The following is a 144179-nucleotide window of genomic DNA, read 5'->3' as shown; positions in this document are numbered from 1 at the left end:
TCTTGTCCATACTATGACGTAAATTTTATTTCTTATAGGAAATGGAATTTTATGATGATAATGCTCCTATAGGTGTTTATGCTGAATGATAATGCTTTTAGGATGATAATGCTCCTATTCATGCAGCGAAACTTGTATAGTAGTGGTTTGGTGAACATTAGGATGAAGTGAAATATTTATCTTGACTCGCACAGTCCCCCGAATCGAACCGTTATGGTCTATTTTAGAGTGTTCAATCCTCAATCGATATTCTCCATCGGCATCTCTCCCGAAATTTTTACAATATACTCAGGTTCGAATCATTGACGAAGTAAAAGTAAAAAGGTTCAAATTAATCAAGATTCCATTGAATCATTAAGAAATAACCTAGAAGTATTAACCTTGCCTTAGTTTCAGAGGAATGATTCAATCTCAGCAACAAATAGTTTCCGGCTCTATAGTTGATGCAAAATATGTCCCGTAATGAACAGCTCTTGCTCCTTCTCCTCATACAAAGGTACGACCCGACATCAGTGATGGGTTCAGAGGAGAGCACTATCATCCTTGTCCCACTACAGAAGGGAGATCCTTCCCTGAGCTGGAGACTTTTCATTCGCTTATCTGATATACTTCCCATGGAATAATATTAAAGCAATGAATCTTCATTTCTTATTCATCAAATTACTTAAAAGATAACTATACTTTAAATGCCGCATTTTCATTAAAGAATTTCGTAAGGAAATGGCTATTTTAAGATATAAAACGAACGTTAATAAGATAATGAATTTCCCTGAAGCGTACTAATTCCGTTTTGTTTGAATCGGAAATCGATAAAGCGATAACTTAAGCTATATACGGATATATTGACAGAGGCAAGTCAATATATCCGAAGGCGAAACTAATCATAAGTGGACATTGTAAAAATGTATCTATTTCACAAAAAAAAAATGTCCTAGTCTCTAGCATTTTATTACAGAAATGGTTTTTCAATAAAGAATTGTTTGCCTTATTGTGATGAAATAACAGTGAATGAAGCATTGCATGCAAGATAAAGAAAGCAAATTTGTATTTCATGAAAAATCAGTTATGAAGTTATTTAGAGTGTTAAGAAAATACACGCACAACGCACCAACATTGGCGTACAGGAAAACGGATTTCTTTCACGAAAAAATATTGTTTTACCCGAATAAGTTGAAGTAATTTATGTTATTTGCAACGTACAAGTAAAATTCTTATTTCATAAACATTTGTCGTACCCATTTGTGCAGAAGTAAAATTAAATGAAGCTTTGTACACTAGAGACCAAAAAGGAAGCAAGAAACTGAGATTATATTTAAAAAAACATTCCGATGTCATCAAAGAGAAACTCAAAAATTCAATGAGTATATATCAGCCATTATTAAAGGAAAATAATATAGAGCTCATATAGAAAATAATATTTAAAAATATATACAGTCAATAAAAATATGTACAGTTTAATTCACATTTGAATACAATTTCAATCTTGCATATTTAAGTGTCATTGGGGCGTTTATAAATAATATTACTAATAATCAAGTGTACAAATAAGACTAAATAATATTACTGATAAATTTTGAGAAAAACGAGCTCTAAAAATTCAAGGTTTTATAAAATTTTAAATTTTATGATAATTATTTTATAATTAGAATTAAAATTGAACTAATTTGCGAGACTAATGTTCTATATTCAGTTTTTTAGGGATGTTGTCTTTAAATTGCTTTTGAAAACATTAACTATCTGTTAATTGTCTTAAATAAAGTCTTTAAAAGGCTGCTAAAGTCTATTATTTCTAAGCTATTAATCTGCTTAGGTATCTACGGCACTAAATCATGAGAGAAATGACGCAAACGTATCTGTAAATTCTATTTTCATACATTTTTCTTATTATGGAAATAAAGATAGTGCACGAAAATGTTAATAAAGCGCAAACGGATTCAAGATCAAAAAGTAGTTTTATGGTTTTATACCTTTTAAAAGATAGTTTTTATATCTACATATTTTGCAATGTTCGAAAAAGCATTTCTTTAAGTTTAAAAGCAATCAATTAAACAATAAAAAGTAAAAAAACAACCAAAAGGTGCTTTCATAACGAATTAATTCAATACTGTACAAATTTTAAAAAGGGGGGGGGGTAACAATGTTTTTTTCCAAAATTTGAAAAGATAATTCATTATATTTATTAATACAATTTTAATATTATCAGCTGACTGGTTATAGGTGAAAGAAGAATACTTTCAATAACAATTAGCTTTGAAGCAAAATTTCTTCATTTTACGAAACAGATTAAACAACGATATTTTAGAAGTCATTTGCTTTTAAAAATAATTTTCACATTTTAAAGAAAAAGAACCTATCTGAGAAATGAAATATTCGCATAAACATTTGAATTACATATTTTAATCAGTCTGTCCTTAAATATAGTGCTCATATCAGCCAATTGTTGTTTCGTTTTTAAAAAATAACGAAGAAAAATTAGAAAAGTAGAAAATGACTTATTTTAAGGAATGTTGTGTGATTTCATGTCTCGAGAAATGATATTACACGCGTTTCTATATCCTTCGTTCGAGTAATATTCTTGAGAGTGATTACTTTTTAACGAATATCTTATCAATCCAAATTAATTATCAGTTCACAACTCCGAATTTATAAGGACTATTAACTTGATCCGGATAAACTGTCTATTCAGTTTAAGAATAGGGTCTTTAGGATTGCGATTTCTTAAGGTTATTTACCCCCGGTATGAAAGTGTACATTTCATAGATGATCAAAACCTTATCTATTAATTATAAAATCCAATGTGGAATGAGATGCTTAATAGTAAACATTCAGTACCTTAAATTACAATTTAAGAATTTGAATTTGAATATTAAAGTGGAAGTCATCTAATTTGAACTCTTTTAATTCAAAGCAGTCAATAATTAGATCTTTTTTCTATATTCCCAAACATTTCATATTAATATAATTGCGAAATATTTCGATAATTTGAATTTATTTTGATTCATCTGAAATAAAAACCAAAATTTATTTTTATCACTGTTTTATTTTCGTAAAAAAAATATTTCAGTAACAGAAGTTCTTTGTGATGGTAAGTATTTGATGTTTAAAGTACTTCATTCTCTCGATGAGTTTATCCCATGCTTTACGAAAGTTTTGAACACAATAGCTGTTAACTGTAGTGCTATTTTGTTAATTTGATTAGTTTATTATTTGTTTTAATTAGATTTGTTTGTTATTTACTTTAATCTGTTTAATTGCATATTTATTCCAATTAATTTAATTATATTAAGTCACGTTTAGAAGCAACACAAAGGTTATTTTTAAATACCTCGAATCTCGTAATTTTGAACTTTAGAAAAAGTCTCCATCACTACTCTTTCTAAATGTCCGCAACACATCAATGGAAAGACGTTTAACTCACAGCGTCATATTTATCTTACACCAAGCTCACATATACGCCGTATCTTTAGTGGAATCGGATTTCAAACCCTGATTTCACGGGACCCAAAGATAAATTATTATTACTAGAACACCGCGGCCTAGCATAATTATTGTCTAATTTTTTATTTTCAAAATTAATCGTTTTAATTAAAATCATTATTTAAAAACTATTTAAAAATTTTAGTCATAATTATTAAGATTTTATTTATTAAAATAAGTTATTACTTAATAATTATTTTTATAATATTAAAATTGCCATATATTTTTTTAAAAAAAACCTCTTTAATAGCATTATTATATAAAGATTGTCGTTTTTTTTTTCTTTCTGTACTGGCTTAGAGTTTTAAGTTTTCTTGATTTTAAATTTTGGATGTATTGAATTTTAATTCTGTACTCACCAAGTTCTATTATATTTCTAAATCTTGAGTAAATCGAATTTTTATTCTTGTTCTGGCAGTTTCGAATTACCCAAGTTTCACTGTATTTTAAGCTTTCTTTTCAATGCTTTCCCTAAATATCAGTGATCCTTGTACTTCCTGAAACAAAAGCACCTGATTTCTTGGTAAATTCAGAAGAAAACTCGTCTCCGAAGAAGGATATGAAATTTTTCGCGTGCTGAATAATCATTTTCCTTCTAATCCGTCGCGTGTGGACTGTGATTAAATTTCCTTCACTTCTGCTCCCTGGTAGGGGAAGGTCTTGGGTGTTTCCTCCCTAGTGACGCAGAAGTAGCAACGCTTCGGGGACATGGGACGCAGTGAGAAGACATGCTTTTATTCACTTGCCTCTATATTCGAGGCTCTGATTTCGAGGTATCTCTTATAGGTCGATGATCGAAATTGAAACGAGAAAAAAAAACTGATGGTTCAGTGTTTTCTATTAGAAAGAAGATAATTCGATGATTTGCCATTACATTGCATTGAAATCTCAAACACACTCTTAAAAGGAATGGTTTTTAGATAGAGAGAAGTAGTTTTTTTTATAGATAAATAGAAGTTTAAGCCTTTTTCGAGCAACTAAAAACAGCATTTTTTACGTACTTATTCATCCATTGCCCCATTAAAAATGAAACAGCTCAATCCTCGTATTGCGATGCAATGAAACAGAGAACTTAAACATTCTTCACAGTGATTAGAGTTTTCACGGATTATCTACACAAGAGGGGAAAACTAACACCTTAGTGGTAGAATTGCTATGCTAACCAATTCGCAAGAGAAATAAAAGAAAGAAATTTCGTAAAAGAAAACTGTTATTAGGGTTTTAAAATGCAAGAAATGATATTTCAAGAAAATCAAATGTTTTAATCAGAAGTTTGTAGATGAAAACAAAAGTAGTAGAAGCTGTCACGCAAGTGCTGACAAAAGTTTTATAAATAAAACAGTTCTCTAAACAAAATGGAATATTAATCACGCTTGTGTCACATTTTAATTTTTTCAAGAAGTTAAATTTTTCTTCTTTTCATTCACTATGAGGTAGTTTCTTTATTATACTATTTACAGCCTCTCATGTCTTTTCAAGTTTTGCTTTGAACTTTAAACTTTTGATATAAAAACTAGTTTCTGCATCTTAATACAGTGATAATAACTCGCTAATTGAAAGATTTTTATTATTATTATTATTTCCATATTTTGGTTTTAAATACATTTTTTTTAAAAATTTTATCAATTAAATCTCGTGATTATTTTTTTCAAATTACTATCACAGGAGGCATCTCTTCTTAAATTAGAATTAAACAAAATAAAGCGATTAACATACAATTATGGCCTAAAATTACTAAAATAATGCATTGCCATCAGAAGAAGAATTTCGATTTCAGAGTTCTAACATATCAGGATTTGAGAGAAAATTCGAATACAAGAATTCAACTTCACAAACAAATCAAGCAGAAAAGTAAAATCAGGTAAAATTATTTCTTGAAGCTACATCTGTTTCCTGTAAGAAAAGACGAATACTGCAAAGCAGTAGTATGTTCAGGGTCTCATTCCATTTTATAGAGCATCATGTTGAAAAATTTCTTTGAATGGTATTTAAAAGATTCCTCATCTTGAATGCTCAGTTATAAGTATTTAGCTTAAAAACTAACTGTTGATCAATTTGATTACTTGGAGAATTAGTGAGCAATTAAGAAACATTTCGATAAAATGCTGGAGACAAAAAGTTTATAAAAGACCTGTAAGAATTGTATAACTCTTTTACAAATGGTAAGCTTTATGAATTTTTATAATAAACGTTCTGTTAATAGAGATTATTGAAATATGATATCATTTTAGATGGGGACATTAAAATACTCACACTTGTGAATCCATAATTCCTTAAATGTATTTGTCAAAGAGACTTACAAGAGCTCCTTACTTCTGAATTCCTCTCCTAAATATCAAAGGTTAGATATAAATGCGAATATTGGAGGATACAAGAGTTAGCACAGACTTCTACTTCAGATATAGCCTAGATGATACGAATTGCTTTGACTGGCAGATGATTCCATATTTTCCCTATAACATGAACCCCTGACTTGTGGATTCGTAAGATATTTATGCGGAAAAATCTTTCTGATGGATCTGCAGTAAAAGTCAAACAAACTCAAAAATAGATAACGATGCTTTATTCGGTAAGAAAGCACGAAAGTTTAGGTGACAAAATACAGCCAAAACGTACACAGAGGGAGCACTTGCAAAATTCAATTACACACATGCAAGCAATAAATTTTTAGTAAATAATTGCATCAACACAAAGTGCTCAGAGAGAATTCGCTGAAGATCAACACTCCAAAGAGACAAATCAATTGATTACTCCTTCTCTCGACTAGACTCCTCGTTTCAGCTCTATCTTTTGGGTTTCTATATCAACTGATCTATAGATTCCTAGACAGGCCAAAAAAGTTTCTAGAAGGATATCGCATCTTCTCTCTTAATCGGGATATCGCTAAAATACTAGATTTTTTTTAAATTTCAGTAGTTTAGAATGTTTTTGTCGTCAAAGTCGCCAAACGAGACCAAGATCGGGGAGTCAATGTCCTGACATCCATTCAGCAGGCATCAATATATCAGCAAACCCTCTTACTTATCACGGGAATAACTGCGCAGGGAAGCAATATCGCAAATTTTGTAACAATTAATTCTATAATAATAACAATTAATTATTATAGAATTAGAATCGCGACCATCACCAGTATTCATACCTGGATCCGTTTTAGTGAATTTAATAAGATCTAAGCAGCTTAAAGGGATAGGAATCCAGGCATTCGACAGGATCATTATCGGAAGTATTCCAATTCACAGACAACCCAAATCTTCAAAAGAGGAATGTTCAATTCCGCAGTTCAAATTCTCTCTCCCTTGTCAGCTATGAGATCCGAGTGGTGTGAAGGCAAATACTTAATGAGATTAGGTTCCTACCTAGAACTAAGTATAAGCAAGTTGCTTGGACAACAGATAGAAATTTTATTAGATTTGTTACTCTTCGCGTTCTCTCTTTATTAACAGTTCAAACTAACAAGTTTGACAGTATGTTAAATGCTTTCCGTTTGATTCTTAATTAAAAAAAATATATATTCCAAGTTAATCCTTTTCAAATCCTCGAAATATTAATGATAAAATGGTACTGATAAGATATTTAAGAAAGTTTAATAGTAATTTTCCTTATTACAGCAATACTTGGGCCATTATGTATGTGAGAAACCCAACAATTGTTTGTAATTGTAATATTTTGCATTAGTCCATATTTGAGACTAAAAAATATTATCATACATAAAATAAGTCTAGTCACAATCGGTAAATGAAAATGAGTTTCCCTAATCTGGCAAAAAGAATGAAAATGAGTTTCAGAAACTGGCAAATATGAAATGTAGGAAGAAAAATTGTAGTATGCATGATAAATTCTGAAGCATTTTCCCTTCAAGTCAAGTCTTATTTTTATAATTAATTCTGGCATATATGTCATGAATAATTCATTCTAATGTTTATGATATTAATATTTATATCCATTTAAAATTAGTATTAATCCATTCATAACAAGATATTAAGAATGAATGTTAATACAAATATTTAAACAATAATAATTTTTTATGCTACATAGTTTGATCAACTGATTTGTAAATTATTTACACAGGGATGTCTCTTAAATTATTAGAAAATGTTAGGTATTGGTTAGGCACACAGAAAAAAGTTATTTTTATAATAGCTCAAGGGGTTTTAGATATAAAAACACTTGTTTGGGCTCATAGGCATTGAATTAAATAAAAGAAGAGGATACACTATTTAAAGTGAGGATAGATTTAATGGAATACAAATTTACAATAACAAAGTAAAGTTGCTGGATAAATAATGATAAGTGAAGCGTCTATAGCGTCTGACGGCAGGTCCTATGAACATTTACTTCATGTTCTCTGAAAATGTGTTTTCCATGCTGCATTACTATTTCTGTCATTCTGTTCAAATCTTGTGCTATCCATTCTCTGATGCAGAAAATCACCACGCTTTTGTTCACACGCAAGGAGACGTTGATTTTTCCAAAAAGGGTAGAATTGAAAGATATAGAAGTCCATTTACATTTCATCTATCAATACAGTAAATCTCAATAATTAGCGGAATCAGACGGCGCGAATCCGGGGGAAATCCGCAGAATTGCACTAGCCATATAAACTATGAATACAGAACTTTCGAATTAAAATTATATAGTATTTAAAAAGATAAGAGGAAAGAAAGAGCTGAAAGAAAGCTCATCTAACGGAACGAAGATAAAGGCGTAACAAAGAATTTTGTATTACTCACTACGTATCATCCCTCTCTAGAGCGAGCCATCTAAAAAATATAGTCTTAAGTTCCTGAAACGAAAAATAAGGATTTTAGTCATGCAACTGCGTGATTTTAAATTCGGATTTCTTTAAACCTGTGTTGTACATTTTATCTGGGGTATTCGTTTTTTGCATAGTTCTTTCTTGATCGCTCTTTGCCTTTGTGACCCTATGTTCTAAGATAAAAATGGCTAGTTAATTGCATGTCTGACTGATCTTTTAAGTTTGTATCGTGGTTTCAGCTTTTTAATGTCAGTTTAAATGATACATAGCCAATGAATCATCACAGGTAAGTAACAAATTCAAGATGATAGTAATATTTTATTAAACTAGATTGAGATTTCTTCAGGACATTAACAATTCAACCTTTTATTGCAGGTTAACCCTGAAATGAAACTTGATAGCGACTCCAACCCCTTGCTCTAACATAGAATATGCCATTGCCAGAAAAGATTCAGCTCTCTGAGCAATTTAGAAAATTTGTTTATTAACAACAGGGGTGAAATGATAAGAAATCAAAGAAGGATGTTACTTTTGAAAATTTAACACTTGGATGTCTTAATTGAAATTTTTACGAAATTCATCAAACATTTTTTAATAATTAAAAATTATTCTTTAATAGTATCTGGGTTCATAATATAGGCCAATACTTAAAAACGAACAAACGTCAAATTGTCTCCATGTTTCATATGAAAAATCTTTGCAAAGACTTTTACATTTCAAGGTTAACTTTTTCTAAGACAAAATCCTTGTCAGCTCTCAGTAAATTGAAATTTGTATTAAATAATATAACAGTCTTTAGTTCTTATCTATATTTTCTTTTTTTCACTGAAGCATTTCACTTTGTTTCAAATAATCAAACGGTCAACGAGATGTGGAAACGGCTTACAAGCTGAGTATTCAACAGCTGTTTTGAGAAGTTATGCTGTAAAGATTCCGAAAAGTAACAATCTTCAATAGCTATAAAAAAAGCCGTCACGCCATTCGACACTAAAATCCAGAAACGGTTTAATATTCTATGTTTTATGTTAGTTCTTTTGGATATTCTCAAGAATTATATTGAGCTGAAATTAAGTTTCTTAAGTACTTATACTTGTAATCAGAAATATTATTTCATCAAAAATGCCTTCAAAATAAAGTCCTTTAGAAGCAATATATCAATTCCATTTTGTAGAAGAAAAACCTTTTGAAGGGCAGAAACAAAGTAGCTTCAATTATAATTTTTTGAAGTATTGAAAAATAGTATTTTAAAATTTTATCTTTTTGGATTATAGGTAGTAAGAAATGATGCAGAATCTGGGGATTTTTAAACCCTTTTATCTAATTTCATATGTTTCATATATCTAAGAACGGATTATTTTTTGTAATAACTTTTAGCTTACTTGCTCATTTATCAGAATTCTAAGATTTTAACAGTTATTTTTGACGTGTGAGAGCAGTATTTTAATAATTTTATTGCTTTTAATTTCCAATTAATATATTAACTTTGCTAAAAGTGATTTTACGGAGGTGCTATTTAGAAATTAATTTGAGAATTACTATTCGTTAGAATTTATGATTACAAATATCATATATTAAGAACTAAAAATTAGAAATTATAAAAATCTTTAAAAAATTTTAACAGTATTTAATTAGGGCAATAAAAACCAGGAAATAATTCTTTTTTCCTAAATGATGCAGAATAATAAATTAAGACACCATGGAATCAAAAAAAAAAAATTATTGGGTATTTTATAAAATAAAAATATGTTGCTATAAATGTAATTAAAATTCAAGTTAATTTAGAGCTTTCCCATGAGAATTTCTGAATTTTATATCCAAATGCTTAATATCCGTTATGCTTTACTATCCGTATTTTTGATTAAAAAATTAAGAAGTTAAGCAAGAAATTAAAAATATTATAAAAAGGAGAACTAAAAATTTATTTTTACGGTAGTAATATTACAAACATGAACTATAATATTTAATATTCTAGTTAAATATTAACTGTATAGATTATGCTCACATAAAAATATTTATTCTAAGAGATCTAAAATATTTATTTTTAGAAATCTATACTTATAATAAAGCTCAATGTGTGTGTGTGTGTGTGTGTGTTGGCGCTCTACAGGCCAGACCGTTTGACATACAGCTACCAAATTTGGTACATGTATACCTTGGAGGTTGGGAATGTGCACCTGGGGTTTCTTTTTTTGAATTTTTAATTAGAATTTTAATTATTAATTAAAAACTAACTTTCCCGCCAAAAAAATCTTCCATTTTCCCCACCGCCAACTTTTCCGCCAAAAAAATCATCCATTATCCCCAGCGCCAAACGAGAAAGGCTTCAGTTTTTTTTTCTCCCAACAGTAATGAGGCTAGGGTTAAAATTTTTCGGCGGATTATTTCAATCGGTTCTGTTTATTTTCTTAATGTTTGATGCATTTAAAATTAAACATTGTTAATGAATCAATCTTTCAGATTCATTCTGAAGTACTTTTGAATTAAAATAAAACAGAATAAAGGAAATTAAAAATTTCTAATCCGCATAGCGTTACCCCAACTGGCGTAGAAAAAATCACGTATTGGCGTTACGTAACCGGCGAAGAAAATTCACGCATGCGCATTCTGTTCTGATTGTTGCCATGACAACGTTATGAATGGATGATTTAAATTATTTTTGGGTTAGTTGCATGCTTTTGTAACTAAATTGTATTTATGTTAGTTATATATATTTTGTATATGCTTATAGTTTTAAGTACATCGTTTTTTACTTAAAAAAACTTAAAAAGTTTTTACTTAAAAAGTTTTTTTAAAACCTGTTTTCAACCGTTAATTTTAAACGATTCGTTTTATTTTCTTAGTGTTTGATGCATTTAAATTTAAACATTGTTAATGAATCGATCTGCTCATAATGAATCTAAGAAAATTTTGTTGACCAACTCTTGAGATATTACATAAATTAAAAAAGATATTCTTTAGTGCCCATAAAGTTTAAACGCTGAGTGACTCTATTTTCAGTAATCAGATTATAAAAAAATGCTTTGTTTCAGTAAAAAATATTATTATATTAATTGAAGATAAATTCTTTCCACTTTAATTTAAAGCATAAATTCTACCGTTTTCAACCGTTTATTTTAAACGATTCGTTTTATTTTCTTAGTGTTTGATGCATTTAAATTTAAACATTGTTAATTAATTGATCTGTTCATGATGAATCTAAGAAAATTTTGTTGACAAATTCTTGAGATATTACATAAATTTAAAAAGATATTCTTTAGTGCCCATAAAGTTTAAACGCTGAGTGACTCTATTTTCAGTAATCAGATTATAAAAAAATGCTTTGTTTCAGTAAAAAATATTATTATATTAATTAAAGATAAATTCTTTCCACTTTAATTTAAAGCATAAATTCCACGGGTGCTAACAGAAAATAAGAGAGATACATATTACGTTATGACTGAAGGCCTTTATAATATTATGAATGAATTATATGATAATCAAAATTTGAAGTTTTAAAATATTTTGATGAAGAAGCTATTAAAGTAGAAATTGCATAAAATATTTAATTATTAAAATTTTAACGAACATGAAGATTGGCGAACCGGCTGGTCGCCAAAGGCGGCTAGTCTAAAATATTTACAGAAGGTAATTTCAACTAAAACTTAATTCACATGAAATTTTTTAAAGTTTAGAATATGGAAGTAAACACAATGGAAGTCTGCAGCTTTGGTAATGATGTTTGCACCAGTGTGACAGTCTTAAACGTTTGTTTTTAAGACCCATAATGAGTATTATGCCAAATAAAGATTACAAATTAGAAAATAACAAACATAAAAATATTTTTATCGATGTATTATTCCCATTATTTTTTTATCAAAAATTTGGAGGTGAAAACAAAAATTGTAAAAGTGTGATCTTTAGAAAACAATTGAAGAATGTTATTAAATCACAATAAATATAATGAAAAATTACAAAATACTCATTATGTTGAAACTGAAATACATTATAATATTGTTACAATTCCAATTTACTTAAAGCTTTTTATCTGCTAATCGCGCTTTCCGATTTTATGTAAGAACATTTTTAGAACTCAGTATGTCAGCAACTACAGTTTTCTGGAGCTAAGATTCCCGATATTTAGACTCGTATTATGTATGTGGATCTAATGCACGTTAAATCAGTCATCTATAGGTCAATATGTTCTTAAGCTGGCCTGGTTCTGATTCACACGTCATCCTCAAATTTCATTAAGGATCAAAACTATAAGATATACTCGAAAACAACTCAGATACAATACCAAAACAACTCATTAATTTGATCAATTAAACTCTAACGAAACATGGAATGTAATATCAATGGAAAACATATGTGTCATCGCGAAATAGAGGTTTCAGCTTCAAAATATCGGCTCCGGAATTGCAAAAGAATGGCTAACATGTATTTGAACCTAGTACATTTAACTCTTATGCAATTCCAAAACTATGAGTTAATCTGGCGAATCAAAAAATCCTACGAAACATGGAGTTTAATATTACTACAAGACTCACGTATCCTCAAGAAGTAGAGATTTTTCTAAATGTGAACAAATGTTTAAAATTTAAGTAATCAGCGTTGCGAAACAAAAAATAGTTATATTTCTAAGATTTTAAAGGGTTTTATTTTTTATGCTAATTTTGTTAACATTTAAAATCTTTTAAATTATAAATAAACATTTTTATTCATAAACGTTAAAGTTCTATTCACTGACATTAGAAATACTAAAAGTAAAAACATCACAAATATCTCATTGGGCCTTTGGTGGATCAAGGCAATACATTTTTGAAACAGAAATCATCTAAATAGATATTAATTAAGCTATATCGGAGTTATTTTTGAATGAGCTTCGGAATTGTGAACTTTGCCAGATTAATTTATTGTTCACTAAACCACATATAATAAAAACTGATGTCAATTTTAACAGTTACAAGGCCGCATATAAAACGAATCTATGATGACACCCGGATAAAACGAAGAATCGGATGGTGTCTGGAAGTAACCGTCCTTATCGTATGTATGTGCGTGTGGTAGAAGTGGTCTTACCATTATGTCACTGCGGGGAAACTAAAGTTCGGGAAAGCAAAACAATATATACCCTGAGAAATAAACGATTTTTATTTATACGCAAATATTAATTCCAGAAATTCAGAAGACAATTAAATATAAATGAAATATAAAATTTAAATGTGGTGTATTAATTTTTGCTTCAGCATTCAAACATGATCCTTTATAATGTTGTCAAAACAGGCCTCCACGTATCATCATTATTTATTTAACCCAAATGATCTAATTTTTTCCCAAATTCCCCAACGCTGGACATGAAAATATGACCTTCGTTTATGTGACACTTCAAAATGGAATAGCAACTTCAAACTCCGTAGGGAAAAAAGACTTTCTTCTTAATTATCTTCATAACAGCGGTTAAGGGAACGACGAAAACAAGATATGAATGCAAAGATAAATGGAATGTAAACAAGCAATCGAGGCTTGAATACAAATTAGCAGAAGAGATATTAACTCCTCAAAGTGATTAAATTATTACTTTTTCAGCAAAGAGACGAGGGGACGAACAAGCACCTCATTTGTTCCCCTTGAAAGGTCACTTCAGTAATTATGCTACATGATTCTTGCTATGTGGTGAAAGAGATGCAAAGCGACTAGTCAGTCAACCCTGGCTTGTTGCCAGTTACCTCTCGGCTGAGGGATCAACAAGAAGTCCCACGTCTGGATCGATTCTCACCTCTTTACTATTATTTTAGAGGACACAGAAATCAATATTGTTTATCGAAAAATTCATTTCAAAAAGCAACTTCGATCGAGGAACTTTTACTATGTGTTTTGTTTCCATTTCGTTGCATCGGTTACATCGATTAAAGTTCCCATAAATCAGTTGATCATTTTTAAGATTCCGTTTGTTTGATGAAATTTCCAGTCGGGTTGTCTTTGACTGAAACCGGTTGAGACGTTTCATCTCCAACGTAAACTAAATTCGATAAATTAAAGTCTTTTGCCTAAAAAGAAGATCGAGATATTCAATTCCATTTCTTTGACCTAGAAATTATATAAATTCCTTATTAAATTAAATTCATATTATGTAAGGAATAACTGAGATATGGTGATTCGAGTATAATTGGTTTTATTACATATTCAATTAAACACTACTTCGATTCAATTTCAGACTTAAGAATAAATCGTTAAATCATATTTTGCTTCCATTTCATCGCAATGGCGAGTTTTCCATATATCACTTTTCAAAATCGACTGATTTTATAAAATTTTGAGTCAGTTTTACTTATCACTGGAAGCGACAAAAGTGGTTCACACTAAAGAAATATACCTTCACGAAGATAATAAAGATAATATTTTTAAGATTAAAATAAATTAATTAAAGATAATATTTTTAATACTTTAAAAGATATTAAAAGATTTCCATTTTCTGACCTACGAATTTATTTAAATTCACAATTAGATTACATATCCTATCTTTATTATCATTTTATTCCAAATTGCTTAAAACAATTTCCATGGCATTAAGTTCAATGACATGGCAATGTTTTCAAGAAATTAAGAATTTTCGAACGAAGATGAAAACGATTTACGAACCTTTAACGAAGATGAAAATGTTTTCTATTTTTATGCCATGACCTAATAATAAATTTTAATTTCGACTTACATAATATATCCAATTTGCGATGGAATATATCATGTTTCCATTCATTGTTTCTCATTTTTTAAGAACGCAAAGTAAAATTGACAAGTATTTAAGTATGTCGTAATGATTTTTGCCTCAATAATGAATTACAGATGTAAATATCAGGCGTTTAGCTTCCATTTTGTAGCATTACTTACATTGAGGTTTTTATAAATGAATTTATGAGTTTTCAAATGACATTTGTTTGATAAGATTTCTAATTTTTTTTTTAACTTTTAAATGAAGAAGGTTGAGACAAATCATTGATGAAGGAAATGCACTCTAGAAATTATAAGTCTTTTGACCCGCAAATTTATTTCAAACTTCTGATTATTTAATACATTCGTTTCAGAATGCTTATTGCGACTTCATTTCATATAAGAGCACTTGGAATATATGTGTCTGAGAAATTTTTGCGTTTCCATTTAATTATTGGTTACATGTTTAAGCTTAAAAAATTCCATTAAAGGGTTAACACGTTTACTGCTGCGCCGAACTTTTTAAAATACGTGTGAATAAGAAGAACCATATTTAAAATCAGAGCTTAATTTTTTAAATCAACGCCTCTACCTTGAATTTGTTCGAAGGTTATCTTCCAATAACGTCACAATGCTGCTTTTTAATCCGATAATATTCCAGACCTTATTGTATAAATTTCTATTTCGTATAAACATGATATCACTTTTAACATTCACACTCATATTGAAACATTTTACACCGGACGAACTTTCAACTGATACTTCCAAAGATATTTGCATATTGCCACCAGACTTCAGTTGTTATACTTAAAAGTTTTAATTTTTCCTAAAACATTTAAACCTTAATCATTAAACATTTTATAAAATTTTCTAAAAATAAGAACACCAGATATAGGACTACATGCTATTATGCGCTAAATAACAATTCACCTAATACAATCTAACGATATTTCTAATTTGATATATTTTAATATACAACTGAATTTTATTTAACTTCAGGATGGAATTTCAGTATCGATTTTCCCTAACTTCCACATGAACAAGATTCCTGAAATTTTGTACATTTGTTTGTTGTCATTTTCAATGTAATATTGTAATATCTGCGAAACTTAACAATCAATAAATCACTGAGTTTTATTCTTTAACTTTCTTGAGTTTATGAATCATCGTCTCAAAGCACACGGACGGATACGTATACTAACGAATTTCCCGCTGATGAATTTCGACCAAAATTACATTTAATTCTATGATTTTTGCTTAAAACTACTAACTAAATTTTAACTAACTTCTATCTCATTGTCTTTTTGGGTTAATGCGTCTGTAGATAGACCGAATGACATATATAATTCTGGAGATGAATGTTGCCTTTAGAGTGTCAAATCTCTGACCGATTGAGTCCAACATCTGATAAATATATACAATACTAGTGATAAATTTATGAAGGGGAGACCGGGATTAGTTGCCACATGAGACACCAAAAGAGGAGCATTCTATTTTGGGGCAATCATCAATGTCATCTCGACTTACCAACATCGAACTTTGTCTGAAAATACGGAGTGCCAATTTTACGTTAACCAATTCATAAATGACATAAGCTCTAACCACTAAATTTGTCTATATTTTTATATTTTAAAATATTCACGAATAATATAATTTATACACAGACGAGGAAAAGCCCTTGAAAAATTATGGTCACTATGACGTTACTTCTATAGTGAAATAGGCTCTGCCATATGCTATAAGAAGATTATGTTTAGATGTTATGTTATGAAAATGTTTCTTCGCAGCTGGAAGCTAGCCATTTAATTAGGACATTTTGGGTAATGAGAGCTTCAACCATGGCGGATTGTCCTATACAAACGGAAGTCCTTTTGTTTCAAAAGAAAATCTTCTTACATCATTAGCAAGTCTTTCATTGACTTCAACAGAAGAAAAAAGAAGAGATTCGTGTAAATCTACAAGAAATAAGGCTGTTTCCAGAAGCTGATGATAGGAACGTTATCAAAGTAAAAATCATTAGTGAGTTTCATTTTAACAGATTCATAGGTAAAAAAATTATTCTCAAATGGAAGCCACAAGACAAGAAACTATGGACAGAAAACTATCACATACCATAAGAAAAATAACATGAGCTCAAACAAATTATAGAAGGAAAAGGGCTTATTAACAGGTGTCTTTTGACAAACGGGTCTACAATTCATGCTTCATAATGTTTTCTGAACCTTTCTCAAATAGAGGCTAGAGTCAAAGTTGCAATTTGGAGTAGGTTCACAATTATAGTGTTAACTTTCACAAATTTTATATTTGCAAAAATTAAAATTCAGGCAATAATCATAAGGACTGCTCATTAGAATAGTTTATAAAATTATACGTTATGAATAAAGTTCATATACCTATTACTATTTTATAAAAATTATAAAATAATAAAAGCATAATGATATTTGCTTTTATTGCTAACATATGGTGAGAAAATAGTCCCATATATTGTAATAACATTCCACATTACAGGGCAAGTTGTTATGACATATAAAGTGTATAAAACGGTTAATACTGTTGAATTATGATTGTCTAATCACTTTTTAAAAATATGAATCTTCAATAAATACATTAAGTTTTAAAGTGGGCTCTGTAAAAGTAATGGTAATATATTCTTTTAAAAAAAATCTTGAATGAAAACGTAACAGCTAGCATAGGTATCACCTGCTTAATTTCATCCATCTAGATATTGGCATTTCTGAGTTATGCTATCCACAGAGTAAAGAATGGACAAATATTCAGACTTCCTATGATCAAATTTTGTCTAAAGTTTGATTAAAAAAATTACAAATATAAATAGAAATCTACGTACAAAATTTCATATTTGTCCCTCGTGACAGGTTCGAGTTAATGGCACACAAAGAGACAAAATTATTTCAGAATTTTTTTTTCTGAGGCAGAAAGGCCTAAATTGTCATCAAAATTCTGAGATTGAATTATTTGGCATTACAATACTTTTTCTTTCTTCGCTTCAGATAAGATAAAGTGAAAATGATATTCATTTTTTTTTCTTCTTCAGTAAGTTTTATTTAAATTTGATTTTTGACAGATTCTTAAAAAACTGATTCTTACATTCCTTCTTTAGAAATATCATTAGTCTGATATTTACTTATTTATGTTCTGAAGTCGCATTTATGTTTGTGATATTCAGTATCTTTGCTTGATAAGACCTGCCGACACACCCAATACATTTTCTGGTATTGAAAAGAACGCTCTCTATTCATGTAGGAAAAATACTTTTCACTCTGTCCGATTTTTTTCTCTGGGAATGGAAATGACCTTTTTTTCTCATTCCCTCAGTGCATTTTTTGCTTTTATTCAAAGAAGGAAATCAATATTTGTCGAGATTTCTAGTTGAAAAAGAAGTGATTCGACTTCAGCTACATTTCTTTGACCAATGTATCGATTCATTCCACTAAAATTTCATTCAAGGTAGAGATTGCTATGAAAATTTAAATAAGTATTTTCTTACAAACGAAAATTGAAGAAACAGATTTCGTCGCAACTTTTCATATTCCGAGAACATTGCAAGAAAAAAAAAACCATAGAGCCGAGATAACTCTTCTCGACATTCTCATATAATGACACAATATGACACTTTTTGGGTTATATATATTTTTTTAAATAGCTAAGAAAAGGGAGTACACGTTTGGGATATATTTCCTTCAAGCTACACTTCCTTCTAAACTTTTACTCTTTTAATACAGAGACCATATACAGAATTTCATTTATGTATCTTCTTATTTACTTCAGCTATCGCATTCACATAGACACAAAGAGACAGACTGTCAAATCTTTGGCAGAATAGACTCAAAATGTTACATAGATCTTCAAACTCGGTGACAAAACCATGTACCAAACTTCATCTTGCTTTTACTGACGCATCTCCATGTTTTAGACCTCTCTGAATCCGAAATGCTAATTTTTGAAGTCATGTCAGTCTGTCTGTCAATGAATACGATAACTCAAACACTCTTTGAGCTAGAAGGATAGATTGGTACATGATCTCTACTCCAAATAGGTAGATTTCTATAAAATTTGAACAAAACCCATTTAGAGGAAATGCGTATGCCCGGCTATAAATTATCCCGATAATTGCAAAGTGAAAAGAGCTAGATAAATAAAATTTTTTGTACAGATTTAACATCTAAAGTTAGCTGTTTGTCAAATTTGAAATCAACTTGTCAAGAGACTGACTGTCTGTTCGGTCTATACTTTTTTCTTGCAAACGCTATACCACAAAAATGCAATTATTTAAATATGTGAAATTTGGTATATGATTTTGTGACTTAAATTACAGCTTTTCGTCAAATTTCGGTTTTAATCGATCGGCAAAAGAGGCGTCCAAAAGATTAATTGACTTTTCTGGTAATTTTGCATGAACCCTATCTCAGTCACTAATCGCCACAAAAAAATTGTCAAGGATTGTCCACCAAACGAATTCGATTAATAATAAAGAAATGCATTTAATAGAGCGATTGCGGGAATATATTGGGGACGACTCCCGCGGGTTTTATTTTATTCTGAATATACTGTCATAAAATTTGATATACCAATATCAGCTGAGTATAGATAAGTGAATAAAATACATCGGTTGAAAGAATTTTATTCCACACATAAAATTAAGTTTCGTAGTTTCATAACAAATAAAAAACAATCGAACTGACAGATTTCTGGGTCAAAGATCTTTTGTGAGTGTAAAATAAATATTTTACAAACAGATCGAAAGAAGGAGACCTAGAAATCGTGTTTGTATTGACATGCGAGAAGAGAAAAGTCGGCAAACACCACTTGACAAGTGCAGCGCCATTTGAGAAATTGTCAGAATTGAGTTTTCGTGACAGAAGGAAAAAGGATACTGCTGAAACGGTTGAGTAATTGTGACAGGTAAAGTGGTAGTCATGCTTGCTTGCTTTTATCGATCGGACTTCATTATCATATCGATATTTTACTAATCGATAACTAAGTCTTATGGTTGAGTATGGATAAATTATAAAAAAGTTAACCACAGAGTCTTTTAGTAAAGAGCTGGTTGCTGGATTATTTAAGTCTGAATATATGAGTTTCTAGTTGTTTTGTTGATAATAGTTGGAAGTTTAAAACAAATGCAAGATATTTGATGTAATCTAAATCAGAACCGATTTGGAATGGAAAAATAGCATTTTAATTCTGAGTACTTGAAAAAAAAACATTTTAACCCCTTTGTTATTGTCCAATGAGATCCATAATCATTTATTTCTATCTTTTTAAAGAATTTGAAATTTTTATTATAAGTCACTGAAATTATAGATAAAATTTTACTTGCAGATAAAAATATTGAAAATTCGCTAATTCGATTGCACCAGAAATTCAAATGATGTCAAATTACTTCAACAAAAGAAAATGACAGTTTTTGAACAAAAATTGTGAGGGAAGATGTACTAACGACTTGAATAAATAGCTCAAAAATGATATGTAAACAGTAATTTTGATAGATAAATTTAATTGAGTCATTCTTAATGTTAAATTTTGAAAAAAACAATGTATAAGTAAAAAGTTACAATAAACGGAAAGCATAATAAAAGTTGAATGTAATTATTATACAATAAAGCTGTATAATACAAAGCACGATTCGCAACAAATATGCATTTTACAGAAGGAGAGCTCTCAGTTACTGTTTTGTGATTACTGAGCCAAATAATATTGACATACATAAGTGATCAGCAAAAGCAATTTAAAAATGAAACCAATTTCGTACAATTTTCCGTTTTTAATTGAAATCATCCAAAATACAGACGATATTTAAAAATTATATCATAAGAAATTCAATGAACCAGAGAATAAAATTCGAGTCATCTAATTAAAAACTTCGAATTAGTTAAGTTCTACTTTAATTCATAACAAAAATAGCCGGCGGGAATGATATTCCGGAAACATTCTCGCATATTCTCCAATAAAGTTCTTTATCTCCTCCACTCGCATAAACTTGCGAACTTTCGATAAGGCACGGATATCTTGATTGTTATTGCGGAACAATAGTTACGGAAGCAGATCTTTGTCGAAAAATCTAGAATTTTTATTGGATATGTATTTTGAAGATCTTTTTCTCGACCGATTGAAACCAAAATTTGACACGGAACTACAATTCTTGTCACAAGATCACGCATTTATGAATTAGTGCGTTCACTCGTATGCGAAAGCACAGACCATCAGAAGATCAACGCTTTGACATATTTAGCTCGAAATTTGAGAAGAATCTACATTTTAGATGCAAACCAGTATAACTAATTTCATCTGCCTAGCTCTCTACGTTTTGTATTTATTGAGTTCACTTTTGCTTAAACTGCTAGACAGACAGATTAACCCTGGATGGATTTCTTTCGAAATTTGACAGATATCCGCAAATTTGGTGTAAAGGTCGTATGCCGAATTTCAACCGCCTAGCTCAGTGGATTTTTGAGTTATAGGGCTCACAGACGGACATAATTCTAAAAATGTAATTTTTGTTCTCAAGGGGATCTGAAACGTTTAGATTCGTCAAAATCTTAGGTTCGAATTTTTTGACGATGAGCCTACTTTATACTTTAATGCTATATGCTTACAAATTTTAAGGGTTTTCATTAATCCTTGATCATTGAATTTATCTGAAAATACGAAAAGGCTAAATGAAACAACTGTGAAATATTGTGAAGTCTATTTGCACACGAAGTTTCCTCATAGGAAAATCAAAACTGAAAATGGATGATGAATATTAAGACAACGTTCATCACGAAATGACATGAAAATAACACTTTCAGTCTTAGGGATAACCACTGCCTAGCAGTATTCCATAAATTATCACGGAAACGCAAATCCGCAATAAAAAATATCACACAAATAAATCATATACGCCATTGCAATATATGTTATTTCCCACAAAGCCCTGGCGTGATTAGTTATAACGCCCAATTCAATCTTCTTCAAAATACCAAGAGTTTTCATTGAATTTATGTCAAAATACGAATAGAATAAATGAATTATCTGTGGCATGTTTGGAAATATATTTGTATACAATGTTTATTTATGGAGAATTTAAAAAGCTACTGAATGATTGATGAATGTTAAAACATCATTTACCACGAAATATCATTTAAATAGTAGCCTCATTGGATAACAACAGATAAACAATAATCCAGAAATTATTATGAGTGTGCTAAACAGCTGTAAAAAATTCCTCAAGTCTAATTCATAGACACCATCGCAACATGTATTCTACCGATAGCTACAAAATCCTAGCGTGAATTGATAAAACGCCATAACATCATCTGGTAACACAATTAATAGTTTTCATTTCGAGTCTAAATTTTTATTAATTGTAATTAAAGGACTCGCCACTGCTGTGCTTAAAAATATATATGCGACTGATTCTTTAATAGGAGGATTAGAATAGCAACTAAATGAATGATCTTCATTGAAAATTCATTTATCTCAAAATTTCATGAAAAAGAACGGCTTCAAATTTTAATATATAACAACTGATCAGCAATTATGTATAACAACTAACCACCAGGAATTATAACAGGTGTACCAAACAACAATAAAAATATGCCATTAAATTTATTCATGTGTGTCTTTTCAATATATGTTGTTGAGCAGCAAGATAGTTCTAAAATTCATCAAAATAAAATAGAAACGACAAAATGTTCACCAGAAAGTAGTACCCATTGTAAAAATCTTTTTTTATATAATCGCTACTTATTCTGTCAAATGAAGAATCTTTTTCTTTTACGTGCAGTAAAAGCTGGAGTGTTGTATGTAGGCGTTAACACTTTTATCGTACTTTATATAGCATGCTTTCGGAACGTTAGCAAGTAGAGATTGCTCTGTTAAAAAGTGGTTACCCAATTATAATGAGAAATGATCGCGCCGAAATAATTCGCAAGTGAGAAAGTAGCATGCGATTCAGTTCCTGAATAGCTTACAGAATTTTAATAACTTCCTGTGTCTAGTTTTAAATCCCTACCGATTTACTACATGAGTAAGTAGGAAGTAAGTATTTCTTTTTACTGTACAAAACAATTAATAAAGCCATCACACTAAAACTATTTAATTAAAATACATGAATAAAAATTTTAACGGTCAGTGCAGATGATATTGATCCTGAATGATGATATTGTCACGTATATCTTTAATAATATACTTCATTCACATTCTACATGACTCGAAATTTAAGTTCTTTTAAATATCATCAAGGAATACACTGGTTTATTTATTCAAGCTTAGACGCTGGTTAAAAGTTTGGGTTTAGCGTCCATTACATATAGTGGTATTTGACTAATTCAAATGTTTTTTATAAGAGATTTTTTGGTACCATAAATATTCTGTAAAAATAATTTTAAAAAGTTGTTTATAGTTTGAAAATAATAGTAAAAAGTATAAACAATAAAAAAACAGTTTTTATTTAAAAATCAATTTCGTTACTTAAATACAGACGTACCGTTTTCGCTCAGAGATGGATAGCGAATTATTTATAAGGCCTGTATTTCCCTCCAAAACTGTACTGCCTTACAATTATTCTATCACAAAAATAAAAATTATTTCATTATTTTTTTAAAAAACGCAATGAGCATATTTGTTCAAAATTAAGATGTTAATTTTGAAGTTTTTTTGTACAATTGTTGTATAAAATTCTAAATATTTTTTATTTAATAAAATTATTAAGAGAAATTCTTGTTTCAAAATTATTGACAAATTTTAATCGTAATAATAATACCTTTATTAATGAAAATACATTCTGTTTAATCGATAACTTACAATATTTAACGCACTGTTTATTGTTATCAATACAGCTTCTACAAGTTAAAAATGAATCTTAGTGATTAATTTTAACTTAACAGTTAATCCTTATATAACTGTATTCATATTTATATCCATTTTTTTAACTTCTACTTTTTGGAAAACTGAATTTAAATTGTCCCCATATCAGCTTCGAATGAATCAAGTTATTCTATATTGTAGAAAAAAACTGAGAGTTTTGCTGAAGAGCTAAACAAATTATTTTTAGCTATAAATTTACTTACCCTGCGGTAATTTATTCGCACAACAATAGTTGATATGAAAATACTTGATAAATTCTAAGATAACTAGTAAGAAAACTATTTTTTGGTTATTGTGAGAACTTACCTGTGATGTCCAAAATTAGACCTCGTTGAAAGAAAATAAATTTTAGAAAAACAATGCATTATATATGATTTAAAACAGCGATTCTCAACCTGTGGGGTGCGCCCCTCTAGGGGGGAGCGAGCACATTAGAGGGGGGGCGAGAATATCCAAGAGAAAATATTACTTTAAAAAATTGATTAACTGACTGAAAGGAAAGCACACATACACATAGAAAACAAAATACATTTCGACATATTTAATAACCTACAAAAGTAAAACAACTTATTAAATCAAAACTTACTTCATCAAAGCATACTAAATTAAAAACAAATTTAATAATTATTAGGGATTTTTTGGGGCCGGTCTTGAAGAGCAAAGTTTTTCGAAGGAAGGCTTTGTATTAGAAATAGCCACTCTCAGTTCTGTTTCTATATTTTGTCTTCAAAGAAGCCACAGCAGAAAAACCAGTTTCACAAACGTAGGATGTTGAATGGTATTAGAATGTGAAATGTCCTTGTTTTTAGTGCAGAAAAATCGTCCTTACTCTTGCCCAAAATTCAAATAGTGATTTATTATTAAATTGTCTTTTAGTTTCGCCACTTGTCGTGAAGTCTATGAATTTTTCTTCCTCATCAGTTGAGAGTCCTTCGGGAGTCTTATGAAATGGATCCCTAACCCACTCGTAAATTGCTATCAATTTGTCGTCAGCATGAAAATACTTTTTAAAATTCTTTGCCAGCATGGCTAAAAGATTGTCAATGGTTACAAAAATAACTTTTACATGTTCTTCTTCAGCCTTGTAAGTTTTTGTACAATCATCCACATTTGCAAACATTGTTGGGTTTTTTGCTTTAAATTTCTGCTTCACAATTCCAATTTTCTACAAAAAGTATTAACTTTATCACTCGTATCCAACATATGTGTATTTGCTCCTTGGAGTTGAAGATTCAAGTTATTTAATTTTTCGAATATGTCTACGAAGTATCTCAATTAAACCATCGCGAAAATTCTCGGCCTCTGGTCTGTTTTCTTCTTCTAGGAAAATGGCGATTTCTTCTTTTAATTCATAAACACGTTGCAAAAATTTCCCACGTGATGACCATCTTGCCTCGCAATAAAATAGTAACGCTGAATGTACTGAACCCATGTCTTTACAAAGTGCGGAAATGATACTCGATTTCAAGGGTCTCATTTATATATAATTTACTACGGTTACAACCGTAGTTAACACAATATTCAGACCAGGACTCGTTTCTTTCGAAGCCAAAGCTTTTCTGTGGATCAGGCAATGAGTGCACTGAGGTGATTTTTGTTTTACAAGAGATTGTATACCTTGAAATCTTCCGGATATTGAACGAGCACCATCGGTGCATATTCTGACTCAATTTTTCCATTCTATGTTTGCCTCGTTCATAAAATCATTTAAGATAGCAAATAATGCGAGCGCTGTTGTTTTAAGTTCTGTTGGTTTGCAGAAAAGTAGTTCTTCTACTACTGACATATTATCACAAATTCGAACATAGGCAATTAAATGAGAATCTTTATTACTATCTGTTGCTTCGTCAAGCTGTACTGAAAACAATTTGTTACGCAACTTCGAGAAAAGCTGACACTGTACATCTTCAGCTATATCGCCAATTCGACGAGCAACAGTATCATTTGAAAGAGATATGGACTGCAATTGTTTTGAAAAATTATCTCCAAACATAGTCAATTGCTGCTGGCAAAATAAGCTCTTCACCAATGGTGTGAGGTTTTTTATATATGGCTATTTTATATGAACTTTGTAAGATACAATTAAAAATTTTTTTATTCAAAGTTTCTTTAAAAAATGATTTTTGCTTTTTATATGATTTTAATTTTAATTCGAAGAATTCTCTGGGTTTCTTGACATACTCACTACGAAGCGTTTCCAAATGTCGTTTAAGTTTATTAGGTGTCATGCTGTCTGCGGCCAACATTTTTGAGCAAATGATACACAGGGGCCTATTTCCTTCATTTACTTCAGTACTGGTAAACCCAAAATTTAAGTATTCTTGAGAATATTTTCTTGATTTTATTTTCGGAACCACGCTCGTTTGTGTACTTGTTGATGCTTGACTATCGTCTAATGCTTGCTTTCTTCCGCTTAAAAACATTGCTTATTTTTTTCACTTTTGTTTAGTCATGTTTCTGTTTTATTTCTTTTATTATTCGAAAAAATGTATTCCCAATTTCTAAATTTAACTCACCCTGTCTAGGTTAACTTTCATTAACGAATTTTTCTACTTTCATATTCTTTTAACATTATCTTCCTGCATGGCTTTAATTTCAAATATAATATTTAAATTTTCCTCGCTTTCATTCGCTTCATCTGTTCACCGCTGTCTTGTCCAAAATGCAAGATATGGTTTCTCGCCAACGTTGGCTCACTTTTACTCTTATTTTGGCAGTTAGTTAAAAATAATTTGAAAACAGAATCCAAAATACTCAATATACATTATTGTTGTATACATTTTATCGTAAGCGGGGGGAGCGATGAATATTATGATTGAAAACTGGCCCGCGAATACTAAACGGTTGAGAAACGCTGATTTAAAATAATGTTCTTATAGCCAAATAACCTTCTTATGAACTAATTTTACACACACTCTTTATATATGTCAAACACAAAACATAATACAGAAGAGTGGTTAAAACCATTTAGGTCAATATTCCAGAGTTTAAAACTGTTTTATGGAGTTTAAAACTGTCTGTAAAAATACTTTATACGAAAAGAATATGTTTTAAGCTTTGGTAAAATAAAAAAACAAAAATGATTAATACAAGTACATATAGATAATATTAAATTTGTTATTATTCGATGCCAATTTGTTCTAAAAATTAAATCTAAATTTACTGAAATGATTTAAATGGTCACCGTTTCAATTTCTAGTAATAGAAAATAAAAAATGAAATACATTTTAAGTATTTTAATGAAGTTAAAATCTTCCCCTATTAATTAATATTTATTTATTCCCATTATTGATCAATTTACTACATTAATTTTTCTATAAAATGTAATTTGTATTATTTAATTCACTTTAGTAAATCATAATGAGAAGAAATACGTATCGGAGATTTACTACAATTCGACAGTTTGTAATTTGTATTTTAATTTACAAACAAGACATTTAATTATATCAATTAGTTATCAGAGTTTAAGCATTTTTAAGTATATTATAGAAGCATTTACGAAAAATATGCGAAATGCAAATTTTAGAGTACTTTATTAATAAGACCAATTAATACTATTGATTCATTAATATTAAATACAAAATTGTAAAATAATGTTCCACTAAATTAAAATTTCAAAAACCACTTTATTTTAAAAAATAACAGATTTTTATTGGTAGTTTATTGTAACATAATTATTTTAAAAAGCGACATAGTAAAATTATTTTCAAAAATCGCTTTTTTTTCCGAAAAATTAGCTCATAATATGCGATTTTTCCTAACCATATCGGTAAAGGTTTTAATGTTTTGTGGAATCATAGAAACGTACAATAAAGTTCAAACTTACCCTTCTTTATGAAATGTGCTGCTAAAAATTAATCTTCCATTTGTTATGACCATTTTTATGTCGAAAAGAAAAATGCATTGCACTTGTTTGAAACGCTCCTGCAAAGACATAAAAGACATAATTTTCGAAACATTTCAAAATGAAATAAAATGGCCAAAATAATTTCTATTATAAGATTGATCCAAATGAAAGAAAGACTACGGCTACATATAAATGATATTTTAATTGTGGTTTCTTTGTGACATGGTATCTACACATAATTGTAAGTAACATTAATCTACTGATAGTGGAGAGTCCTTTCTCATAATTAAAAAAGGAGTGGGTGGCACAAAAGCTTTCGGGTGGCAGAACGGATCCAGTTTCCATGCACTTCTTTAAGACAGGTAAATCCCTGAGCTGCTGGTCGTTTTAAAAAGGTGAAAGATGTGGCAGTATCTTGAGGAGATATCAGATTATATGCAGGTCGTTTGAGGACTTACAATAGAAATTTTTATGAGTAAATGCAGGGTTTTCTTGACCATGTGGTGATAACCTACAGCAGCATTATCCGTTTAATTAACTTGCTCTTGTCCTTGTTTTAAATTACCTGTAAAAGCCTCAGCAGCGTATTGTGGTGCAGTTGAGAGACTTGTAGAGATCTATCTTTGCCGCAAAAGAAAATGTGCATCAAGATTTATCGTTTCTTATTTTTTATGGAGGGAGAGGCCCTGAGATCCAGAATGCCACAACTCAACGCTTTATTGACGCATATATTAACATACTACAATTAGAACGTCGTTGCACTAAAAGTCTCTTCCCATTTGTCCAAGCATAATAGATTTTAAAATTTTTATTTGTAATAAACAGGCTTGCACATCTTTAAATATTTTGAAGTTCATAAACATATATCCATACATATATCCAGTATTCATAAATATATATCCAGTATTCATAAACATATATCCATACATATATCCAGTATTCATAAACATATATCCATGTCCTTAATGCTTATGACAATAATGTCCTGTTTTATTTAATAAATTCTCTATTTTTTTTTATTTGATGGAGAAATAAAAGCTAGATATTTTGAAAAAATAGGTTTATTCACATATATTACACTTCCAAATCAACTCTATTCACACCTATCATAGAGAATTGGATATCTGAAGATCCGAGAAATACGGTTGTTAAGTTACATCAGTCAGGAAGTGGTTTAGAAATTAATGAGAAGAAGTTACACCTTTCTATTTTCTCGTATAAAAGCAAATATATAAATACAAAGAAAAAAAGAAAAAAATAATCAAACCATTTAAAAAATTCGCGATTTAGTTAAAAACAATACATAAGGATAAATGATACTCGTTTATAAATTTCAAGGTAACAGGGCAGTTCCTAATGAGGATTTCGATTTTTCTTTCTAAATGCAATTTTTTTAAAATCTAAAATCAGTAATTTGTAAGCAAGACTCTTACATGAGGAAATGAGGAAAGCCAGTAAGGAAGTCAAAATTTTATCAAGCCTCGGGGTATTTTTAATTGTAAGCTTCTACCGACAATCTTAAAATCTCATGAAAATATCTAAAACTTCAATAATTCAAAAACGCAACAAACTAACGTACAATATCTACAATTTTCTGTTGATTGTTTATTCATGTGGATGTGAGAGGCATAACTAAGAACACAGCGGGATATCAAAATGAAATTTAACATGTCATTTTGGCACCATAGTTACGGATCTGGATCAAACTTAACAGGTCGAAGGGATGCGGTACGAAATTCGGTCTCCTTTTTTCACTACATTACTAGATACACTTCATATCGTGAAAATACAAAAAAGGAGAGCGAAAACGCTCATTTTGGTTTCACCAAAAGTGTACAATGCATATAAAAAGAATCGAGATACAAAACTGAAACGAAGTAGCAGCGTTACTAAAGAAATTTTGTGCTTATGATTGCAGTAACAAATTCAATCAAAAATAAATTTATTTTTATTCAAATGAAGGTTAAGAAATAAGTTTTTTCTTATTAAAGGCGAATTAAAAAACTAAGCATCTATCTTTAAATAAAGTTTGAAGCAATTGAAAAACTAGAGTCTAAGTAATTAAGACAAGGTACGGTTGAGGAATCAAAGGAAGAAGGTTATGGATTCTATTTTATGTGTGCTGACAAGCATTATTAGCGAACTGGTTCAACCAATGTGTGACTCAAAGGTAAATTGATAGCGATTAGATATTTTCCTAGTTTTCTTCATAGCGAAACAGAAATATGGTCTACTTTCCTCTGAAAATCCAATTAGGAAATCAATCTACCCATCTAAACTGGAATTTAACTCAACTCCAGCTTAGCTCAGACTTCTAACTCAGGTAATATCTAGGCATTTGAAGTTAATTTTATCTATAATAGATTCTGTATTGTTATTTGTTATGAATCCTTAGCTGGATATACTAACAGATTGGAATTTGTCGATAATAATGTTTATTTTATACATCAAAACTCTACCACAGAACATCGCTTCGTATTTCGTTAAAATTTTTTCTGAAGGTAATTTATTGTCTTTAAAACTAACTGCTATTAATTTTAATAATATCATATATCGAAACCTCTTATAAAATAACAAAAAGTTAGTTTGATATGGAATTGCATGGTAATGGATATATCATTTTTATTTTAGCAGATAAAACGGTTTTTTATGAAACAATTTTAACAGCCACAAATTAAAATATATAGTAAAAGTAATTCTATCCCTTTATCATCTCTATTTGCAACCATTTCGCCACAGGCACTAAAACTATAATATTTATTTATTTCTACACATCATTTCATAGCCTACAAAATGTTCATTACACGGTAGTTACAGTAGCATATTTTTAAGATAAATTCTTAGCAATAGAAACACTTAATTTAGAAAATACAAACACTAATTAAGGCAAAAATACAAACGAACGATCTCCTTAATTATCTTCAACGTTCTTGTCAACAAAGGAGAAAATTAAATGAATGGTTGCGCTGTAAGAAGGTGAATTAAAGATAAGATCTTAGCTATACAAGAAAGACGAAATCTATCTTAAGCTATAAAAAATAAAGATAGAACAAGCAAAAAAGGACACCGGAAGTTAATTATTATTCCTTCAACGCAAACTTTCTGCTCTATTTTTGCTCCCATTTCTTCCGTTTTGTATCCTTTTAAAGCTAATTGAAGTGAAGTGTCCTACATAGTCTAGGGAAATTCTTGGGTTAGTCAAGAATATTCTAGCAGAATTTTAAGCAGAAAAATTGCGTGTCTGGAGAAAGAGGGAAAGACATGTTAAGATTACGTTCCGAAAGTCACGTGATTGTCTTGTTCACTCTTTAATCTGCCAAAAACTCTGTTTTCTATCTTGGCCTAATTAATAAAATTGATAGGAGAATAAGGCGAGTTTCCTTCGGCGTATTTTAATTTTGGATAAAAATAGCCTTTCATATGGCTGGCTACATTAGAGTTTGATTAATTTTTGTCGATGAAAGAATAATGTAAGGAATGGAATTTGTTTTAAATTATTGACTATTTATTTTTGCAAATTATTATTCAGATCTTTATAAAATTAATGGAATGAATTTCACTTCAGTTTAGAATTAACGATGCATAAATTTTGTAAAGCGGAGGACAAATGTAAATTAGGAAAAATCTTTCTTGGCTTTTTATTATTTTGTAAAGCAGGTTCAAAGATTTAGAATTTTTAAAACTACTGCTTTGGATATTCTAAAAAATAATATTTCAATATAAAAAACTATAAGTAATAGGAAACGTATAAGAAATGCCTATTTTTTAAAAAAATATTTCATTAAAATTATATAATGCTGCATGTTTGAAGATTTTATTTAAGCGTGGTAAAATTCAATTCCGAGGAGATTTTCCGGGACTACATTGCTCACCTTCTCCTATACGAAGCATACAAAGATAAAATATTGCAAACCTCGAACAAAAAGATCTGTAATGAATATGCAACTGCGCTGGGTCAGTAAAATTCCTTTTTGGAATTTATTTAAACGTAAACATAATGATTAAACATCTAGACAAATGACATTTAGTATCCGGCCTTTTCATAAAATTGCAGATTTCTATCAAATTTGGAATGAAATCCAGCTAAAGGAAATTAATCCGTCTGCCTTTCCATGTGATCAAGATAACAAAAAAGAACAATGAAGCACATGGTTTTTACCACCAATATTGGTGAGGTACGTTAAACGTTGAAAAAGTCTGCCTGTGCGTTGGCTTTTCAGCATATGTACGCGAAAGTGATAACTGAAATGCATCACCAGGTATAGAAATGAAATTCAGCAAGTGGTCTTGGTGTCTTCATCAAATTTTGAATACAGCCATTGAAAGGGAATAGCTTCAAATTCCATTATACAATTTTCTTTATTAAGCTTGATTTTCACCCTGCAAAATTATTTGTCATAAAATGCGGCACACTGAGTAAATATAAGAGACAGTCGAAAGAAGAACATTTTCGCTTTTTTATGTTACGAGTAACTCTCAGCCTTTTTTGACTAATCAAGTTTATAAATATTTTGTAAGTAATCACTAATTTATACTAACCATATTCGATTTTCTGCATTATGCTTAATTTCAACCCCACAAAACTTGTTAAAAAATGTGATATATTGACTAAGTATAAGAGACAGGCGAAAAGGGAGCATTCACACCTTTTTATTATGATGTATTAGTATTTTTTTAAGAATCAAGTTTATAAATATTTTACAAATAAGTTCTAACAGATGAATAAATGAAATGAAAATTTTAAAAGTATCTTAACTACTGTTTCTACAATAATTAATTTTATCATCTAATTCTTCTTTAAACTCATTTTAAATCGTAAAATATCCTTAATTCCCGCATTCTGTCTATGTATTCCAGATCACATGATGGAAAACTATTTGCACATCATAATGATCCTAGGGAATTGCCGATTACTATTTCAAATTTCTTTTTCTTTCTCAGGTAATATTCTTTACTTAAGTAAACTGTGTATGATACTTAACACATTATGAACACTATTATTATGTGAAAATTATTGTGTTTTGCAGCTATAGAAGCAATAATTAAGGATTGGAAATTATAGGCTAACGCCCAAACTCTCCCGATTCTTGCTCTACCAATGACTATGTTAAAGTTCATTTGGTGTTTTGAAACGTATCTACATTACAAAATGGAAATAAAAAACCCATTATTATGCACTTAATGTTTTGATGGGGACTAAACTAAAATCAAATTATTTCATTAAAATTTTCAAATATTTTGAAATAAGAGCTAATTTAATATTTGAAAACTTGTGTCTCGAGAAATTTGATTAAAAAGGAAGGATGCGAATATTTTGAGTTTCTTCTGAAATGAAAATATAATGTCGCTCCATTTCTTTTCGTGAAATGAATTTAAATAGTAAGTGAATGCTCTAAGATGTAAATAAATAGCTAAAAAGGGTTTCCCTTATCAAAATTTCAGTCGAAAGCAAATAAAATATAAAATCTTCAGTTTGGATATCAAGTGAGTGGCGAATTGAGTGAACAAGTTTAAAACGAAATAATATCTAATTCGTCCATCAAGCTTATTGCACTTTTGATTCAACGCGATCTCATGAAGAGAGTTATGTGAAGTAATCCAGTGCATTTACAACAGACAAATTTCAAACAAAATTTGATAGAAGTCTATAACTTAAAAGTAAGGAACACACTTCAAATTTCCTTCATCGAGCTTTATAAGTATTAAAGTTATTAGGTTCATAAACAAATAAGCATAATTCCAAAAATGCTGTTTTTTGCAGTCGAGACTGTATAAAAGTAACAGATTCCTTAAAATATAAAGGTCAAATTTGATGAAATTTACATTTTTTTTATTTCAATGCTTCTTTTCCTAAAAAATAAGGATTCCCACTTCCCTTCTCATTGAAAGTAAAAAAATTACGAATATTGTTGAAATATTTCAATTGCAATTCAAATACTCTGGGATTGTCTAATTCTGGCTGAATAACATTTTTAAACATGAAATTTTCTCTTAAGATATTCGCCTACGTTGAAAACCATTTTTGATTGAAAATCACAAATGTTTTAAAGTATTATCTGGATGTCTGCTCCTTTACCTTCTCAAAACAATCTTTATTTTGTATCTACGCTGATTGGAAATGAAATTAAAGGCATTAAAAGCTAAAAATAAAACTGTAAGTACTATAAATAAGCATTTTAATTGTTTTTATTGTTATTTAAAAAATACCGTCTTTTCCTATTTCTCTCTTTTTAACATTTATTATATATTATTTTTGAATATTTTCAGTAAAAATTTCTGTATTTTTGATAAAATTAGGACATTACTAAAGTATCTTGATTTGCCATTGATGCAGCGATTTCTCAAGATGAAAAGTATTTAAACATATGAGAAATATTAATCGATAACAGCCTTTTCCTGTGGGATATAATCCTCCAATTCAATAAAAAGTGAGTGCTCTTTTATCAATTCTCAGAATAAATTTAAATCGCTGTTTTAATTTATCTTCGTTTAATTGACTATTTTAAATTCCCTCTTTGATCCTATCCCATTTGATGTTCCGAACAATTCTCCCATTTCTAACACCGCTCTCTTTATTTCTTTTTATTAATATTCTTCAAACTCCGTTGAGGATTAATGAAATAAATGAGCATTAAATTCTACGCAAAGGTCTTTCCATTAACTATTCTCCCAGTTGTTTATGAGGAACAACAATACTTATTTATCAGAAATTACAGAATCCTAAGAATTCAATAATTACTTTGAAATAGCGACATCTTTAAATGGCATTTTGACTGAAATTTATGGCAGGAGAAGGAACATGCTTGTAAATTCCGACTTTAAAATTAATTTAATGTTTCCTAGATAATTTATACGCAAAATTTTGTCATTAATTAAGTTATGCTGAAACTTCTGCAAATGTATAAAATATAAGAATTACTGTAATATCTATAGTATAGTGATCAAAGCTATAATTCACTATGGAGCTAAATTATCTTTTATTTCTCATGAAAATCCATTTTAAGATAACAAAACAGATTGATTTTATGATGCTCTCTGATATTAAGTGGAAGTTTTCCTTAGCATTTATTTTACTAGAGAATTGAGTAAGCATCATAATTTCCATGGCATCTTGCTATAAAACCAGTCTGATTATTAACCATTATATGATGTCAGAAACCGTATCCGCATACCATTTTCTCCATTTCGTAGCTTTAATCTTAGGTCTTGCTCTAACATGGGCTACGCGTACTGAAATTTGGGATCTCTGACAAAATTATCCGGTAAGTACTAAATGAAAATTTTTCAACAGTCTTTCCGAGGACTATTCAAGAAGAATATGCTATTCTTTATATTTATTTGAATCTTTTTCTGAGAAAGATTAAAAATATGTTAGGCTACTCTAATAAAAGCAAGATTTTACGTTAAAACCAGGCTGAAACAAGAGTGGTTCACATATGAATATCCTTTCTATCGCGTAAAACACGAATAACTCACAATTTAAAATAGAAAAACCAGAACAGATATAAAAATGAATGCAGCTTATTAAATAATGAACATAGAAGCAAAGTATAAAAAGCTTTATAAATAAATGTGTTCAGAATTTAATAACCATGAATAAAATAATACTCTATATTTTCTCCAAAAATCAATTTTCCAACTTAGTCACCTTCTTAAAAAGAATTAAATGAATCCGTTTTTTCCAATAGATGAATTTATTCAAATTTTCTTCACTAACTGACTAGATTTATCATAATAAAATCGTATAAAGTAACCGAAATGATTAAAAGATTCTTTTGATTAAAAAATGTTGGTCCCAACAAAAATTCCAAGGTTTGAAATTTGAAACCTAGCAATAAATTCAAATGCCATTAATGGAAACAAATGATGGAAATCAATCTTTATCTTTCAACCAGCGTCATTCATTTCATTTAATGTACCTTCAAAAGAAATTATTATTTTTTATTTCCCCAAAATTCTAAAATTTTCTTACAATCACTCTGTGTTTTAAGAACTCTGATTAAGAATTTAAAACTTACAGTTCTGTCTGTCTGTCTGCAATCCGTGTGCATGTGAACACAATAACTCAAAACTATAACAAGCTTGATAGCTCGAATTCGGTATATAGGTTCATCATCAGATTAAATCTGCGCCAAATTTTGAACAAAATCCTCCGAAACAAACAAAAAAAAATGAAATTTTGTCGGTCTATACGTCCTCTTGGTGTTGGCGAACATCATAAATAAAAAAACGTAATGAACTTCATAGCGCAAATTCGCCATATATATAAATGTTTCATCAGACTATATTTGTGCCAAATGTTGGACGAAATCCACTGAAGAGTTGATAATCTTTGGGTCTGTCATTTTATGTAGTAATCATCATTACTCAAAACAAAACAAACTGCGCATTTGATATTCGTTGTGAGGTCTTGCTCCAAGCTAACACATCAGTACCAAATTTCGAAAGCAGTCAATCAAACAGAAAAGGTACAAAATGCATACCAGATTTTTTTGTCATTAGTATATGAAATTTAGCATGAAATTCTGGTAAGCAGACGGGGCAGCGGAGAGAAGGATAATCAAGCTGATTTTCTTTTAGATTGTACTGAGTATCTCAGCGATGTCGTATTATCTTATTATCATGTCGATGAATTACTGTGGACTAAATTTTTCAGGAAAAAGCCTAGACCTATATAAATCCAAAAACTTATGCTGCAGGATTTTTAAAAATAAAAATACAGATTTTGACTTAATGATAGGCACTACTCATACGAAAAATAAAAACAGCGAAGTTCGAACATTCAAAAAAAGTTTAAAATTCGTTTACTGTAAAAACAGATTTGCTAATTAAGCTTTAAAGCTGAGATAAGGATACGCCTTTTAAATAAGAATCAGTGCAAGTAAAAATTATAAAATCTCTATAAGGTGAAAATCGCAGACAGATAGAATGAAAATTTCCTTTACTGTTACGATATGTGAAGTATTATGTTTAACAAAAGCAAGTTGTTCAATACAATATTATTTTACAAATATTGAAAAACTAAAATATAAATAAATTCTCGAAATGGTAAAATAATAAACGTGTAACTTATCGGGATAATAATGCTCTTTATCTATTATATTTTGTTTCATTTAGGTGAGGGTATTTTTTTTGTTTGTTTTATATGGAATCTTTCAAGGACGGTATTGTTTTTTTTTAATTTTATCAGACTAGATAGAGACTCAAATAGTCAATAGATCCGTGATTATACATAAGATAGATGACTGCAATCGGTGACATTAAAAATCACCATAAACATCAAATAAATAATTTAAAATATATTACTTATTATCACTATATTATTTATATGTTATAGTTTTATCACCAGAAGCAAAAACTATGCAAAGAAGAATACTTAAAATCATGAAATATCGATTTTATCACTTTTTACACGAATAAAGTAAAAACTATTTTCAATGTTTAAATCTCTAAACGAGCTATAAAAATACATCCATATTTTACCAAATACTCGGCTATATTTCTACATGCACAGTAAAATAAAGATTTCATGAGAAACTAACTCATTTTTCGTTGTAAAAATTAAATGACATTCATAAATAATTAAAAACTCACAAAGCGAAATAAATCGATACCTATTTTGAAAATAAAAGTTAATTTTTGGTAAAAATATGATTCTCAATTCTATTTTTCTTCGTTTTGCAATGTGTTCCCCTTCTTCAGCAGCGTACAGATAAGGTACAATGTTTTACGTCATCTTAAAATGATCAGTATTAAATATTATTGTGCAATACTGAATAATATCGCATCATTTTGAACAATATTATACATTATCTAACACCGTGATGTATCTATATGCCTTATTAAAAAGCCAGGCTCAAAGCTCATTAATGCTATTTATTTAACTGTGAGAACGAAATAATAAATTGAAATATTGAAGATTTGTTAGCCGAATAAACAAATTTATTAAGCTTAGCTTACATTTAATTATTAACTGAATACATTAGTTTGAATACCTTTATATGGTTTTTATATTCTTTTTATATCTGAAAATTTCTCATTCAAATTTTAACGATTTTGTATCTCATAGAAACTAAGACATTCTCAGTTCCCTGAAATGTCACATTAACAATCTCTTAAAATATCGCCCATAGTTCGAATTTATTTTGGTTAAGTTAAAATTAAAGATTTTTTTAAAAAAATGTTTTTTTAACTCACTTCATTAGAAAAATACGTTTATATCTCTGAGTTCTCAATGAGGGCAAGTAAATATTTTAAAACCCTAAAATGAATTCAGGGCATTATCTCTGCATATTGTCTTCAATTTGAAAAGTAATATAAAATTTTTTCACTTTTTAAATATTTTTAAACACGTTATATTTGATACTTGCTGTTTTTTCTGAAGTTTTAACGTGATATTAATGCGCTCGAATGGCTGTATATTTGTTATTGATTAAAATTTCTTATTATTAAATTCATAATTTTTTAAATTATAAAAATATTTCAATTATAATTATAATGAATTTACTTTCAAATATTTTAGAGTGTTTATTTATTAATTAAGAATTATTTATTTAAAATTCTAAGTACTAAAAAGGAATCTTAACTAGAACTTTTGTCTTAAATACCATCGCTGTTTAGCTCCCCCTTTTTCAACACATATTTTATTAGTTTAAATTCAAATTTTTATTATATTTTCATCAGATTTGAATGAATCAAATTCCATTACATTGCATTTATGATTTGCACTTCTAAGGAATTTATACGAGCTTTATTATTTGCATAAAGGAATCCCATTTAAAAATCATATTTTCAATAATTAGTAAGTCGTTTTGTTTTCGTAACTCATTCTACATCTCCTCTGTTCTGATTATTTTAATGTTAAAATATCTACTTGCAACTGAATAAAATGCAAACTATTTCATACCATAATCATATGAAGCCGTCTGTCTCTTGAATCCTGAACTTTATCTGATTAATGAACATGTTGCTAAAAAATTATATATTTTTTTAATTCTTAGTCTTTTAGCAACTAAATATTATCTACTAATTTCCAAAACAGACGTTTCATATTTTTGTAGAAAATAACTTACAAATATTTTTGAATGAATTAAATAAAAATATTAGAAAAAAATTAAAAGAAAGGATGAAAAATCGGCTTTTAAAATTTTTAGCAACCCAATACCCTTAATTCTTAAAATGTTGACAAAAATTTTATGGTATATAAAGCTCAGTCTTAAATGTATATGCTTGCCCCTTGTATGCTTGAATTTTTAGCAATATATATCAAAATTAACAGTTTATCCACTAAGATTAATTAACATGAAATAAAAGTTTGACTAAACATTTTCAGTGTAAATTTTTAAGCAAATTGTCGCCCATAGTATCAAAGAATTTGGAAATGGGATTTGAAATTTTTGATGTAAAGCCTCCATACGTTTCAAAACATTTAGTAAGCAATTTTGATGCAAATGTGTCTCATTTTTAAGTGAATGATGCAGTGCGATAATAAATAAATAACATTAAAATTATAGAGAATTTTATACTTATCCATTTTATGCTTTTAAGGGAAATTTTAAGAGATTTTAAAAGATAATGTTAGCTTCAAAAAAAGAATATGGAATATTGGTTTCAAATTATCTTTGTTTAATGAACGCATTTTAAAACTTACATTCTCATCAGATGAAGATAATTCCGCTTTTTTCTTTTCGAAGGTACAGTTATCCAAGAGAGAAAAAAAAAGAGGCGTTTGACTTAAAGGAGATAAATTCAACATGGAGAGGAAAGAGAGGAATAATTTTTTTAGAAAAATTGAAAATCCTACAAGAAAATAAAAAACAACTTAGGAGCAAGGGTTTTTGAAAACTTTTGAAAAAAATTAAAACAAAATAAATAATTATAATACACTTTCAAGCGAATAATTGCACTTCATTTAATAACTAGATTTCAGAAATAACAAATTACAAAACATTGTATTGTCATGATATACTTTATTGATATAAAATGATCTATTTTCAATAATATAAAATTATTTCCAAAGGACTTATACAACACTTACAATGCATATTTTCATGATAGAATTAAGACAAAAGGACTCGCAATTCTGTTAAATGTGTTGAAATTCTGAAGTAATGCACTTACAGCAGAAAACACTTTCTCAATAAACATTTTTGTATATGCTTTATGAAAATTGTGCGTGGGACTGTACTTAGAGATAAAAAATGAAGAATTATTTTTCATGTTCAAAACGTATGACGGTTAAGCGTAAAAGTGCGTTATTTTGCTCATGGTATTGTAAAACAACTTTTTCCTTTAGAATGTAATTACCATCATAAAGCAACAATAAAGGGGTTTTTTAAACTTTTTGGGAAAGGGTTATACAAGATTCTTATTTCATTAATTTTAACCAATATGTTTGAAAATGAAAATCATGAAAGGAAATTAATTTCGTACTGATGTTTTTAAATTAAATTTGTTTAGTTTATGAGATATTTTTTATTGATCCTGGAATTTACAATAATTATAAAATGACTGAGTTTTTCATCACTTCAATGTGAAAAGGGAGCAACAGCTTTTAAAGGTGGAAAACTATCAATATTATATTAATATTAATAAAATATTTTAATAGTGTAATAACAACATAATTAAATATCATATTAATTATTAAATTACTAATTTTATTTAAAAAAACTTTTACTAAAACGTTTCTTATCCAATTGAATTAGTTTTTAATATCTCAGAAATATTACTTTGCTCACTTTGATTTCAGTTAAAACGTTTTTGCTTTGTTGTTATCATTTAACATCTTTGCTATTTCTGTTAATTATTATTGATAAAATAGATTTTTGACAATGTTTCATATTTATTTGTGGTTCGGTTTACTTAAAACTGTTTTTAAAGGATAAATAAATATTTTATTATAACTGCTCAATACCGTATCAGGAAATATTACATTTTTTTTATCCGTTATTGTTACATTTTAACTATTATAACTATTATATATGAACTATTATTATTAATATTATTTATGGGGAAATATTAGATACTTTAAACAGTCTCTCATTTCAGCAGATAAAAGTCTAATATAATAAATGTAGAACGTATGTTTTTCAAATTTCTTTGTGACTGAATCATCAATTTCAAATCAAAAATTACTTTAATGTCATTAATTACTAAGATTATCTTTCTATGGAAGCTATTATATTAAATATGTGTAAAGTATTATCAATATTATTTAAGTGAAAAAAAAACTGTTTAAGGGAAAGAAAATAATAAATGTTTTGAAGAATTGTGGTGCATCTCAAAACGCATCGAGATATAAAAAATTGTTGCTGCTCTCACAGACACCTCGAAATGATTCTAATTTTAAAATTATCTATAACTGGTTTTAAATTTCAAGAAAGTTTTGAAACCTTTCCAGAATAATAATTTTTAATCTAATTTAAGTTTATAACTGCAAGGAAATAACAAAACAAAAATTCTATAAATTTGGAGAATTTTTATTTCTTGAGGCTGCTTTTTCCTTTCCTATAGTAGGAAATATTTTTTCTTATGCATTATATTAAGAAAGAATGAGAAAAATAAAATAAAAAATAAAATAAAAAATGGAAACTTACCACAGTTTAAATTTACATTCCAATATACTTAATAAATTCATAACGACGCTTTCATTATTTTACTTCCTCATTGATATCACTCTTCAAATGAAATGGTTAAAGTATTTTTATCCCATTGTATTTTTTATTCACATGAGGGAATGTAACTTTCAACTTTTTGTTCAAAAGCACGTTTCTAGAAAAGTCATGAGAGCATTCTTTCCAACGAGCGAATATTTCAACTTTCGCAATACATTTCCTCGTGTAAGATTTCTCTCAACTTTTCGAGGGTTACTACATTTCAAGCAGTTGATCGTCGCCAATTTTTAAACATCCAAAAGAGCGCCAAATTCGAGGCTCACTTTTATTTATTGCTAAATTAATCTCCTCCCACTGACCAATAGGATCACAAATAAAGATGTATTGCATAAGAAGCATTTCATTCAACGAACTATCGATTAGAATTCCAGAATTTGGAACAAAAGAGATTCATAAGTTCATGAAATCAAATGTATCACTAATATTATCTTTCATTTAGTGAGAAGAATACTGATAAAAGTTGCTACTTCTTTTCCGTCGTAAATAAAAGCATATCGCGTGCAACTCGATTTTTACGTTCGAGGTAGAAACATGAAACATGTATTCTAGTATGGCCATAAAACAGGTTGTCCAAAAGAAAGTAAAACCAAATTGTCAGGTCTTGCATCATTAATGAGGTAACATAATATGCGATGTTTCATATTAAGCTGAACACAGGCGTATATTTTCTTGGACCGCAAAAAATTATCACAAAGTACTATTTTAACTCAGAAAATCTTTATTATTTAAGAAATAAAATAAGTTTCTTCAGAATATAACCATCAAACCGGATGTCTAAAAGAAAAAAAGAAACTGAAATGAAAAGTCTTGCATTATTAATGCGACAACCTAAAATGCAACATACCATTTGAAGAAAGATAAATTCAGACTATTTTTTCTTTAATAGCAAAAGCTGTCACAAAATAGTAACTTCATTCAGCAATATTTCATTATAGAAAAATAAAATTTTTCTTTAGGATTTCACTCTTTCTATTTTAAAATCACGCTGCCTACGCATTCAGCATTAATTCAACACTTTTTAGAATTCATATTTGATTTGAAACGATTTATGTATTTTTACATTTAACTTTAAATAATTGAATTATTATTTAGAAATTTTTTTAAATCTTCATTTTCATTTATTGAAACGCTTTATAATAGATCTTTTTGAAAACATTTATAAATAAAAATTTTATATTACTTATAAAAATAAATATAGAAACATTTAAATTTTTATTAATTCAAAGTAACATTTGTAGCGCATTCTTTACATTCGTTTATACATATGTGCGGAACTTCAATTGAAAAACGAAAAAAAAATCGTTCGATCTAGAGAAAAATTATTGGCAAAAAAGTTCTTAATTATTGATAAAAAAAAAAAGATCTTAAATACTAAAAAAAGGTTATTAAATGAACAGCTTCATGCTCATTAATTAAGAATTAATTTATATGAGAAAACTTCTAATGAAAAAGGCTAAAAGTATTTTCTTGAATAGCATACTTTTGTTTCAAGCTGGGGCAAGACATTAGATTATACAAAAAATATCTCGCTATCAGTTTGTGAAAATGAAACTCTTTGTGATATTTCTTAATCCAAAAGCCGCATGTAAGCTGGAGACGAATAGTTATGACTCATAAAACTCACATGGAGGATTGTGTTCCCTGGCACAACCCCCGAAAGACATCGGGTCTATCGGGGGTTGTGTCCCTGGTCGAATAGCTGAATGAATAGGTGGAGCAGTTGGTGAGAATGCGGCTGGATGTAAAAAGGAGAATCTTGGGGAGTGAGAACAGCATAGTGTCACATCTAAACTATGACGATTCTAAGAGGATGGAAATGTTAGACATTACAATATGTCTTCCCATCTTTAAATAACTATGTCTCACAAAATTCAAATTAGTAGTTTCTTACATGACAGAATGCGGACTGGGCACAGATGAGAATATACTAAGAATAGGGAATTGGAGAGTGTGGCATATACAGTCTATGACAGTTCCAAGAGGATAGAAATGTTAGATGACACTACAATGCAAGTATTACCCTAGTTATAACATCTCAAGATAATCAGTATTTGATAATAACTGGCAACAGAAATTATTAAAATGCTGCAGAAGAAGGACTTGCTTTGACAGTTGCCAACAACTATTATACCAAATTTTCTGGACTAAACATGTACAGAAAATTGGATGAGTATAGTCTAGATATCCATAGAGCTGTCTGGGCATAGCTCATTGTCAGACCAAGACTTTTTAGTGTGGTTGAGATACCATATAAATTGAACTGAAGAACAGAATGTATGTGAGTTGTTTTCCTACGTACCCAGATTTTCACTGCTATCTAAATTAAGTTTGCAATCCTATGGAGAGCACCAAGCATTTGTTGTAACTAAGAAAACATCGCTGAGCTGTTTAATGCGACGATGGTGACAGAGTGCAGATTTGAAGTGAAATCGTAACGAGTTATCGAACAAATCTCCATGTCCTACAAAAGTTCTTGATAAACCAGTTTTACAAAGATATCATTTTGCAAAAATCTACGTTTGCACGTTCAGAAACTCTATGCACACAGATTTTGTCTTTATGTATGACAATAATTATTCTTACAATGCAAGATGAATGGACGAATGCCTAGAAAGATGATATCACAGATTTTGAGAGATCGATTTTCACTCACAATTTGAACAACGTTGAATATTTATGGGGCACGCTCAAGAGTCAGTAGATATAACTTACGTCCTCACTGATAGCAGGTTAATAAATCTGTAAGGACCTTAATGCGATAGAAAATATTTAATCAAAAAGCAGTAAATTTTTTAAGCTTTGGATTTGAATGTAATGTTTATATCGCTATTATTCTTAAATTATTAAATTTTATTCCTTTTACCTTTTTAAATGGCTTGCTTAGTCATTGAATCATTATTTTTGAAATTATTTAACACCGCTTTTGAAATTATTTAACATAAAAAATAGAAAAACATTTATGATGAAATAAAAACTACAAGTATTTTTTGAATAACATATTTGTCATATTTGTCATTATTTACTGCTTCTTGTTTATTAATTATCTTATTTGCTGTTTGCGCATGCATTATTAAAATTGTTACGCATTAAAAATGAATCTTTACTGCATTTTTGTTTTAATAAATGTTGCTTTCTTTAGTTGTACTAATTCCTAAATCCAGTTTTTCCTTATTCAATACTTTAATTCGGATTTACCAAGATCCATTTAATATATGTTCCCATTCGATAAAGGGTATTAGCATAGAACATCTGAGCATTTCTCTTTAGTGAATACTATTTTTTTATTCAATTCTAAAACCCTTTTTTGAAAGAAGAATGGAAGTGTTACCCAAAAATAGTGGGGACGTTGGTAAATTAACTAAAATAATGAAAGTTTCTGCCAGCCTTTTTGTAAACATGTTGACGTATATTATCATAATTCTTTGGGAGCCCCTTTTATCGATAAGAAATAACTTGGGTTTTCTTCTTTTGTTTAATCTTTACAAATGGCTACCATATCTAACAGTAATTGGTAGCTTTCAGTGTTTAATGAATAACGGTTGGTTTCCATTTTGTTCGAACTCTTTAGATATAAGGGCTTTGTAAAATATATTTGAATAAATAAAATTTTAAATGCGACAGCGAAACTGTATAGCAAATGCATTTTAATGTTATTTTTGAATTAAAGAGGCTTAGAATATTATTCTAGACTCAATTCAATTCATTATTGCAATGAGTCTTCTAATAATTAATATCATCATATAAATTTTGAATATAATAGAGAAAAAGTTCATTGAATATATTAAAGTATGTTTAGTGAATTAAAGGATTCTTTAAAATTTTTATTCTGTACAATTTCTCCAAACCCTTTGGAGAACAGAACTTTGTAAATTATGATTATAGAATTTAATTATTAAATACTGCAGAGATATTGTTTATTGAATGTACTCAAATGTGATTATTGAATTTCATTGTAATTGCCTTAAATTCTTTGGATCTCAGGCTTTAATAAATTATAATTAGGTAAAATAAATTTTGAAAGTCATAGAGAAAATGTTTGTTAAAAAGCGTTTATAGAATTAAAGGTATTTTGGACTTCATTCCATATAATTGCACAAAACGATTTGGATATCAAAGGTATTTTTGTTAAAAGAGAAATGTTCCGAGAAACAATATGGTGTCAGACATTTTTCAGTTTCTCAGCGAGGATTTAAAATTAATAAACTCTAACATGATTCAATAATTGCGAATCTTATTAATTTTTGACATTTAATTAATTACCTTTAAACTAACTTCTGTTTATAACTTTTTTCTAACATATTCTACTGTTGCTTACTTTTGCATGCTAAAGAAATAAAAAAAAATATTTTAGTAAAAAAAATTTTTCGTGATTTTTATAAAATTCCCGTACACTGCTTCAAATGTTGTTTTGATTTTTTACTTAAAAGATAAAGACAAAATAATTGCAAAGACGCACATTAAATAGTGTTCTACAACTGTAAAAAACACTTTTCTTTCAATCAATAAACTAGAGATCATACTAAAATTCGGAAAAAAAACCCCTGAGAAGCTGACGTAAGTAACGTAAATTAATTGGAATAACATCCTTTAAATATTATATTTTTTTTAATGAATATTCAAGACTTTTCTTTCCTCATGGAATTCTTTTTGGATTAGTTTCAGCACCCCATGCTTTTTCTTTACTTTTTTTTGAGGGGGGGGGGCTTTCAGAATTTTAATAAAACAATTACTGCTTATTTTTAAGTTCACAAATAAACGCATGTTTTGAAATCTCTATTATTTTTTACTCTTTAACTTTTAATAAATTTTTATACTTTCTAAATTAATTTTATTATTATTTTTAAATTCACCTCTAGATCAACCCTCTCGCATGAAGCAAAAACTAAATGAAAAATTATAAGCAATTAAATAAAAAATCCGAAATACTAAAATATTGTATTGTCAGCAGAACTGCCAAAGGTACGGAATCTGATTCCAATACATCAGAAATGTTGAGAAAAACCGATCACAGAATTTCATCTTTACTAAAATGAAAGCAATCAAACTAAATATAAACGAGTATGAATTATTAAATTCTTGTTGATTAGAATTCAAGAAATTCAAGAACATTTCAGGGAATTTTTTGAACTTTTTCACCATACGAGTTCTTGCTTTGGAATTCAGAAGAGTTTTGTTCGGTCCAGAGATATATCGACAACATTTTTCACGCCTTTATTAAGCTCTTCGACTAATCATTAATCCAGACTTTTACTATATGGTTGCTTAAATCATGTTCAGAATAAAAGACGTTGAAATGAAAGGGAAGTTCTAGAAATATATTACTCATGACTAGAAATGAACCTTGAAATATATTGATAACATTTTTCATACCTTTCACAATATTTTCAAATAGGCTTAAACTTCATCCTCTTGATCAATTAAATCATTTCGAGGACAGACGTCAGATAGATTTATCTTTACATCGTTGAGTCTTAAAGCCTGCTTTAAGGATTAGGAACCCTGGACAAAAGAAATCATAGAAATTTTATAGAGCAAAAGAAGATCTTTATTAATATAACAGCCATTAATTTTCTAAAGATTATATCAAAGATAATGCCATCATCAATTTCATCAATTACGGAAACTGATGGAAGGGATGAGAATGGAGATTAAGTTCTCATGGCATTCTTCCATCAAAAAATTAATAGCTTTTTCTTTTCGGTATATGAAATATGCAAGATTTTGTGGAATCTTCGCATTGTAGACTTCATTCCAAAATGATCATTTTTCAAAGATGCTGCCTCAAAAGCGCAACTAGCTTAGATGTTGAAATTCGGTGTGGACAACTTACACAAAAAAGGTAGATTTCTATTACAACTTGTACAAAATCCTTTTATGGAAAACCTGCTCGTTTATCCTTTGTTTCTATATGAAACTAAAAATTCCAGGAAGAAGATAGATGCAATTTAACTCATGGCCATCACATTTTTATATTTGTTACAAATCTTGGGCCAAATCAGTCAACGAGTTTCCCATCTGTCAGTCTATATGTTAACAGATATGTAAACAATATAAATCAAATATGAAAGGACTTTGATAGATAGAATTCTGTAAGTAGACTGACTCTGAAAGATTTGTCTTAAATTTTGGATATAATCTTACGAAAAGAAGACGTCCAAAATGCTTTGCATTGTACTAAAGCATGAAAGATGGAGAACATACTCATCGGTTATTTTCGCGATTATAAGTCTTATTTTATTTTAATAGATTAATGAATTATCAGAAATATAAATTTAATAGAGTAGAATACTCTTTATTGATTACTCCTTTCATATAATGATTGGATACCTGAAGAGAAGGGAATTCATTCAATTCTATTCATTCTGGAGTCAAACAATTGATTATTTTCGTCGAGAAAAGATTAGGGGAGTTGCTACGCTTTTTTCAAGGACTTTCTTCAAAGAATAAATTAGAAGAATTTTTACAAAATACTCTTTAACGCTTACTCTAATTAATAAAGATCCAATAAGTATTGTTTAAAAACTATTAAATAACGATGATTCAATCGTCTTATCAATTTTTACTCATATGTGTATCGTAACAATTTGCCGCACAGTGGGGTATTTTAATACTTTAGTAGATTCCATCATCATGCTTTCAAAGAGGTTGCTAATCATGCATATTTTTGTTGATTGGTGTACTTAATAAAGAAGGGAAAAGAAACTTGAAAAATTGAATATTTCAGATATCTAAAAGAAATACTGGAATGCCGAGGAAGAAAATAAATTTCGTTGCTCGCATTTGTGTGCTTTCTAAAAGAAAGATATTTTTTAGTAACAAGCGACGTTTCGTTATGCTGACGTTTCTTGATGTATACCAGTGGTTCTTAACCTTTTTAAGCCGCGACCCAAATTTGACAAATATGTTCATGTCGCGACTCAAAAAAAAGTCACAATTTTTTCATTGCTTTATTTTAGATCGTATTTTTAAAAAATCTTCAATCCTACGATGATGATTTTTTTTAACTTACAATTTTTTTATTTATTTTTTTTAATAATAAAGATAAACAAAAGTACTTTTCGATCCAAGGAAAATTTAATTAATAATCAAGTGTTTTTAATAATTTCTATTGACCAAATTAAAATATATTTATAACTTTTTGAAAATAATTGACATTTTAACTTAGTCCTAAAAAAAAAGAAATATTAATACATATGTTAAGCCTTTTAAATTTTAAATGCAAGTCATACAGTTTTAATGAGAACCTTGTGCTTGAATACATTTTGAAAGATCTTCAAACCTCGGTTGAAGGAGCACCTTATATCTATTTCAGGATTTAACTTGTTCCGGTAATTGTTTTTGATTACACACAGAGCCGAAAAACCAGCCTCACACATATATGTTGTTGCAAAGGGCAATAATACTTTTAGGGCTTCTTTTGGCTTTTCGGTTTTTAATTTTAACCAGAAAGCACATAAAGATTCAGTGTTTTTGTAGAAATTGTATCGAAGTGCTTGGTCGCTTTGTATTTCTATTAATTGTTCTTGAAATTGATTAATATTAACAAATTCCTCATGCAAATCACTTAAATGGCATTCGAACCCAGTTATATTTGAAAACATCGTCATCGAGATATCGATCAAAGTCTGCTTTTAGTTTTTCTAAATGATTAATAATAATTTTCTGTATTTCAAAATCTGTGATATCAATATTATTGTCTTCAACAAGTAAATTAAGAGTCGGGAATGAAGCAAGTTTTTTACTTCAACCTTATTTCTCCATAATTTGAGTTTATTTTTAAAACATGTTATTTTTTCAGTTAATTCAATAATAGTATGATTACGTCCTTGCATAGACGTATTTAGATTATTTATTTCAATTGTTCATTTTCGATTGTTGATATTTATTCAAGTCGTCATTTCTAAAATGTCTGAAATGTATGTATTACTAACTTTTTTGGTTCGACTCGGCGCGACCCAAGAAATATGATGTATACAACCGTAATACTGGCTTAATTGTAGATGAGTACAATCGCCGTTTCTCGAATTTCCGGTATCTTTATAGAAAATATGTTACAAACTGCGTGATCCTTTCTTTCCCTGAGAAGAATGTTGAAGATGAGTCGTTAGACATGTGAGGCAGAATTTGATATTTTGGTTTATTTTTCAAGAACGCGTGTGTTAGTGTACGAACAGTCAATACAGAACTCAAAATATAAAGAATATTTCGAAGTAATAACTGCTACTCATTCTGTATTTGTGGAGATAAGGGTTAAATGGACTCCCCGGCAACACCACGATCGGATTAGAAGTTTTTAATTGGGCCTTATTTTAGATTTCTTTTAATTAACAAAAACCTTTTATCTACAAAACTAACTCTTTTGGAACGGTAAAATTCTATTATTCGTGAAAGTACATCAGTGACAATTTCCTATAAATGTGTACTGTGGCATTTTCAGAAACTCTTTTGTTGGTTCCGTTTCGCACAACAGTCTGCTGAACGGTGATCGATATAGTTCAATTAATTAATTTTCATTGTCATTGTGATTGTGTCTGAATTAAAAGAGAAATTGGCTTTGGCAGTAAACGCTCTATAGATTTTTGTTATCGAATTCAAAAAAACCTATGTCTAAGTCAGAAGTGATATAGCTTATGTGTCATTATTGTAAAAAGAATGGAACATTGTATAGATACCGAAGATGTTAATATTGAAGAAGGAATTCAATTAAAGTATTATCTAACTATTTTTTTAATTTAGTGAAATATAATAAATGTGTTATTTTTTCTGACTCTGTGCTTTTAATAATATTTCGTAATGTGTACTTTACACCAGAAATTTATAACAAAAGTTTCTCTCAAGCATCGTATGGAAAAATGGTCTAAGTCAACAAATTTATATATTAATATTTTGCAAGATTTTACTTATAGAACAATGACACTTTGTGCCGTTATAAATGAGTATAAGAAAAACATTTCACATGCTGATACTTTTAGCTAAGAAGGTCATGTAAAAATTGTATTTTTCTAATTTTCTGTTATTTTCCTCTACAGAAGCTAAAGTAGTATTTTCATACATTTAATATATATATATATATATATATATTCTACTTTATATATATATTTTCTACTTTTTAATCTTTAACATGTGTTTATAATTTATTTATCATGAATTATGTTGTCGGATTACCTCTCCAAATTCACTAATATTACCTTTCTCTCCCGCTTCTCGTAGGAAATCAAAATTTATCTATAATCTAATAATTATTTTTTGCAAATATTAAAAAGTGGATTGAATTCAGAACTAAACAAAATTTCAGAACACTCAAACATCAGTAAATTAATGAAATAGCTATTAAAAAATTCTATCGTTAACACTTGAAAAGATTCAAATTAAATGAAGGTGCATAAAGATAAGATTGAACTTAGAAAACATTTTTTTATCTTTATAAGTTGAAAATAATTGATTTTTTTTATTTTTATTTTATTACATTCTCATGCTTGGACAGGGAGACAATGATGTATATAAACAAAAGAAAAATTATTTATACCTAATCAGCCAAACGAAAATAAATTGTTATTTGAATTGATTGAATCCCAGTCGTATAATGTTTGTAAACTAATAAGAAAATGCGTATTTTTTATAGCGGATATTATGTATATAAAAGATTTTTTATAACGGATATTATGTATATAAAAGATTTTTTATAACGGATATTATGTATATAAAAGATTTTTTATAACGGATATTATGTATATAACGGATTTTTTTATAACATATATTCTTATTATTTAAGAGAATTCGTAACAAGTAGAAAATTTGAATTAAAACCATTAATAAACTTCTTTCCTCTTAAAATATTCTCACATTTTTTGCATCTTGGAGATATAAAAAAGTCATTTGAGTTCCATAAGGACTTCAACAAAATTAAAAAGTTATAAGGATGAATACAGATGCAAAAATTGATACCGTGCTTTAAAAGGCTTAACCATTAAATTTCTAATCCATATTAGAAGAAACTATGAAATTTCTCTGGCTTCTAAGGAATTTTTGATGGCATCATTTCCCTATTTCTAACACTAAGAACAGCTGTTTAGTTTCAGAACATCGAATTTTACCTCTAAAAGCTTTCTCATAATTGCTATAAAATATCTATGCAATAATTTCGTTCTAAAAAATTGAATAAAGCTTTGGAATCAGGAACAAGTAGAAAAAAACTTTATAGGAGACAATACAGAAAAATTCAAATGTTTCATTTACTCTAAATTAATTATTACATTATGAGGAATCTATTATTCAATGGAGGGTATTCCATTTACTTTTGAAGGCCAAATTAAATATGCTCATTTAAGCTTTCCGATAATATATTTCACATGTGTGAGATGGTACGGCAAAATATCTACTAATTAATACTTACTTAACCGAACCCCTGTCTGGGGGGGGGCACCTCGAAAAGAAGAAGAGATGTTTCCGATATGGTGATTGGATCTCGCCACCCTGGAGGGTACACAAAAAGTTGGAGAATTTGGCTCCTCCCATCAATGACGGGACATACTTCTTTCTGTAACGGTTGTACCGTGGCTGGTGATGACCCTTAGGACTCAACCACAGTTCCCGCCAGTGTTGCTGTTGCGGCAGTCCAGTCATTCAGTTTTCTTTATGCTTGTGCCTTCGGGCGGGTCGGAGAATCAGTAATGTGACTTACTTACTTAATCGGCAATATCAAAATAAAGTCACTTTTTAAGACATTAAATTGAGAATTTATGTCCATAAGATAAAAAAAAGTATAATAACTGGATAGTGAAGAGAGGTGTGAAATTGAGTATATGTAATAATTCTCTTTTGGATACATTTTTACTGCTTGATGACAAAATAATTGAACATATACTGGCACGGACAAAGAAGATGAAGATGTAGACCACGCATGCAGATCGAAAATGTTGCATGAAAGAAAATAGACTCATGATTGCAAACCTTCCTTCATTTTTCCAATCAATATTCTTCTATTATAATTCGCCATGCAATAAAAATTCTGGCAACTACATCAACGATCTTTCAAGCAGACAGGTATTCGAAAATGCATATGTTGTCATACTAAATAACGCATCATTTTCTTATGATAATGTGAATAATGATTTTTAAACCTTAATCATTTCTTCTGAAATTAAAATTACCAGTGTGTGTTTTAATTTCAAGTAAAATGCACATTTTTGTTTTATAGTGACTAATAAATCATAATTATGGCTAACGGACTGGCATTTCGTAGCTTCTATAGATGACATTAGTAAATATCAACAGGTAAATTCTAGATTCTAATACACAGAAGATTAAAAAAAGCATCAGTTTCTATCTTACCCCGTTGATTGAGAGATTTTCTGATAAGAAATTAGCGTTCATTGCTTTCTAACAGTATGACTTCCATTTACGGAATTCAGAAAGAGATCATGTTTATTTTTATGGGTTTTATTTTTAGCTCCGAAGGTGAAGTTATTACATTCTCGGGCATTATTATTATATTTATATTGCCCAGAAAAAAATGGAATGATTTTTTTCTTAAAAGTTATAATAACGTTTTTCTTTTGTCTAAGATGCCGTTAAGAACCTTATATCGGTTTCATTCAAACTTCTTTCGCTTCAGCGCTAGAGAGCTTAATGATTTTGTAACGGTTCCCTTTCACGTGAAACAAACATTTTTCGTGCCATTATTTTACGATCTGTGACATTCTTCTGTTCCCTTAAAAATATTTAGAACATACATCAGAATCAACTTAAACGAACATTTCATTTTTCGGAAGGTTCTTATCTGTTCTTTTTGGTTTATCAAAATGGGGAAGCCATTTGAAAAGCTAGTCTTAACATAAAGTTTAAACATCCTTAAAAGGAGCAGCGGAAACATCAGCTCTTATGCATAGAGATAAATCTTTAAATAAAGTCGGTATCCGAGATATATTGTTCTGCGAGTTTTGCTTAATATTATTAGAGGTATTTTTAGTAAAAAAATTATACTTATTTCTTCTCTCGAATAAAATGGTTCCCTTTAAGCAGCAGTTACTTTGTTAATGAAGGAAAAAGGGAAGTAACTTTTGATTTATGCTCTGATTTCCAGCAAGTTTTTAATTTCTCCACAAGTTTTTGTTTTCGGGGAATGAATGGATCTCCGTCAAAATTCTCTGCACAGAAAAACATGTTTCAACTGGAATATTTTTTATTAACTGATCTATTATAATTCGTAAGGAGACTAGGTTGGATTACATTTCGAGAAAAAATTATTCAAGAATAAGAGTGTGGAAAAAGTAGAAAATAAATATTAATAGAATGGATTTCAAGCAACACTTGTTTTAGGTTCTGAATTCAAACAAAGTGTGACTAGCAACAATGCTGACTTCTCTGCACTTGTTTTAGAGAAAAAATAAATCTCTGCACAGAAAGCTTTGTTTAAGGGGCTTTAACAACTAAAATAGACCTCGAAAGTTCATCAAATGTGACTCTCCCTAACGTAAGAAAACAATTCTTAAATTTAGTAGATTATTTACCACAGTTTTATGAGACATTTAACCTTATAATTATGATTTTTTAAGTCAGTGAAATAATGTTCATTAATTAAAATATCTGTGAAAAAAATATATTCCCTATAAATTGCCATAGACAGAATTTTCTTGTTCGCAAAGTTATTCAGAAGATAAGCAACTTATATTCATAAATGTCGCAGCAATTTACTCACAAAGAACGTGATAATGATGCAAAGTGATAAATATTTTAATAGATTCGCTGGAGTTACTTTACTTTTTAGATTGTTAAACCATGATAGCGGTTTCTTTTTAAAAAAAAAACATTATTAATATTTAGTATGTTAGCAAGCACTGAAAAAAAGTATACATAATAATGCTTTCATTTTGCATGATTTTCTTGAGTGCTTTTTCAGTAAAAAGCACTCAAGAAAAGCACTTCCTTTTCAATAAGTCATAAGGAAACTGCATTTGGGAGCACTTTAAGAAAGAAATGGTGAAAATAAAATATTTTAGGAGCTAATATCACTGCGAAGAAAATAATTTTAAAAATTCAATATAAAAATAGTATAAACTATTCATAAATATTGTCAGCTCAACAGTTGCGATATGGGTTAAAGAATACAAGGGATGGGGAGCGGGAATTTTATTTTCTCTATGTTCTTGACTAGCATTTCTTATAGACCTTCACAGCGATATGGACTTTAAAAATGATTTGCTTTTTATAGTATGGTCGGGATTTTGTGAAAATTTCAGGAGGCTTAAGGACTTTATGGTTTCTCTCCAATTAACCTCCAAACTTGATATGAACCAATTAAACATTTTTAAAACGAATGGAAACATTTTCGAAATCCAAACCATCATAAGAAAAACCAAATGGATTGGAAAATGGAATTAAAACAAATAAAAGAGAAAGAAAACAAAGAGAAAAATTCCGGGATAGAATACATCGTCTTTCTTATAGAACTTAAGGCAATATCAAAAGTTTGAGGAAGTGATTTGAACTAAAATTTTCAAGCAAATGTTCCTTCACAAATGCACTGTTATAAATACTGTATCGAATGATGTACTGTGCCGTGAACTGTATAAGCTTTCATTAAAAATCCTCTCTATTACTATTGGACAAGAAGGAATTAGAGAACATTGTTCCGTTTCATATATAAAAAAATAGCAAAAATAAAAAAATAAAAATAAAAACACGTTCTTCTTAGAGATTAAACAGCAGAAAACATTTCCTTTATCAAGAATCTAAAATTCAGATGAACCATAATGTTTTTTTTATATATATATATATATTCTCATATTTTTCTGTCTTATTGTGATTTAGTCTAGCAACAGTGTATTCTAAACTTGTGAATTTTAATGTCAGAATATTAAAATGAACGCTATGAGGAAACTTATTAAATCTTTAAAGCATTGAAGGAAAAGAAGATGCTGGTTAAAGCAGTGCTATGACGAACGAACTAGATTTATCCATGCAACGCAATCGGACGAAAAAGCCATCTATCCGATACAAAAGAAAGAATTCACTTTGTAACAAAATATTTATTTGAATTTTAAATCAAAACTCAACTTTTTAAAAAGTAGTTCCTTTTATTTATAATTCGAAATTTTATCCCTTTTTTTAATGAATTATGAAGCTCTATGAGATGTAAACCATAGAAATTTGACTAATTAAGTTAAAAACTTAATGATTATAACATTTTATTCCTCGTTCACTTGAAAAAAGTTTTTAAAAAATGTATGAAAATAAAACGGTTCTTATTTTGTGATTTTTTTTTTTTTTTCATATTCGTTCTTGATGTCTCTTCGAAAGATGCAAATCAATAATTAGACCCAGTCATTGTGACAGATTGTAAGCCAATATTAGGCGAAATATGTGTTTACTGAAACTTGCCGTTCTAATTTTTAATTAAAAATAATTTGCACGAATCAAAGTATCCATTTCACTGACATAAAGATCGCATGTTGATATCAACAGGCATCCAGGTTCAAATCGTTTCTTGTGGGTGTTTTTTCTGATTTAAAATGTCGGAACGTATCTTAAAATTACACCGATTGAAACATCCAACTTTATAAGTTTGTTGCAACGTCTAAAACGGCAGAGTAAAGAGTTTTGTCAATTTTAAGCTAAATTCTTTTTAAACTCAATGCTGTTAAATTTTTGATATGCAGAATATCAGTAACCACACAAAATACTATTTTACTCTATAATGCATTAAATAACAATGAAATAGCACTTAAAATTTACGCATTGGAATTCCCATTGAGTAGTGTCTAAATGATAAGTTCTTTCTAAATTTTATCCCGTTGATATGCAACATTATAGATAGTATACATTTGATGCATGACAATGGAAATAGTATAATAATTTCTTATATTATTCTTAAAACTTTTTAAAACATAGCTGCTAAGCTTGTGGAACTTGAAATAATTCCAAAAATTCACCAAATAAATCTTTACTAAATGGGACTTGATACATTCCCTCTAAATTTTATCGATTACACGATATGGTTGCTGTTATATTTTTCAATCAGATAAAGGAAGCTAGAGTTTAAATTTAAGTAATTTCAAATTTAAAGAATGAAGTAAATAGTACAAGCTGAAGATTAATGCAATACAAAAGGGTTGGTATGTGGACGTGTCGGCACTCCACCGAAGTTATGCATAAAAGTTCCGTTTTTTCACAGATCTCATATATGCTTCCCTATCCAAGACAATTTCTATATATCAAGTTGGATTTTATAGCTAAAATACTGATAAAATATATCCGTTATACTAGTTTCCTAATTGTTTATATCGAACTCCCAAAATATGAGTAGCCTTTATGCCTTCGATTTAGCCATATCAGTGTTATTTTTTCATATAGTTTAAATTAAAAACATTTCAAAAACTCATTTTTATTTGAAAAATTAGAAGTTTTAAGTAAATTCAAAATATTTTTTTAATTAAAATGACTTAATTCTCTGCTATAGTTTCTTTTACCTCAGTGAAAAATGTAGCAACCATTTAGTTAAAAAGATAAAATTTTGAGTCGAAAGTATCATTAAATCACTACTTAGTAAAAATCTACTTAGTAAATTCAAGTGCCATCATCATGTTTTAAAAAGTACTAAAAAGAATTTAAAGGATTTATTTTGCTGATCAAATTTCCATACATCAAGCTTATAAACTTATAATTTTCATGACCACCAGATCAAGGTGAAAAAGAACGTATCGTTAAGGCAACGCTCAGTTGGATTCGATGGCATTCAAATGTTCCCATAAACACAATCATTTTTTTTTTTTTTTTAGAAATTTCTAAAAGTAACAACCAAAAAATTGTCATTCTGTTTCTGTTGCTACGCACAACACTTACATAACATAGATTGCAAGAAACTGACCCACGCGAAATGGATGAATTACAAACGGCATGATAAGACAGAAAAAACATTCTCATTGCTGATATATAGGATATGGCCCAATGATTAGGGAAGCCATATGTTTTCCTAAAATGTATTTACTATCCATTACCTGTCCATTGCTTACATTCATAAATTACGAAACACTAAAAGCAAATAGCATTATAATATCATTTTTCCCTCAATGTAGAAATGGAGTAGTCCACAAGGGAAGTGCCTTATTCACTTTTTCCGAAATATTACACATAAAAAAAAAACATTCAGAAGTAATAAAACACAAGAAGATCATGGAAACATTTGGTAAATCATCATTAAATGCTTATCAACAACTCTAACGAAGAATTATATTTTTTGAATAAATCTCCTCCACAATCATCATGGGCAATCTTCTACTCGAAAACAACTGCTAAGTTCAGTGAAACATTGCGAGATTTAGTAACACCCTAAAAGGCTGTCGCACACACGTAATATTTATCGATATCGCATGCCAAACTGACATGGAATTGGTTAATATAAAATTCATTTCTAAACGTTAAGAGCATTGTGAAGAAAGTGTCGTTAAAATAATTGTCCAAAATCCCTTTTAGATCAATAGGTGAGTAAAATAATTACGGTGGCTGGTCAGATTTCTTTGAATAAATATTATATTCTTTCTTCTTTTCAACAATTGAATAAAACCTCTCAAGTATTCTTTATTATTTCACGCGCCATTTCTTATATGATTTCATTTTCTATAAAACTTAATAAATTTCTTCTTATCATGACAAAATATATTTTGGGAGAAACTAAAAATTGGATTGTTGGAAACAACACACTGAAACTAAAAATGATACTTATTAGCATTATGTTATGCTTTTATTCATTTCTTTCCAATTATTTTATAATCTCGCGGAATAGATTATATTTGATGAGTCTGAATAGCTTTAGAAAGTTATAAAATCGAGTATATTTTTTTAGTTATTTATGGCTATCAAAATGAGTTCAAGAAAAGTTGAAATGGTCTAAAAATTATATTGGTAATTTGGAAAGTCTTTGTCTGTCATTTAATGGACTTTCACAATGAAATGTTATTTCCTTATAAATTCCATAATGAGTGCAATACATTTATATTAAAACAGGAGAATGAACCTTCATTGTTAGTAGATAATCGGAGGAAATTTATTGCAATTTATTTCTAATGAAAATTAGAAGAATTTCAAAGCATGAATATTTTTTCTTCACGTCCATATAGGCATTATATACTAAGATTTTATAAATTTAAAAAAAAATACTTCCTGTGTGACAGTGAGCATGATATTTCATATAAAAGTTTTATTAAAAAAATCAAGGAATTTAAGTAAGGTTTCCATTGATCAAGATTTCCAACAGTGTTTATGTTTGAGAATATTATATATCGTTTATTATGAAAATTTTCACTTAAAATCATTTGTATAAAAAATTAACCAGTTCTAGTCAATGTTTTAAATTTTAAAGAAAAAATGAAACTCTGAAGTGAGGAGTTATATTAAAATGAAGCAAATATTTTTTTTATCCAGTTATTCCATAAATCAAATACAAAGTTTAATCAGAACTCCAGAATGACTTTATGAATTATTATCCTACTCTATTATGAGTTACTTTCTTACTGCAGTTACACCAAATTACATTACACATTTAAACAGGAAAAAATTAATCAAATTGATATGCATCCACTTTGAAGGAAAAACTTTTTGCAACTTTTGAGAGTATTATTTCCATTGGGATCAGGAATCTCTCGCCAAACGCTGCTTTCTAGCCAATTCAGGCATCCTGAATTCAGGGGTGAGTGGAGGATAATGGTCACATGACCTGGTGACACTGTTGTGCTTCATCTATCTCTACGGATACAGGGCATGCGCCGCGCTCATTGGAATTCTTTTTTTTAATGTGCAAGCCCCCCCCCCTCAGCCAGCACTCAACTTTCACTAACGTTTATTATTATTCAGTCCATTTTTTTTACTAGTAAATAAAGATTTTTCAACATTGAATGTCAGAGTTTCAGTGAGAATTCTGCTGTTAATCTTGATTCTGATCTTTTTTTAATTAAAAAAAATCTACGAAAGTTATTGTTTGTGGATATCTTTTTTTCTTGGGACTGTTTCTCAGGGTATGGGACTTCAGGACTATTTTGATATAATATGACAATTTATCTTCATGCCAAATTTTTTTCTTCTGCTCTTTTTATGTGTAATTATCATTTAATCATGACAATTACACATAAAAGATTGGATAAAAATTGGATCGAATCAAGTTTATCACCACTTTTGCTCATTAACAGTTACAGGAAACAATCCACTACTTAAAATAAACCTGTAGACATGTTATATTAGATAAGGTATTAAATTTATGCATATTATTTAATTAAAGGGAGAAATTTTCCCATTTTTTTTAAAATAGCAAAAATGCGTATCATTAGTACTATTTAAATTACAATTTTGATAAATTTATTTCTTTTTAAACATTCTTTAAATTTTTGTGAACACAACGAAAAGTTACTAAAATGAATCAAAATGTGTCACGATTGTTATTACAAAATTTAAAATATTCCGAAGCCTGATATAATGAGCATTATTTTTAAAAGTCTATAGGGAGAACTGAACTAGAATAATTATGGTCAAACCAAAGTGGCTGTTACAATGGACATTAGAACAGGAACGCCAGAAAACAGTGACCTTAAATACAAAAATAAAAGACACTGGTTAATTAAAAAAAATGACAGAATCAGAATAAAAATTTAATACATTTGAAAATTAGAATTAAGAAAAATAATGACTCAAAATGAGTATAAGAAGAGGAGACGATGATTTTTAAATTGAAAATGACAGTAAAAGTTTCTTTTCCATATTAATCAATAAACTGAAAGATAGTTCAATAAACAAAAATAATATTTAAAAAGCTTTTGCCGCTTTACAAATAATTATTTCAGTTAATAAATAAATTATTTTACAAATTAATGAATAAGCTATTATTTAACTAAGTCCTATATTCTTAGTTAGCTATAAGCTAACTAAAAATATAGGACTTTGAATACAACAACTATACACCGAATCTTTAAAATGAACATCCCACTCCGCATATAACATGCTTAAAGTTCTCTTTAAATTGTGAAAAAAAATTATTATTATCTTGATTAAACACAGCAGTCATATATTGTATTACGAGCCTTAAAATATTAATTAATTATAATCATTAGAAACACAAAGTATAGAAGAGTTGATTAGCAAAATATTCAGATCCAAAAACAATTTTAGCAGTTTTTAGATATACCTTTCAATTAACCAAAGAGGGTTTGAATAAAAGGCGATATTTCTGTCATAGATTTATAAAAAAATCTATTAGAATGGTAAAAAATTCTAAAACCTAAAAATTTGAATTAGCCTACTTCTACTGAAACTTCCTTAATTTCATTCATGGACCATTTAGCTTCGATGGTTCGATTTCTTTATTTGCTCTGGAAGGATGAAGGTCATGATTTCAAGGTACAGTAGAATCTCGACGTCAAGGCAGGTGTCTCTATGCATGAAAACAATACTTGAAAGAAACTGAGATACAAATAAGTATAGTGAGAAATAAAAAAACATATTTATAAACATTTATAAAAAATATATTTAAATTTATAAAATACATTTATAAAAAAACATTTTACATTTTATACATTTAAAAAAATTAAAATTTGATATAAATGCGATCAAGCTTTTAATTTATTTTCTTTGAGTGTGTCAACCAACATGTTAGGATTTTGTGATTTTGTTTTTATCCATATTTTTGATAAAAATTTTTACAAAAGTGTTGAATTCTCATTTTTTTAAATATATATATATATATATATATATATATATATATATATATTGATATGATTAAGAATAAAAAGTAGTGATTAAAATCTTTCTCCGATTATTCATATCTCTTTCTTTTAAATACTCCTTCATTTGAATCGATCTTTAAAATTTAAAACTCAAAAGAAAATTCGAAATTTTAAATCTATATCAGAGAGTAAAGGAAACGCGACTCGGGGTTGTTTCTTTAAACCACTACATCACATTTTAGGCAACAAAACCATTTCCAAACTTTTACACTTAGTGAAATTCACGAAGAGAAATAGCATAAAAAGAACTGCACTTATTAAATAGAACCAGATATAATTTCATTTATTTTTTTGTTCAATTTGCTTGAAATCATTTAATTTTTAAAAATTTCTTTGTTTTTATTTCTTGATATTAGTATACAACTTGTCATAAGAACTTGATTTCAATCTATCTCTGATTTCGCTATGTGACTCTGGGCGAGATTGTGAACAGCAGTTAAGAATACAAAATGCTCACTATTATTATATATATGTTTTCAGTAAATTCCTGTTCGGTGAAAAATTTTAATAATAAACCAGCGGGAGTGGTCTGGCTAAAGGTTTCTCGAATACTCTCTAATAAACGTGAATTTGTGTTTTATATGCGTTTTTCCCAATAGATTGAAACCAAGATTAGACACTGAACTAAAATTGCAGTCACAAAATCCCATATCAAAAATTATATATTTAAATCAGTACGTTTTTTTTAGTTATCGCGTTAACATGCTTCTAGAAATACAGACAAACTGAAGTGCAATCCCTTGTTGGATTGGACTCAAAATCTGATAGATGTCTATAATGTAGATGTTAAATATGTCTACTGAATTTTATCCATCTAGCTTTCTTAACTTTATGGTCATCGTTATATTCTAACAGCCTAACAGACAGACTTCTTTGCAAAAAATTTGATCGAAATATACAAATAAGATTCAAAAACCATCTACCAAATTTCATCCGTCTAACTCAAAGCATTTTTGAGTTATCTTAGTCGCAAACAGACAATTTCTAAAAATATGTTTTTCAAACTCACAGAGGTCTAAAACGTAGAAATTTGCCAAAATCTCTTAGTTTGAATTTTCAGAGGACTACAATATTTTCTCTATACTTCGCATGCGAGAAAATAAAAATGCCTCAAAGAAAAAACTGTATTTAAAAAAAATTATGTTGATGTATTTTTTTAAATAATCAATTTAAATCAATTTGTTGGGGCATTGACTGATGGTTTCAATGAAAAGAAATGTTCTTTCTTTTACTTTATCGTACATTATGACGTGACAGTTTTATAGTATAATGAAGGAATGCGAATATGCATATTGTATAGCCTCCATTTAAGACTGCATCCATAATTAGATACATATAAACAATTTTTGAAGCGAAAAAACAAATATCGTTTATGTAGCTTTTTGCGTTTTTCATTTATCGCGTCCTCATATACACAAATGAAATGCCTATCAGAGATTCTACACTTTGGTGGATTTTGTCCAAAATCTGACAGAGATCTTCAGGTATAGTGATGAACCTATATGCCAAATAAAACTTTGCTTTAACTTCAAATCACTCATCTTTCTAGCTTGTTGAGTTTCTGAACAATGATTCACGATGATAAATAGATAAATTGATGTCCTGTAAATTGAATTCGTCCAAACTTTGATAAAACTCTATAATTTTGGTGTAAAGATAGTATACAAAATTAGAGTTATCCAGGTCTTATATTTTACAATTATCTCGTTCAAAAACAGACTAATCGATAGAGGGGCGTAGTTGTAAAAGTGGTCCTTCAGGTTCAGAGAGATCTGAAACATGAAGGTAATCAAAATCTCGTTGTTGGATTTTCTGTTGATTGCAACTTTTTTTTCTGTGCATATTTCGAATACAAAAATGTAAAATATTTCCAGCTATTAATTGTCAGTTTAATTTTACTCAATATGAACTTGCTGTTAAGGGTAAAGGGCAAAGGACAAAGCTTTTTATTTTGACATTTATTTTGAAGAAGAACTCCTGAAGAGCTGTTAATCAATAAATCAATGCAATGATCACTCACTTCATAATAGTAATCTCTTTTAATGTATTTATTAAAATTCACATATTTTTTGTGTATATTCATATCGTTCAACAGAAAAAATAAATATATGAAAGAGAATCTCATATTTTATGCTTAAAATGTCCACTTTTCGTTAGATCTATTTGATTTGTTAGATGGACATTCGGTTTATAATTGCTCCGAAAGTAATTTGGGGCAAACCTAGTAATACTGAATCGTGGGCAGAGGCCACTGAAAACATTGAAATCGATACTCCACTTTCCAAACTTCTACCCATATCATTATAAAGATGTCTGATCCCCGAAGGTGGTTTAACGTTAACTGCATTCATATAACGTTGGCTTGTTTGAGTGATCAGATCTCAAATTTCCAATGTTCTTGAAGTTTTTTTATATGATCTCCATCATTCGTGATGATCTGAAATTTTATTACTAGGCTATTACAACCCGTTTCAAATAATAGGATTATAATAAAAAATAATGTTTAAATGACTTCTTAAATGAAGGCCTTTAAACTGTTGATATATGCTTATCTTGTATTACATAAATATACTATTATATGACTAATACAATAAAATTTTCTACCATATTGTAACTAATTTCTATTCAACGAACGATATGTTCGTCTGCAAGAAAAAAAATTTTATTAAAAAAACTGCTGTATCCTCCAGATATGTTTCAAACACTGACACATATCTTATTAACACATATCCTATTATCTTGTATTACAAAAATATTAATTATAGAATCAGTTCTGTTATCACAGCATAACTAACTTTTCTTCAACAACGACGACTTTTTTCGAATAATGGGGAGATTTTTTAAACGGTGAAAAAATTACAACATTCCCCACTTACGTTTCAAATACTAACACGTATGCGTGCTTATTATAATTATAAGTTACAAACGTGAAAATCGTTCTTAACGTTTTTTGTGACATATGCGCCAAAAAATCTTAATATTGGAACTCTCCCAAAAAAAAAAGTAGCCCAAGAAGGACGAAATAAAAAAGGAGAACTATAATATTCAAAACACCTTACAGACAGCAGCCAAAGAAGAAAAGGCAACATAAGAATGTCAGGGAATTGTTATGTCCTTTATAAAAACTAAAAAGTTTTCACCATGATCACGTAATGGGGTTCCGGAACTAAAAAATGTCACACGCAATATTTGCCGTGGTTATTCATTATTTTCATTCACCATTCATTGCATTCGATAGAAATTCCGTTCTTCCCTCTCATTGTTTTGCAAATATTAGATGCCTTATTATTCAATGAAGGTTTTCTTTCATCTGAGGTTGAAGGTTGTCACGTTCACACAAACGTTGATCTTACAAGGGCTTCGACAAAAGAACTTCGTGAGAAAATTTTAAGCTTTCTTGAAACAATTTATACATTACACAACTCTTTATATAAAGATTTTTGTCTTCTTCATTTTTAGCCGAGTAAAATATTGAAATGTTAGAAAAAATAATACGATGTTTTATCTTGTCTGATTTGTAATTAATTGGTGCAAGAGACATTCTTCGACCACACGATACCGTATATATGGTAAGGTATTTATTAGTATAAATTATTATGAATTAAAAAAAGATTTATGAAGTTGACGTAATAATAACAGTTTAAACGATGTTATATGTAAAAACGTTTTCAAAATAGCAAAGAAGACATAAATTATAGAAAAACTCTAATGTATTTCTAAAATAGAGAAGTTTATTATGCAGTATATTAATAATTAACATGAGGAATCAAATGAATTTGTTTGAAAGGGATGTTCGCACAAATAATCAAAACAGAGACATTTCAAAAGAATGTGGAAAGCAGAAAGTAATCACAATGTGAGCACACATTAGCCAGTTTATCTAGTAGCAAGTGCTAAGCAAGTCTAACATGGTCGACACGCAAGTATGTTAAGACAGTGTCGCTTTTTTGATTTCTCAACTAAGGTCAATGTTCTATTAAGGATTTAATGGATTTTAGTTTATTCTCGATTTCCTGATTTCATTAGGTTTCCTAACTCGAGTAATGAGTGACATTAATATTGTCTGTAATCACACTAAGTAATGAATATATTGCGATGATCAGATGCCAATGTAGCTGCCTTATTAGACAGTATTTCTTCTTATTCTTGAATAGGATGTTATTTAGAAATACAAAGTGTTAAAATCTCGAGAAAGAGCCACCTGAAATGAAGTTCTTAATTGATAGAAGCAAAGGAGTGAATCTGAGAATTCAATGATTTCAGTGATGCATCAATATAGATGAAATAACTACCGCGAAGTCTGCCTAAAGTTTTATCCAGTGCGAGCTGAATCACACGATATTTCAACTGTAAATATAGAACATGAACGATTAAGTGTAGAATGTAATTTTTTTTCCTCGAAAGCCTATTGCAAATGGGGTATCAGTGGTATGCTAGAAGTATCAGTTTTAGTATTTAATTTCGTATAAATGTTACTGGCGTCAGTAAATTACATTGCAGTGATTACGAAGCCCATTTTGTAACAATTCTATGTAAAAAAAAAGAAAATTCAGTGAGAACAGTTATTAAAAGCCGAAAGAGTTTGTATACTTTTGTCTATATCCATATACTAAATGAACCCGATAATGCTTTGCTGTTGCTAGATTTGAGTACATATAGAGAGAGATTAATGAGCAAACACAAATGAAAACTTGATATAAATTATTTTATTTAGTTGGGATTGAATATTTAGATTACACTTTATTATTTTAGTGTTTTAGTGTTTAGTTACATAAATTTTAATTATTGTTGTATTCAGCCTGAAGTTTTTTACTATGCTCTTAGATATACAGTGTTTTTGGTGATTCCATTTGGCATATATTCAAATTAATCAATGGGGTTTTCTACACATGGACATCAACAAATAATTGCCCATGAGAAATTCTTGGATTCGATCGACAAAATTGCGTATTTAATTTTGTAATGCATTTATTGACATTGTAAAAGCCAATTTCATTGGAAATTGTAACAGTTTAAATTAGAGTGACCTATAAGTTGGTATCATTGGTATTAGCACATCTTCTTTTTTGAATTTTCTAATTAAAATTATTGCTTCGATGACATTGTTTAATAATATATTGACTACCAGTCTGGTACCATTGCAAAGAAGAAGTGAGTAAATGTTTCAAAGAAAAATGATAAGGATACTAAACTTAAGATTAATTATTTGGAGTGGCAATCCAGATAAATCAAATTAATTAAAGAATTCAGTTCGATAATTTATTTATTCATTTTTATCCATATATATATTCTGATTTGTAAGTAGTTATTTTTTCTGGTAACATATACTGAAGGCTGCTATTAATAAAATTTATATCAATAATTTTTTTCTGTTAATATTGCACGTGCACTTAACAATTGATAACTTTTATAACTTTATTTGATATCTGGAAATAAGCATTGAACTAGTTCTCCTTGTGAGTGAATCATATTATAAAAGTCAGTTGATTATTTGATGCGGCCTATTGTTTCTTCCATTTTATTTTTCCCTTTTCCAATATCCAATAATTGTATCTCAAAATACTCTGCTGAAGGATCTTTTTTGTAATTGAACACGCATGTCTGTCATCAGTAAAAATTTATTAGAAATTTATAGCTCCACAAATGTGATGCCTTTAAGCACGCATTTAGTTCATCAACTGGTGTTGAACATGAAAAAACAGATAATGTCTGTCAAAAATCACCTGCTAAGAATATTAGTATACCACCGAATGGCTGTTCGCTTCCATGAAAATAGTATTATGTTCGATCCAATGCTTCCAAAGATTTTTTATGCACCATTGTGTATTCATCCTACATAATTTTCTTACATTGTTGGAGTACTTATTCCTAATGTTTCTGAAATGTCGAATGTTGGTGCTTCACTGTTTATATATTCACTGGTAATTTATGTACTGAATGTGCTGTTCGACAGCCATCCAAAAGAGTCTCCGCAACTCCAGATGATGAGATTGCCAATACAATATTATTTTGTGCTTATTCATAATTCATATGATTATCAATAATATAGAATTGAGATATGTTCCTCAGCCGTAAATGATAACAGAGAGCCTGCTATATGGTATATTTGTTCTTTAAACTTGAACACTTGCATATCATTCTCAGTTATTATATTCACTGTACCCAACAAAATCATTTGAAGGCATATTTCATGTTATTCGAAAAATGCTTCGATTGCTTCTTAGTACTTGTGACGAATGAGAAGAGAGGCTCAAATGGTGCCCATTCAAACAACACATCCCAGGTGCTTCGTTTTTGAATTTCGATTTATTGTTTTTGGTGCAAACCTTATTCATACTTTCAGCAACCACAACTAAATATTAAATTTCCGAAATATACTGGAATGGAAAACGATCAAATTTTACCAATAAATTTAAAAATTCATTTGCATGCATAATTGATTTTTGTCACATCGATCATTTCGATCTTTAAGTAACAAAAATGGTCTTGGTTCTCTAATTCGTATTTGCTTCATTTCGTGCTTCTTGTTGTTATGATGATTCAATAGCTCGTGACTGTGACATATGTAATCTATTTCTTTCTTCTCTTTCATTTTCTCTTGACTATTTTTCTGTGACGACCAGTATTTTGTGATTTCGGTGCCATTTTTTAATAACAGCAAGATGCGATCTCAGCAACAATTCTACACTAACATAGTCGAACAATCAGATTGCAAAATAAAAAATACTTCCAAAACTTCACTCATAATTCAGAAAACCTATGACAATGAGTAATAAATATTAAGAAACTTACAAAAAATTTTAAAAACTGAACATTATGGAACTTTAGAAAATTTCATCTACGCATGCGTGATAGAATTTCTTGCTTTGTAAACTTCATTACCGGAAATATTGGCTCATGGCGCCATCTGCATTTAAATAATAGTTCTCCTGCAATAATTAAATAATAGTTCTCCTATTGTATTATTAGGCCCATACTTTTCTCTCTACTGGACAGATAGAGCTTTAAATTTTCTCCTGATAACGAGGATCGTTTTGTAAAAATCCGAGCATAAATCTGTCTTGTAATTCTATAATATATTTGCTTTATATATTATATGCATAGATTTAAAATGACTTATGCATATTTGCAATCGGCTGATAATTGGATCTTGATGCATTAGAGATCTAAACTTTTGTACAGTCGTACTTTCTCTCTGGCAATACTATTTTTAGAATTTACTTATCAGTTAATTCATTGATTTTAAACAAATTTTGATTCCTTATGAATGACGTCATCAAATATTAAATCTGACAGGAAACTGACCTGTATATTCTATCATATTTATCACAATGAATTATATATTTTAGTCTAGAATCTGGCAAGATTTTTATAAACACAATTTTATGAGGCAAAATGAGCAGGAAACGTTTTATTAAAAATATGAATTTTGAACGAAATTAAGCAGCAATAAATTATTATAAGAAAACAAATTTTCAAATATTAATTAAAATTTAAAAAAGATTAAAATATATTGTAAGTGTGATTAAAATTTCAATCTGCTTAGAGTTTTTCTGTTTGCGCCTCATTGGGACTCAACCATACTTGCCGTCTCTATATTGTTGAAATGACAGTCGCTCATATTCATTTGGTAGCGGTGGGGGGAGGGGAGTAGTTCCGATTTTAATATTTATTTTATCTATTCTGTTCAAACATTTATCAAGTATGAACATTCATCTAATTTTAATATGAGAAATTATTAGTACGAATGATATTTTTGCTGTTCAATAAAGAATTTTTATGGGAATAAATGCATACGCAGACAGTATGTTTTACCATTGTATAAAGATTTTAGTCATGGATTCGTAAGCACAAAGCTACAACTAGGTCAAGCAACTGATAAACCATTTACTGAAGGAGAATCTTAATGAAGCATAATTGTCAAATAACCATCTAAGAGATTACAAACAGATTGCCTCGTTCATAGCAGAAGACGTTCTTTTATAAAGGAATTCATCATATCGTGAACGAATGAAAAACTAGTTTCAAACAATATCATTATGTGTAGACTGTACTTTTTTGAAAATAAGATTGCTTGTTCACTTCTCTTCAGTTTGCAAGTACACATAGATTCAAACTATTAAACCGTTGAAGCAATTTAGCACAGCCTTACTTTCATTTGTGTAAAAAAAAAAATCTGAATAGAAAAATTTAGTTTTCGTGATTAATGTCCTTTTTTAAAGCAAAATTGTCATATATTAATATCGCAGTTAACTGCCATTAGTAAATGGAGTTGTTTAGTTTTAATATTTAGCCTACTTTGATTATTTTTTTCTTCTCTTTTTTCATTACAAATCGCTAAGAGTAAAGAAGATTTTGCTATTGAAATTCTCTCTTAAAGGTAAAAGAAATTGGGAAACCTTGAAAATGAAAAAAAAAAAATTCTTGACAAGGAATGCCTATTGTATCCCAATTAATATAGATTTCGGAATTTGCAAAGCCCCAATGAAAAAAATTCAATAACCGAAAGCGTTTTTGACATTGAAAAAAGAAATATGATTCTTCAATGAAAACCAATCATAGAAAAAAGTTCTTTTCGTCGGAGAAATATTTCGCACGAAAATCGATATTTTTTCTGCTCTTTCGAAGTAACTTAGTTTCTTGCCAGTTATGGTGATTTTAGTGATTATTTAAAGAAGTAATTAATTACGATTAATTAACAGATTAATAGCGTTAAGTACTGCTGTTCGATGTCTGCAAGCCCGGAAAGTTTTTCAATAAAATCTTGGTATTTCAGTAAAGGACTATCCAGCCGTTCTGTCTTCCTTTCTTACCTTTAATAAAGTTCGCTCAGACTTGTAAATATAAATAATGATATATTTCTGCACCATTATGATGTATGATTAATTTTGTTTTGTTATATCCCTTTTCTTCTACCAGCCTAGATTTTTTAAATTTTATTTTAATGTATATTTTTTCTATTAATTCTTTTTTATTAATTTATAAGTATTTCTGTTAAATAAAGATTCTGAAACGGAAATTTTGACTTTAAATTCTTAATGAATTTTCGTGTGATTATGAACATATATATGTTGGTATGCTTATGTGTTTACACCTGAGTATAAATGTATACCTCAGCAGTTCTGTTTTGCTTCCTTTTATCAACATTAATTATTTTGCTTTTTACTTTCTTATAATTTTCTTAAGGAAATGCTGAGTGGAAGGTTTGAATTGCTCGATATATTTACTTCTGAAAACATCATGTTTGTGAATGAGGAGTAGATAATGCTCAGTTTTAAATAAATAAATAAACCGTTCTTTCATGTTTAAGGATTCCAACTGAATTTCATCGAATATATTTAATTATAATGTAACTTTTTTCCTGAAATTTAGATTGATGTCTAAGTAATTTTTTTTTCTTTTATAAGATAAAGTTGTTTTTAAGATAGTTTAGTTTAAGATAGAGTTGCTCCCTTGCAGTAAGATAGTGCTATATAAGAATATTACGTTTTATCAATGTTATGAAAAGATAAAACTAAGACGTTAAAAATAAATTACTTTTAACTATTAAATGGTAACAAGAGAGAAGAGAGGTACCACTAGCAGATGAACGAAAAGTGATCCGATTGAATACTCTCATCCGTTGAAAGAAGTTAGAGTAATGATGGCATATTTGTATCTCAAATAAGAGATGGCTGCTTCGTTACTGAGACCATACCTGCATTGTTGTTGCAGAGTGTCGATCATTCAGTAAACCAAATGAGGGAAGAGTATAGGCCTTTTAAGGTCTAAGCTATTATTTGATAGGCAGATAGAAAATTTGCAGAATTTAGAGGTTAAAAATTTTGGTTCGAACATTATTAAACTAATTTTCACAAAAGCATGGATTCGTTAATTCAAAAGAACTGTCTTTCAAAATTAATCTATAACAGTACAGTTTTTTGAAATTGATAGTTTAAAATTATTATGAAGATTATTGTCTTTAAAAAGTTTCATGGCAAAATTAGATTATTTACCCAGAACTAAAACTATCTCCTTTCGTAAAAAAAGTTTTACAATAAGCAAATGTGGCGACATGGCATGATGACATCACCTCCCTCCTTTGTTGAGCTGTTGAATGTACAGCAAATATCTGGCACTCACTCATTCACCTGTCTGAAGCGAGTTCGGGATATTTGCGTTTACTGTATGTTGCAGCTTTATTTAACAAGTTTTTGTTTCCTATCTTTAACATGTTTTCAACTTTTGTTTCAAGGTTTAAAAGATGCTTAGTAAATAAATATTCGAGCCAAATTCTTTGCTTTGCCCCAAACACAGACCACATGTACATTCGTTCTCGCTGAATTTTTCAAACTCAAAATGTTTGCACCATAATAATATGTTTTGAGGGAAAACAGATAATTTTAAGGACAAAATATGCATATTAAACTTTCAAGTAACTCATTTAGTACATGTTGTCTTCTTTTCTTGAGGGCCTTTTATGTGAAATTGAATTCACTACATATATTCATTATATAATATAGCCTATATTACTTAAAACTAATTTCCACTTTTCCCCCCATTTTTATTAAGTTTCAATAAAAAAGATTTCTCCTTATTGTATTGTTCTTTAATTTATATGGAATATTCAGATTAATTAAGTAAATATAATGAAGGTCATTTTTTTCTACGTAAATAGCAACTTTCGGAGATTCAGAACTTTCGAGAACCTAATGTGCATGGGTACTTATCGTTTTACACAATTTCAAATCAATACACAAAAGTTTATAAACTTACTATATTATGTTTACATTATATTCAAACTGAAGCGACTGACATGGTTTAAAGCTGTTAAAGAGCTTTCGAAATATCCTCTATTGCAGAATGATCTACAAAATCTTTCATATATGTTTCAAAAATTTCAAACTGGTCAAGAAGTTTCGATTAAAAAATGTTCTGTATTGTTACAGAATTATCAATGATGCTTCCAAATGTGTACAAACATCATCAAAGCTTTATAAATGAGTAGAATTTAATAATGTTTTAAAATATTCTAGAAAATTTCTAGATGTCCAGAACTTCAATCTTTTATATTGTTGTGTTTTGGTTCTCGCCCCTCTCCAGACGCAGCTACAGCCGATAGCGCTTGTGATTAGAACATCTAAAAATCATATTTTTCACGACATAGCGAGTATTCATCATCCCAGTTTGGTTGAAGTAGATGATTTGGCTTAAGAGACAAGGAATTCTATATGTATATGTTGAAGCACTCTGATAAATAAAAAAACCTCTTAATGGCATTCACATGACAATTTATTATTTCAAAATGCGTACCTTTTGATAGCATGAACTTTTGATTTTAGTAAGTATAAATGGTTAAAATTAAAACGAATTTAGAATACATAGATGGAAAAGCGTATCATGAAGTATATCCTCTTCTATATATTAACATTCACGCAAGTTTAAAAACTTTTTCTTACTGAGCAACATTTTATAGTTAGTAGCAAAGTTATAGTGCATCCAATTCTAAATAAATACTACGTCTTTTCATCTAAATAATATTAGTTGTTTTCTTCTGAAATAAAAAATAATTTTTGCAGAAATCATTTCTAAATACAGTTTCTTAAATTTACTTTCTAACAAACACTTTCGAAAAATTATTTGGAACTTTTTTTTCTAATCTTCATAAAGTAAAAGAGAAATTGCCACATTAAAATATTTAAAAAACTCCAAATAAAATAATAATTTGAATTTTAAAAAGAGCTTTAATTTTGAATTCTTTCGTGTTATCATTAGTCACTAAATTTGGAATCAGTAACTAGTTTATCACGAAGTTTGCTTACTAAAGAATTTAGGTATAGCAAATTACGAACTCCTTACTTATCCGGGGAACAAGAGGTCTTATACAAATGATACAGAAGTTTACATTTGAACTTATTTTTTTAAGTTACTAATTTCTAAAGAAAATTGCTTTTAAGAACTCGAGTTATAAAAAAGGTAAGATCTTCTAGTGAATTATCTACTTAAATGGTTATATTTTTTTTAAAATTCTAGAACAAAATATCTTTTTATTTGAAATAATAATCCTCTTCCTGGCCAAAAGTGAATATTCTACTCAATTATGTCTTTTGCCTGAAAAATAAAACAATATTTTTTTTCAGTTTCTTTCTTATCATGTTGAAAGATAAAAAAAATCGTAATGATTAATATCATTTATTGTTATGGGAAATGTATGAAAGTTTTATTACAAATATAGTAAATTATTTTGTATAAGAGATAGATATTCCGTATGCATCCCATACTGCATACGAATCTCTTTGGCATATTAATAAATCTTAATGGCTTATTTTCGTTGAATTTATCACTCAAATATATAAATGCCCTTGTTGAATAGAATGGTATGCATATTACCAAAGAAAAAGAAAACAGAAGAGGGCTTGAAATTTATCAGCCCGTGTCTAAACTCGAGTTGACTTGTTCTTGAAAATTAATAAAGGTATTTTTTCTTAATGCTTTCGTAGATTTTTTCAGCCTGGAATTCATGATTTTATATTGTAAACTGTTTTGTGAACTATTTCTCATTCTAACTGGTTATTGTGTGATAGCGCCGTAATTTTGTATCCTACATCAATTAATATTAGCTATATATTATTGATGCAATTGACTTTTGATGAATTATTAATGGTATTTAAGATTGGTTCATTTTATGTGTAAATAATTAAGAAGTATTCGTATTTTATCATTGAAAACTTGATACGGTTAACTTTTGCCTCAATAAGATATTGATATTGTTTTCAAAGACTTAAATGGTGGAAGAGATTCTGGTCTTCACCGCATTAACTACAAGACATAGCGTTAGCTTTATAATTTAAAGAAAAAAAATTATTTCTGGATTTTTTAAGTATTCCTTTTATCCCTCTGTATCTAAGGAAGCAAGAGTCTCGAAGCTGTGAAGAATTTCGAATTCCTTAATTCTTGAAGACCTATGTGTTTGCTTCCTTATTTGGGAAAATTGTTAGATTAGATCTCGTTTTATTAAAACTCAGTAAGTGTTTTCATTTTAATAATTTCATTCATCCTGACCATTTGAGTTCAGTGAAAATCGGAGCTGCGAATTGGTGGGTCATATTCTTGTAAGGGCCTATTTTGTGATAGGTGAGGTCCTATCTGGATAATAAATTATTAAATAGAATAGAATGTAAAAGAGTTTTCTTCTGAAATTTTCTAGACCCTTTAGAATAGAGTCCTTAATAATTGATGAAGAAATAAGATTAAGAAAGATTGACGATGAAGAAATGATTTATGCTCATGATTTCGTAATGTTTTTGGTACTAGCAGGAGAGTGTTTTTCTCAAATCATTAAACTTTAGCGTTTTGCAGTAGTAGAGAATGCCCTACTCTATGGCGCTGGTGACTGGGATGAGGTTCAATCCCGAATATAAATTACTAAATAGTATAGTATATAAAAGAGTTTTCTTCTGAAATATTCTGATGTTACTGTGTGATAGTTTGTCTTCGATCGATGTTTTATTCTCAAAATATATTAAATCCAGTTTTATTTTAAATGTAAAAAGAAACTTTGTTGGGGCCAATTCGCTGATTCATCTCACTTGGGTGCAAGCACATATTGATAATCCCGGTAATGGCCGATCACTTTGTAAAAACTGCTTCCAATTGTGGAGAAGTGTTAACTATCTCGGTGAAATATTCTCTCTTTTTTCAAAAACGCTGTTTTGAAGACATGATATATAACTGGTATATGTACTGGAATAACTCTGAAATCTGTTGCATGTTAAAGAGTTTTTTCTGATTATTAATCTTGAAACCTTAATCCCTTCTCGAGCGTAATTTGCTAACCATGCCTCCTTTCCTGCCTATCTTTTCAGATATAAATTATTAAATTCACCTAATTGCCCTTTTGGAGAATAAGTGGTGCAGACTATTTCGTTTTTCATTATATTTTATAAAAGATGTCCATCTGTCCCCTCCTGCAGTTGCCCATAAGTCCATATGATGGAACATTCTCGGCAAAAATCTATTTTTATTGTTAAACTACCCAATGGCAATTAGTTTTAATATTTGTGATTTAATAGAGCTTAAAGAATAATATTTATTGATTTTTTTTTTAAATTTCTGGGGAGGATCTCATTGTTGGCTTTGGGCTTTTTGTCGTTTTATATATATATATATATATATATATATATATATATATATATATATATATATATATATATATATATATATATATATATATATATATATATATATATATATATATATATATATATATATATATATACACTTGTACTGTGTTGTTTGCTTTGCTTTCCTGGAAGGAATAGTTTTTATTAATGTAATGTACGCTGTGGCCTCCTAAGATCTGGACGTGAATCCGTCTCCCTATAAGGTGAGAAGGTCGACTTAGGTTGTGGAAAGTGGATTGCTATAGATCAGTAGTGGTCAATCCAATGAACCACTTATTCTAGGAAAAATTGAAAAAGAATGAAAAAAAAAATTGAAGCTCTATGGTACTAGAATAAGTGCAGATAAAGCTGAAGAACTCACTTCAAAAAGATGAATACGAAAGCTTTGTGAGAACTTAAAACATAAAACAATACTTATAGTACATGGGTATATAGTATATGGGCATATATTGTTTTCCTTGTTCAGCAAAAAAGAAGAGTCATTCATTCAATTGGGAAATACTGCCTTCATAAAGAGCTCTCAGGGAATTTACTCAAATTTACTGCCCTTAGAAAGTCCCAATACGTCTAATTCTATAAGTTACCCTTCAAATATTTATGCTTATATCAAACTTATAAAATAATTTCTGCAGTAAAGGGGACTTCGAAAAAAAAGCTATTTCGAAAACGACAAGCTATTCAGAAAAAAAAAGATACATAGATCCTACATTTACCATGATAGTGTTTGTAAAATATCTGTAAACTGCATGATCTCTGATACAAAACTCATTGATCTAAAAAGAAATAAAGAAAGTAGTGCTACAAGGGTTTGCTGTAAGACAGAAAACGAAGGAACGGGAAGACAGCCAAGCATTCGTGCGTGATATAAAAATCATTATGCCTAGAATGGGTGATGTAATAAGAATAAGTTAGAATGAAGAAATAAATTAAACAAATCAAGCCTTATCATGTTACAATGTTTCAGACAAGCTATTCGGAATTGCTTTGAAAACAAAGGTAGGCTTTAAATATATGGATTGGAATGCATTGATGCAGTTTGAAATTGGTCTCATTGCAGGAATATGATAGGAGGTGGGGAGGACATATATCCTAGATTCTTCAAGAAGCGGCATTTCGACCACATCAGACGGCAGATTTAAAAAAAACAATCAAACGTGATATTTTATTTCACGAAATCGACAACATTTAAAGAAATAGGATTACAATATAAAAAAATTAGTTTTAAATACATTTACAGAAAAAAGGATTTTTCTTAGCTGTTAACCTTCCTCAAAAATCTATAGTCCAATTTACTGCCCTTAGAAAGTCCCAATACGTCTAATTCTATAAGTTACCCTTCAAATATTTATGCTTATATCAAACTTATAAAATAATTTCTGCAGTAAAGGGGACTTCGAAAAAAAAGCTATTTCGAAAACGACAAGCTATTCAGAAAAAAAAAGATACATAGATCCTACATTTACCATGATAGTGTTTGTAAAATATCTGTAAACTGCATGATCTCTGATACAAAACTCATTGATCTAAAAAGAAATAAAGAAAGTAGTGCTACAAGGGTTTGCTGTAAGACAGAAAACGAAGGAACGGGAAGACAGCCAAGCATTCGTGCGTGATATAAAAATCATTATGCCTAGAATGGGTGATGTAATAAGAATAAGTTAGAATGAAGAAATAAATTAAACAAATCAAGCCTTATCATGTTACAATGTTTCAGACAAGCTATTCGGAATTGCTTTGAAAACAAAGGTAGGCTTTAAATATATGGATTGGAATGCATTGATGCAGTTTGAAATTGGTCTCATTGCAGGAATATGATAGGAGGTGGGGAGGACATATATCCTAGATTCTTCAAGAAGCGGCATTTCGACCACATCAGACGGCAGATTTAAAAAAAACAATCAAACGTGATATTTTATTTCACGAAATCGACAACATTTAAAGAAATAGGATTACAATATAAAAAAATTAGTTTTAAATACATTTACAGAAAAAAGGATTTTTCTTAGCTGTTAACCTTCCTCAAAAATCTATAGTCCAAGAAAACATTTTTACAGTCATAAAAAATAATGCTAAAACTGCAGCAGTAGGGTAAGAGGTATTATGATACTAAGTTAAGCCATTTTTACAAAGAAAAAAAAAAGGTGTAGCATTGGCAAACATTCGCCAAACCAATATATTGAGGCCTCTCAGTAAAACAATGTTTTGTTTTACTGAGAGGCCTCAATATATTGGTTTCCTGTCAGCACCCAATGAAAGGAGTTTCCACAAACCTTTCTCTAATACTTCCTATTTAAGATGTTATCCTCTTCGCCGGCTTGAAAAATCTATAAATAGTGCAAAATGAAGTCTCCTGAAAGTATCCGTATGTTTGAACTCGAAAAACTCTAGAAATATTTAACTAATATTGGAGATATTTGTACCATTTTGTACGGCAATTAATGGAAAAGGTTTTAATATGTTGAAATCATATCAAAATTAAAAAAGGAGTTTTATAATTGCGAATTTTAATTCTTTTCCCACTACGATTCCCGCATGCGTATGAACACTTATCCGCGCATGTGCGAAAACTTCAAACTGTGCATGCGCAAATAGCAAGAGCTGTGGTATGCATAGGCGATACATTTCTTTGTTTACCTCTGTTTGTTAGTCCATCACACCAGAACGGCTGAACGGAATGGCATGAAATTTAGCACAGAAATAGATTATAGTCTGGAATAGGACATAGGCTACTATTTATTCTGGTTAATTGAGTGATTAATTTTTTATAAATTAAAAACTAACTTTCCCACCAAAAATCTTTTCATTTCCCCACCTCCAAATGAGTAACGCTTCAGTCTTTTAATCCCACCCTAACGAGGTTAGGCGTAACATGTTTTCGACCTATTATTTCAAACGATTCTGTTTATTTTCTTAGAATTTGATGCATTTAAAACTAAACACTGTTAATGAATCGACTTTTCGGATTCATTCTGAAGTACTTTTAAATTAAAATAAAACAGAATAAAGGAAATTAAAATTTCTAATCAGCATGGCATTATCCGAACTGGCATAGAAAATTCACACATTTGTGCTACTCCAATGGGCGTTTAAAATTCATCATGCGCAGTTTGTTCTTATTGTTGACAACTGCATTTTCATTAAAAGTTAAAAAAATTGTGTATTATACTGTTGTAGCTATCTCAATCTTGATCGATAAATAAAATAGACTTTATTTTTAAAAAAATACGGACTTGATTTGAATCTTCTGCTAGCCCAACTCCGCAAACATCGCAATAAAGCTGAGGCTGTAGGTTTATCGGTCATTGCTGCAACATTGGCCGGACGGCACATACCGTTTTCAAATTGCCGCTTAATCTTGCAAGCAAAGATACCCCCAACATGCTTCATCACCAAAAACAGCAGCCGGGGAGTCCTTTTGCAGCAGTGCAAGTTAATATTAGGGACGAGTGCACAATATCGCACAATCAGGCATTAGAGGCGTGAAACCGCAGCCTGCAGGACATCCGCGGCAACCAGACGGTAATGGGTGACAATGTCGTTTTGCCCACAATGACCTGTTTGCAATTTTTGTGAGCACTTGCGGACTATCATACCCCCTCCAGCTGTGGGATAAATACAAGGAAGCTTTATCAGAAGATATCGTGCATAGGCTGGATGGCACTCACTATGACGTAATCATGAACGGAGCTTAGGTATTGATTGAGGCGCAAGATGCCTAGGTCAGTTCTCATATATATACATCAAAATTCGAAGTCGAGGGAAATAGCTAGTACAGTATAAATATAAAATCTGATTGTAGCGGAAAGGTGACAAAACAAGTGAAGCATCCGCCATATCCCATCTAATCCTCGCAATAAGGTTTCAACTCATAGCTATAAGCGAAGCTTAGGCATTTTGTAGCGAGATTAAGAAAACCGAGTATGCATTTTTAACATCTTTTTTTCGTCTGATAGAAACCAAAATTTGATACAGATATACAATTTTAATAACAAGATTGCATATCAAATTTCATTTATCTAGTTCATTGCGCTTTTGAAATATAGCTTTTGCATACACTGGAACATACAGATCAACAGACGGTTGACCCATTGATAAATTTGGTTCAAAATTTGATAGAGATATACAAATGTTAAAATTATTTACCGAATTTTATCAACCTTACTCTTTACGTTTGTTTTAATTATTGTTTCATTTGAGCATTTCTATCAATGGATATTTCATAGAAATGCATAAATTTGTTTTTAAAACCAAGTAATAAATTTCAACTGTTTAATTTAAAGCATTTTTGAGCAATCATGTTCACAGACAGACAGACAGAACAATAGATAGATATATTTCTAAAAATGTCCTTCCCGAATTGATATGGAAATGCAGCAAAATCTCGAGATTTAATTATTTGATAGTTACAGTATTTTTCAATTTGTGTACTTCGCACACTAGAAGATAAAAAGGGGCACAACCGCAACAGCGTTTGACTCTAGCGAGATATTAAACGTTTTTGAATGTGTTTTGAAGACAGCCAACTTCTGAGATAAGAATAGACTATAAAAACACACAACCGTGGTTGTGTTTTAAAGAAGAAAGCAATTATTTTCAGATAACAAAAATCTTTCTTGTTTTTCTTTTGAATGAATTAAATGCAAATCTTCAATGTTGCGGTTTCTTTATATCTTTAGAATATTTTTTTAAAAAATTTAATAATTTAGAGCAAAAATTACGTACTAATAACAAAAATATTAAAAGAAATTTTAATTTTGATGTGAACCGTCAGCTTATTTTATTATTGCTTACACATTTTTAAAACTAAGGATACATTTAAAAATTATACCACTTTCTTTCCTCCACTGGAAAAGAAAGGAATTTATTATTTTTTTAAACTCTCTAGAATGAAATTCTCCGAGTTGCATTCATAAGAAACTCAAAAGATACGAAAACCTTTTTAATAAAATTTATTTCTTATAATTTTATCTATAATATATACTTTCATGAAATTGTTTGTGTCTAAAGATTTTATTAATTTAATATGAAAGCATTAAAGATGCTATTTTCTACAACAGTGGAACACATTCAAACTTGTGTTATGGTTGCTTCTTTAAACAATTAAAATAAATGTATCATTTAAATATGCTGTTTCTAATATTAAATACAGCCAAATCTGAATATTTGATAAAGTTAACTTCTTCCGTTTCCAATTTTTTTTTCTTTTTTTTTTTATGTAAACGAGATTTTTTTTTTTTTTTTTTTAATTCTGAAAGAAACTCAACTGGCGGTTTTGAGTTCAGTGAATTAATTTAATTATTAAAATATTTTTATCTATAAGATTCTGAAATATTAGCTTTTAAAATATAGTTGTTACAGGTTAATAATCGCATTATTCAAATCACAAATTGTTTAAGAAATTTTAAGAACAATTGCAATATAATGCATTTAAGATAAACAACATTTTTTGAGAAACATTTTCGGAACTTTCTATTTGTTTTTCTCCATTAAAAAATTTTAATTGCATGGATTTTATATACTTTAAGAATTCAAAAAAGACGTTCTTAAAAAAAGCATCTTTAAACAAGAAAGCTTAAACAATTTTGAAGAATTACATATAGTTTTAATTTTTTCTGAATCATCTTTTTTATTTTTTCTATATTTTTAATACCAGAAAAATATATCTACGTAATTATTTTATGTATTTTTATTTATGTGACCATTATGTTTATGTTTTATTATTAACATGTTTTATTAATGTATTATTAACATGTTTTATGAAATATGTTTATATGAACATTCTTTCTCATCTGTAAAATGCCACTTTAGAAACATTTATGAAAAGGACATGTTAAAAATCATACAATGGGACGATGCCTCTTCGGTTAACAACATCTGTATAAAGGGTTAGAAATAGACTGACCCTGAAAGGATGGGGAAACGAGTTGTTTATAACATCACAAAAGCCCCTAAATTCTAACTGGACATATATTCTGAACTCTTAGCAAGGGTCAGCAAATGAATTGGAAAAGACAGCATTTGTTTGCTCTATCCAAAAACTGACTTCAGGATAGAAAAGAATTCAACAACGTGTATATGGCGACTGGTAAATACCAAACCTGCTTCGATACAGATTATTTAAATCATTATTATTACAGTGAATCTAGGCTAATTCAAACATTTTTTTTTAATTCGAATTTTAGCAGCACTCTTGATTTTTCTTGTTTATTTCTTATTGCTTTTATTAATTCTTATTGTTTTTTTTTTATTTATATACGTCAGCACTTATTGTCCTTCGCATGTTGAAGAATAAATACACTTTTAGGTCGTTCATTCACTCGAGAACTTTAACTTCTGTGCGATCTATTCAATCAAAATTCTAATTAAATATTTCATTTATGGCAGTTTTTATAAATTTAAGCATAAAGAGTATTTACTAAAATTATTGAACTTTTTAATAATAAATATTATTACCTTATTTACAAAAATTATATATTATTTATGAATTATGCTATTTATTAAAAGTTTTAAATAGTAAAAATGAAGATTTCTTGTCATTTTTAATTAAAAAAATTCTCTTTTTATGTTGCTTGTACATTCTTACGCAAAACTTTTTTAAATTGAAATTTTGAATAAATAGAATTTTCATTGTGATCCCTTCGTTTTCCAATGAGTCAACTTCCCCTGCAAATCATTATTCTAGAGTGATTTTGTTGCATCCATTATTTGATTATATAAGCGTGACATTTTTCAAATGAATCAAATATATGTCGATATAAATTGTCAGTACAAGTTCATTGTAAAATTCAAAAAAAAAAAAAAAAAAATCTTTAGAGAAAAAATGTTTCTTTTGAAAATTACATACACCATCAAATAATATTATGCATCATGTTTAACATACTCATGTTTTTTATTAGAATAATTTGTTTTATTATTATATACAATTCTTTACTAGAGAGTCATTTCTAACACCTTAACAACCTTCCAGATGTAAGAAGTCCGTCATGCTTCTCAGCGAAAGTTACCATACATGTCAATAGTTCATTGTAATTTTTTATTCTTCATACGTTCTCGTGACTACACAACCCTATTTTCAGGCTTCAAAATTGTTGATGTATTTTATTTCTTTTATATTATTTATACAATTTTTCCCTATTTAAATACATATCCTTCTACGATAAATTGAGGAAACCGTTTTTAATGTTTTTTTGTAATACAATATTATTTGGCTTAGTAATTAATCTATAAAAACGTACTTTATCACCCTATTAAATCTTTTTCGGAAGCTTGCTCCAAATAGTGCACTATTTTATTTCACATTTATAGAGCACTTATATCATTTAATGGAAATAAACTGCGAGTTTTAATTTTGCAACATGATTGTCATCCGAGGAAGTTTTCTGCTCTGAAGATGACTTGAAGAATACCTCAACTACTAAACCAAAACATCCTTAATACCTTAATAGTGCATATAGTTGAATAATGAATTATTGTCTTCATTAAAAAAATCTTTGACTTGATTGTTAAACAAATTTGGTTTAAAAAAAATTAAAAAAAAAACATTTAGTTGTTGCTAGATTTCTCAGTAGATGGCGCCACAAATTTTGGGCCTTGAACTTATTGAACTGTTTTATTATTATTACTCCAGCTTTGATACTAAGCAAGATATAAAGTATTTAAGTATTTTATTTCGTATGAAGGTATTTGATTTAATGATATAATCCCACAATCTTAAAACATTGTAAAAAAATTTTTACAATTATGATTATATGATTATGATGAATTATATGATTATGAAGCGTATGTGTTCAGTATTTTAGTTGTGAGATATAAAAAAATTAAGGTGTTAAAGAAATGAAAACTTAATAATTGTATGTACAAAGCATAAAAATAATTTACAATTGTCGAAAGAATTAAATAGTAAATTTACATTTCTTTTATATACTTTTGGGGCATACTATCAATTTAAAGTATGACCATTTTTTAATTCACAGTGGAAGCTTCATATTTTCATCAATGGATGAATTCGATTAAGTTCAGTTCCTCTGATAGTAACTTTAATGCAGGAATATAGAAGCATCGTATGTTAGGTTATCTCTGGGGGAACTGTATTTCTACATATTCAACTCAAATGGGGATGACTCCTATGTATGTACAATATATATTTTCTTAAAATTCCATGAATAAAGTATTTGAAATATTTCAATGTTCAGCTTTAAAGCCAATTTATTAAAACATAAAATTTTTTTGTATGGTTGTTGTTGTTGCTTAAGGCACTTGTCATATACAAGCCCGCTGACGAAGTCAGCGATTTAAACCGAATTTGTGAAGTAGCTTCTGAGGCGTTGTAAGGTTAAAAGTGTTTTATCAGTGTATTCTCAAAATACTGAAATAAAGCAGTATTTATTTTTCGAAACGATATTTACTTTATTTCGAAAATGAAGAATTAGGAAGAATCAACACCACCTTTAGCAGGAAAGTCAGCATTCAATCTTGCTAACGTTTTCTGAAAAGCTTCATCTTAAATATTATTAAAGTTCCTAATATTTTTGGCAAATTTAACAATCGCTTACTTGTTAAAAATCCAATAGAAAAATTCTAATAAATTAAATTAGAAAAACATTATAAACTTTATACTTTCCAATTTTTTTATGCTTCGTTCGTAAGGAAACACAAAAGTTTCGAACTTTATATTTTGTTCAGGTTATTGGAAATTCAAATTTATCCACCATCGTCGCAATATCCAATGAAAATGATCTCATTTCATTGATATTTATACTCGCCAAATATACCTTTTTTGAGTGAATTAGCCAAACATAGCAGTCACAAAATTGCAACTATGAAACCTACAGGAAAAATACCTCATTTCTAGCAATTGTCAAAGATTATAGATGTTTCCAAAAAAAGAGAAAGAGAGAAAAAGTATTATTCCAACCGCGAATTCTGTAAGACAACATTCGATTATATGGATAAACATGAACACTTTTTCACAGACAAAGTTCTATGACCTCAACTTTTAAAATATTTACACTCTATGACGGCACGAACAGTTATAAACATGGGCATGTATACAATACAGGATCAGATAAGCACCAAATAAAAATATGAAGTAGATTTCATGAGCACATTTGCGTGCTGTCTTTTTCCTTACATTTATTGCTTGGTCAAAGAATTTCTTATCAGTTATCAGAAAAAATGTATTGATCGATTTTCTAAATTGCTGTTTTTTAGCACTTAACTTCTTTCACAAAGAATTTCATTCGAATCACAGAATACTGAACATAAAAAAGAAAGCGAAATCAAACGCTTAATGCTCTTTTTAGTTAATGACTTTTTCTTGAGTTGGTGCATTCAGGATGTGTTTTATGCTCATTTTATGGAAGAAATAAGTGCTTCCAAAACGAAATTTCATGTTATACCGAGGTATATTTGTATGGATCTCACGAAAAGCACTTAACATTCTTAGAAAATTCTCATTTAAGAAATCACGTTTCGAATATTATCTTTAATGGCTTTAAAAGCACTCTCACAAATGCGACTCAGGATATTCCGAACAAATCATATTCAAGGCTTTTATTACAGATCCTTTCAGGCACTTTTATACAGAATCATAATTATTCCTTCAGAAAAAAAAGGAATTAATGTACTCAGATTCGAAAGAATAAACGTATCAAACGTAATCAAAATTTAAAAATTTTTAAACCACTCTTATTTATGTTTTAATTAGTATAAAATGCTGTTTTGTCAAAAATATGAATGTCAGAGCAAAATCGTTATAGGAAAAGCATTTATGATATATTTTTTCTATGAAAGTTAAGAACTTTCCTTTCTTAAGATATTTATTACGGCTTTATTTCTTTAAGGCATATTTTTCAGGAGCTCATGATTTTAGAATTTTAATTCAATGTTTATTTTTTCATAATTCTTTAATGCACTTACTCTTAAAAAGTTATTTATTTTTGTTATTTGCACTTTATTTCATACTAATAATGTAAAGGAAACTGAAAATATTATTTTCACACATTTACCAACAGATGGAGTCACGCATATGGAATTAGCATGTAATTATTTTTAATCAATGTATTGGTAATTATGCTCTGAAATATTAAATATTAAGTAGTCAATGGGAACAAACTATGTAGCATATCAGAGCATTAGTTCGTTAAGAAATAGGCTCAAAATTAGTTATAAAATTTCATTTAAATTTTTTTTTCAAATCTGCAACAAGCAAAGGTAAATAAAAGCACGTAAAAATGCAAAATCATCCCATTTATGGCTTTAATGGGAATTGAATACAAAGAATTCAAGCACTGGAAGAGAAAGAATGATATTGAAACTTTCTACAGAGGCGGCGGTGTCGTTCATGCAGCTTATAATTTGCACTACTTTTGGTAACACAACCGACAAGGTAACAAGTGAATAAGATATCGACAAGGTTATAGGCGCATTTTGCGCACAATTTTTGGTCGGTTGACTATGAACTCAATGCGGTGATTGTTGAAGATGTAAGTCCGCAGACTTTCGAATATTTGATTAAAATGTCATTCAACGAGCTTATAATTTATCCGACAAAGTGAAAAAGATGTTTGCATTCCGCTAACAATTTTTTTACTGCCGACTATGAATTGAATGCAATATATGTTGAGCACTATATGCACAGATTTTCAGACACCTGATTCAAACGTCGATCAAATTTTTTATTTACACTACTTTTGGCAATATATCCGGCAAGGCGACATGTGAACAAGATATCATATTTTACCAAATCTTTTTAATCGGTTAATTAAGTATTCAATGCGATGGATGTCGACGATGTTAAGTCCGTAAATTTTCAGTCATCTGATTTAAATGTAGTTCATTTAATTTATAATGTGTACTACATTTAGTAGAATAATCAATAAATTGGCAAGTGCATAAGTTGTCGCATTTTTTTCTACTAATTTTTGTCTTTCGGCTAAAATATTATCATAGGTAATGGAGAAAAAATTGTTTTCATCGAATAGTCCGATTACCCGCCAGTGGAATTATAAGGGAAATTGAAGTTTTTATATTATTCATGAATAGGGAGATAGAGTTGTTTTTCCTGACTCATCATTCAAATTCAAGTTCTAAAATAAATCGTAATCTTTTTCATTTGATTGTTACATCCTCGGTAACTAACTGGTGATTTTTAAAAATCTATTTCACTATGAGAATTATCTGACAAAAATCTAGTTAATGGTTAAATTAAATTTAATAAAGCACTCTTTTCTTTCGACACTCTTGTGTATATGCATGTTAAGAAAAGTTACTTTACTGTAGCCAAATTATGTAAATTCAATATAAATCCCTAAAATAAGTAAATTTTTAAGTGTAAATTAAGTTAATTTAACAGTAAAATATCTGTTTTTTGCAGCTTAATTTATCAGGTGGCAATTATTACATTAAAGAAATAAAAGAGACCGCAATTAATAACAAAAATAAATATATGTGGTATGATAGCTTTTTTTAGCTACACTAAAGGAATTTATTCAATTGTGCATTAAATTTTTTAAATAAATTACTACCTAAATTCTTCCGATTTTGCATTCAGTATTATAATTATGTAATTGGGGAGTGTATCTTTTTATTTTCTTTCCAATTTTTTTGTCTTCGTGGCAAAGACTATATAATTACAGGTGCTTCTAAATTTTTAATAAATTTTGGATAAGGATGTCTTGATAAAAAGATGATCAAAATAGTTATTCATAGAATATTCATATATAACGTATTAACCCCTAGATATACGAATTTACTTAACTTCTTAATTAAATGACACATCATTTTTGGGACAATTATTATTATTTTAATTCCTAGAATAATATAAAGGTATTTGAGGTAATGTTGGATTTTCAAGAGATTTGTGCATTTTAAATTACTTAATATTTTCATTTAATTGCTGATTTAAAATTAAAAATTTAGTAATTCTATGTGTGAGTGAGACTTGCCATTGTATATGAAGGGATTAAGAAAAATCAACACATGTAACTAAGGGGATAAAACTAACTTTTTGGGAGGCTTATGGGCTCACTTGCAAAAACTTCGGGGGGGGGGAGTACTTAACCATAAGAACGCGTGACTAAAGATGGAGAGTTCTATTCAAGATATAATTGTTTTCTAATAAAATGCAGTTGTTTGTTAAGCCTAAATATGCATTGAAGAATAAATACATGAAGAATCCAATGTTTAAGTAGTCCATTTTTCACAAGAAAATTTTTCATTTTTTATATAAAATATTTTATTCATATATTTGCAGAACATTTTCTACAACTTTCTTAAGAAACAACATCATTCTATCTTTTCCGCATTCTATATTGTTCATGTCCGAATTAGAGTAAATTTTTGTTGAGCACACGCATACATCGTACATCGAAATACATCGTACGGATTCGAAATGCATCTGAATTCGTGCTCGTTGTTCCATTGCTTATTTAAAAAAAATTTTAAGTAGATGACTAAATTAAAAAAATCAATTTTTTGCGAAAACATTGATTTTTTTTTTAATAATTATTATTCTGGATTTCTAAAAAAGTTTCTTTTATAAAACATTTTGAATTTAGTTTCAATAATCATTTCATACTGCGTCTGACGTAAAATGATGCGAGCATGCATTTGTTCATCTAACTTGACACCTCGTTTTGGTGAAAATTTGTATTTCTATCGATATACAAAATCTAAAATGAAATAAACTAAATTTTTTTCTAAAATTAGATCTCAGAGAAATTAAATGTTAAGAGTCTCATAAAAAAATAGACTCAAATATTGACAATCTTTTGATGTTCAGGAAAAAAAATTGAGAATATTTTTTGCAAATATCTTTATAAATTTTTAGAGTGAAAGCAAGGGTCAGCATCTGAATTAAAAAAAATATATGTATATAATACTTACTTTAAAATAATAATACTTAATTTTTTTGTTAATTAAATGTAAAATTAATAAAATCAATGTAATTAATTTATGTTGAATGAATTATTATGTATTATTTTGAAGCCAAATAAGAGAAATTGCGCTTGCCCCCCTGTCGGAGGTGCCTCCCCCCCCCGCCGGCGAATCTCTGCCGCCGCCTCTGACTTTCTACGCTGAACACTAGAATGGCTGCTTTCATAAATGCGTTTTTCATTTTTGTGCTACAACGAAGGGTAATTAATTTTAAACCAAGTGCAGTAACACTTAAGTAGTTTGATGTTGATGTGATCACAATACGACTTTAAAAATGTCTGAAAAGGGGGAAATGTGACACGAGGAAATGATACTTTGTAAACTAAAGAGTATAAAAAGTAGGTATTTAAATAATTGAAGAGACAATTATTAAATAAACATTTGCAGATATTAATGATAAAAGCGCTGATAAATAGGCTAATGTTTTTTTATAAATCAAGAAAAAATTATAGAATAATGCTTCGAAACAAACATTGCAATTCATATCTAATGTGCCCAAATGTATTTTTTTTTTTCAGGCGAGAACTTTTTATCATAGTGTATTTTTTAATCTTTATTACATTGTATAGCAATAAAATCTCCAGGGAAATTAAAAGTATAAAGAAATTATTAGATTATATTCACTAAGAACGCAAATCGTAAAAGTATTTAGCTATTTAAGAATTAAATCTTTTTATATTTTTCATTTTTGATTTCAAAATAATAAAAAAAAAATCGTACGGTGGATATTATTTTAACTTTATACAAGATGACCATAAAATATCTTTCCTTGCATGGAGCCATTTATAGTTAAAACTAATAAGCGGAAAGAAGCTAAATTTCATATACACACTGTAGAAGGCATGGATATGATTCCCATAAAATAAAGAAATAAAATAAAGTAAATATCAAATAAATATAATTAATAATAAATAATTAAAACAAAATAAACTTAAAAATTTATAAAAATCGTACATACACTATCTTATAAACAGAAAAGATCAATACATTGAGAATATTTCACGTAGGCAGGAATTTTTAATTTCGATTAATAAAAGGATATTTTCTGCAACATTTCTACTGAATATCATTCTTTTCTATAGCGGCAATTTTTATCATTCGAACATGAATGAAATTTTGAATAATCCCTTTTCTATGTGTTTATTGTAATTATTAGACCTTTTCGTTCTGAAATTGCTAAATCTTGCCATCTTTTCTTATATTTTTTTTTAATGTTCTCTACAGTCTCCATTTAAAATTTGGTTTCGTTCATTTCATCCGCAAATTTCCATAAACAGGGTAAATTATTTTATGTCCACCCTATGTTAACAGGGAATTAAAAGCGTTACATTTAAAATTCGAGTTTACTACGAATTAAAATACTAAACGTTTGAATTTTCCAAGTCCCACTGCATTTATATTCCTTAAACTAGAATAATCCATAATGGCTTACTAGCATAATTCACAAATACTTGTTTCTTCGCATCAATATTAATGCACAATGTTGACTTCTGTTCTCGTATCACAAATTTATATCTATCCTAACTATGTTTCTGCATAGTTAAGACACAAAATAAATGTTATCTAACCCTGATAAATGTCCAAATCGTTTATGCTAGCTTTGTGTCTATCGCAGGGTTGGAACCAGATTATATATGAATTTGTTTGGAGCTCTTCAACCCGAACCGTTTATTTACTGTTCTATGTTTGCATACTTAATCTATCAGGGAGTTTTTTACCCACAATTTGGGTATTGAAACATTCGAGAATTCTTTATCTTTTGAGAAAACCAGGCTGTTTATTTGTCATTTCTGATTCTTTATACAATAACAGTCATCTTTACTTGATTCAAGAGCTATTTGAAAGAACAGTGATGATTATTTATATTCATTCACTGTCAATTTAACATTATGGTTGACTGTTTCGAAACACTTACGTTCGCGCACAGAAATAATATTGTTTGTTAAATTCGTACTTTCTATTTTCATACAAATAAAAAATTCAAACCTTCTTAGAATCAAATAACAAATGTCAGCACAACATAGAAATCTCTTAACTGTGCAATACATCTGAAATTATTTGAGCATTTCCAGATATTGGAAATATACAGATGAATTATCCTTTCATAAATCAATAGATGCTCGGATTCATTTATAATTTTTTGTTTTTAATATATTAATTGCCAAGACTTACCGCTTAATATCAGGGCTACTGAAAAGCTTCGGGGACGAAGATTTTCAGATTGGTAACCTACTAAAAATCCGTCGCGTATGCGGTGTTGGTGCAGGCTGAATCTGACTTTGTAGGACAAATGTCATCTCGCGGATCTATTGAGGGTGTTGCCAGTTCAGGCGTTTTCCTTGTTTTCAGACAGGGGATTCAGAATTAAGAAATACGCCTCAATATTGCTCTACCCTTGTTTCTAACGTTATGAGATGTTAATACAATACAGTCCAAATTCCGTGGTATTTTGTTGGTCCCTTGGCTGTATGATGGCAGACACTGAAGGCTGGTTTATTTTCAATCCTTTGGAGACAACATTCTTTCTCGCGTTTGGTGTGTAAGCTTGTAAAAATTGTTTCGAGACTAAATTTCACCCTTTTTATCTGACCATAGTTCACATTTGTAAAGTCCATCCCAAAACATTTTCTAAAAAGATATATTTTTCAACTAAATTAAAGAAAAATCAATTAAGTATAACGATTGCTAGGTATTTCATATGGACGCCAGTCATATGGGAAACAATTATAGGATTCATTAAGTTATAAGAAAATGGATGTTAATACACTACATATTAAAGAAAACTAAGAAAGCTCAGAAATTAATGATTGTAAATATTTAGAAGAATAGTCAGTGAATTCTGGCCAGTACGATTGTGATTGAAGAATTAAGGCGCAATCTTAATTTTATAAAATTTATCATTGTTGAAACAAAATATGAGTCTGTTGACATTTCAGTTTTTAATTTCTGTTATAAATGTTACAATTTTTTTAAGATAGCTTCAAACGACTCCTTATGTAGCATATTAGGAACTATTTTCTATACGAATTAACATTAGAGATTGTTCTCAGAAAAATTGACCTAAGTGATTAAGTAGAGTTCGACACATTGTTGGAGTGCTTCAGATTGTTCCCTTTTAGAATTGACAATCTTGAGAGCTGATGATTGTTAAAACTGAAGACGGCAAATTTCCTCACTTTGTCGTAGTACGCAAGATTGGAAAATGGCCATGTCATATGACGACATTTCAATAGCACGTAGTTCTCTGTTGTGTAGCTTGAAATCTGGTCTTGCCTTTTTTCTCTTTGTGGAAGTAGAAAAATGGTGTTAAGCTGAATAATAGAAAATTGCCTTTAACTATATATCCCATATCTGCAGAAATTTCACTCTCCACAAAAAGAAATGCAACATGATCGCTGGCAGAAAGTTTCATATATCTCACTTTAGTATGGTGGGCAAGTCTGGTGAGAAGTCGCTTACTTATGTACCTTCCTGTCTTTTGACTACGATTCAAAAGTACTAAATACGTGCCAAAAAAAGTTGGACAGGTCCATTCAAAAGCGTATCCTCAAATAAAGTCGGAAACATGACCTCTTGAAAAGAAATCTGGTTTCCGACTTTTGTTGAAATAGAGAGATAGTCTAGCACTGAATAATAATGGAGATAAAGGAAGTGAAAAGAAAATATAGAAATTTCCCTCATCACGAAATTTTGCGCAACACAACTGCAGATGTCCGAGCAACATTTCCAAAATCACTGCATCGATATCTATCATTTCTTATTTCTTTTACAGATCAATCACGTAATACAAAAGGAAGAAAGTAACTAGAACAGGCTGAAAGAGAAAAACACGCGGGAATTATTTGTGAACGTAAGATAAGATTAGGAAAGACAGCACTATGCAACTGATAATGGGTCGCACTTTAGCCTCTGTCAATCTCACAGGAAAGATGACAGTTCGAACAACATCCATGGAAGTTGAAAGGATTTTGCATGGGCCAATGCATTGCTAAAGTTGTAAGTGCAACTTTTCATAGATTGTTTATTAATAATCTGGCTCTTTAAAGAATGCACTAATAAATAGATTTTTAAGATAATGGAATTTTGTAAGGTTTTTTATTTAATATTTTTTTTTCTTAAAATTCACTTACTGGTATCAATGACATTTAAGTCTAATAAATACGGCCGTGGGAATCATAGCTCCGAATACTGCAGGGATTCTGGATTTCATAGGTTCTCAAATTCGCAGTTTCCGGATATGTGAAATGTAGACTCATTATCTTTTTCAAATTTGTTGGGGAAAAGTTTTCGAGAGCCAAAGCATTGTTAAAGTTATTAATGCAATTTTTTATTATATTTTTAATTGTCTGATTTTTGGGGGAAATGAATTGACAAACAAATTTTTAGAATCATGAAATGTTTATTAATTTCTCCATTTATATCATTTATACCTTAAAATTCCTTTATTGGTATAAATAAAATTTGTATTAAATATGACAGGGATACCAATATATCATATCTAGAAATCCGAATTATATATTTCCTCAAGTTCGCAGTTTCCAACTTTGTAAAATGTGGAACGCAATATTTTTTTTAAATGTGTTTCATGGGCAAATCATTGTTAAAGCTGCAAATGCCAACTTTTCATAGATTCCTTATTTATTACCTAATTTCATTAGATTATGCTAGCAGCTAGATTTTTTAAACAACGAAATTTTGAGAAAATTCCTGATTTTAGGCCATTTATTCCTGAGTTGGCGCCAATGGTGTTTAGGATGAATTTTGTCAATTTAAAGGCGAAATTCTTGATTTTATTTTTCTTTAAATCAACAATTTCTGTATTTCTGAAACATTAGCTCTCTTCTCGGATTTGTTTCTGAAAAATTATGCAGCATTTCTCAATTATACAAATTAAAAACGTGCAAATATTAAATGATATTTTTATAAAGATCAAACTTCACAGCGCCGCCAAGCAGATTGATAATTTTGTGAAGTGATGTAAAAAGAAACAAATAAATTTCTAAGAAGATATTCAAAAAAGTATTTTTTTTAAATTTTTCCTATGGAAATTTAATATAAAAACTAAAGAAAATAGAAAATATTTATTTTTTAATCATTATTTATTTATAAATATCAATATACTTATGTAGTATTAGGAATTCTGTTGGATTTCATTACATACCAGTATTTCATGATTCTCGAAATCTACTTGCGGTGAACTTTAAAAATTAAAAAATAAAAAAAATAAAAATTAAAAAATAGAAATAAAAAGTTATAATTAAAAGTTATGTTAAAGATAAAAATTAAAAGTTATGTTATAAAACGTTTCTTTTGATTCAAAGTAATATATTAAGATTTTTAAACTATTCATTGCTTCCATTTTCTCTTAAATTGCTTCAATTTCAACCAAATGTTTTCGAATTCTCCAGTATTTTATCATATATTGCAGGTTCAAAGTTTCCTTTAGAAGTCATTGCATGCATTTATTCAACATGATTTGTCTCATTTTTCTGTGGATAATATTTTGCACTCGACTTTTGATATTCTTATATTATATAATATTTCTTTCGTCTTCTCTTCAATTACTTTAAATTTAATCAAATATTTTCGAAGTTGCCAGTAATATATCCCATGTTGCTATATATGATATACTAGATAGACTGGAACTCTGAAATTACTTTGTATATTCTTTGTATATATTGTATATTCCCGTTAATTAAATATTATTTTAATACATTATATTTCTTTCTTATATTACATATGAAATATATTATATTATTTCTTTAATTTTCTCTTAAGTTACTTTAAATTTAACCAAATATTTTCAAAGTTGTCAGTAATTTATCATACGTTGCACGTTATCTCAAAGTTTTCTTTTGAAGTCATTACATGCATTTATTTAACGTGATTTGTCTTATTTTTGTATGGATGATATTCTGTAGTTGATTTACGATAGATTCACTCACTTTTTGATAGACTAGAACTCTGGAATCATCAATAATTGTATATTCCCGTTAATTAAACATCATCTTAATATTTTTTTTTACTTTATAAATCAATACATTTTACTAATGTGTTTTTAATTAGATTAAGAATCAATCCATAATCTTTAATTATATTTTAACTTCATATCAATAGCACAAGCTGAGAGAAAATAATTGATTTTAAAATTCCGTAATAATTATATTGCTGAATTAGGTATTACATCAAAGATTAGAATTAGAAACTAAAAAACATTTTTTTAAATTAAAAACATGCTTTTATTGATGCATTATGCGCCTTTCACGACCATTTAGTCATCTGAAAATATTGGTTGTGCTTCATTTCAATCAAATCTCTTTCTAGTTCGAGAAGTACTTTTAAATATCATTTCGTATCAGACGCTAAAGCCTTGTTTGTTGAATAATTTTAACCATTTTCTGTTCATTGTACACATGAATTTTCAGAATGAAATCAAGTCCCATGACATGATAGTACCATTATGTGCCTGGGTGTAATTTATATACAATTGCGTGTTATCTTTTGCAATAATGTAATTTCACTTTCTGATATCCCATATAAACTGCTTTCTTTCAAGAATAGTGAAACATCATGTGATTAAATATTGTATGAAACAAAGAAGGCAGTTCTGATTTCATTTCACCAATTGGATCTTTTGTTCAGAGTTATCAAACGAAACTCTTTTTAAAAAATTGCCAAAATTCAGGACAAATTTGCAATATAGCTTAATTGACAGACAATCTTTTTAAATTTTAAAATGTTGTAAAATTAGATTTGTACAAATAGAATTTTCAGAAAATGTAAAGAAAATGATCAAACCCTACTTAACTATTAATTAGTTTAAATTTTTATCAATAATTAAAAAAGAATCGGTGCAGGGTGCACTAAGTATATAAGTACCAAATTTAGTTATTCTACGTCAAGCGGTCTATGCTAACACTCACATACACACATTTTTTATATTATTAGTCGAGTTTGATAGGTAAAAAAAATGTCTTTTTTTTAATGAAAATAATGGATTTGAAAACAAAAATAGCAAAAGCGTAAGGCACTGAAAACAACATCATGAAAAAATCATTACACAAGGAGCATTATACGAAAAAAGGCACCCCAATCATTCTTTAGAAATTAAATTAAAATGTAATAAAAATAGGAATTAAACTTCCAATTTACTTTGATTAGTGCATTTTTATTAGTGCCAGTCGCTTTTGTGGTTTCTCTTCTATAAGTTTAAATCAAAAAACTTTTCTACTTTCTAGAATGTTTATAAAAACCTGTTTTAAAATCTTTTCTGTATTTGCTACTTCTTACTCTTCAGACCTTTATATAATTAACAATTCGTTACAATAATTATTGTGGAATCTCAGCATTTTTTTTTCTCAAATTCACTACTAGATGGTGCCACTTTTTTCAGCTATAGTTTATGCTGGGTTTGTTTTTTTCCAGCTATAGTTTTCTTGATAAAACGGCTAATTAATTTCTGACGTTGTATTGTCTTTACTGAATTTATTATTGTTTTAAACATTAAAACCGGAATGTAAAAAAAGAAGAAAAAAAACTATTGATTTTTTTAAAAATGGAAAATGGAAAGATTATGTAGAAAAATCAAAATTTTTAAAGTATAAATTATGCAGAGTTATCATTTCATGCTTATTTGCTATTCATATTATATATGATAATTCTATTAATAGTAGATGCAAAGTGATGTTATTGCTTCAATTTAAGCAGTATTCATCAAATCTATTTATAAAAAAATTAGATTTCTCTTCCAATATCTTCAATGTTTCTTGATTTTTCCGTGTAAATAGGACAATATAATGCTCCCAGCAACATTGCATGTGCACATTATTTAAATGACGCAACCGAAAGCAGGAAAATGTATTTAAAAATTTAAAAAAAAATAAAGACTTTTTTTCTCAAACTCACTACTAGATGGTGCCACATTCTGCAGTTATAGTTTTTGGTGGTTTTTTTTTTTTTTTTCTTTTTCTTTTCCCAGCTATAGTTTTCTTGATTAAACGGCTAATTTAATTTCTGACTTTGTATTGTCTTTACTGAATTTATTATTATTTTAAATATTAAAACCAAAATGTAAAAAAAAAAAAAAAAAAAAAAAAAAAAAACTAGTGAATTTTTTAAGCTGGAAAATGGAAAGATTATGTAGAAAAATCAAAATTCCAAGAGTATAAATTATGCATACTTATAATTTCATGCTTATTTGCTATTTATATTATATCTGATAATTCTAATAATAGAAGATGCAAAGTGTTATTATTGCTTCAACTTAAGCAATATTCAGCAAATCTATTTACCAAAAAGTTAGATTTCTCTTGAAATATTTTCAATGTTTCTTGATTTTTTTCGTGTAAATAGGACAACATAATGCTCTCTGCAACATTTCATGTGCACATTATTTAAATAACGCAACCGCAAACAGGAAAATGTATTTAAATTTTTTTTAAAAAATAAAGCATTTTTTCTCAAATTTACGAGTAGATGGTGCCACTATCTGCAGTTATAGTTTTTGCTGGGTTTGCTTTTTTCCTGCTATAGTTTTCTTGATCAAATGGCTAATTTAATTTCTGACTTAGTATTATCTTTACTGAATTTATTATTGTTTTAAACATTGAAACCAAAATGTAAAAAAAAAGAAGAAGAAAAAAAAAAAACCTAGTAAATCTTTTAATCTGGAAAATGGAAAGATTATGTAGAAAAATCAAAATTTCAAGAGTATAAATTATGCATACTTAACATTTCATGTTTATTTGCTATTTATATTATATCTGATATTTATATTAATAGAAGATGCAAAGTAGTATTATTGCTTCAATTTTAGCAATATTCATCAAATCTATTACCAAAAAGTTGAATTTTTCTTCCAATATTTTGAATGTTTCTTGATTTTTTCCGTGTAAATAAGACAATATAATGCTCCCTGCAACATTGCATGTGCACATTATTTAAATGATGTAACCAAAAGCAGGAAAATGTAATTAAAAATTTTAAAAATAATAAAATTGTCTTAACGAGCCACGCTTTAGTTGTGCCAAGCTTATACAGTTTTGGAATTAACGTCTTTACGAATATTTTTGCGAATGTGATTAAAATTCCGATGCTCGCAAAGTACTTTTTTTTTTTTTTCATTTTAATGTTTCATGCTTTTTTGATGTTTGTTTTAAAGTTTAGATTTTTGATGATAAAATAAATGGTTTTCTGCATTTATCTCGCTGGTAAAAAAGTATTTCTTCAAAATAATTTTATTATTTTTCGTTTAATATGCATATAATAATTTTCAAATACTATTTTGAATAAGTATTTTTTTTTTAATACAGAAGTGCTTCCGTTTGGGTTCTTACTCAAAAATGTCTGTTTGGAGTTGGAAAAAGAATGGGTGGCTGGATTGCGCTTTTGCAACTTTACTGATATTTGCCATTATCGTGAGTTCAACATCAATAGCATTCAGAAAATCTTTTACAACGAGCATCAGGTAAAATAAATTGAACTTTCCTAAGTTTCGCTTGAACAAATTTTAATAATAAAAATAAAAGTTATTAAAACTATAAGCTGTCTATAGAGAAGAAAATAGATTTTTTAATCAAAAATATGAAGCTGAAAACTAATATATAAAATTGTCAGATATAGATAGACTTATTCTAAAAAAATTGAAATTTGAATTACATCTATAATACATTTTTAATTTTTAATTATTGCTCAGGAATATTCCTTCTTACGATGTTCTGAAAGTCTTAAAAATTTTGTTTAAATTGTGAACAGTTTTGTTTTAATAAAATTACTTAAAATAAAAGAATTATCTTCAAAACTTTTAGTACCCTAATAAGATCATGTTTTAGATAATGTCTCTATCTGCACCTCCTATTTTTGCGATTTAGTTTTAGAAAAATAATATTTTTTTAGGATGTTTCGTTATAATAAATAATATAGAATCTTATAAGCAATTTTTGCTGCAATTCATAATTAAACAAAAATTATTCACCAGAGCCAAAGTTTAATTCAAACAAGCCGATTAACTAATAGTTAATTTTTTTTTACACATTTTCACATTGCATTGTCATCGGAGTTATCCATCAATCTAAATTTTCAGAGCTCGAGTACAGCAGGGAGACAATGAAATATTCGATAACAAATTTTCATCTTTATAAACATGAAACACGAAAATAAAAGTCTGAAAAAATTGAGTTTAACATGTACCGAAAATTACTTCCAAATCACGAAAAATATACATTTTTCAAGATTTAGCAAGTAATTTGAAGGAGCCGCCCCCTACCTCTGTGGTGACGTGGTGAATATGAATATCCGTAAATATCAAATAGGTAATGATTACTACTCAAAATAGATCTCACTTCCAGTGTCTCATGGGAGGAGATTTTAAGATGAGGGGCGTCTTGTTATCGGCTGAACTACAGTTTACTAGATATAGTACATTTGATGTGTCACCAAATGTCGATAGTCGCCTGCTTACTCATTCCCAGCTTGTCATCCTATTAAAAAAGGTCCACCCTCTTCTTCCAGCTAATAGAATTAGAGAAGAAAAATATATTTTTCAACAATAATCAAATACTTTTTGATCAAATACTTCATTGTGAAGTTCATCTAACTTGCTTGCAACATTCTTGAATTATCGCGCATACTAAAGGTCAAACACACACACATATATATATGTATATATATATATATATATATATATATATATATATATATATATATATATATATATATATATATATATAAAAGCTCAATGTGTGTGTGTGTATACAGGGTGTCTCAAAAATCTTGACAGCGGTTTTTGTTCCTTAAATATTGATCATAGACATATATTGTAAATTACAAAGTTGAGTAAAAAAGGTGTAAAATGTTACGAAATTAATCGTGTCGAAATTAATCGTTACGAAATGTGTCGATTAAAATTTTGAGGGGATTAAATTTCAAAAAATACAAAATTTGAATTTTTATATGGACCCCGTACAAAAAAGAATTCCCAGCGATTAAAATGTGCCCCATCCTCTAATAAGGTCATGTACAAAATTTCAGCAATTTATCAGAAAAAGTCTCAAAGATATGAAACTATATAAATGCCGACTTAAACCACTTTTCCATGCCTGGATATGGGTTCGCAAAGAGGAAAAAATATGTCGGATGTTCGTGTTTTAGGAGTCGTACACAAATTAACAAAAAAAATGTTATGATTGAATAAATAAATAAATAATAATTTTGCTATTTATTGGTTCAAAAGAATTAAAAATTTGTAGAAATAATAACTTAAAGGGAAGATTACATAAATAAAAGGAAAGATTACATAAGGAAAGATTACTTAAGTTTTAACATTTAAGTTCATTGACTTTGCTATTTTTAAGTTATATTTTGTAATTCATGATATAAAATTTTAAAGTATTTTTCAGGAAGCATAGATTTTAAAATTCGTATTTAAAACTAAAGATATGAAGCATATTTTATTTCCTTATGATGCATTCCTGCGTCGCGTCATCTGCACTGAAACTGTAAACATTTGCATTTTAATTTGTGATTGACCCTTCATCAACTTTGTTTTAACATATCTTTGAGAGTTTTCATGATAAAACTCTGAAATTTTTGTATATGCCTTCTCCTTTTGTACATGATTTTTTTTTCGAGTTTTAATATTTTTGAAAATAAGGGTTTTAAACTACTTTTATGTTTTCAGTAACTTAGACCCTTAGATCATCAAATCGGCATGCTACCTTCATGGACTTCATTTCACCTACTAAACATTATTTGGGACCCTATGTTGTATGGTGATTCTTTATCCTCTTGATGCTTACTATCATCTCTCTGAATTAGTTGGTCGAATATATATATATATATAAGATCAATAGTTATAACTTTTAATGTGTCAAACAGTCATTAATTTAACAGAAAACGATATAAACTGAATAAAATATAGAAATATGTCGAGTTTAAAAAATCAGGAAGGAAAGAAAAACAGTTGTGAAATAGCACTTTTCTTAAAGAGAAAAAGGGGGGAAAACAAATTTATGTGATTTTGAATATTAAATACGAAGTAATATTAATTGAGACATATTTACAACAATGTCTATTCACTTTGGTATTATTTACCAAAAAAAAAAAAAAAAAATGGAAACTGTTACTCATTCTGACATCTATTTTCCCCCAAAGATATTTTTTTTGTTGATATCTTGAAAATATAATGGAATGATTTGACTAACTTGATTCACATTCCAGGAGGATTATTTTGATAACATAACTGTAAACTAAAGTTAGATGACAAAGTTGGTGCCTGAAAAGAACCTCCATTAAGCAAATGCTACACCATACCAAAATGACGGAATAGAGAACTAGCTAATCTACACCACTACTGTCTAATAAATTACACCAGCCTGCAAAAAAAAAAAAAAAAAAAAAAAAAAAAAAAATTGTTTGTAAAATTTTAATTGATTTATATCAGCAATGATGATGTCATTCCAAAATGCAAACTAAATTTTATGTAACACGTAAGGATTTTTTACAAATGACGATGAAAAAATTAACAAAATGCAGTATAATGCATACAGTTGCAACTGCTGTTCATTTATAATATTATGATAACTTTTGTGTTTTTCTTGAAGTCAAGAAGCTTCTTTTTCGAGTTTTTCGTTTATGGTCCACATCACTGTCTCTTTTTAAAGACCAACAGTAATCGGCCATCATGTTAACATCCCACCTTCCTTGATATCTGCGTTCCATCTCCTTTATATCCTGGTGGAATCTTTCACCTTGCTCGTCACTCATTTTTCCTAAATTGTATGTGAAGTATTCCAAATGTGAGTGAAGGAAGTAAATTTTAATGCTCATATTGCACCCCAATAGATGATAAGTACGTAATAACTCAGTCACAAGTTCTTTGTAATTTTCTTTTCTCTCATTTCCCAAAACCCCTTCTACGGCATCTTTAAATGCAACCCAAGCCTGCTTCTCTCTATTTGTCATACATTGTTCAAAATTGGAATCTTTAACTAATTTCTTTATTTGTGTTCCAAATACACCTTCTTTAATTTTAGCGCTAGACAATTTTGGGAACTTCGATATAAGATACTCAAAACATTTTTCACCTTTATCCAAAGCTTTCACCAACTGCTTTATGAGTCCCAATTTTATGTGAATAAAATATAATAAATAATAAAAAGGGCAATAAAATATTTTGTGGATCTATTAAATATTCATTTAAAATATTCTTCTGACCAGGAATCCATTCTTGTCTCTTCGGCCATATCATTTTTATCCAATGACTTTCTCTCTCCCTGTTGTTTGTTTGTTTCTTATGGCACTTGCCACTGACAAGCCCGCTGTTACGAAGACAGCGATTTAAGCCTGAGGGGAACGTCTCTTATTTTTTATAGCAGCGCCAACTAGGGCCAAGAGTACGACTTTGCCACTCACGCATCATTCATTCGCTTGCACAACCCCTTTTTACAGGAGGGCACATTCACACATCTCACAGATAGAACAACAGAAGAACAACCATGCCCAAACCGGGACTCGAACCCGGGACGCCCAGATCACGGGGAAGACGCGCTACCCCTATGCCAGGACGCCGGCTTCTCTCTCCCTGCTATCCCATTCACAAATAAAGCACGGAAATTTAGTAAATCCACTTTGTTGCCCGAGAAGCAGACCTATAACCTTTAAGTCACCACATATTGCCCACTTGTGTTCAGTGCATTTTATTTTAGTGAGAAGCATCTCCATACTTTCATATGTTGCTTTCATGAAAACGGAATGTGCAACTGGAACTGATGCAAATTTAGATTCGTTATGCAATAAAACTGCTTTTAGACTCCTCTTTGAGGAATCTATAAATAGTCGCCAATCATTCGGATTATAAGGAATATTATCTTCTAATTCATGTAACAAACCAGGTATGTCAGCACAATAAACCAAGAAGTTATCGGATTTGAAAAATGATAAAAATTGCTTTTCTCGATTCCTGTATCAACTAAACGGCGTATGTGTCGTTAATAAATTTTTCTCTTTTAACCGAGAGCCTAATAATTCTGCATTTTCTTTAGTTAAACCTAAATCACGAATTAAGTCATTTAATTCGGCTTTATTAAATTTTTCAGGTACTTCATTTTTCACGGTGAAATCCAACTGCCATCAATGTTTTGAATTTTAAAATAAAAGGTTTTTTTTTAAAAATACAATTATAAGTATTTATTCAATATAAATGTATTATTTAATTTCAATGAAGTAAGAGGTTTTCAGAATTTATTTAAACAAATAAATATACATACTTTATTAATTTATCCTATCCAAATCGCAAAAAATCTGTGTATTTTTACTTATTTAAAAAATTTACTTAAAAAAAACTGTACGTGATACGTAAAAACTGATATTATTTTTGAAATACGCATGCGAAAATACATAAAAAACAACTATTACTTTTAAAACAAGAAATTGTTGCAGGCTGGTGTTATGAATGAGTTATTAGAATTTTTTTAATAAATATTTCTTAAGACTCATACATTTTATTTTAAAATTTAGATTTACTTAAATCTAAACTTTACTTTAAACAACTAAAATTAAAATAAGATTCTTAAAATGAAAACCTTTCTTTATGAATCAACACTATTTCATCATAAGCAAAACTAATGAATTAGTAATTTTTATTATAAAACTCTTCAAAAAATATTTATATCCATTTAAGATTCAATCGTCCCATTCATTTAAATTCTTTCATAATCATTTTATAATGCAACATATCTATATTTAAATAAAGAGAATAGTTTATTCTTTTAAATTTTTCAAATCTTCTAATTGAAGTGATTGAAAGATTCAAGAACTTTGAAATTTAAAACTCTTACACTGTCTTAGTAAATCTTGTTATATAGCTATGCAGTGACACCTAACTGATTCGAAATTTTTTTAAATAAATTCAGCTCTAACATGACTGTTTTCCTCTGGTCCTTCGAAATTTCTTATTCACACAATAATAAAATGTCATTTACAGTTCGAATTTATTTAACTAAACTGAATTCAAAATTAAAAATTAAATAAAAAGCTGATTTAATTCGAATTAATTTTTGTTAATTAAATATGTTTCCATATCTACATAAAATGTCTATTGTATAATTTTTGTTTTCAAAATTTGTATAGAATTTATTAAAATGACCTAGTTATTAAAATTATTCTGTATTGTTATTCTGTTATTCTCTACTCATTTTCCTTTTCCTTTTTTTTCTTGGTTCGAATTTTTGAGTAATTCGAATTTTTATTGTGACTCCTTTAGTGTTTAATAGTCAAGCTCTCTATATTTTTAAAACCGCCAGCTTTGTTATTTTGTATCAAGGATAGCGGCTGGTCAACTTATTTTCTTAACTTTTTTGGCAAATGGTAATATTTTAGCCATTATATAAACATTAAGCGACAGGATATTATTACATACAATTTCCGCAACTTTCAATAAAATCGCATGTTGCCCATTTTTACATTTTGTTGAATATGACAGTTAAGCTATTCCTGTTTTTCAGATAATAGTAAAAATGAGGGAAGAATTAAATATTTTAAGAGGTGTTTAAAAAAAACAGCTTGGTGATCAAAAACGAACCTATTTTTTTGTCCACAACAGTTATTGCTTATAATAGACATCACTGACGTAAAATGAAAAAAAAAAAAAAAAAACAGAGAAAAGCATAATTCCGAAAAAAAAATTAAAATAATAAGCTTTGAAACGTTTGGCAAAAATTATCTTGCTCCAGTCTTTGTTATTGTTCTTTTCGTCAACTTTAGACTTCAGTTCTATAAATATCTATGAGACCGAGGAGATTTTTTTAAAGTCTGTCCACCTTCATTCGGCACAGTATTTGTTAAACGTCTAAGGTTTCTTTCATGTTGCTTTTTTTTGGTATATATATATATATATATATATATATATATATATATATATATATATATATATATATATATATATATATATATATATATATATATATATATATATATATATATATATATATATATATATATATATATATATTAAAACAAATATCTGACGACATCTATATTGCATGCTATTCAATGAATTTTCTTCAATTTAATTTTATTAAGGTTTATATATATATATATTTGCTTTTAGTATTCTTATAATTAACGATAACTTTTCCGGGACATTTTTTTTTAATTTTACTTTTTTTTCCAACAGTTTTAACGGAGGCTCATTTCCTGAAGTTGGAGTTTTTAATTTATTTTTATATATGTCATCTTTTTTAGGTAAGTGTTTCTATGCAATTAAATTAAAAGATATTTTCTGATAATAGAACCCCAGACATAAACTGACTATATATAATATTTCGCCAAGTCATAGCTGGTAAATTTTAGCTATAATCCTCCAATCGTAGTGATAACTGACTCGATCGGAAGACCTCTAGAGAGTATTTCTGTACCAAGTGTATGATAACAATTGAGATGTTTTATTTATTTCTGATTCATTAAAACCTTTGCAATATTAAATTACTTTTTACTCTCTTATTATTATCTTTCTTCCTGCTTTATTTGGGCTAATTTTGGCAATAACAAAACAACAAAGTTACTGTCATCAAATTGCTTCAAGAAAATAAAATTATACACACACAAAAAAAAAGATTTTCCTGTGGCCATAAAATGTTCTTATATCTCATTTTGTAAAACTAAACCGAAAATGGTAATACATAGGAGACAAAGAACACATAGGAATACGCTTGCTTTATAATTTATAGACTTTTCACACCTCCAACATCTTTATCATTTATACACTTGAGGTGCCAAGAGTCGTCTTTTGAAAGTTACAGCTTAATATGAACCACAACATGACTCGGAGTATGTGTGTGAGTGAAATGTGTTTTGCTGTCGAAAAATAAATACAAAAGTGGTGATCAAATACTCACTGAAATTGGCGAATAAAACAATGTATGTTCTGCTTTTCCATGTCAGTTTCATTTCAGTATCGTCTGGAAACAAAGGAATGTTTCTTTTGCCTCATTCATTTTAATAGTGGAAATAGTGAGAAGGAATGATTATAATGAATCAGCGATTTTAAAGAAATTAAATGATAAAGAATGCTTTAATTCGGATAGTTGCCAGGCACAAAACTGGCACACTAGAGATAACGGATTTGAACACATCACCAAAAAACTATTTTAACCCTTAGTATAAATGCCACATCTAAACTGTAGAGAGATTACATGATGGAACGTAATGGCGAAACAAAGATAATTGTCTATCTGTTTTTCATCAAAAAGATTCATACTTGATTGATTTAAGATGGTCGTACTTTCATCTTAAAAAAGAAATGTTTTCAATAATATTAAAAGTTCCACACACTTTCAAGCCTGCTGTTTTACTATTATAAATGAATATTGTATATTAATAGTGAACCAATAAATTATTGGTTTAGAAACAACTTTTATGATTTAGTATTTAATTTCAGCAACAAGAGCTATGATGGAATATAAATAGCGCCAACTCTCTGACGGAATTGCGAAAACATTTCAGTTGGCAACAAATGGGGTTCTGTTAAAAATAACAATCAGTACAAATTTTTGAAAAATGGAAATTTCGAAAATGGTTTGCAAATAACTTTAATTATTATTTAGTACTTAATTTCTTTGAGTTATGACTGACCAAAAATAGCGGCGACATTTCAGCAACAAATGGGATTTCGTTAAATGAAAAGTACCAACCGGCCAAATTTTGAAGAGTCAAAGTGTAGAAAATCCATATCTTTCACATTCTTACCCGCATCATAGCAAAGTTTATATATGTTGTAATGAATACTTCTAGAATATTTTCTCTTGCTGTTGCATATTAAAATTATTTGTTAAATCTAATCTTCAGGTAATCCAAATTAAATGCAAAAAATAGATATAAATTTAAAAATTCTATGTGCAGACATTACGTCTAAGAAAAAATTTTAAATTAAAGATTTAAGTGTCTGCGAAATGGAAATTATTTTGCTTTATTTAAAGAGATTGCAATCTTTACTGATGAATTCATTTTTAAAAATTATGACACTCAGATATTTTGTAAAATTTCATGTTTCAAGATAGCAAATCGCATAAACAGTCCAAGCAAAAACATAAAGAGGAGAAATAATTGTGTATAATTTTGGGTTTGCCTCTATGACTTAGTTTAGCAATATTTTTCTCTCATCTTATGACAAAGAGTAATTATAAGAAAATAAAAAAAATAATAATAAAAACACGTTTTTATAAATCTGCTAAAACTTTGAAAATACATTTTATCAAAAATTGATGGTTAAAACAGAATTATAACCGTCGAAGGCCCTATTTGACACTATTTTAAATATTTAGAATCACTTTTCGAAAATTTTATTTATTTTTTATTTTTTTATTTTTGAATGAATATAAAGGAATTTTCCTTCATTTGGAATTCCTTGTAATTTAACATTTTAAAAGTATTGTTTTCAGTGCCTTACTCTGTAATGGTTTTGCTTTTACCTCAAAACATTTTATAAAAAAATATTTGCATATTTTAGTAGAATAATAAAAATTAGTTTTTGATTTTATATCCCTTTTTCCTCTTTATAGTGTTTTATAATTCATTACTATCATGTTTCTATCCATTTAATGTAAGTGACTACGTTAAAATGCCGATTTTTTGCGAAACTATAATTTTTCATTTAATATTCTTAATGTTTGAACAGATTTCTTCGTAAAACCGCTAGAATTTTTTTCATAAGTCTATTTCTTAGAAAGTTGCGTTCATTTTTATATTTGTATTTACATACATTTTAGTGCTATTTTACATCTTTAGATGCTATTTTCTCAAACATAGAATATGATAGAGTTTTCTTTTTTCTTTCTTTCTAACGCCAATATTTAAAGAATGGATAGATATACAACTTATTTTTTAGTTCAGGAATATAATCCCTAAGCTATTTGCAAAATTTGAAGCTAATCATTTGATGAACCTCTAAACGACAAGATTTTTTCTTTATAAATCTTTTTAACCAAAAATCCTAAACTAAAAACTTTTCCAATTTTTAAAAAATATTTAGCACTTAACTGGTATAGTTTGATTTCATAGGTTTTTCAAAAAATTCACCTCGAACGCAGTCACCTACCCTAACTACCAGAATGCAAATTTTGTGACAAATTCATTTAAAATTAATTGAATAACTGAAAACTATGCTCTGAAAGTATTAAAATATCACATTGTCACCATGAGTTCACAAATTGGACAAGCTTAAGAACTCAAGTACATTTTGAAGGGAGTGATAATCATGGGCAAAATGATGTCTAAACTAATTTCTTATTTTTTTTATCGCCTTAAATGTATAAAAAAGTGGGAGCAGTTGTAAAACTTTTATTAGAAAAAGTGTACTAGAAATTCATAATCGATTCATTTACAAGGAGTTTTGAAAGTCAGATTACATATCTATGAAACGAAAATTCTGATAAAATATGACATTCCTATTGTTTTCGTTTCTAAAGATTACAAATCGCCTTCGATTTTCTTAGACATCACAAGAACCATCTTATTTAAGAATGAGTATTTCCAAATTGTCCTTCGATAAAGATTAGAAGATAACATTCATGCTACATTAAAAATGAGGAAACGAAACAATTAATGATTCATTCTTCACTTCAGTTTGTGTTTTCTCGGTTATTTTAGTTTGTTGAAGTACTTCAGTTTGTATTTTCTTGCTTATTTCAGTTTGCTACAGAAAAATAACAAGCAGAGTGGATGATGAATTTTCTCCATCTAGCTCATTGCATTTTACAGTGACATTATTCAAGAATAGACAGATGTCATTCCAAAAACAAACGAAATTTTCTGATTCATTGATGCTTGCAAAATGGAAATTGAAAGAATTTTTTGATGATTACAATGGTTTCTTTCCGCATATGAGTATAGTTGAAATCAAATGCGTTTGACTAAAATAAATCAACCAAAATTAATAACTAATTAAATTTAGAAAATATTAAAATATTGCATTATCTCTAAGAACATACACCTGCACAGAGGTTCGTATTTCGAATCCATCACGAAGTGAATGAAAAATCAGTTGCATTACTTTAAATACATGCATTAAATACAAATACATTCTGCATACATTAAATGCAGAATTACATTAAAATCACATTAAATGAATTTAGAAAAACTGTTCTTAAAATATATTTTCATTAATGCAATAAAAAGAAGTTTTTAATTTTAATTATTTTCTGCCTTTTAGGCTTTAACACATTGTGTATTCTCATGTAAGTCGTATAATATGGATTAGTTAAAGACGATGAAAGAATTGCGATTGTTCTCATAGAGGAAGCTAGAAAGCTCCGTATTACTCGTAAAATCAATTTAGAAATTTCGTTTAGTTTTTTTCTTATTCTTTTGAAAAATACATGCATAAACTATTATGTTGCTTACATATGAATAGTGAAGTTGGCAGTGTAAAAAAAGAAGCACTTCTCTAACAACATGCGCAGTCACAGTTTAGAAACATGTTTAAACTTTTATGAATTCGTCCAATGATACATGCAGAATGTGACTTCCTATGATCCTAATTTATCTCCCATTTAATATAAAAGTCCAATGAATTTCACAATTCATTAGAATAATTATGGGGGGATTTTTACACAATTTTTACAAATTCACTACCAGATGGCACTCCTCTTATTGAATCAAAACTAAATATAGCAATACATTGTCATCTAGTCCTTTGCATTGAGAATAAACCATTGCACAGAATTTAGAAACTTTAACATATCAGAACACGAGTCGATTACGAAATTCCCTCTTTACAAATAAAACGGAAACTTTAAAAAATAAGATAAGATAATAATAAAGCATCATAAATAATCATCAAAAGTAAGATAAGAAAAATAATAAAAAACCACAAATTTAAGTTTGGGTCTATAATAATGAAAAATGCATACATTGCATACATGCGTACATTGCATGTTTCTGCACTTCCCATCGAGTGGGGAGATATACATGGGGAATAGGAAGGTAGGCATGCTCAGTTGATGGATCACGGTGTTCTGAATATTGCAAAGAGCCGAATTTGACCGAACCTTTATAAGGAAACAATCAGCATGAAACTGTTCTGTGATTCCATGACTATTCCACGACTTCAAATGTAGATAATTTCCTACTGTTTTTATGAATAAAACAGTAGGATATAAAGTCTCTTATTCATAAGAGGCTTTATATCCCACCGCACATACTACAAATACGGCGAAGGAAGCGGCCTTTTGTTGTTGTGCTGAGCAATTGATTAGAGAGGAGTTGCGTATTCGAAATGAATGATAAAAGAAATCATTACAGAGAAAATATAGTCCATGGAGAGGTTCATTCATGTGAATAACAGATAAAGAGTGACTCAAACAATTGAGAGTACACCTTACTTTTACTTGATAAATCCGACTTTCATTATAAATAACACATTAACGAAAAGTGCAAACATGTTTTTATTTTTACTCATAATAAATGGTATAATTTAAAGTAAAAACAAAGAAAAACCAAAGAAAAATTTCTAAATTGAAAAGTTTCAGAAGCATTTTAAATAAACATATGCAGATTTTTATCTCAAAAAATTGAGAATACACAAATGAAATTTTTGTAATATTTCGCATAGAAAGAAAGTGTAAGTATTTAGTTGCATGTATTTTGGCTTTTATAACGTCCTTTAAACGTAGTGACCAATTAGACCGTCGTGAAAAATTAGACCAATTTTTGGGGAATTTCATGATATTTTATCCCATTCTTCTTGCAACACTTGTTTTAAATGGGTTTTATTTCTAATTTTGTGTTTTTGGACCACTGTTTCGAGTGTGGCCCACAGATATTCAATGGCATTGATGTCGGGGTACTGTGGTGATGTGTGTAACTGCTGTTTACAATGAAAAAGACACCATGTTTTGATGTTACGTGCGGTATGTTTGGAGTCGTTGTCCTACAGGAAATTGAAATTTTAATCTAAACCCAAATTTTCAGTACCTTCCTTTAGTTTACTGTGAAATATAGCTAAGTAAACCATATGGTTCGTAATACCATCTATAAAAATAAAATTTCCTACCTCGGATGAAGCCATACAACCCCAAATCATGATGGAGACACCACCATGTTTAACTGTAGGACGTAAATTGTTGGATCGAAAGCCGTATTAGGCTTTCTCCATATGGTGCGACGGCTCTCATTGCCAAAAATGTTGAATTGTCTTTCATCACTAAATATAACTTTCTTCCATAAGTTATTGGTCTTCAGGAGATGAGAGTTTTTACTAACTTCAAACAGTTTTTCTGAATTTGCAAGCTGATGAACGGTTTCTCTCTAACAATTTTACTTTTATATCCAGCTAGTCTAATTACTTACTCACGGTTTCAGCGCTTACACTTCTGCCTATGATTTGAGAAATTTCTGCAGCATGTTGGATGAACCATATGGTCGCAACAATCTAAATGAAAGTGTTAAAAATTTGGGTTTAGATTGAAATTTCATTTTCCTGCAGGACAACGACCTCAAACATACTGCACATAACATTAAAATGTGTTGTTTTTTTCATTGTAAACAATAGTTACACACATCACCATAGTACCCCGACATCAATGCCATTGAATATCTGTGGGCCACACTCGAAACAGTGGTCCAAAAACACAAAATTAGAAATAAAGTCCATTTTAAAACAAGTGTTGCAAGAAGAATGGGATAAAATATCATCAAATACCCCCAAAATTGGTCTAATCGGTACCACGACATTTAAAGGTCATTATAAAAGCCAAAATACATGCAAATAAATACTTACACTTTCTTCCTATGCGAGATATTACAAAATTTCATTGGTGTATTCTCAATTTATTGAGATAAAAATCGGCATATGTTTATTTAAAATGCTTCTGAAACTTTTCAATTTTGAAATTTTTCGTTGATTGTTATTTGTTTTTACTTTAAATTAAACCATTTGTTATGTGTAAAAATAAAAACATGTTTGCACTCTTTGTTAATGAGTAATTTATAAGGAAAGTCGGATTTATAAAATAAAAGTAAGGTGTACTCTCAATTGTTTGAGCCACTATTTATATAAATGACAAAGATATCTAATGATTACACGTTACAATGTTGAGATCTCATTGACGTTTGCTAAAAATAGATATCCAAAAAGTAAGGAAATAATAATATCGCATTTTTTTTTTTTCGTTTTATTATAACAAGTTATCAAGCATATCCCTTTGGGGTGGCAGGAATGTAAGAATGGGGATAAGAAGACGCTGATAAATGAAGAGGTTTTCGCTTCCCTAGAGGATATTGGTTGAGCTGTCTATGTCCGATGACGGATCATACCTCTTACAAGTATGATACGTTTGTTGCGTGCGCCGGTAATGGTCAGTTTGTAATTGATGACAGTGTTCGTATTACTATCGCTATGACTCTATCATTCAATAATCCGGATGCTAAACCAAAAGAGCACATATTTTACGTAACTGGAATATAAAAAAAAAATGTTTGGGACGTAAAAATTCAAAATTTTATTTTGAAGATTAACTAGCTAATTTTAGCCAAAACAGGGATTCGTAAAACGAAAATATTTTTTATACAAGATTAAACTTTACCGGCGACCATTTGGCCGGATGGGAGTGATTTAGTTTGAGTTATCATTAAGTATAAATGAATGCATTGTTGTAACTGATAACAAAATTTGAATTGACAGCAAAATAAAATAATTGCAATTTATATATATATATATATATATTAGTAACCAAAAATATAAGCATTATGTAATTAAAACCTATTATTGGAACAATCTAATCAAATCTAAATCGAATTCGGAATCGAAACTAAAAAATTATTTCAGAATCAAACTAAAAACTAAAAAAAGAACAGAAAAAAGCACCATTGTATTTAGAGAGCGCAAATGCAGCTACTACTGAAACACAGATGAATCTAATTAGTAATTAGTAATAAAAACCTAGTTAATAGGAAAAAAGTATCAAAATTAAACCAAATAAAATAAGAATCCGGCCTGAAGACTTTCTCAAGGGTCACCCTCAGGCTGGGATTCAAAATAAGGGATTCTTTCTGTGAGGAATCCAGACTAATTTGTCCAACTTCTTATTTTATTTGGTTTAATTTTGATACCTTTTTTTTCCATTAACTTGGTTTTTATTACTAATTCTCTCTCTCTCTCTGTCTCTCTAGGATAGGAAATATACAGTCAGCAATAGCGGCTTGTTATTTCATCCATCGCGACAGCTATAGAAAGTTACTGAAAAAAATTCTTAGTTTGTAGGCATTAGCTTTTATTTCTAAGCTGTGAAACTTGACTAACTCGCAGTTGTGGGACAAGAATGAAAATTCATTTTGACCGCAATCAAGAAATAATAATAATAATAGTTCTCCAAGAGTTTCCAAGAGCACTTCACGTTTTTACTATTTTACCTTGACCACTCCATTTTTGATTTAAAAAAAACTGGTCTCGAAACGCTTTTATTTATTTTGTTCCTACCTCATTTCACTCTATATTTATTTATTTTTTCATAGGAATGGTGTGCGTGATCTTGCGTTATGTCTACATTGCAGATAAAAACGTAGTCGTCTCCAATGTTAGTCTCCTTTTAAACAAACTCTCTCTTTTGCCTGGAATTTCATCTTTTGCGGGTCTTCTCATAATTGCTGCTTTTCCTTTCAATTCCAAGCAAAGAGTATGTAATATTTTAATGTAAATTATGTAAGTAAGATTTTATAGTTAGATATACTTCGTATATCTATCTCAACTTTGCCAGAAAATGTATAAAAAAATGTTTTGTTGAAATGTTAATCAGAGCATTGCTTCCATTGCTAATGTTTTCTGTCATATTTTTGTGAGAAATTTTTCTAATCATAACAGTTACTTTCACTGCAAATACTAGAAGTTAATCAATGATTGCAATCAATTGTGTTTACTTTTATTTTACTTTGATTCCTTTTATTAAATTTGAATTAAATTTAGTCTAAATCAGTCAATTTAAAATTATTAATAAATTTAATATTTTGATATGATTACAAAAAACAATTGTTGATCTTATAGAAATTAATGAATTTCACATTCAAATTTGATAAATTTAACGACAGTTAAATTTGAAGATTTTGAATTTATTTTTCGGTTTTTGATAACAATGTGGTAAAATGTGTTACAATTCTGCAAAAGAAACTTCATGTTCGGTATATAGACTAATTAGAAATTTGAAACTTAGGAAAATTGAAAAACAATATGGCTCAATGATAGTGTAGCTTAGTGATGAGGCTTAAATAATTCATTAAAAACGGGCGCAGTGGCAAGTTATTTAAGTGGATAATGATCCTTTAAATCAATGCTAAGCCACTTGGGGCCAAGAAGACTCTCGATTTACACACAGAATTTCATCGAAAAATTTTCAAATATATCTGAGCAATCCCGAAATATCTCCATGGGATTTCCCTCCTTTTGGTTCTGTAAAATAATCAGTGAAAGGTCGACGTTTCACTTGTGACAAAGAAGCGCTGGAGATCATGGAAAAATGGACCCATCTACTATCTATGGTAGATCTATCTATCAGTATAAATGGTAAGCTTGTGTAATCATCATGTTACACAAGAACTATTATTAAAACACTTTTTCTAAATTATCCTAATACAATTACCCTAAAATAGGCTGTTCCATATGCAGTGCATATATGAGCAAGAATGCTCGAATATATCTACTCTTGTTTGTTTGAAATATATCTAGAATAAAAATTATAGATAAATTTTATACAGATATTAAAAATTCGCGATAATGCAAAAACATAAGCCCGCCATACGGTTTTTTAAAAAAATTTCATTCAAGGTATCAAAATTTAATCTAATGTTCATTACTGTTTTATATTACTTAATGTTGTGAAACAGAGCTTTAAATCAATTCTGACGTTTTAATAATCTTTCATTCCATTCAGGGAGGATCTTTACAAACCGTTGGAGCTTACATTTTCTTCACCTCAGGTATTCTGTTTTCCTTGATGCAGACTGTAACTACTTTTATGTATTCTAGATTTTCCAAGATCTTCTTCGCTCGTATTGTCTTAGTGATAATTGTCGCTGGATGTTTCATTGCTGGTATCCTTTAAAAAATATTCTAGTATTTTCTTTTGTAAAAGATTCGTGCATATATTTTTGACGGATTTATGTTGTTAAGAGAAGAGCTTGTTAAAATTTGTTTTTCTAACACTCTTCCTCGATTTGCATTTAAAATTAAAAATATCACATGAATTTAATTATAAAAAGTAAGAAGTGTTGCCGATAATTCAACAACTCAATCCATGTCTAGTTCAAACACAGCAGACTATAGCCAGAGGGAGATTTGGTAATCGTTCCAGTGGCATTGACATAACTGACAGTCCATTGCAATTGAAGTAGAGTTTTCTGAAGATGTAAAGTTTTAGCAAATGTAAAGCGAATAATCAATACGTTGTTGTCGATTACTTCTCCGTTTTGCTTTCGATTATTATTTTTGAAATAAAGGTTGAAAATTTTTTCTATGGTTCTATTTCAAACACAGCAGACTATAGCCAGAGGGAGATTTCGATTATTATTTTTGAAATAAATGTTGAAAATTTTTTCTATGTTCTATTTTAAACACAACAGACTATAGCCAGAGGGAGATTTCGATTATTATTTTTGAAATAAAGGTTGAAAATTTTTTCTAATGTCTAGTTCAAACACAGCAGACTATAGCCAGAGGGAGATTTGATAATCGTTCCAGTGGCATTGACATAACTGACAATCCATTGCAATTGAAGTAGAGTTTTCTGAAGATGTAAAGTTTTAGCAAATGTAAAGCGAATAATCAATACGTTGTTGTCGATTACTTCTCCGTTTTGCTTTCGATTATTATTTTTGAAATAAAGGTTGAAAATTTTTTCGTGTGTTGGTACCTAAAAAGGTAAGTAATTGTTACACTAGGACTAATTAATGATTGTAAATAATCCACACAAAAATTATTTTAAAGTGATAATAACGCGCTAAATTAAGATAAATAAATTTTTAGCGTAAATATGGAGATCAAAATAAAAGCGTGAAAGCGGAAGATGATAATAGAAACCTTTTAAACTAGCCGGAATTTTAATCAAAATTTTAATATGTATTAATTTTTAAGGAACTTTTTACGTAGGATTTTAACAATGGCCATACTTTGTAGCGTCTCACGCTTTTACAACTTTGTTTTGACAATATATTTGAAAACATTCTATTCCATCTTCTACATGCTACTAATAATAAAAGCGTATTTTTTAAAAAAATTACATCTAATTTCTGCTACGTTTAAGGCGTTAGTATATTTCATAATTCACTATTGATATTATTATGGAGTTTCCTCATAAATTTCCTAAAGTTCATTTCCTTATGAGACTTCTGATATTGATTCAAAAATAAGTAAAATCAGCTTATTTATTAATAAGTAAGTTCTGAAAATATTTTTAAAATTGTATTGGTATTTGGAATAACTGTGTAAATAAGAATTCAGTCTTTATAAGATTTAAAAATGTCAAGTCAATAGAAATTGTGTAAAAAGATCGAATGAATGTCTGTTTATATATTTCCTATTTATTTAAAATCTGAAAATATTTCTGAATAATACGATTTTTCTATGGTAATGTCCTTAATATATTTGAAGCTGTGATCATGTTTGAAAAAAATCAAAATCAAAAATTAGATCCTTCAACAAATAATACCCTAGGAAACGAAACTTCTATTCCTACATTTACTGAAACAAAACAGGTAAGATTTTCTCTGCCATTTATATGTATTGGGAAATTTTGAATTTCTCAAAATGCAATTCAAATTCTTATGCAAAGTTAGATCATACGCCAAAAAAAATGAAACTTTTGAAAATGCCAAATTCTATTTCAATTTTTTTCAGATGAATGCTCAGATTCTTGCCTTTGGATTCGAGCGGGCATGCGTTTTTGTATACGCATTGTTTTTCCTCACCTTCTTCATCGAGTTTCAAACTTTGTCCACTTACATTATTCTAAGGCCACTGGTAATGTCTTCTCCAAGTGATTATACGAGTTCGGCGACTGTAAATGAGAGATTATAATAAAGACTTTTAAGCCACTTAAGAATATGGAATAAAATTTCTTCAGTGGTGTTTGAGCTGTGAAGATTTTTTTAGAATCCAGAATTCAAATTCTTTGATGAATACAATACTTTCACTTTGTAGTACCCGGGAGACCGAGCATCGCTCGGCAGATTTATTTTTTGTAAAATCGTATTTTTTCGGAGAAAATATTTAGATACGAATCGCATACTCAATACATGTAAATTTTTTTAAAATCTTGTCTACGTATAAACTGGTCATTTAAATAAAAAAAATCATGAATGCCCATAGTTTAACATGTTATTCGAAACAGTCTGCTACATTACAGTATTCATTTTACAATTTATTTATCATTACTTATATTTTTGAACTTACGCTCAGTTTTACCATAGTGAAATTGGGTCTTAACCTAATACTTTCTCCCATACTATATTGCGGGTATGGCATTGTTGTAATTACATTGTTGCTATTGGATTTGAGCCGAATGTATTCGTATTCGGACAATGTTGTATAGCAAGCACCATGTCACAATATTGTGTAGTATCAGTATGTTACTATCATATGGCAACAATGCAAGTACCACAAAAATTTACAAGCGGTGCAATATGACGCTGTTAGCATGAGATCAGATAGAAAAAGGCTCTAATAGTTATAAAAGAATTTTTTGCTTAAAATCGCGTTTTTTCAGGAAAGAACCTATATCGATGAACTTAAAAAGCAAAATCTAAACTAAATATAATATTTGATCCAAATCGTTTGAGCCGTTTCCGAGATACACGACATAAATTTATATATATACAAAATTTTTTCGTTTAAAGTTATAAGTTAATGCGTATACGAGAAATTAATATATAAATAGGAGGGAAAATAGAATAGTTTGCAAAAAGTATGCTTTTATTGGAGTAAAAAATATAGAAAAATAAGTTTTTGATCAACTTTCTAGAAGCCAAAACAAAACTCGTGAAGCATGATCCATCAGTATAAACACTCTAAGTAAAAAACAAAAAATTATGTTTTAATTTTTAACGAATGTTTAAGAAAGTTTGACATTCATTCTGGTTAATTACTTTCGGCTCCTCAAACTTTTGCAATTTTTGAGTCTGTTCCAGAGTTTTGATAAAAATAGAATAAATTTCTATATTTTGATGCACGAATAAAAGTGTGATGATTGAAATTCGTTTTTCCTTTCAATATTTCTGTTTTTAACCTACATTATATTTCCCTTATCATGAAATCTTATAGTCAAATGCTGATTAAGATTCTTCTGTTTGTATTTAGGAAAAATTTACAAATAATATTAAAGGCAATATGATATTTATGTTCCAAAAATGTAAAAAATTTCAGAAGTTTAGCACATCTGTAAACGAGAGAAAAATTTATTATAAAACTTCCCTCTTCACAAACCTGAAACGTATTCATATTAAATTTTTTAAAAGTGTGAATATACTTTCTTTTCAATAATTCATGTTAAATAATAGTCTATGCACATTTTGCTACAGTTCGTTATTAAAAAGTTGTTGTTACTGTTTTAATATGAATCTCTGATTCAGGTTTTAAACATATATTAGAATAGGGGGAAATCGTTCAGTTTGACAGCATTGTGTGTCCCAAGTAATATTTCCCTGTCGTATGTAGCTTAAAATAAATGCGAACTGAACACGTTCCGAAAAATTTTGAATATGAAAGCGAAACAATTCATAAGAACTTATTTTTCTACAAAACAAGGGATGGAGTACAAATTATGAAAAATAATAAGCTTTTTAAACAAATAAACTAATAGTGATATTATTCAGAGGTTTCAATATTTGTACATTTCACTAAATTAAATTATAATACGACAATTTATTCAATTATTCTTATTCTGCCGTATGATATTTTACATCTGTACTACTGATAAAGATGAATGAGTGTGTGCGTATATGTGTTGGTGGCTTTTTTGGCCAGACTGTTTGACCTACGGCAACCACGTTTGGCACTTATATACCTGGAAGGTGGAAATGTGCAACTCTGAGAAAATATTTTTGCACAAAAATAAATTTTATACTATTGTCTTTCTAATAATACCAATATAACAAACTTGATTTTTTTTTTTTAATTTGCCTAATTTCCAATATTTTTCGGTTGTCCTGAACAGTTTCAACAAATTCGAACAGTTTCCATTGTTTCATTAAATGTTTAACTGCTCCTTCAACATTTCCTTCAAATGTTGAAAGCTAAATAAGATTTCCGTTTAATGTATTTGTAGTTTATAAGACAAATAAAAAAGTGAGATGAACCGGATATTTACATTTGAAATAGCTTCATTATGTTATAGGATTGTCTAGATTGAAAAGCTTCATAAACATAATTTCATTAAAGAATTTAGATAAGAGAATTAAAATGACATGACTTTAATGTCAGATCATTTGGCAGAATCAGGGACATTCAACTATATCGAAACAATTTATCTGAAATAAAATATAACCAATATTCCCGCCGAGCCAACTAGTTGCCTAAGGTGATTAGTGTCAAATAAAATTTATGGAATTTTGAAACAGTATAACATAAATTTTAAAATAATTATTTCGTTTACTTTCTGCGATTTTAAAACATATTTTCTTGAGTTGTTGCGAAAAGTAGCTCTCATATTCCTCTTTATAGAATTCTTCCATAACTTGAAATTTTGATAAATCAATGTTGGTGGGACTTATAATTCTGACGTTTATATATTTTTAATGTTCATATAAAAAATTTGATGCCATGTTTGTCTTAATTTTTTTTCTTATGCTGCATCTATTTTTAAGCTCTGTTTTTATGCCGAATTTTTTTGTTAAATGTAATATTTTTGGTGAAATTAATTGGATTTCACAGCAATTATAATAGCAGTATATGTCATTTCAACATGATTCTACTAGAATGCATAATTTTATTTCACATTTCAAGTCTCAAAGTTGTCGCATATTAGATTTTTATTTTATGATATCGACTGGCATTTTTGTATATCATTCATTTGTCATCGATAGGCTCAGTACTGAGCGCAAATACTGTGTTTCACATTAGTAAAAGGTGCCCCAAAATGAATGCAAGATTTGAATTTCCCATCATTCGGGCAGAAAAGTACTGGCAACCTTATTAAAAAAAACATTCGACAGCTGATAGTTTAGGGTGAGTAAAAATGGAGCGTTACATAATAGAATAACGTGTTAAAGCGAGATTTGAATTAAATAAAAAATACAGTTTTTTCCATTAAATTGTTACATTTTGATTGAATCGTAAAGTACACAGGATAGGAGTATGTATGGAATAACGCATAGAGTAAATGGTCTCCAAGGCTTTGCTGGCACATATGCAATCTTTTGTCGAAATATTCCATGATCATTCTGCATAATTGTGGCTGAATTTCGCTGATGCAACATTGAATTTCCTGCTTTGATGCACGTGTGCTTGTGGGCTTGTTGGCATAGACCTTTGACTTCAAATAATCCCATAAAAGAAATCCAATGGTGTTAAATCACACGATCTAGGGGGAAATTCTCAAATTTTCAAATTGTGGACGCAAGACTTTTATTTTTGAAATATTCTTCAACAATGAAAGCACGTTGTTCTATCGTGTAACACTTCATTTTTTCAGTCAAATTATCAGCTGTCAAATGTTTTTATAATAGGGTTGCCAACACTTTACTGCATAAATGGTTGCAAATTCAAATCTTGCTTTCATTTTGGGACACCTTTTACAAGTCAGTATAATCATAATGCTCCAGCTTTTGAAGTAAATAAATAAAAGGCATAATACAAAAAATGTTAAGCGATTTAATCTGTGAAAATGAATTTCCAATGTATAGTTTATGCTGAAGTGATGGTAATTCGAGGAATTCTGCTCTGGGATTTCGATGATATTTCAAGATAAAAATGAAAAGTCGATTTCTTGAATTCGTGGATGAAAGTAATGAAATACAGGAATATGAGCGTTACCCAGATCCACTCTGCACTTGCGCTCACGACATAAAAAGCAAAACCCTGAAAACACATGAAAAAGAAACGGACTGAGAAAAAACATTTTAATTCGTAAAAAAATATTTATCTACAAACAAAAGAAAATAACGTCCCCAAAAATAATTAGCTATCTTTTATTTCGAAGATTCTTTTAAACCGTGCAGTAATTATAAATTCTTTTGTTAGTAGTCTTCATTATAAATTTAATGAAAGATCTACTTCAATCTCGATTTATTAAAAACCTTGTGATTGTATTATAAAAGTTATTTTAAAAAGGAAACATTATTGGCAGCTACTACATTTACCAATAAAAAGTTGTATGCAGGTGCTTCTATTCCGATTAAGTTTTCTTCTATATAACAAAGATTATCATCTGAAAATTTTACATCTGAGGGTCATGCACTTTTCAACTCAGACCATTTGCAAATTTGGAGAACATGAAATGAGTGCTGATATTATTTCATATAAGTAAAAAAATATAGAAAATGTCCAAAGAGGAGCAATATTAAATAAAATGTTGACATCTAGAGACTTGATTTTAAAAATTAATTTGCAAAAATGCAGTTCTTCAAAATAGTTCTACAGGTGGCTGGAAGAAAAAGTGCACTATTTACATCGGAGCTTTTAGTCAAAGGTTGTTATACAAGCACCTTTACTATCCCAGCCCCAAGTTTAGGGAGTGCATTTCGTATAAGGGAAAATTTAGTTCAGTTCTATGGCCTATTGAAATTTTTAATGGCAATTCATTCATTATATTTTTAAGGAAAATTTGCATTTTTTTTTCATTTATATTATTTGAAGATGTCAGCTTCTAAACCATTGACTAAGATCTCCGGCTCCTTAACCATAAAGTGCAATGCCCGCCCTGCCATAGAGCTCGGAGTAATTTGAATGATCGAGTCACTACGAAATTTAATACGGATACTATGATAAACGTACTATAACCTTCATTATGGAGGGATTTATGTACCCTATATACAAATATCTACTATATTGTTCTTATATATATTATTTTAGTTACTGAGTGTCAGTAACTAAAATAATATATATAAGAACAGTATAATAGATATTAGTATATAGTAGGTAATTGCATAAAAATATAGAAGAACAAAGCAGAGAATATAAGCACATACCTGGTCTTCTGGTTCTTTAATTCCGACATATTTATTATCTTTCCAGTGAATTGAGCCAACTATACCAAACGCAGCAACTAAAAATAGTGTTAAAGAAATACGGAAAATAGTTCAAATGTCTCTTAAAAGGAAAGAATAGTACATGTTTTTAAATGCTATCACACCTCCACGGAAGTTGCTTTCATTGATCCGTGCTCCAAATGATGAATCAGACTAAAAACTATCAACACTACTTTCATCCAAAACAAAGTAGCAAAGAAATAAAGCGATATAGTAACATACAATTTTGCCGCAATTTTTTGCTGATGAAATGCTTTAAAAAAAATTAAAGAATGCTTTCATTAGTGTATTAAAAAGTAGAAATATTTCGCTTTCAAAAAAGAAAATAAATGAAAATAAAATTTTGAAAAGTCAATAAAGAATTCTAAATATGTTGAAATTTTAATCTAAGTCTTGATGAGTATTTAAGAATCCTCCTTTTTTGATATTTTTGCAATTTTATTTTCTTACAGTATTGATTTCAGTACCCCAAGCTTTGTGTTTTTTATCCCATGACTTTTGATTTAAAAAAAATTACTGCACTAATAAAAAGGTTTACATTTTTTAAAGTTATTTTAATATTTCCTACCTTTTAGTTTTTTTTTTAATTATTATTCAATCTATTAAAAATTAATCGATTCTTTTATAAATTCGGAAAAATAAAATCGCATGTTTTATTGAAAGCATACTATTGTATTTTTTTTCAATGCACCAGCACATTGACCAGGGAATAAAATATCGATTACAGTATTCCAACTTTTTAAGTGTGAAACAATACAAGTTAAATAAAGCGCGAAAAATCACAAAAAAATGATTAAAGTTTATGGATTTAACATATGCAAAAACGTATTCAAGATTAATTTTACTTTATTACACAGTTTGAATGTCATATGATAAAGATGATCTATTAATCGATATAATTTTATGTTATTTTTGTAAATAGTTCATTCATTTGGTTTTGTAACGTTTCATCCTTAGTTTAATTTAGCTATATTAATGCCCCGTTTTGAAGAAATATATGTATTATTTTTAGAAATATTTCTAATTTTGAATCTCGATCAAATGACCAGGGAAGCACCTCAGTTGGCACACCCCACCTCTCCAAACTTCCACGCCACATTTCCGCGGAAGAACATTTGGCCGCTTTCTACTCCGTGCTATTGTTTTAATTATATTTCTGCATAGATTGCTGAACCTACCTGCATTGCATACATTTTCTCCTTTTTTTAATCGTATTATAATTTATTACGACTAAAAGGAGAAACGTATTAGTCATAGAATAATTTTTTTAATTTAACAAATTATTCCTCAAAGAAATGATTTCATGTTTTGGACTTCTAATCTTAAGAAAGAAATGTTGAATATGCAATGACAGTCATTACTTAATGAGTTTTAATTAAAATGTTTCATAGAAATTCGATTGTTTGCTTCATTTTCTTAAGTTCCTCTTTCATATATCTTCACTCAATTTCGACAAAATAAAATCGTACACCCCAGTTTAAGGCATTCTTATTCAGAATTATTTTATGTTGTAATAAAGTAGTTGTAGATATGACAAACATTATGAAAATAAATTTTGTCCTCTATTAGAAGAAAAGTATTAATTCCTCTCTAAAATTATATGAATAAATAAACGTTCATCCTTTGAATATTCATTTATTTATACAAAGTTATCCGCACATTTTAATACCAGATATGAAGTAAACAATGGGAAGCTGACGTGTATGCATGTAATGTTGAAACAGCAGCTATTGTTGAATGTTTTCACAATCACAATTGTTTCATGTTCAATCAAGAGAATTTTGATAATAAGTACTTGATATGAAAAATATTATGAAAATTAATGATGACCTCTACTCTGGGATGAATACTCATTTATTCATACATCTTTCATCAACGCATTCTAATATCAAATATGAAAGCGATCAGAGACCAGCTGTTGCATAAATATTTAATGTCGGAAAGATGACTCATGGCGTCAGTTTTTATGCAATCGCCTTACGTTTTTATATTGTTTTTTATAGTCGGCATTTGCAATTAAATCGAAGTGAAGATGTCAAATAATCAGTCATCACATTTGCAGTCACATTATCGTGAATATTTTCTGTATCACTCAAATGGGTTTAACTCTTAAATGCATGATTTTATACAGTTCGTTAAAAATTATTTTCATTCATGCAGACACCTTAAATGATTGGAAAAGTAAGGAAAAGAAAAAAGCAGAAACCATTTAACAATTTCTAAGCTCTCTGAAACGATATGCCTTTAGGTAACGAATAGTAAGATTTCAACAAGAATCATTCTTAAAGTCCGAAAGGTTGGTGAGTTTGGGGTGTAGAATAATGCGATTCCTCAACGAGCGGACCCTTTGTATTTCCTTTTCAGAATGAGAATCTTAAATTTTTTTATTATTTTAACATTTGTTCGGAATCGTTGTCTTGATCATATGTGTTTTAGTGTAAGTAAATTTATTTAAATTTAACAGTTCGCAGCTTTGTTTTATCCACTTCCAATCTTCGGATGACTTTTCTGGAGTTTACGATACATTTACCAAAGAATTTCACAACCATTCAATATTTTTTACTGTCATCTGATTCTAAAATGAATAGAAAAATATTTAAAAAAGCAGTATGTAATATTAACAAAATCATACTATAAGAAACAGCAAGACATATAATAAATTCAACTCAATAAGCCTTAACTTAAAACCATTAGAAATCATATCAAAAGGAAAACAACTCATACGCGTGCACCAGTAAAATTCAGAGTAATAACACAATTTGAAATAAAATCATTTGATTGTGATCATAGTCTAAGGATACTCATTACAAGTGCAATGGAACTGGAAATGACGATGAAAAGCCTCCATTTCGGAATGGATGGGATATCCGATAACAAAGTACTAATCCATGTATGGCAAATCATGTAAAGCATAAAGCAAATGCTCACCATGCCAGCAGCAGAGTTATGTACTTGGGCTAAGGCTGTTGTCTGAAAAATAAAGAGGTTCTGCTGCAAACAGAATAGTGCTTTCTGTCGTTACATATATACAGAATGTGATATATATATGCAATACATTCAGTTTTTCCTCGTTTTTTTTTAATATATTTTCTAACCACTCGAATTCAAGCTCACTTTAACTTCTGCGTTGTGAGTGCATCTGGTTTTCCTATACTTTTCAGGATATAATTTGTGCAAAACTCATTGCGCAACGTGAAATTACGGTTTTACATAAAATTCGCTTGGCTAAAATAAATACTTGCTCGGTTAGATTTCAATAAATTCCCCTTTTTGAAGTTATCCTTAATGATTTTCTAAGGTCCTCAATGTATGTTTTTTTGCACGGTTTTGATTAGTGTGTTAAGCTTATGTGTTCTTTGTTAAACATATGAATTTCTGATCATGTGTTTAACGAAGAACCTTTAAGAGTTCTTAAAAGAGGAAAATTTTATCTAATAATGAAAGAGAATAACATAGCTGTGATTTAAAAAACTCTCCTATTCATTTACAGAAAGAAAACTCATATACGCACAAAGAATAACATAAAAATCGGTATATTAAATTAAATTTCCAAATATAAACTCAAGTTTTCTAGAAATTATAATAAACATTCATGTAAATTATTAACTTATTCACAAAGAACGACGGCTTGATTATACCCAATTTCAACTAAAAACTACAGCTTTCTGTTTCTTCCCTCTGCTGTAAAAGATAAAAACATTACACTTTTTGAGGGACTTGGAACCTTAAACAATAAGTTGTACTTCAAGCTTGTAAACTCCAAATTTCGGAATAGTAGGCTCCTTTTACTGCAAGCTGTCTTGAAATACGCTTTCTATTCTTATCAAGACAATAATCTCACTAATATACAATCTCATCGGCTATATATCTCATAACTAAAAGAATATGACTTAACGGAATGACACATATTGACATCCCGTGTGGCTTTTCAAGCAGATTAACTAGCATTTATACCAAGGAATGTGTTGGTTTAGCTTATTTATACTAACATCTAGCTTTAAAACTGCGCGAAAGTTATTTTCGATGGGGGGTTGTAGCTTTGAACCGTAAATAAATGACGAGGATGACATTGAGTCGAAAGTCCCTTTTCCAGTCTTCTCCGTAAAAATAATTGGAATACCTTTCATTTGAATCAGGAACTCTTTCATTGCGATCTTCATCATAACTGGATATGAAAAATATTTTGTAATGAGATTGTAATCCAAATTTACTTGTAAAATTTGGTACTAGTTGCAGTACGGGCTCGAAGCAATAAATAGCTAAAACTTGCCGAATTTAACTAAACCGCCTCCAATTACCGCTGAAGAGAAAATTCCATCCATCATTTTACTAAATTATGCTTGTCGAAAAAATATCTTTGTTAGAACTGATAACCCTACCCCTCCGAGATTCTCTTTTCAATGTCTAAAGAAATTAAGTTAATTCAGTTATAAATGCCATTTTGCCAATACTTCAAAATTCACATTTTTTAAATATAAAGGAATTTGAATTATTTAAACATTTTCAGCTGGAATTTTTTTTCTCCAAAATTAGATTTATTATTAACACAGTGTTAAAATAACAACTATAATTTGAATTTATTATCCTTAATCCAAAATAAAAATAATAAAGTGTAAAAAGTTGTTTTTCTTTCTATATCACATTTTCTAGTTAAATGCATCCGAGTTTTGTTTTTCAGTGATGGTAAATAAATAATTTTAAAGCCCTTAGTTCATTTTTTCTATTTTGCAGTTCTTTCAATAAAAATAACTTTCAAAACAATTCTTGTTTTTTTGAAATAATTTCGGCATGTTATATGTGAATTGTACTATTTAATTCGAAATCATATTATTGCCTAGTTCTTGGATTTTACTATGATTTTGTCAGTTTCGAAATAATCATTTCCCATCCTATATGGTACAATATTAATCAACTGATTTCTCAAAATTGTTGAAAGTAATGCATGATGTGATTTAAAACTGTTTGTTGTTTCCAAAAATGTGTATTATTAACAAAGCTCTTAACTCAAATGCGAAATCAACTACCAAAATATGGCATGTAGTAATCTTTTTCGATATCCATTGATTAATAACAGTATTCCTAATCAATAAAGCAAAATAAATTACATCAGAAATTAGCAAATAAACATTATTTTCAAAATGCATGTCTTAAAAACAATGAATAAGTTTCCAATATTGTAAATGTGACTTCAGAGAAGATAAAATCATAACATGAAACGAAACGGCATGACTTAACAAAATCATTCAATGACAGATGTATTGACATCAACGTTGTTATCAACTGATAGCTGATATCAAGGTATTGCTAAATTAATTCTGGTAATCACTAGATTTTTTCCGACTTCCGTAATATGTAGTCACATTCTTTAGTTTTCACCTTAAATGTCAATTTTCTTTTCTATGTAATTATAATTTTTAATAATGGGAAATATAAAAAAAATTAATAATGATTTCTTAGGGCATTGTTTACAAGTGCATTGATATAATATTAAATTAAAAATAAAAAACTCAAATTAAAAATCATTTTGGAGTCATATAGATTTTGAAAACGCATAGATTTAAAAATGTCATAAGTGTCTGTAGCCATTGGTATATCTCAACCATAATGTTTTCAAATATAACTCTATTTTTAATTAAATATTTTTCCTTTTTTTTTAATATTTTAAACAATGAAATTTCTTAATAGTGTCAACGTTAGGGCGTTATTTTTTCCTTGATTTCCTTGATTCTTGTTCATTTGAAGGTTTAATAAAACTTTTATAGCGTCCATTGCCCAGTTCCCAATACGCAGAACTCTCTTCTTAAGGCTGAAATAAAAATAATTACGTTCTTTTTTTAAACTTTCGAATTCACAGAAAAATTATTGTGATCATCAGGAAATTCAGCCTTGAATTTTGATGAATCTGTTCTTTTCATATCTCTTCGAGTCGAAAAAAAAATATTTAAGATATTAAATTGGCATAATAACTTAACAGCGCAACAAGTTAGACGAATGAAATTTGTTACGTGGCCCTGACATCAAGAATTTCCATCAAAGTTTAAATGTAATCTGTCTTCAGAAGTTGTATCTATCATGCATTCCGTGTACATCTGAACATAACTAAAAAATGCAATGATGTGGATTTATTAGGTTTTATCAATAATCTAATTTTTCCTACAGTAGGTAGTCAAAAGTAGATACTTAGGCCACTCCTACTAGATGAAAATGACTTCAAATATTTATTTAAAAAAATTTCCTACTTTTGATCATTACGTGAAATGCATCACACTTAAATGTACGTAATTGAAGATCTGATGGAGGATATTTTGCCAAACGAAGCTAAAGACGCAGAAACGGCGAAGAAAATATGTTATTGACTTTTCTAGATCTATTAAAAATCATTTAAACATTGGATATCTCCTCCAAGCAAGGAGTTTGTTATTTTCAAAGAACTTTTGAAGCCACAATAAATTGCGTCTATTCGCGGTATAAATGGAGGATATGCCTTACTATGTCAGTTACGCATATTATGCCTTCATATGGGAAATATGCCTACATTTATTTGATTACACATATTATGTATAGTCAAATGTTTACATGGCAATTAACACTTTACCTTAGTCAAAAAATTATTAGTTTTAAAGAGACATTATAAAAGCAGAGTTTTAACAATTATATTTTTTATCCAAATTGAATATAGTTTGAATGTAATGATTTTCAACAAATGGTGAGAAATTCAAAACTTTGTATAATCAAATCCTTATCATTTGTTCAGTTTGAATGTTATGCATGACGTATTTCATCTTAAAAATTATCGTCAGAAATATATTCAATGATAACATATTTTTCGAAATAGTTAATCAACATAAGGACAATCATTTAATTTTGCATAAATACTTAAATTAAAGAAAAATATGAGTTCTTACAGGATATGAAGCCATTACAATCATAAAAAATGATGCCATGGATCCCAGAACTAGTGCAACAGCATTTAGGAAATTGTACATTTCAGGTCTTCTCGAAACTTGGGAACTGAGACCTTCAACCACAAGATATCTCAGAAATATAATCACTTGACCTATTCAAAATAAATATTTTCTTAGATTTCAGCTGCAATTAAAAGTTTTATTGAAAAAATAAAAAGAAGTATTTTTTCTTACTCGTAAAAGCAGTGATGACCATGAGAGTGCAAAATATCCCAGCTTCAGGAAACTGACCCCCGCCTTCACTAAAAAGGAGTAATTAAAAATTCATCTATTGTTTTCATAAAGATTAATTCTACATTAGTCACAATATTAAACATACGCATTATGATGCAGCATAATTTTTTTCAATCGATAACTCGCCAAATGCGGCAGTACACAAAATTTCATTTGCAACCTAATAAAACGAAAACTGAAAATTTTTGAAGTGAAACTGTGCTCTTAAAAAAAAATCTCTATCTAAAATGGCAGCCGTTTTGCATTATTTTAGTTATTAGGGTTAGTTTCGCTATTTTAGCAACTAGTCTGTACCAATTCTTAAATATCTTATAATTATTTTTAATGCCTTGCCGTTATCAAAATATCGACATAACATGCAAGAAAAAAAGGATTTTAAAGTAAACTGCCCTAGACTACAGAATATCAAATGACGTTGCTTACAATACATAAATTAGAAATCTTTGTAATGAAGTGAAACTTGAATAATTCGATGCTAATGGATACACAATAAAAATTAATTTATTCAAAAATCGAAATAAGATAGATTTAATCGAAAAATAAACATAACAGAAAGAAACTACAATTTTTATTTTAAAAATAGAAGAAGGGGCACTTTTAACATTTCGCCATTCTGATGTATAAAAATAAGTAAATAATAAATAATTTTAATTAATAAAATAATAATATTAATAATAATATAATTATTATTATTAATAATAATAATAATTATTATTATTATTAAGAAGCTTTGACTAATTAATAAAATAATAATTCAAAATAATTACTTATTAAAATAATAACTTCATTAACTAAGTAATCAATTTTATTACAACAACAAAATATATCACTTTGAATACAATAATTGTATGATAAAACTTCAAAAAACCAGTGCAAATAAATTCATATATAGCGTAATTGAATTCTTTTTAAAAAATAAGAAAAAATATTGATTGCAAAAAGTAATAAATATTATGGAAAATGACTGAATCCTTTTTTAGCTGCGAAGACCTCGAATGAATAAAGGAGCTTGTACATAAATGATGTACATAGAATACGAACAGATTCAACTAAAAAATGCCCTCATGCAAAAATTAATTGTAAATCCAATAATAATCATATCAATAATAATCGTCAAATGCAAAAAATAATTTTTAGCTATGAATAGTGAATGATCTCATGAATTTCTAATTTTAAATTTTGATAACGTATTACTCAAAATAATTTTAAATTATATGCCATATTTTCGGTTTATGTTAAAAAAAATCAAGGACTAAAAAAACATTGAAATTTGAAAATATCACTGTAGTTTTATTATTTGTTATGCCAAAAACACTACATATGCCTATAGAAGAATGATAGATTTCATAATGCAAAAAACGAAAGATATGGGATTGATCGTTTATTAACATCCATTATCCTAAATCAAAAAAGCACACTTGAAACATCAGCATTTGCATTTTATTTAAATTATCCGCATACCAAATAACTACAGCTTTTTAAGTTCTTTGTGCAGACTTAAGAAATTATTACTTTATTTCAGCTCTTTTAATCTACTTTGAGAAGTGAGTTGAAGTTGTCTACTTTGAGAGTGATATGAAGACAATTATTCTATGTTATCAATCACCTTTAATATTTTGTTGACTGGTTTCAGTCAGAAGCTCCCATTATCGTAATCGAAAGAATTATCTTTCCAGATAATATGTGTCAGTTTCAAAGCCTCTTCAAAGAAGTATCCTTTTAAAAATACGTTTTTCTGAATTCTTTTAGATTGTTTAGCTGAATAGAGAAATCAAATCGAGTGGGAGAGGCTAAATATTTTTGAAATTCTATTACTGAAATTCATCCTAGAAAAATATTAGAAATATTTTTAGAAAGGTGGACATTTTAAGGAGGTCTACGAGGAAACTTTAAACAATTTTTTCTACAGTATCTAAATGTTGCCGCATTGAAAAGAGGCAGTCGACTCTCCATCGCCGAATGCTCATTGCATTGGTCTCATAACCAAGAGATCGTAAGTTCGAATCCCGCTAGAGACAATGCGATTCACAGTCTGTGTAAATATTTAATTCCTTGATTTTATGTTTTCCTTTATTTCATGTTCCAGAAGATTCTGGACCTTTCTTTCGTTTACCAGATAAGTGTTCTGGACTTTTCTTGCTGTCTCCAGAAAAGTATTCTGGAACTTTCCCCGCTTGTGTAAAAGCAGAAGATCTGCCATCGAGTTGAGTTAATAAATTGGTATAACTCTACTTTGTGTGTGTGTGTGTGTGTGTGTGTGTGTGTGTGTGTGTGTGTGTGTGTGTGTGTGTGTGTGTGTGTCATTGAGTTCCATACTACGTGACAATATCTCAAATATCTTAACAGGATTTAAGACCTATCTGCACATTACTAAGAGTTTGTCCAACATTGATTTGATTGATAAAAGATTTCAAATCTTTATTTTATTTGAAATTTATACGGTTGTCAGCTTTGCATATTGAACCATTTAATGCAAGATAGTTCTGCTACGTCCTATTATGTATTGCTTAGTGTCATTATATTAAACTCCTGTCTTAAAGCAACACAAGGGCTGTCTTAAAATGAATCTCATATTTTTGGTCCACTCTGAATATGCGTGGAGAAAGAAAACTATTCTCAGTGGATTATTCCAAAAATTTTATCCACGTTCACAACCAGAACAGAAAAGATGGATCATCGCATAATGAGAGCCAATAAGACGATTTCAGAGTAATCATAGTACGAAGGAATTTTTAGGTAGCATACTTACATTCATGGTAAGAAGGGAAAAAAGGGGAAAGCTTTCATGTCGAAAGCAAATATACATGTTGAGCGCACGTTTATCGAAATTCTAGTGAACCGTACAAGTAGTCGGAAAATTTTTAAACGATACTATTTTGGATCACAAGTCGAAAATTCAGAATTTTTAGCAAATTAAGGAATTAAGCCGCAAATTATCTGCTTTGGCATCTTTAAAAACGTTTAGAAAATGATTTTAAATTATTATAAGCCTCAGTTTTCGCACTTAAGTTTTAATATTGAAAACTGTTATTACCATATTTTTGCTACTTTCATACGTGCGGTAGAAAGGGACATGTTGTAACCTGCATAATCAAACTAAAAGCATTGCAAAATCTAGCCAACTTGGAATAAAACCTAAGGATATCATCATACCTTTCTTTGCAAAGAAGATTGCTGTCTTATCTGTACTCACAACTGCAATTCGAAAATTAAACAAGAGAAAAAAATATTATCTCATTTAAATTTTATCAAAACTCTTTGCTGTCTTGCTCAATTAGAAAAAGGATGAATTAATATCTCAATGCTATCATCTTACATTTTTCTCTTTGTATTCTTAGAAGGTATCCTGCATTCATTTTCAAATTACATAATGTTGAGAGTTATATTAAAATACCTTCCAATTTAAAAATATGAATATTTATGAGAGATTACTTGAAAAGAAAAAAAAATTGTTATTTTGACAAATATTTGAAAACTTTAGAATCCAAAGTATATCATATCTGTCCAAAACAGGAAATTTAATGAAACTTGGTTTGAATCTGTTAAACTATTTCCAAAAGTTTTGCAATTTAGTCGTTCATTTCATTTCGAAATTTTTTTTAAAAATCAATAATCCTAATTTTAAAATATATCGTGCAATATGTGGTTTTATTAACTAATTGCAGAAACCTACACATAAATCCGAGCTTGAATGCCGTATATACGAGTAACATTGGTCGGAAATTTTCAAAACTTTCAAAAGTGATCAAATCGAAAATGATAGGAAATTATTGATATGCTTTTTTAAAAAAATATGAAACATATTGTAAGACAATTTGAGGATTATAGTAGTATAGTTGCTGGTTAATAATTTTTAGCCTCTTTCGAAAATCGTGGAATTCATTTATTTTTACATACATTTTTGATATACAGATTTGAAAGCACAAAGTTCAACTAGAATACTGCAATTGGAAAATATTTTGAAATTGGGAAACTGGAAAATATTTCTCATGTGTTATAAGAAGAAAGACGTCGTTATGTGCAGGACTCCACAGCATTATAATCTTGCACAAAATGTTTTAAAAATACGATTAAAAAAGGAATTTAAGAGGGAAATATCACATAGAATTCACGAAACAGGACAATAATAAGAGCATTCTTACCTGATATACGGCACATACGGAGTAACTCTGCCATTGCTGAGAGATATGATAAAGGGCAGAAATATAGCCAATCCGTATACAATACCGAAAATTATGAATATTCGAGTGAGTTTAGTACAAGAATGGCGTGACATTGCTCCACAGATTCGAACTGCTTCAAATTACGAATCACTATTCATCTAAAACAAATTGTAAACAATTCATGATACAAATCAAAAGAGATTCTTGAAGGAAATGAGTGCATTTATTATAAATAAACAAAAGAAATTATTATGTTAACCATTAATGAAATTAAATTTAAATACTAAAAGCTGTAGATCATTCATTTCATAAGTCAAAATATTTTCTTGAAAGAAATTATTGTTGCAATCGTTGTTAATAAATCAAAGAAAATAGTTTATTGAACACTCATGCTATTAACATTTTAAAACATCACTAAAAATTATAAATTGTTCTTGATACAAATAAGTAAATCTTTAATGTATAATTATTATTAATGAATCCCAGAAAAAATGTTGGTGCGTCAAAATAAAAAACGAAACAAACAATAACTATACATTTGACTGTATATCTTAAATACAATCTCAAGGCGTAAATTATACAACTACATAGTAAAGGCTAAAATCGTAGTATCATATTTCAACGTGATGGTGTTGACAGAAGAATATACATGATTTAAACGAAAGAAACAATCCACAGGGTAGATCGTTGAATCGAACATAACCGAATTTGGAAGGTGGTGATAATAGTAGGTGCTCACTAAGAAAGTTTATTTAAATTATTTATTGGTTTTTTAAATAAAAAATTGAAATATTTGGAGCATATGATCACATAACAACCACTTTTACGCTACTCTAATATTCAAACAAATCCTTTCAATGATGTCAGTTTTATTCTCATACTATCTTCCCCTAATTTTAATAATTTTTAATCTCTCGCATACGAAATACGTTAAGAAGAAGTATGGTAATATTCAAAGAATTAGAAATCGAAATTTTTTCTCTCAAAACGTTTCAGACGCTTTGAACTAGAAGGATTCAATACTTGGTTTTTACTCCAAATTTGTAATTTCTGGCAAATTTTGAATAAATCCATTGAGATGAAGTCTGTCTGTCCGGTTATCCAAATATAAATGTACACGATAACTACAAAACGAAGTGACCTATATGGATAAAATTTGGTGCACAGATTTAATATCTAAAATGTAGATACGAATCAAATTTCAAACCAAATTCGTCAAGAAATTGCTGGTTCGTCCGTCTGAACTTTTACAAGCATGTAAACGCAGTAACTCAGAAACGCAATGACTTAATTCTATGAAATTTGGCACTTTATTTGGCGACTACAGTCCTAATTCTGTAGATAATTTTGGTTTTACAATCGATCGGAAAAGCATACAAAATAAATATTCGGTGTTCTAGTTACTGTGTATTAACCACATTCAAACGGTTCATCGCCCCAAAATATTGACACGGATGACAGGCTACTAGGGTCTTATCATTCACCACTAACACACAGACACATTTGTTAAAGTGTACTGATAAAAAAAAATAATGCGCCACAATCCAGCCAAAAAAGCTTGAAGCAAGTCGGATTTAATGAAAAGCGATAAATCTCAGCAATATTAAAGGAACCAGTTGAAATTAAGAGCCTTACCTTATTTAAAATGCTTCGTTCTTTCACCAATATATTCCAATACAATTTGAGGAAAAGTACCTCACGTATACTATATATATCACGTGCACTATTTAGATCACTTCTTTGAGATTGGTTCTCTAATATTCCGTAGCACCACCTGTAAATTTATTACCGGTAATGGAAAAGGGAATCACCGTAAAACATTCATCCGCTTGAATATGAAAAAGTTTTATCACAAAACTAAAAGAAATGATTGACTTTTTCGTGATAGCGTCTTTTTTTTTTCTTTCTATATCTCTTATTCAGTCTTGTTCTGATAAAATGTGATGCTTGTCTATGATAATTCGGTAGGTCGTATGTTGATTATGTGTAGAATCTTCTTGGGATCATTTGTAAGAAAACGAGTTTAACAAGTGAAAAATAACATAGATAAAAAGATAAAATTCTGGAATGTGTCTGGAAAAAAAAAGATTTCAAGGATTTTATGCCTCGCCTTAACGTTTTAATGTTAATAACTAAATTGCTTTCTTTGTAATCAGATTTTAATATAGAAAACAGCATACTTATGCACTGCTTTGGCAATTAAATAAAATTGTGCAAATGAAGATAATACATAAAAAAAGCTATTTTTTTTCCAATAGTCTTAAAGCAGATTAAAAAACTGGTTTTTTTCAGAAGATAAAATATTTAAAAACTTTAAAAAATCCATTATGATTCTAAAGTATTTTTAAAGACTAGCTGCGTATCATTATTTTTTTTTTATGAAAACCTTACAAATATCTTATAAATACCTTACAAAATTTTTTCCATTGACAATATTTTAATCCTATAGTTTTTCATCGATAATTAATGACATTTATGAAGTTATTATATTTTAATTTTTTAATATTTACTTACATAAATATTTTTAAATGACTTTTTACCAAGATTTCAATTTTTTTCCTTAAAAAAAATTGAAAAATTAACAATCAAATAAAAAAAAATCATCGCATTGCAACTTTATTTCATAATTATGAATTTTTGTGCTTCTGAACAAAATTTAAAAGATATTTACTGAAAAGAATATTTTGAATGAAGGGTATTTATGGGTTAAACTTAACTCACAAAATGATTTTCAAGACTATATAATCACGAAATGAAAGAAAATTACTTCATTAGCTACTATAAGAAAAAGTTCCTACTTATTCAGAGAATGTAAAAGGCTCAAGAATAACAGAGGCTAAGCGTTCGTAAAAGTGAAAAAAAATTAATAAAGAAATGATCTGTTTAAAACTGAAAATTTTGCCATTAAAAAAGAAGATCCATTTCTTGACGCCGAAGCGTATTTAAAAATAGTTCATTAACATCAATAATGCAGTGTTTTGCGTAAAAAAAAATGTGTAGCTTTTTAAATTTTATGAACATAACTAAGATCTTAATAAAGAGTATTTTAACTCAGAGGTAATAGAATGAATATTTAACTAACAGAAATAATCTTAACATGGAGAATTTTAACTAACAAAAATAATCTTATCAATGAGTATTTTAACTAACAGAAAATTCATACAAAGTAATTAAATTATTACAGTGTAATGTTTCCTTCTAAACTGGAATTCCATTCAAAGAAATGAAAGAGAATGATTAAATTTAATCAGCTTGATTTTCAATAGCATTTACGTACAATATAACTTGAGTTTCAACTGATTAATTTGTGTTTACAGATATTGAAATATTTTCTGTAGTTTTCACCGTGGTGTATAAAAGTTAACCTAATCTTTTAAAGTAAGGTGTTGAAAATGTCTGTTGTGGTTTTTATCTATAGGCTGTTCATCATCATGTTACTGTAGTGAACTTTCTTTCGTATATATACAATTTATCAAAATTTATTCGCTTTGTATAAAAAGATGAAATCAGACAAATTTTTATAAAATGCCTTATACCAGACTTATTTTAAAATTCTAGCTGTTTATGTTTGCCCCATCCTTTTTCAAATTTATATATCTTTAATATAGCATTGCAGTCATTTCAAAATTTTCTTCCGTTGTAAAATTATAAGCAAAAAATTTTATGAAACTCTCGTTAAGAACTTGGCTTTTAATGAAATTATCTAGAAAGGATTTAGATGGCAGGGAAAATAGTGACTTTCTTGTATTATTCGATTATCCATATGATTACATTTTTATATAAAACTTTCACTTGTATATAATTCTAGTATACAGATTATATTTTAGTTATTTGAAAAATGCATAAATTTTACAAGTTAAAGCAGCATGCAAGTAGTAAAGAGAATTTAAAAATATACTATTTGTATAAAGAGAGTATAGGGATAAATGTTTTTGATAAATCATGCTGAAGATGGAAAATGATTTATGTGAAGCAAGAAATTTGAATGTTTCAGCCATTTAGCTGATTCATCCGTGTTTTATACGTGCTCCCCATTGATGCATTTTTAAATTTAGAAATTCAATCATTAATAGATTTTAGAGTTATAAAATTGGTGTACCGTTTCCGCATTGATTGTATACATAAATATGGGTGAGAAAATAATGTACAAAATATAAAGCGCTTCCAAAAACAAAGAAATTCAGTACAGCAATTCAACCTTTTCACATAAAATAAGTTACATATATTTTTTATCTTAGTTGTTAAGAGCTAAATTTTTTTATCTGTTTATTCTTCTTAGGATTCTTTTGTGCATTTATCTTGGTTTGTTTGTGCCTTCAAGATCTCGCATTTGTATTCAGAGATATTTAGATAAAGTAAAGCATTGCAGATAATTGTTCAAAATAATGTTTTTATAGCTAGTAAGCTGTTCAGATGAAAGAATAAGAAGTTCAAAGTGCGCAAAGAACCAATACAGAAACATACGAGTATTCATAATTTCTTTGAAAAATGCATTGATTTCTCAGTTTTTGTTTAAAATTTATTTATTAATATTATTATATTTATTCATCTGCATTGAAATTTGTTTTATATGAAAATTTTACTAAACATACAACAAGTTCTATTAGAAAGGCACTAAATGTCGAAATATTTTACGAAATTATCTGGAATGGATTCAGATTTATCAAATCAATTGATTTGAAAAATCTGAAAAACCTAATTTTGATTTCTCAGATTCAAAAATTACTAATGATAAATAATTTTCATAAAAAGATTGCAACTGAAGAGAAGTGTAGTAGAGTTTTGTAAGTAATGCGACAGTAAAATATTCAGGCATCAATAAATGCATGGTTCAAAAAAAAAATACTCCCCATTTAAAAGTATGAAAAATAAAATCTTGTGAGCTTTTAGATATGTTAGATTAATGACGATGCCAATTTTACCCGATGATATTTTTAGAACCGAGTTGGAAATTTCATATCATGGTGAGAAGATAATTATACCAACTAAAGGTCGCTTGACTAGTTCAACAGGATTTTTGGAATAGAAACCTCGAAATTGCGAATTTCTAGATCCCAAGCCAAGTGCAGAAATGTTGAACTTAATCTCAGGCAATAGTTAACTCTCGAATTTTATGATTTTTATTCGTATTTGTGATAAACGAATCATTTTATACTTCTTGGCACACCAATGAAGATTGTTTAATTTTTTTTTATTTTCATTGCTTATTTTATTTTAATATATATTTTAATATATATATTTAATATAATATATTATTTTAATATATTTTATGATATGTTATTATAATTATTACTAAATTTTAAAATGAATTTTTTTCTGAAATTTTTAATTAGACGGTGCCAATCACATGGAAATGAAATGTAATTGAAATTTTTTAATTCAGTGATAAATAACGAACTTTAATCTAACGGATTTATGACACTTATGAAAATAATAAAATATATTTATGATCATGAACAAGCCCGTTTAAATAAAGGAAATAGAAAGCAATATATTCAATAGAAAGCATATATTATCGATAGCTTTCCAACACAAAGAAAGCTTTGGAAAGCTATAGAAAATAAGGCTAATCGTAAAAAATCGTTCCCTAATGTTCGAAAGCTCAAAATTACTCATTTAAGCAATACCTTGACATCACGAATTATTGAATTTCATTACATTATTTAATCAAAAAATGTATCTCCTATGTTCCAAATTCAATTTAAATAACTTTACATAAAAATGCATATATAATTTAATTTAAAAAACTGAATTTCAAATTTCAACTTACAATAGACGAGTAGAATTAGAAGGACATTATTTTATCGGATAAACTCAAGAAAATCTGAAAGAAGCATTTTATATTTTGTTTAGAGAAGATAGTCTTCATATTACACAACTGTATAATTTAAGGCATATTTTATAAAATTAGATTCATTTTTTTAATAACTTTTCTTTTTATTTCATTTAAATTATTATTTTTCCTGAATTTAAAAATCTGTGCATCGATATTTTCAGTATATTATTTGACTAAACGAATAATATACTGCACGAACGAAGTAATAACGAAGTTGAGTAACGGATTTCTAAGAAAGCTAAGGAACACTTTTTGCTTTCTCGTACATGAAGTATAAAGGAAGTATTGCAATCCTCAAAGAAATGAACCGAAGATCTTGACGAATCTTCATACTTCAGATTCCAAAAAACACATTTTTAACATTATATACGTCTGTCTTTCTATCTGTCACTCTGTCTACCTGTGAACACGACAACTCAAAAAAGCTATAAGGATGAAATTCGTTATTTGATCTCAAACCAAATGTGGGAATTTCTATCAATTTTTGAATGAATTCCATACCTAGGAAGTTTCTCTACCGATTATAAGTGAATTCGAAAACTACAAAAGGCAAAAAGACGGATAAATAAAATTTGGTGCACACGTTTAGCCTTTAAAATGTAGATTCTTCTCAAATTTTAAACCAAATCTATGAAATGATCGACTGTTGATCGGACTGTGCTTCTGCATGCACGTAAATGCTAGAATTCAATAACGTAAATCAATAGAATTGGGTTTGTCATTTTGTGATTACAACTGTAGCTCAATGTCAAATGTTGGCGCCAATCAATTAGAAAAAAAAGTATCCAAAATACATATTCATACGACAGATTCAGTAAAAAAGATAGATCCAAGTCAAAGATCTGTATTTCATAAGTATCGTTCACTAATACCACACAAGGATTCATTGTCTTACCCAATTTTATGTGGGTAAAGGAGAATAAAAAATTTATTGGAGAGTATGCGAGAAGATTTCGGAGATATCACTCTCAGAGGTTTCATTACATTTAATTTAATTGTAAATACTAATATGAATACTACTAATATGTCGAGTAAATACACTTCAAATCACGGCGACACCCATATTGAATGCCTAGTGATATTTTGGTACAAAAGGATAAAGCTATTTATTCTTCAGCTAGAAAATAAAACTTTCTGCTGCAAACTAAATAAAAAAAACAGAACTAATATTTTTATCATATATATCAAAAGAGAATAAATCTTTCCATATTCTAGGAAAGTACGAGAACTTTGTTCTATTTTTCCATAAATACTCTTATTATGCCAATTTCAAAATACTTGTTTTGTTACAAATTTATTTCACACATTTTTTTCAACGCTCATTTTGTTGCATTTTCATTGTTTTGCTTCCTTCGTTCTTTTGATTGCTGAGCAATATATACTGCGATTACCACTAGTTAAGTTCATTCTTTTTCTTTTACATTCTCACAGATAAATTGTAAAGCGATATTGTAGAGATCATGTATATTAAATTACCAAAACTAGGTGAAGGAATTTTTTATTCTGCTTTCTCGTATATTTACAAAATACGGTTTTACTTTATGGTTTCATAACAAATTGAAGAAAAAAGAACCGATAATTCACTTACGTACAATTTAGATGTCGAAACAAGATATGAAATTTCACTTATCTAGCTTGTCTTGCTTTGAGCTACCAAGCTCATGAATAAGCAGATCAAGGAAGGGTCTGAATTGTGGCAGATTATAGCTTAACTTAGCCATGTATAGCTTATATCTAGATGGGGGGAATTTTTTATAGTAAATTCATCTGTTTAACTCGTGGGGATTGAAATTTATTTTGTATATAAATCTGCAGATAGGCATAAACCCACTGTCGTATACTTTTTGCTCTTTTGTGTTATTTGAATCACAGACTGGCATAATTCCATAAAGGTTTTTTGCCGAAGGAGGGAGGTTTAAATCATAGAATTTAATTCAAATCGCAAAGCTTAATTTTTGACGACTACAGAACTTTCTAGTTGCATACTTTGTATAAGAGAAAGAAAAATAGTGCATCATCCGAAAAATAGATTGTAATATGAGAAAGATAAAGACATTAATAGCAATATCATGTCTTCATTTATGAGAGATGAGTTCAGCACATGTGTACAATATAATAAATTGATATTGATTCAAAAATCAATATGTTCTAAAATTCTTTGAAAGTGCATTTTTTCAATATTATTAAAAAGTCAATGGCATAAATGCAATTTCACCATTACTTACCTTTCTTATATTTAATATAAGAAATTCTTTAAACACATATCTTAAACTTAAGAAAATAATATTCAATTTTAAAGCTTCAAGAAATCTATAACTATGGTATGCATTCCAACTTAGAAAGCTTTGTTTCTAAAAAATAAAAAAAAGCATCACAACAGAATACTAATTGTTTGCTTCTATAACAAAAAGAAATTGAAACAATGCTAAATCTTTTTCCATGAACTACATCTATTTTCATCGAAGTATTGTATTGCATTACGTTTTTTGTTGTTAATCTAACACTCACTAATTATTAATTCTGGGCATCAGATAACTGATTATTCAGGTTACAATCATTCTATCAGGTTACATGCTTTTGCGTTATGCAGGGCTGTGTTTACGCATGCAACAAAAGCCACTCTAATTTAAAGGAGCCATTTTTGGACATACTCTCAGTATTGCTTGAAAGTTTTTAACAAATTATGATTACACTGAAAGAATTCAAATATAAAGAAAATTGGCTTATTTAAAAAGAGAGAACATTATAAACACTCAATTTGTCCAAAATTTATTGAATATTAAATATTTAAAATTAATTTTTACAGTTAGTTGATAACTGTTTAAAAATCAGTGCAACAAGGGAAATCAATATTTTAGCTATAAATGATAGTTAAACACTTTCTCACACTTAATAGTTTTAATAATGAATACTTATTAAATCAATGCTATATAATTTTAATAAAAAGTGGTTTTAATTATAATTTAAAATTTTGTAATGATTTCAGTAAATAAGAAATACTGATATACAAATAGCACATAGGACTTTCACTTTCAACCATTATGTTCTCTACCTCCAAAATAATCATTGCTCATATCTAATGCATTCGAATTTATTTTTTAAAGTGAGCACTTTCTTATATATTTCTTTTTTATAACTGAATGCACTGTCTAGTAAGCAGTAAAATCTTTTAGTGAATTAAAGTTTTTCAAAAATTATTCACTTACAAGCTAAGAATACGCAAATCAGAAACGTTTAACTAATAAAAAAATACTATATACCATTCTTCAGAAATAAAAACAGTTTTAGATTGTTACTCAAATCAACCAGAATAAATGTAGAATATATAGAGAATTAAGATTAACAGATAAATTCAAATTAGACAAGTTCTATTGCATTAAGTAATACTGTTAAAGAATGAAGTTTACCTAAATATTTGTTTTACAATCACTAAGATATCTACTTCTGAAAATAAATGTAAAAAATGGCAAGTTTTACTTTCATATACGAGATTTTTTCCGAATTCTAAGAAAGAAGGAGTCCAGCATAGTCATTCTTTTTTCAAAATTCCAATTTTAAGAACATAAAAGCTCGTGTTCCATGCGCAAAAACAACGTAGAGGAAGGTTGAGAAGTGAATCGTATCCAAGTGTCTCTATCTCTGGCAATTAAATACTTACCTTTTATATTAAGAAATGTTATCAAACACGCCTTTAGATTCAATGAAGAGAGAAACAGGTTTTGGAATCTCTTTCCTGATATGCTTGATTTGTTTACGGTTAGTTAAGCAAAAATGGAATAGAAAATAAATTTTAGCTCTTAATTATTCATATCAAAAACTTCAATGATAACTTTGTTTTTTTAAGCATGAAAAGTCTAGACTTCTCGAGATTAAATATATATGCACATGAGAAACAGATACAAGTCTTATAATATGAGTGTATTAAGGACTCATTTCATAAATGAAAATTGAATCCGTCATTGAAATTGCACAGTATCGTATATCCTATATTAGATATGCAGAAGGTGTTTACAAATTTTAGCACAATTTCGGGGTCGTTTAAATAATGTATAAAATATAAAGACTACTTTTTAAAATGTTCTGCCTGAGAGTCTTTTTTCTGGGCTATAAATCTGCATCATGATTTCCATGACAGAGTGACTTTTTGTAAAATCTTTAGTAATATTTATTTCCACTCTTCTATTACTTTCCAGAGTCCATCAAACATGGTGGAATGCGCTTAGAAAGAGTTGTTTTCAACGTACCAAAGGTACAATAATCCTTTGGTGGAACATCGAGGGAATTTGTAAGAATATGTTGAAATATTATATATGCATTAGTTTCAGTCTTTATCTTTTCAAAAAATACAGGGGTACTCTTCAAAATAGGGCTTGTAGCTTTGTCTTGAAAACGTTTCACTCTTCGAAAGTCACTCGGATAAAGAAATGAAATTTTTTCTGTAAATATCGGATATAAAACTATCTCTTGATAATACGTTGAGTTGATTTTAAGATTTTTATTTCCCTGTCTGATTTTTAATTTCCCTTTGTAAGGGTATTCAGCAACAATCTTTATCCTCCCCTCAATATAAATTTTTCTGCACTGACGGAACCAGGTTCATGCCTTTTTTCTCTTCGCTTCCAGAAGTAAACAGAGCTATTTTTGTGACAAACATTATGATATACCCAAGCTTTTTCAAGGGTCATAATGTGTTTCCATTTTTCAAGGAGTAAATAATATTTATAAAGGATTATACAAACTCTTCAAAATTGAGCCACATGCATCTTCAAATACTGATGAATGAAAATCATAAATTTAAGTTTTTTAAAGTTATAAATTTTGGCTTACTATTCTACTTATTGTTGCTGTTGATGTATTTAAAGATTTAACAATAGATTTCTGCGTCGATGGATTTTCTCTTCTTTCCAGCGATTTCATTTTAGAAACATTTGAAACAGTACATACCTTTCTCTGGTACTTGTTTGGAATTTCTTTCCATGTAAAAGTAATGATTGCTTGTTTTCCCTTTACAATTAATAATATTGCTTATTTTGCATTTAAAAATTTTAATACAATGCATTTCACAGCGTTTTTGAATTACGGAATAAGATGATTTCTCTTCGGAAAACACAGAAACATATCCTTCAATCCACAACTTTTTTACATGCAACATTTACAATAAATATAAAAGCTGCAGACGGTATTTCGTATTTCAAATAACAAGTTGTTGCCAGAAATTTTTATAGGAAAATATATTTTTTTTTAATTCCTTATCGAAGTCGTTTTAAATTGTGTAAATACTCTCTGTTACTTTTAATCATATATCATATTTTGCTCTTTGACTGATGATATTAATACAAATCTTATGCAGTTGTTATGGTTAAAATTTATTCACAATACCTGTCACTTAAAATGCAGTAAAGAAAGAAGAAAAAAAAGTGAAGAGGAAGGGAAAAAATGCCAGAAACTATCCAAAATGCGTAAATTAGATTTCGGTGTGTATCTAAAATATTTTTACTTCATAAAATAGACTTAATTATGATTCTCTCAACTTTCTCGTCCGAAAAGCCACACGCGAATTAATACTGTTTGACTTTTGTTCAAATATATG

General features: G+C 28.8%; 2 protein-coding genes across 4 annotated transcripts; one reads left to right on the top strand and one right to left on the bottom strand.

The window, feature by feature from the left end:
- The first annotated feature begins 92076 nt into the window (after positions 1–92076).
- LOC129960157 (DNA damage-regulated autophagy modulator protein 1-like) lies at positions 92077–116529 on the top strand. Its single transcript, XM_056073346.1, has 7 exons — positions 92077–92168; positions 97484–97638; positions 104344–104411; positions 112677–112837; positions 114086–114245; positions 115801–115904; positions 116047–116529. The coding sequence occupies exons 1-7, from the start codon at positions 92145–92147 to the stop codon at positions 116224–116226; spliced, it is 852 nt and encodes a 283-aa protein (XP_055929321.1). The 5' UTR covers positions 92077–92144; the 3' UTR covers positions 116227–116529.
- A 3468-nt stretch (positions 116530–119997) lies between these two features.
- On the bottom strand, positions 119998–142241 carry LOC129960156 (DNA damage-regulated autophagy modulator protein 1-like). Of its 3 annotated transcripts, none has more exons than XM_056073345.1 (7): positions 141997–142241; positions 132733–132911; positions 128531–128598; positions 128297–128448; positions 124193–124361; positions 121332–121408; positions 119998–120222 (listed from the first exon to the last, which is right to left on the bottom strand). In XM_056073345.1, the coding sequence occupies exons 2-7, from the start codon at positions 132864–132866 to the stop codon at positions 120049–120051; spliced, it is 774 nt and encodes a 257-aa protein (XP_055929320.1). In that variant the 5' UTR covers positions 132867–132911; positions 141997–142241; the 3' UTR covers positions 119998–120048. The 3 variants fall into 3 exon arrangements, with proteins under 3 accessions (XP_055929320.1, XP_055929318.1, XP_055929319.1); XM_056073343.1 differs by having other exon boundaries at positions 142067–142240; XM_056073344.1 differs by lacking the exon at positions 141997–142241 and adding an exon at positions 134389–134792.
- Positions 142242–144179: the final 1938 nt, after the last annotated feature.

This window comes from Argiope bruennichi, chromosome X2 (genome assembly GCF_947563725.1).
Source record: "Argiope bruennichi chromosome X2, qqArgBrue1.1, whole genome shotgun sequence".
In the NCBI taxonomy this organism is placed as follows: domain Eukaryota; kingdom Metazoa; phylum Arthropoda; class Arachnida; order Araneae; family Araneidae; genus Argiope; species Argiope bruennichi.
Note: the sequence above shows the minus strand (reverse complement) of the source record. Positions and strands in the feature narration are given on the sequence as shown.

Coding starts and splice junctions, on each gene's coding strand:
- LOC129960156 (XM_056073345.1), bottom strand. CDS start 132,866: ATGTCACGCCATTCTTGTACTAAACTCACTCGAATATTCATAATTTTC. Junction 128,599..132,732: donor CCGTATGTGCCGTATATCAG/GTAAGAATGCTC, acceptor ACTCCTTTTTAG/TGAAGGCGGGGGTCAGTTTC. Junction 120,223..121,331: donor TTAAAGAACCAGAAGACCAG/GTATGTGCTTAT, acceptor ATGTGTTTTCAG/GGTTTTGCTTTTTATGTCGT.
- LOC129960157 (XM_056073346.1), top strand. CDS start 92,145: ATGGGCCAATGCATTGCTAAAGTT. Junction 92,169..97,483: donor GCCAATGCATTGCTAAAGTT/GTAAGTGCAACT, acceptor TTTTTAATACAG/AAGTGCTTCCGTTTGGGTTC. Junction 115,905..116,046: donor CATTTACTGAAACAAAACAG/GTAAGATTTTCT, acceptor AATTTTTTTCAG/ATGAATGCTCAGATTCTTGC.